Genomic DNA, 121,590 nt, shown 5'->3' with positions numbered 1-121,590 from the left:
GATAAGTCAGGGAGTGTGCAAATACTGGAGATCCTGCCCAGTGCCCAGGCACAGCTGATTTATCAAGACAGAGAATTCACAATAGAGAAAGAATTTAATACACAGAACTGGCTAAATGGGAGACAGGGTTTTATTATTACTCAAATCAGCCTCCTTGAAAATTTGGAGGCTAAGGTTTTTCAAAGATAGTTTGACAGGCAGGGGGCTAGGGAATGGGTGCTGCTGATTGGCTGGGGATGTTAAAAATGGTCCTTGGGCACTAAGTCCACTTTTGGATGGGGGCCACAGGACCAGTTGAGTCAAGAATCATGGGTTTAGGTGGGGCCATCAGGTTGTCAGAAATGCAGAAGCCCGAAAAGACATCTCAGAAGGCCTGTCTTAGTTCTACAATAGTGATGTTATTTACCGGAGTAATTGGGGAAGTTGCAAATTTTGAGACCTCTGGAATAACAGCTGGAAATCAGAATAATGGCTGGTAATCCTTTACATATATTATCTTAGAATTCAGGCCCCTCTCATCCTCCTAAACTAGTGGGGCCTTTCAATCGTATTACAAAGGCAGTTTAGTTTGGGGGAAGGGCTATTATCATTTAAACAATAAACTAAATTCCTCCCAAAGTTAGCTTAGCCCATGCCCAGGAATTACCAAGAGCAGTTTGGTGGTTAAAAGCAAGATGGAATTGGTTAGATGAGATCTCTTGCACTGTCATAATCTTCTCACTGTCAAAATTTTTACAAAGGTGATTTCAGAGATTGAAATAGATATACGTATGTTGTGAAGGTTGTTTGTTTTTTGTCTTTTAAAGCAACAGATCCTCACCTGAGGTCAGGAGTTCGAAACCAGCCTGGCCAACATGGTGAAACCCTGTCTCTACTAAAAATACAAAATTAACTGAGTGTGGTGGCACATGCCTATAATCCCAGCTACTCAGGAGACTGAGGTGGGAGGATCACTTGAAACCAGGAGGCAGAGGTTGCAGTGAGCCAAGATCATGCCATTGTACTCCAGCCTGGGTAACAAAACTCCATCCCAAAAAATTAAAAACAAACAAACAAACAAAAAAAAACCCAGATCCTTTGAAAACCAGAGGTGTATGGGCAGGGAACATAGCATGACAGCAGCAGAGCTTCTGTTGCTATGGATCCAGTTAGAACAAAGACCTGGTTTGGATGCCAATTCAGAGTTATACACCATGGTGTTGACAAAAAGAGTCAAACTCTATAAAATATAAAGAGATTTATTCTGAGCCAAATATGAGTGACCAAGGCCTGTGACATAGCCATAAAAGGTCCTGAGAACATGTGCCCAAAGTGGTTGGGTTACAGCTTGGTTTTATACATTTTAGGGGGACAGAAGTTACAAGCAGACATCAATCAATACATGTATACATTGATTTGGTCTGGAAAGGCGGGACAACTCAAAGTTGGCCATGGAGGTGCTTCCAGGTCATAGGTGGATTCAAAAATTTTCTCATTGGCAACTGGTTGAAAGAGTCATCTAAAGTCCTGGAATCAACAGAAAAGAGTGTCTGGATTATGATAAGGGGTTCTGGAGACCAAGGTTTTTATTACGCAAATGAAGCCTCCAGGTAGCGCTTCAGAGAATAGATGGTAAATGTCTCTTATCAGGTGGAAAACAGTGCCAGACTCTTTAGTGAATTCTCTTCTAGAGAGAGACCTGGGAGGCCACTGCACCTGGCCAGGTAGTTCTTTATAGCAGTATGAGAACAGACTAATAGACTTAGCCAAATCCACAGTGCCAAAGGAGAGTTCCTTGCAATAATTGCTTGTATATGTCATACTGATTCTGTTTTTCTGGTTGAATGCTGACCAAAAGACATTTTGCCCCACAAGAACTTCCAGAGGAAGAGCACCCGAAGGATGAGTTTTCTGAATTGATTGTGTTTTCTAGAATTGGATTTCTACTCTTACTAAATTTAAGAGCACTATTGACTTTACTTCCAGTGCAACATAGGGAACTGGTTGTCAAAGGCATGGTGTGATAATATGCCAAATATCATATTGAATAATCCTAATAAAATGCCTATTGGAATGATTCTGGTTACCATGAATTTGTTAGTTTAGGACACAGTAGACAAACGTTTCAGTATAGTATATTTCCTGGATGCTCCTACTGGGGCTTCAGAAATTAGGAAAGAAGGCCAGGCATGGTGGCTCACGCCTGTAATCCCAGCACTTTGGGAGGCCGAGTAGGGCATATCACAAGATCGAGACCATCCTGGCTAACATGGTGAAACCCTGTCTTTACTAAAAATACAAAAAAATTATCCAAGTGTGGTAGCACGTGCCTGTAGTCCCAGCTATTTGGGTGGCTGAGGCAGGAGAATGGCGTGAACCCAGAAGGCATAGCTTGCAGTGAGCCGAGATCACGCCACTGTACTCCAGCCTGGGTGACAGAGCGAGACTCCATCTCAGAGAGAAAAAAAAAAAAAGAAGAAGGAAAGAAGAAGATGAGGTCAATCACTTTGCAGGGCTTAACTTCGTCTTGTTCATCTTGGTATTCATAGTAAATAAATTGATGGGAAATCTATGACACTGTCACTGGGTTTGTATTGGCAGAAGAGTTCTATTGCAGGGGAAGAGAACTCTAACTGCAACCACCTAACATTGTCACAGCTCTCAAATCAATTCCAAGACACGTCCAGTTTACAAATCCACATTCACTTATATAAATGGGAGGCCAATGTTAGATGAGTATGGGCCCTGATACATTTCAGAGTTTTCCACAGGAAACCATGGCCATAAACCTGTGACTGAGTCCATAAAAGGAGAAATAATCACTCTTTTGGGCAATGACTGAATCTTCATTGTCAAATGGCACATTGATACGATGATCAGACATGGTGAGGAGAAATTAGGAACTACTAGGCATATTAGTAAGACACATGCATAACAGAAAGAAAGAATAAATCCTATAAATATTCATGGGCCTTCCATTTTGGTAAAATTTCCATAGGTTCATTGATGTGGTACCATTGAGATATCCCTTCTCATGTATAGGTCAAGAAGCATATGGTATTCCTACAACCAAAGTGTCACAATGTCTGGGGCCCTCCTTGGCTACTGGATGCTACTTATTCCTCATTGGGATATGCTACTCTGCCTTTTTTGTCTGACCCCAAAACATTTTGCCTCGACTAAGATACGATAAGACTGTGTAATGTGTCCTAGCTGCCATGTAAGTTTCTCTACCCCTAGGACACTATGGACCAGGATTTCCAAAAGTAATTGAAATATCAGTGATACAGAATGACATTTGGAGCCATCTACTGGTCACATTTGATGAATCAAACCACAAATGGATGGGATTTTGTAGCAAAGCTCAGTCATCCTCTACGTATACTTACTCTTTTTCTTTTTGGTAGAGACAGGGCCTTGCTTTGTTGCCTAGGCTGGTCTCAAACTCCTGGCATCAAGAGATCCTTGTTCTTCAGCCTCACAAAGCAATGAGTACAGGTATGAGCCACCAACCCCAGCCTACTTACTCTTCTTTGGAAAAGCAGCTTATGATTTTGCTAGTGGTCTTAGTAGAGACAGAGCACTTAACCATGACCTACCAAATTAGCATGTGCGCCAAGCTTTCCATCATGAATTGGGTGCAGTTGGTCATTCCTTGTCTTTAAATTTTATGCGCACATTGGTATCCCATTTGTAAGTGGTATATATATGATTGGGTTTGAGCAGGCTCTGAAGCCACAGATAAGTGTATCATGACCCCTACTCCTACTACATTACCTTCAGAATGAGTGAACATGAAGACAAGTCCTATGAATTACTGTGTCACAGCAGCAAAAAGAAATGAAGTGATTAAAAGTAAACAAAGCCTAAAGGACCTTATGTGCATTATAGGTGTCCCGGATAGAGAGAAAGAAAGCCAAGAGAGCTTATTTACAGAAATAAAAGCTGAAAACTTCTCAAATAAGAAAAACACATTATTCTGTAAATCCAAGAAGTTCAATGCATTTCAAGTAAGATAAACACAAAGAGACCCAACTGAGGCATATTATTAAAAAATCGTTAGAAACCAAAGACAAATGAAAAATTTGACAGCAGCAAGTCCAAAGTCACTTGTTATGTACAAAGATATCCTTAACGAAGATGTCAGCAGATTTCTCAGCAAACATCTGAGACGAGATGATATATTCTTTGCTAAAAACACATACACACACATACACACACACACATCTATTGAGAATTCAACATTCACCCAAACTGTCCTTCAAACTTGAGAGACAAATCTAGTGAATGGGTAGACAATATGTATAGACATAATATATGACATCCGTTGTACAAAGTGGGGAGAGGGAGAAGCTGTGAATGAGTAGTATTTTGCACGTGATTGAAGTTAAGCTGGTATCCATGGGCGACAGAGTGAGACACTGTCTCAAAAAAAAAATTAAAGAAGACACAAATAAATGGAGATATATCCATTATTAATGGATTGGGTGACTTCATATTGCAAGGATGTCAATATCTATATCTATAGATTCAATGCAATCCTTAATCACAGTAACATTTTTCTCAGAAATTAAAAAATCCACCTAAAATTCATGTGAAATATCAACGGATACTCTCTCCTCTCCCATGGTCATATCTTAGACCTCGTCATTTTCTAGCAAATATTCCTCCATACTAATTTGCAGCACTACTTTCCAACAACTTTGTGGTTTTTTTTTTTCTTTCTTTCTTTCTTTCTTTTTTTGAGACGGAGTCTTGCTCTGTGGCCCGGGCTGGAGTGCAGTGGCCGGATCTCAGCTCACTGCAAGCTCCGCCTCCCGGGTTCACGCCATTCTCCTGCCTCAGCCTCCGGAGTAGCTGGGACTACAGGCGCCCGCCACCTCGCCCGGCTAGTTTTTTGTATTTTTAGTAGAGACGGGGTTTCACCGTGTTAGCCAGGATGGTTTCGATCTCCTGACCTCGTGATCCACCCGCCTCGGCCTCCCAAAGTGCTGGGATTACAGGCTTGAGCCACCGCGCCCGGCTTTCCAACAACTTTGTCTTGTATTTCCACCTCGGTCCCACCAGCATGCTAGCATCAGTAATATTAGAACCTCGCCACATGCTAGCATCAGTAATATTAGAACCTCGCCAATACCTACAGTCCACTGAGATGATTACCTTTCTACTCTTGTAACTCCTCCTCTCCTCAGAGCCTGCCAAGCACATACATCTCTTGTCAGGAGAGGAGAGCTCACTTCTCCTAATGTCTCACTTCCCAGAATTGTGTCCCATGAAAATTTTTAGCTAGATGAAGGCAGAGAAAGAAAATATTTGATTTCTTAGGCTTTATGGAAGCGATAGGAATGGCAATAGGGGTTTGGAATGGAGACTGCACGCACCAGTCAACAGGGTGTGTCCTCAATAAGTAGTGGGTACAGGACATTTACTGAGATGCTATCTCCAACTCCACTTCAGGAAAGCTTGCTGCAGAGTTAGAGTGACAGAGTCCAGATGCTCTGTTTGAGTCGCGGGCCCTTTGTCTCAGACGGGCGAGTCCGGGGGATTCTGGGAAGTGGAGTCCAGACGATCTGTGGAGGCTCGAGCACTTCCGGTCCCCAACTGTGACGTCGTTATTTCACTTACCATAGTAGTTTGAGTTATTTCCATATCTTGCGAGTCCTTCCGAACGAGTCTCCTTTGCTCGGGGCTCGCAACCACCCAATGATCGATTCAGGAGAAAAGAAGCCTGGGCAGAGAGCAGAGGTTTGGAGGGGCGAGGGCGGGGATTGCCGCTCGCGTCGGCTGAGCCTTCTGGCCTCGGGGGGCTGTGCTAGCGTCTCAGGGAGTGGGATTGGCGCGGCCCTGTGTGCCCTGCTTTGACTTCGCTCAGTCCGCCTCCCTCCTTCCTACACGTGCGGCCTCTTTCAGTGTGGCGTGGAGTGTCACTTAATGTCCGTTTATCTTCCATTGCTGTTTTTTGTTGTTGTTGTTGTTGTTGTTGTTTGTTTTGTAACGAGACTTTTCGGACCCTTCTAGTAGAACCGTTTTGGGACCTGAAAGAGGTAACACAAATGAGAGCCTTAAAAGCAGTCCCTGTCCCTTGTTGTCTGATGGTCTCTTGTTAATTTCCCACGAAGCCTGTCAGGTCCCCGGATTGGGTCAGAGCTCCAGCTGCCGGGGTCCTGACTCTTCTCCCTGATCCCTGCAGGGCGCTGGACGACCCCTGACGCCTTCTGACTTCTTTTTAGGAAAGCGAGGGGAGCATTTAACTTTTATGGGGGACGGCAAAACGATCAGGGTGTTTCACAGCTTTCTTTTCCCCCAAGCCCGACCTTTCTAAAAGAGCAGCAGGAAGGGACTTCTTGGCTACTGCGGGCAAAGCTCTAAGTGAGTGATCCTTGGCTTTTTTCTTTGACAGAGATGCTTACCTCAACCAAGAGGGTGTAGGATTTGTCCCTCGGGCATGGGTGTCGATAATAATTAAGCATTAATTGGTAACTTTATTCCAAGTACTTTATACCCCAAAATACATGATCTCCACAGTGGCACTGTGGAGAGGTACAGCTTTTTTAATTTTAAAGATGGGCGTGAGACACAGGTGGAGCAGGGGTTGAAACCTAGGCAGTCCAGGTCAGAGCCTGAGTTGATCATCTCTTGAATGCATTCTCACTGAGGCAGAGAAATTAGCTGGGAACAGGTGGAGAACGTACGTTAGGACTTGATTGAAGGCACCTTGAGGCAAGGCTCAGGGGCTTGGGCTTCTGTAGGAGTTTTTGTTTTTGGCTTTTTTTTTTTTTTTTAACCGTATCTACTATTTTCTTTCTTTCTTTTTCTTTTTTTCTTTTTTTTGAGAGGGAATCTTGCTGTCCCCCAGGCTGGAGTGCAGTGGCGCGATCTCGGCTCACTGCAACCTCCGTCTCCCAGTTCAAGCGATTCTCCTGCCTTAGCCTCCCAAGTAGCTGGGATTACAGGCGCCCGCCACCACGCCCAGCTAAATTTTTTTGTACTTTTAGTAGAGATGGAGTTTTACCATGGTGGCCAGGCTGGTCTCGAACTCCTGACCTCAGTTGATCCACCCGCCTTGGCCTCCCAAAGTGCTAGAATTTCATTCACTTTTTAACTAATATTTCATATTGTTGTGGAGCCATTTTATTATGGAGCATTGAGAAACTAGAGAAATTGGAATAGAAAAAAATTTTTAAGTCCCCTTGAATCCAGGATATAAAGACAGTAAATGTTATGTTTTGAATGCATTTCTTTGTAGCCTTTCTTTTTGATCAAAATTATTATTTATATTTTATTTGTAAACATTCTAACAAAATTCTAATATTATAAATGTGTTCCCCTTATCTGTTTAACTATGGAAACTTCCAGACACCACCAAGAGAGAATTCACTAGTGAGCTTTCAAGTTATGTCATGCTCATTCTTATTAATCTCATTGTTATTATTCCTTTGATTGTTTCCTGATATTTCAAAACATTTGATATTATTTCAGAGCTATAGAAAAGTTGCAAAACAGTATAAGAAATTCTCATGTACTCTTTTTTTTGGGGGTGGATGGAGTTTTGCTCATGTACTCTTTAGCCAAATTTGCCAAGTGTTTACATTTTTCTTGTTTGCTTTGTTCATGTCCCATCAGCCAAATACCACCAGGAAAATACTTGTAACTAGAGACAACTGATTGTAACTTTCTGCAGCAAGGAAGCCCACATACTTGGGTAATCGTGGGATGTCTTGTTAAGAGGCATTTAAGAAGGACTGGTGTAGCATTTCATATAACATGCTAGATAATAGTAGATATTATATTAAATAATATTGTTATCTGTAATTTATCAGATCTGTTAAAAGACTACTAATACTATAGCGTTATTTTTTACATAGTATTGGATAGCATATTATCTAACACCATGTAATCTAATCTGCAGTTCCATATTTAAATTTGTTCAGTTTTTCATTTGAACTTTTTATAACTGCCCCCTTCCCCACTCTCCATCTCTATCCCCAAAGTTCAGTTTTGTGTATCGTCTTTAGCTGTCACATTTCCATAGTTGTCTTTAGTCTGGAAGGATTCCACATCCTTTGTCTTTTATGTGCATTGTTGTTTGAAGAGTATAGGCAAGTTGTTTGGGAGAAAGACATTCATTTTTAGCTTGTCTGATATATTTCACCTTTAGATTCTCCATTATTGGTGAAGATACCACAAAAGTGTTAAGGTATCCTTTTCAATGGAACATAACAGGGTCAAGTGATACTCGTTTGTCCCTTCTTTGCCTTTTCAACTGTGTTGGCTTAGACAAGATCATGTCTTTCAGATTTGTCCACTGTAACGTTACTTTTTAAAAAATTATTATAAAGTTTCTCATAGGGAAATATGTTATTAGTGGACAGTCTGCTGTAAATAGGAGTTTCCATTTCTCCTTCATTGATTCATTCATTTGTTGAACTATAAATATTCTATCAATATGGACTCAGAATCCAACCTTATTTATTTTAATGATATATAGATTACAATTATTTTTTCGAACTCCAGTGTATTTTACATATCATAGCATTCATCCATTTCAGGTGTACAATTCAATGACCTTTAGGAACTTTGTGGAGTAACTATCATCGTAGTTCAGTTTAGATCTTTTACATCCCCCAGTTGGACTCTTCATGCTCATTTAATTTAAACTTCCTTCTCACCTCAAATCTGCCTCAACCACTAATCTACTTTCTCCATATATACATTTGCCTATTCTGGACATTTCATCTGAATGGAATCATAGAATCCATGACTGACTTCTTTCACTTGACATAATGTTTCCAAGCTTCATGTATGTTGTAACATGAGTCAGTATTTCATTCCTTTACATTCTAAATAAGATTTCATTGTATGGATATGCCAAGATTTCTCTATTTATCCATACAAGGGCCTCTTTGTTGTGTGCAATTTTGGGTTAGTATGAATAACGCTGCTGTAAGCATTCATGTGCTAATTCACATCCATATTGTTGGGCAGCATCCCTGGCCACCCTTTCATGTCTCTCTCTCTGCCTTCCATGGTACATTCCAGGCACAATTCTGTCTTTGCTCAAACTACATAACTGAGGACTCTGCAAATTCCATGAAGTAGGCGGAAAAATGATCACATGCGACGTGAGTATGGCGTGCCTCTCTTGCTGTTCAAATTTCATCTCACTACTCATACTGTCATATGTTTTTCTCAGTCTTGGAAAGACTCAAGGAGAACAACAGGCATTTGAGGATCTCTTCTGTGCCAGATGCTTCCTTCTTTTCTTTTCTTTTTTTTTTTTTTTGAGATGGAGTTTCACTCTTGTGGCCCAGGCTGGAGTACAATGGCGTGATCTCGGCTCACCGCAACCTCCGCCTCCCAGGTTCAAGCCTCAAGTAGCTGGGATTATAGGCACACACCACCATGCCCGGCTAATTTTGTATTTTTAGTGGATACGGGGTTTCTCCATGTTGGTCAGCCTGGTCTCAAACTCCCGACCTCAGGTGATCTGCCCGCCTCAGCCTCCCAAAGTGCTGGGATTACAGGTGTGAGCCACCAGCCCAGCCGCTTCCTTTTTCTCTTTCGTTATCATCAGTGGGACACCTCTCGTCCAAGTAGTCAAATGAGTGTGGTGCAGCAAAGCACCAGCCCACTATGGCTTTGTTTGTTTAGGTTGTGTGATTGTGCTGCCATGTACCAGTTACCATAGGGCACCTCCAGCTCTCTCTCATGTGGCAGGTGCCAGGTCCTCACTTGGTAAGCCAGGGCTTGGGTTCTGTTGGCGGACAATGCTGGTGTGGTTTACCATAGTCAAGACCGGAGGGTCACTGTGGTTGGTGACAGAACAAATCCAAAGCAGATCAGGTGACCTGAAGTGGCCACAGCTTGGGAGAACCTGAGTGTGCTGTGCTCTGCCACCACATCCTTGTGGAAACAACAGATTGACAGATGTTGGATAGGCGGAGGGCTGAGGTGGTGCAGCGACCCAGTCTGTCTGTCCCTGCCCTGAGGCTACTACCACTGCAGACATCCATTCCCCTGGTTGCTTGGCCCAGACCTTCGTGCCTCAGTTGTTCAGTCAGGAAGGGAGCCCATGTCCTGTACAAAAAGACATGCCTGCTAGTGACACCCACCCAAATGGAAAGCTCAGTAATCTTCAGCACCATTAGAGGGACCCTAACACCCTGGTGTTCCATGGTCTCATCCTTCAACCCTCTGAGATCCCACAGAAGTCTGGGATTTCCAGGGAAACATTGCCTCCAGATGAGAGTCAGGGAGAGCTTTGTCTGGTACTGTGGTGACATGAATCGTAAACCATACCAGAATGTGTACTCTAAAAGGAAAAAGAATGGATGAGAACACTGAGATTGGGGTCTCAGAGGCACAGCCTAATCAGGCTGCTGCCATGTCTGCCTCCACCTCCGCTTCCACCAAGCTCAGTATTTCTAAGCACACGTGGCAGTGAGTTGTTTCCTTGGGACTGGTGTGCAGAGTGTAGTGTCCATGTTACCCTAGTCAGACAGGAGTACTGTCCTACTAGCAGGCCATGGGAATGTCTGTCCCTTCAGTGATTTTATTTTATTTTATTTGTATTTATTTTTTTGAGATGGAGTCTCGCTCTGTCGCCCAGGCTGGAGTGCAGTGGCATGATCTCAGCTCACTGCAAGCTCCGCCTCCTGGGTTCACGCCATTCTCCTGCCTCAGCCTCCCGAGTAGCTGGACTACAGGTGCCCGCCACTACGCCCGGCTACTTTTTTGTATTTTTAGTGGAGATGGAGTTTCACCGTGTTAGCCAGGATGGTCTCGATCTCCTGACCTCGTGATCCGCCCGTCTCGGCCTCCCAAAGTGCTGGGATTACAGGCGTGAGCTAACCATGCCCGGCCTTTCAGTGATTTTATGAGCCACCTGTTCTATGGTTCAGTAGCTCCATTGGCCTGCAGGTGACAGGGTGCATGCCAAGTTCATCATATTTCATGAGAGAGCGCCTATTGTTTTGCATGGTCAATGAAGGATATTCCTTGGTCAGAGTGAAATTCCATGAGGTGTTCAAAAACACAATATCAGTTCTTCTCAAGGACAGCTGTGGTAGTCCCAGTGTTCATGAGTGACATATATTTATCCCTCCTAGGCAGCAAGCTATTGCCATGTTTTTTGTCCACACACAGTGTACCCAGTCAGTAGCCATACTCCTGACCAGATGGCTGGACTGCTGACAACAGCCCAGAGTTCATGAAAATGTAGCAAGATATGGTAGTAGCAGTTGCCTGCATTGCAGTCACCACTGCATATAGTTTGGTCCATCAGGCAAAAGGGCCATGTTCAGTCTCAGCCTTAAGATAGCCATTCACTGGCCAGATGTTGGTCACAGCCCAGTGGAGCCTGTCTCCTTGTTGTTTCGCAGAGCTGTCTGTAAACCATACTGTACCATCAGTAGGCACATCTGAATCTGGGGCCCCAGGGAGCCCCAGGTAGCCCCAGGAGGTGCCAGAACCCCCCTTATGGGTCATTTGGTCTCTGCTGTTAAGCTAGCCATTTGTTCATACAGCCTCCTGGGTCTGATCTTAAATGTACCATTTCCCCTTTTTTTTTTTTTTTTTTTCCTGAGAAAGAGTCTCGTTCTGTTGCCCAGGCCAGAGTGCAGTAGTGTGATCTTGGCTCACTGCAATCTCCGCCTCTTGGGTTCAAGCGATTCTCCTGCCTCAGCCTCCCCAGTAGCTGGGATTACAGGCGCCCACCACCACACCTGGCTGATTTTTATATTTTCACTACAGATGGGGTTTCACCATGTTGGCCAGGCTGGTCTTGAACTCCTGACCTGAGATGATCATCCGCCTTGGCCTCCCAAAGTGCTGGAATTACAGGAGTGAGCCACCGCACCCAGCCGAATGTACCATTTGCCTATGATAGTAGAGCTTTACCACTTATCAAATGGAGCCTGCCCAACTTTATGTGTAGGGTGAATAAGGGCCCAGGTGAGAATGGGCAGTTTATGTCACATGTGTACTCCAGCGATAAGATGCACTGTCCCCATCAGTGCCCAATAGCAAGCAAAGAATTGCCATTTATGCAAGCATCCCTTGTGGCTGCCTTAGGCAACATATCCAAAATTTCAGAGACTGGTGCACCTCAGTGTCAACGTTTTGTTTTCACAGACTCTAGTCAGTACACATGCAGATTATGGACCTTGTACCTTCATTGGACTAGCATGTTCTGAAGGTGTAAAGGCATGTCTGGGCCTTGGCTAGTTGAATGGCTTCCAAGGCCTGCTACTACAAAGGGTCCCATTCAAAGTTGATGGCTTTGCCACTCAGTGTCTATGGGGCTAAATGAACACCAAGTGAGCTATGTGCTTTCTGCAGTACCCAAAGGCCTATCGGCTGATGAGTCTCCATTCCATTAGTGGGTGCTGACATGGTTAAGACTTTTTGCTTGCCTGTATCTGGGATATTTGTTTGGCTTCCCATCCATGTGACACTGGCATTTAGCCTTCCATAGTCGGCTGTTCCTCTCCATGCCCTGGAGGTCTGTCTGACCAGCTAAAAAAGTAGGCTGTTAGTTACATTTTGACCTGGTTGGTGTAACATTTTTCTCTGTGGCAAGTAATTCCTGAATTAATGAAGTATGTCTTGTTCTCCACTAAGCATGCAGCAGTGCTTTTGCTGAACCCACTGGGGCTTGGGTGGCTTAGGTGGTAGGCAGGAGTGGATATGCCCCACTGTTATGGTTCAAAAATTACATGCAAGGACACATATCCCCTGAGGCAGCGGTGATGTTCTGTGTCTGAACAGCCCAAATGCCACCGCTTCTAATACACTCAGCAGTGGGAACCACAATCACTGACACCTGAAGTAGCCCAAAGGATTCACCCCCAAACATAAGTACCACAAGCAGACAGGCATCATGAGTCACTGAGTTCTTCCTAAAAGCTTTGATGTCATTAGTTTCATTTTTCCCCTAAGAAATATTAATATTTGAATTCCTCCCTCTCTTTTTCCCTCTTTTTTTTTTTTTTTTTTTTTAAGGCAGAGTTTCACTCTTGTTACCCAGGCTGGAGTGCAGTGGCACGATCTCAGCTCACTGCAACCTCCGCCTCCTGAGTTCAAGCGATTCTGCTGCCTCAGCCTCCCGAGTAGCTGGGATTACAGGCATGTGCGACCATGCCAGGTTAATTTTGTATTTTTAGTAGAGATGGGGTTTCTCCATGTTGGTCAGGCTCGTCTCAAACTCCCGACCTCAGGTGATCCGCCTGCCTCAGCCTCCCAAAGTGCCAGGATTACAGGCATGAGCTACCGCACCCGGCCTTCCCTCTTACCTTGATAGGAATGGTGAAGACCCAGAGACCGGGCTCCATCCCTAATTGTGCTGTTCTTTTTGGGATAGAAAAATCTGTCATCCCTCACCAACAATCCGGGATAGCCAAAATAGCATGTCCTTATGATATTGCCTATACCTGTCCTGCAGATCGTGAGTCTCTCTTTCTCGAAGGCCCACATCATGCTTACTGGCTCCCTTCTTCTTAGCTGCCTCAGAGACTTTCTGATAACCCACTTCACCCACTTCCAGAGCCCTCTGGCCCCAGGAATATGCGATTACTTAAAAGCCCCACAGTCAGTATATTACACGCCATGCTCCCCTGTTTTCATTTGCCATCCTCTCTTTCTGAATCCATGCAGCCAGCTCACATCTATAGAGGGGTGACCTGTGTCCCACTTATCACTCTGTTTTTTCCCATAAATCATGCAGCTTCTTTCCAGCTCCTGTGCCCCCAAGCTGCCATTACTGCCCTGGACCACAAGCTGGGGGGCATTATGCTCCCCCTTTGCTAATGCATGGTTCTGTCGGACCAGACCCTGCTGTGCCAATTCTGTGGAGCAGGTTCACGGGTTACCAATGTACATGAGTTCAGTAGAAGAGTACACTCAATACATGACTAATTACATAAAGCAGATTTATTGCTTACAGGTAGGCAGCAAGGGAGAACAAAAGCCTGCAGTTCCCTGTGAGCCAGTCCCCCAAGGCTCAAGAAAGCTGCCTGGAGTGGGTAGAGTCTGAATTGCAAGGGCCCCATTTGCAGCTCAGCCGAGGCACCCCAAGAGGCAACGTGTCCTGGATTATGTGCCTCAGGGGCAATATAGCTTACTGGGAAGTTCCTCCCTCACTTGAGATGTTATCTTCCCTAGGAAGGACATGTACATTGCATTTGTAGCACATTCTATGGTTATTATTGAGAGCTATGAGCAAGAAGGTGGGCAGAGTCAATCGAAGGTAATACTGAAAATTGCCCAGTTACCTAAAACTTGTTTGTTGGGCAAATAGTAAAGAAATGTGATCGCATCCGGGGTTAAAATATGAGAGAGAACAATGAGTGTTATCAAACCAGGTTGGGACTGAATTACTAAATGTTGCTGGAGCAATAGGCAAGATTCATTGAAACTTATATATATATATATATATATATGAAGCCCAGGATGCAGCATTTAGAGTTTTAGAGGGTTACTTATAAGTAGACTCAATGAGCGCACAAAGTAAAAATATAGGACCTCATTTTCTTTCTATTCTTTTTTGTCTGTTTGTTTTTGAGACAGAGTTTTGCTCTTGTTGCCCAGGCTGGAGTGCAGTGGTACAATCTTGGCTCACTGCACCCTCTGCCTCCCAGTTTCAAGTGATTCTCCTGCCTCAGCCTCATTTTCATCATTGCATTTCTGGTGGAGCTCAGGAAAAATCAGTCATTGTCAGGACACAAACAGAATAAGTCGTAAATCTGTAAGCTGACCTGTGTCTCAAGATCCAGAACAACTTTACACTTGTCCCTTGTGCCAGTGCAATGCTGCTGTCTACCAATAGTCCTTGGCTATAAGATCGAGGTGACATCTGCTTGATGTTGTAGGAGGCAGTGACCTTCAAGGACGTGGCTGTGGTCTTCACTGAGGAGGAGCTGGAGTTGCTGGACCCTGCCCAGAGGAAGCTGTATCGAGATGTGATGCTGGAGAACTTCAGGAACCTGCTCTCAGTGGGTGAGGACAGGCGCCCTCTGTAATGGAATGTCAGGCCCCAGGAATGGTTTTGTATCCTAGGGTTTTCAAGTTTGAGTGTGCAGTGAGAACCTACATTTCCAGTAAATTTTGCCTAGCTATTAGGTTGGTGCAAAAGTAATTGTGGTTTTTGTCATTGGAAGTAATGGTACACCACAATTACGTTTGCACCAACATGATATTACCTTGAACGTGTTGGGATTAAGCATGTGACTTTGCCTGTTCACAGGGCATCAACCATTCCATGGAGATACTTTCCACTTCCTAAGAGAAGAAAAGTTTTGGGTGATGGAGACAACAAGCCAAAGAGAAGGGACTTCTGGTAAGAACCAAGCAGTTGTGTGTCCCTGCATGTTATTCCTGTCTGTTTTAGTTCTGTCCATGCCCATTTCCAGCATTTTGGGGTAAATGGCCGAACCTGTTTGCTGGATTATTACAACCTCCTCCTGCTGATGCCCCTGCTCCAACCCTTCCCACCGTGCCATCTGTTCTCACGGTAGCGAAAGTGATCCTTAGGAAATGAAAGACACATTGCCATTAGTCAGCTCAAAAGCCTTTCTGGCTTCTTGTTTTTATTAGTGTTACAACCTCTTTAAGTGGCTTTTGTAGACCCTGTGATCTGCTCTTCATCCCACACTGTGTGACTGCATCTCCTGTCCTCTCCCACTTGCTCCATCTTTTCCAGGCACATTGTCCTCCCTGCTGTTTCTCTATCCTGCCAAGGATGTCGTATTGCCTGTTGTGGCCAGTGACGTAAAACTCAGCAGATTGAACAAGAAACACTTATCTTTCTCTTCTGTAGGCCTGAAGTCTGACACATCTCACTGGGCAAAAATCAAGCTGTCTTAGGGCTTTGTTCCTTTCTGGATGTTCATGGGGAGAAGACTTCATTTTGGTTTACCAGTCTCTAGGCACTGTCTACACTCCTTGACTCTTATTTCCTTTCCTCCATCTTCAAAGGCAACTACATTGCATCCCTGACCATTCTACTATAGTCATGCTCCCTCTGCCACTCTTCTTATGCCTTCCTCTTTCACCTTTCAGGCCCCTTGTGATAGTATTCATCAATCCTGCGTGATTCAGGATGACCCTTCCACTTTCTGCTTAGCTGGCTAGTGACCTCAGTGACATCTTAATCTCCCTTGCTGTGGAACATAACATGTTCATAGGTTCTGAGGATTGGATGTAGACATCTTTCAGGAATGATTATTTTCTCTACCACAAAAGATTCTGCCTCCAAACCCTCACTTGCTCTTCTCTCTGATTGGAATACACTGTCCCCACAAAACTTACTGATCCCTCTTTTAGTTTATGCAGCTCTCTGCTCAGTTTTAATATCATAGGAGAGGTCGTCTCCAAGCACCTTATTGAAAATACTATCCTATCTTTACTCTTCTTGGCCTGCATGTGTTGCGTCTCATGTATTTTTGTCTACAGATAGATCACCTCTCCCCTTTACAATGTAGTCTCCTGAAGGTATTTATCTGTTTCTTTATGACTGCGTCTTCAGCACCTAGAATACTCCTGGTACATGGCAGGTATCTGTAAATATTTGGTATTCTTGTGAATGAATTAATGGATGAGAGGCCTTGACTGTCTGTAAGAATCATGGAGATAGCTAATAAGTGACAGATATACCAGAGTGAATGTTATATAGTCATGCCTTGGTAACCATGGGGTTTTATTCCAGGGCCCCCTTGTGGATACCAAAAGCCAAGGATGCTCAAGTCCCTTCTACATGTAAAGTATTTGTGTATACCCTACGCACATCCTCTCATATACTTTAAGTCATGTCTAGATTAGGTATAACACCAAATGCAACGCCTACCCATTGCTTTATTCACATGGATTCAGTGTATAGGACTCAATGTGAGAAATTCACGTTTTGCTGTGTGGAACTCTGTGGAATTTTTTTTTTTCCAAATACTTCTGATGCACTGCTGGTTGAATCCATGTATGCTGAACCAGCAGATATGGAGGCTGACTGTATGTTGCAGGACAGTTGTTTTTTTTTTTTTGTCTGTGTATGGCTGCTTGTTCAATTTTGACTTTCTTAGATTCTCTTGACATGGTTGGTTTTCTGTGTGTTCTGTTGACCCACATCCCGTGGAAACTTTCAAGCATTGTTTTCATGACCACACTGAGAAACATGCCTTCCATGGGGCTTACCCTGGAACTTTCCTTAAGGACCATGTTTATGTCTGTGAGAAATCCTTTATATCTGTGAGCTGAATGTTGCTTATATTTCTGTATGTTTTTCTTCAAAAAATGTGGTGTCTATTTCTGTATCTTTATACAAATTTAATTGTCAAAATGTGAAGGAATATAAATTTTACAGAAATTTTTATTTATGTTTACAGAGATAGAGTGTTGTATTTTCATCTGGTGAACTTTATGACCTGAAAGGAATTGGGAACTGTTCTCAAAATAGAAACCTCCCAAAGGATACTCTCCCTTCTCTTTAGAGACTGCTTATTTATAAGTGAAGCATATTAAATATATCCATGTACTACTGTGTGCTGACAGGTACATACTTACCAATTAATATTTTCCAAGATTCTTTCCATTTGGAAGTTATCTTTCCGTTGGAAAAATTTACCTAATTCAGGACTTGGTAGTATCCTGACAAAGTTCTAAACATTTTGTGAGCATGAGCCATAGTAAGAAACATACCTTTCAATGTAACCCAGACATTTTTCATGTGTGTAGATGTGTGTGAGTGGCTTTAGTAAGCAATTCATGTAATGACATTTTTCCTGCTTGTCATAATGCTGCAATAATTTTCATTCTAGTTCTTTTTTTGTAAATGTTTATTGTGGGTTTTAACTTTATTTCAGCTCATTGAGGCATAGTCTTGAGTATAAAAAGTTATAAAACCTGTTTACATCATAGGCTTTCTTTTCATTCCACGTGATTCTTAACAACTTTGGTTGTCTGCTCAGGAGCATCCCCCTTTGTGAACCTCTGGAAGGACAGCCTTTCAGATTCCCCTCAGAACTACAGTTGTCTGTCCCTGTACTCTTTCATATAACCAAGTTACTGTCCATATCAAAACAGAAAAATAAGATTAAGTGTTTTTATACATGTATAAAATTATTGTGGGGGAATACTTTGAATGTATAGATATTAAACACTCTGAGGTGTTTGGTGTTTAGCATTGTGAACAGTTCAACCAACTATGAAGTTTAGTGGGACATTTTACAGAGGACTGCTCTCACTTCACATCAAGTGAACATTCGGCAGCTTTTCAAAACTATCTTCATGTTTAGTAATTTGCTAGAAAGACTCTTAGAATTCACTGAATGCTTTTATCTTCACAGTTACTGATTCTTACAGGGAAAACATGCATATTATAGTTAACCAAGATGAGAAACCAAATAAGACAGAGTCCAGGGAAGGACCAAATCCTTATTTTCTATTGTATTCTCCTAGTAGAGTGGAGTATGTTACATTGCCAGGATTAGCATGTGACTTAGACACAGATAACTCCCAATCAGGGAAACTTACCTGAGTGCTGGGATCCAGAGTAATTATTGGGGCTCCATTACATAGCCATAATTGGTTGGTTGATTCCCATTTGGTTATTTAGTCTCCTGGTTCACTGATTCCCTGTGAGGTAAAGCCCCTCCATGAATCACACTGATGTTCTTTCTGATGTGAGGAGGACCACCCGCCATGCGCCAAAGGAGTGGCCAGTCACAACTCTAAATAATATTGTTTCACTATCCAGAGTTACCCAGGTTTTACCTTCAAGCAAAGAGACTCTCCTCAGGCATGACACTGCAAGATCCTAGAGATTACCTCTCAGATGCTGACAACGTCCTGACCTCTTTCAAGTTAGGTTAACTTCTTTGTAAGGATGTATGACAGACAAATATATAAACGACGTATTCTGTTATTGCTTCTCCTTAAAGTTCCTTTGGATTCATATTTCACTACGTATGTAATATTTTAGCTTTATGATTTACCACACAACATTTTAGACTCACTAAAAAATTCACTAGAAATAGCAATAAGTGAAGTGTATATATTAATTTTTTTAAACAAGTATTTTATTTCTATCCAGAATTTTACATATGAGACATGGTGTGGTTCTAAATTGGTCTAATGCAAACCAGAAACCAGGGTGCGTTTGGAAAACAGAAAATGAATGTTCATTAAAGTTAAATCCCACATCCTAAGTGTGAAGTCTTGAAAACACCGAACAAAGACTTTACTTGTCCACATGTCTCGTTTGGTGTTTTTTGTTTGTTTCTGTTTTTTGTTTTTGTTTTTTGGTTGTTTTTTTTTGAGGCAGAGTCTCACTCTGTTGCCCAGGCTGGAGTGCAATGGCCTGATCTTGGCTCACTGCAACCTCTGCCTCCCAGGTTTAAGCAATTCTCCTGCCTCAGCCTCCTGAGTAGCTGGGATTACAGGTGCATGCCACCATGCCTGGCTAATTTTTGTATTTTTAGTAGAGATGGGGCTTCAACATGTTGGCCAGGATGGTCTCGAACTCCTGACCTCATGATCCACCTGCCTCGGCCTCCCAAAGTGCTGGAATTACAGGTGTGAGCCACCATGCCCGGCCTACTTGTCCACATGTCTTAATTCTGTGTCCTTATAGGCAAGATCCAAACTGAAATGGAGACTGTTCCAGAAGCAGGAACACATGAAGAATTTTCCTGCAAGCAAATTAGGGAACAAATTGCAAGTGACTTAACCAGGTCTCAAGATTCCACCATAAATAACTCTCAGTTATTTGAACAAGATGACGGCTCCTCCCAGATTGAGGAAAGACTATCTACAGTTCACACAAGAGAAAAACCTTCCCAGGGTGGAAAGTGTAAACAGTCCTTCCATGATGTTTCCATCTTTAATCTTCCTCAGCAGTTATGTTCAGGAGAGAAGTCTCATACCTGTGATGAGTGTGGAAAAAGCTTCTGTTACATCTCAGCCCTTCATATTCATCAGAGAGTCCACATGGGAGTGAAATGCTATAAGTGTGATGTGTGTGGCAAGGAATTTAGTCAGAGCTCACGTCTGCAAACTCATCAGAGAGTCCACACTGGAGAGAAACCATTCAAATGTGAGCAGTGTGGGAAAGGCTTCAGATGTAGATCAGCACTTAAAGTTCATTGCAAATTACACACGAGAGAGAAACCTTATAATTGTGAGAAATGTGGGAAGGCCTTCATGCACAATTTCCAGCTTCAGAAACATCAGAGAATTCATACTGGGGAGAAGCCATTCAAATGTGAAATATGTGGTAAGAGCTTCTGTCTTAGGTCAAGTCTTAATAGGCATTGCATGGTTCACACAGCAGAGAAACTGTACAAATCTGAAAAGTATGGAAAAGGTTTCATTGATAGGCTGGATTTGCATAAGCATCAGATGATTCATACAGGACAGAAACCATATAATTGTAAAGAATGTGGGAAGAGCTTCAAATGGTCCTCATATCTTTTGGTCCATCAGCGAGTCCACAGTGGAGAAAAGCCATACAAATGTGAGGAGTGTGGGAAGGGCTACATTAGTAAATCAGGTCTCGACTTCCACCATAGAACCCACACGGGAGAGAGATCTTATAACTGTGATAACTGTGGGAAGAGCTTTAGACATGCTTCTAGTATTTTGAATCATAAGAAACTCCACTGCCGAAGAAAAACATCGAAATGTGAAGACTGTGGAAAGAGGCTTGTACACCGGTCATACTGTAAAGATCAACAAAGAGACTACAGTGGAGAAAATCCATCCAAATGTGAGGACTGTGGGAAGCGCTACAAGAGGCGCTTGAATTTGGATATAATTTTATCATTATTTTTAAATGACATATAAGTTATACATGTTTGTGGAGTGTGAAATTTGATACATGTATATAATGTATATAAATGTATGCTGATTAAATCAGTTTAATTTGTGTATCACCTGAAACATTTATGATTTGTGTTGGAAAAATTGAACATCTGTTGTTTGGATTTGAAACAAGTTACTGTTGATTATAGTCACCTATAGGGCTGTAGAACATTAGAAGTGAAGTAGTGAGGAGTTTTTTTGTTTTTGTTTTTGTTTTGTTTTGTTTTGTTTGAGATGGAGTCTCACTCTACGCCCAGGCTGGAGCACAGTGGTGCAATCTTGGCTCACTGCAAGCTCTGCCTTCCGGGTTCAGGCCATTCTCCTGCATCAGCCACCCGAGTAGTAGGGACTACAGGTACCCACCACCAAGCCCAGCTAATTTTTTGTATTTTTTAGTAGAGATGGGGTTTCACTATGTTAGCCAGGATGGTCTCAATCTCCTGACCTCGTGATCCGCCCGCCTCAGCCTCCCAAAGTGCTGAGTAGTGCGGAGTTTTGAATAAAGTTACAGGATCAAGGGCCAGGGTTCTAGAGAGAGGAAAAGAGAGGGAGAGAGATTTTTCTTGGGACTGGAACCCGAATGAACTTAGTCCAGGGGAGGGGTGCAGTCCCTCCCACTGCTTGCCACGTTGATCAGGCCTGCAAAGTCAACCATTTCAATTCATCCTGCATGGATATCTATTCAGGTGACTTGGATCAGTAAGACAGGGAAACTTTCCACCCATTCCTCATGGATGTCTATTCAGGCAACACAAGCCAGTAAGGATTAGGAAAGGAGGGGCAAAGCACCCTGAGTGAGAAAAAAGATAGGAAGAGGAAAAGAGAGAAAGAAAAAAGGGAAGGGATTGACTGGGCATTGTGGCTCATGCCTGCAATCCCAGCATGAGAGGCCAAGGCGGGCAGATTGCTTGAGTGTAGGAGTTTAAGACCAGTCTGGGCAACATGAGGAAACCCTGTCTCTAAAAAATACAAAAATTAGCCGGGCATGATGGCACATGCCTGTAGTATCAGCTACTTAGGAGGCTGAGGAGGGAGGATCATTTGAGCCTGGGAGGCAGAGGTTGCAGTGAGCTAAGATCACATCACTGCACTCTAGCCTGGGTGACAGAGTGAGACCCTGTCTCAAAAAGAAAGAAAATCATTGGCTGGTAGGGTGAGGCGGTCCCAATCCCTCTTGGACTGAACAAAGGAGGACAAACACGGGAATAAAGATAAAGACAAAAGAGTATATTTGGAAGAAGGGGTCAGGAGGCTCCTTGCTTCTAGTGAACCAGGGCCATGAGCTTCTAGATCCCTTTGTATTTATTTAGCAAAGGAGATAGGGAGAAGGAGGTGGTTGTCAGTCAGCTGCTTGACTTGGTGCAGGCCTGTACGACTGCATTCTCTGAACAGTAGTCTCCAGATGTTCCAGTAGATAACCTCAAGGAGCACAGCACCAGGGAGTGTTTGAACCCAACAAACCTTCTGGCGGCAGGCGCAGATGTGAATTTGCTCACATCCTGCATTCATGATAAACAGTGTGCTGTTTGATCATCTAGCCTTACTGGAGTGCTGAGTTGGTCATGATCCTCTGGCTTTCGGCTCTCTACAGCAGAGGCAGAGGCAAGGAGGTCCATGAGGCTGGAGAAAGCCACCTGTTGTGGTAACACCGAGTCAAAAGTTCAGTCAGGTGATTTTCAATTGTGAAGAACTCTTGTCCAGCAGTCCTGTCAGTTCACATGTCTCCCCCTCAGGGAGAGAAAGGCCCTCCCCCATGTCCCATGATCCTAGACAAATCCACAAAGAATATGCCACCAACCACAGGTTCCTGGGCTCTCTGCAACAGAAATTGAAATGAGGCTGAAAGGGTTTTCCCAGACAAGCTTTCGTTGGAGCTTATGCCAGGACATAAGGGAGGCAGCACAAGAGAGAATCTCCTGACTCCTTTCAAAGAGCTCATAGGATTGTTTATTTGGCAGAGTGTGGAAATTAACATCAGGAATAGGGTTTGAAGGCTGGGCTGGGCAAAGCACATGACTGGTAGGGCATGCAGGTCAGTATTACCTGGTTGCAATGGTTACCTTGTATAATGGGCCACCTGGTGGTCTGGGTGGTGGCAACAAGGCTGTAAATCAATTGTTTAGCATTTCATCCCGAAGTGAGACACTCTACAACTTTGTGATATACCAGGGTTCTTGGAACCAATCCCCCACATATACTAAGGGTCAACTGTACTAGGACACTTCATACCTCACTTTCAAATAACCAGACCAAAGATAAGTAAGAAAAAACAAACAAACAAACAAGTAAGGAAATAGAGGATTTGAAGAACATTATACACAAAATTGACCTAAAACACATATATGGAATAACCCACACAACAACAGAATATACATTTTCTCATTTGCACATGGAATATTCTCCAGGATAGCTATATATTGGGCCATGAATCAAGTGTTAATAAATTTTAATACAATAAAATACTTTTTAAAATTACAATCTAGATCACAAAAACTAGAAATGATAGCAGCAAGAAAAGTGAAAATTCACAAGTATGTGGAGACTAAACGCATTCTTAAATAACCTATATGTCAGAGTAAATTAGAAGGGAAATTAGAAAATATATGGAGACCATTGAAAATAAAAACAATGTGCCAAAATTTATCAGATAAGATAAAAGCAGTAGTAGGTGGGAAATTTGTACCTGTAAATGCTTATATTAAAGACAGAAATATCTTAAATTCATGACCTAATTTTATATTCATGAACTACAAAAGGGCAAAGAATTTGAACCAGAAAGCTAGTAGAAGGAAAGAAATAATGCTGATTAATGCAATGACAAATGGAGAGTAGAAAAACAGAAAATTAACCAAACTGAGAGTTGGTTATTCCAGAAGATTAAGAAACTTGAGAAACCTATAGTTAGATTGACTAAAAAATAGAGAAGCCTCAAGAAACAAAATTTACACACAAAAATGTGAACATTACTGCAAATTTTAGAGAAAAATGATTATAATAGAGCACTATCTGCAATTGTAAGCCAACAAATTGTACCACCCAGATGAAATAGACAAATCCCTTAAAACGTATACCCTACCAAAAATGAATCACAAAGACAGAAAATCTGAGTAGATCCTTAACTAGTAAGGAGATTTAATCAGTAACCCAGAGCCTCCCAACAAAGAAAGGCCAAAACTAGGTGGCTTCACTGGTTAATTCTTCCATTTAAAAAAAAAATTATTTTTATTTTTAGTAACCCTTATTTTACTTAGAAGTATTCCAAACGTTTAAGGAACATTTAGCACCATAACTCCTCAACCTCTTCCCAAAAATGCAAGAGGAGGGAACATTTCCTAGTTCCTTCTTTGAGGCCAGGATTACCAGGGTACCAAACCAGAAAAAGACATTGCATGAAAATTATAGACCAACATCCCGTATGAATACTGATGCAGACTCTACCATAAAATACCAGCAAAATTCAGCAGTATATTAAAAGGATTATACTCAATGACCAAACATTTATTTCTGGAATGCAAATATAATTTATGACTCAACATACAAATATTAATGTATTATGCTGCATGAACAGATTGAAAGATATAAAAATATAATTCACATGATCATGTCAGTGAATGCAGAAAATTCATTTAACAAAATTCACCTTTTCATGATTAAAATACCACTGAAACAACTAAAAAGAAAAGAAACTATCTCAACAAAATAAAGGCTAGATGTGGAAAATCTCAAGAGCTTATTTTCATATTCAGTGGTGAAGGACTGAAAGCTCTTCTTCTAATATCAGGAACACAATGAGTGAGTTTGCTCCACTTTTCCACATCTAGTCAACATAGTATTGGAAGTTCTAGGCAGAACAATCAGGAATAAAAGGAAATAAACCTGTTAAAATTGGAAACAGATAAAACTGTGTCTATATGCTGACGACATGTTCTCATAAATGTAAATTCTACTCAAGAAAAAAACCTCTTAGAGCTAACAAAGTCAAAAAGTTGCAGGAAAAATACCTAGATAGAAGAAGCAGTTATATTTCTACACAAAAAACAATCTGAAAAGGAAAATACTTCTCTTGGCCATAGCATCAAAAAGAAACAATTACTTAGGAACTGTCATAACGAAGGACGAGAGAAGCACTTGAACACTGAACTCTGCAACACCTTACTGAAGGAAATTAAAGGAGGCACGAATAAATGGAGATATATCCATTATTAATGAGTTGACAGACAAATTACAAGGCAGTCAATACCACCTAAAATGGTCTACAGATTCACTGCAATCCTTAACGTAATCACAATGATTTTTTTTCAGAAATGGAAAAATTCACCCAAGATTCATGTGAAATATCAAGGGATGCTCTCTCCCATGGTCATATCCTAAACCTTGTCATTTCCTAGAAAATACTCTTCGGTAAAATTTGCAGCACTAGTCTGCAACAACTATCACCTGTATTGCCACTTGCGTTGCATCAGCATTCTTGCATCAATAATCTTAGTACCTTGCCAATACCTACAATCCTGAGGCTATCACCTTTTTGCTCTTTTATCCCCTTATGTCCTCACAGCCAGCCAAGTGCATCTCTTGTCAGGAGACGACTGCTCACTTCCACTTCTATCTTACATCCCAGAATATGTCCCATGAAAATCTCTAGTTAGACAAAGGCAGGGAAAGATAATATTTGATTTTTTAGGCTTTATGGAAGAGAGAGGAATGGCAATAGGGGTTTGGAGTAGACCCTGCAAGCAGCAGTCAATAGGGTGTATCCTGAATAAATAGCCAGTAAAGGACATTTGTTTTGATGCTCTGTCCAATTCCACTTCAGGAAAGCCTGTCACAGAGTTAGTTAGAGTGATGTTTTATTAGAATAATGATGACCTCCATGTTTTTGATTTTTGAATTATTCTCATGCTTTGGAATTAAGGAATTTCTCATTACAAATTATTCTTCAGATACATTGTGTATAATCATGTTCTTAGTTTCTAAGCACTTCTGTCGGGTTATACAGGGCAGTGAGTGGACATATCTGTTAAGCATTAACTCTGGGCATTGTGGTGAGTGTAATGGTAGAAGTATTTTCAATGTGTTGTGAGGGAAAGAAGTATACCAATTCATGATAGGTGAGTGGGCTATTGGTGTAACTGAAAGAAGGTCCAGCTGCTCATCACTTATAGAAAAAAGCCAAAATAACAAAAGGAATGTGTGATAAAAAGAGTGAATTTTATTATTTGTTGCTAGCAAGGGAAAGAGTGACTGGAATCTTTTCCAAAAGTTGCCACTTTTCAATTTGTGGAGAGAGGGCCACCATTTAAGAAGCGGGTTTGGAATTCAGAGAGGTAAGGGGGGTTAGGAGGTACCTGATGGCATGTCTCACTCTGATGATCTTGAATTATTGTTCCATCTAGTGAAGGCGCCAGCGCCATCATGGGCTCAATCAGGCTATAAATTAATGGCAATCAATCTTGCAGTTCATCTGTCGCCAGGAGGAGAGAATTTCAGAGCTGCCTGATCCTCATCAGTATTCTTCTCATGAAGCTTCTAAGGAAAATATATGAGCAGATAAGTGAGCATGGTGTGAGCTTAACAAGCATCCAAGTAAATAAATGTGCATAGGGCATGGAAGCATAAGGTGAGAAAAAGAAGGGAGTAGAGTTTTAAAGCAGATTTGGAGGCTGTATTTCAATACGAAAGAAAACACATATGTAGTTTGTCTCAAAACTACTTCTTGAGACTGGGGAGAAGAGGTAAAGAAAAAACAGTTTTTAAAATGTAGCTCGAAGCTAAGGTGCTTGGTTACGTAGGCTCCAAAACACTATTAGGCCAACCAGCCCAACCTTGCTTAAACTTGAGTAATGATTCAAATATAAAATGCATCACTTTAAAATGTATCCTTTAGTGGTTTTTAATATATTCCTAAAGTTGTGCAACTGTCACTACTCTCTAATTTCAGGTTTTTTAAATCAGCCCAGAAAGAAATCCCCTATCCTTTGGCAGTCACTCCCAATTCTTGTCCTTTCTCCACCAGCTCCTGGCAATCACTGTTCTACTTTCTGTTTCTACAGATTTGCCCATTCTGAATATTTCATGTAAATGAAATCATACAACCAAGCTCTCTTCTGTATCACATCTCTTAGCTTTAATTTCTCTTGGTGTATACTTAGGAGTGAAATTGGGTAATAAGCTGTATTAGTCTGTTTTCACACTGCTATAAAGTACTCATATAAAGTATAAGACTGGGTAATTTATAAAGAAAAGAGATTTAATTGACTCACAGTTCCAAGTATTAACAGGAAGTATGACTGGGAGGCCTCAGGAAACTTACAATCATGGTGGAAGGCAAAGGAGAAGAAAGCACTAGAACAGAAGAGAGAGAGCAAAGGGTAAATGCCACACACTTCCAAACAACTGGATTTCATGAGAACTCACTCATTATCATGAGACTAGCAAGGGGGAAGTCCTTCCCCATGATTTAATCACCTCCCACCAGGCTCCTCTCCCAACATGTGGGAATTACAATTTGAGATGAGATTTGGATGGGGACACAGAGCCAAATCATATAAGCCCAATCTTTTTGTCAGTCTATTTTGCCAGTATCAGCCTCTTTGGGATGTCCATGCCCTGAGATTCTGCGGTCTTCATTCTGGGAATGAACTGAGTCTAGGGCTGCAAAACAGATGAAGAATGCTCCCTGCAATACATATTACAACACATAGGATGATAAGTGTGGTGAAATGGTGAAATTGGCAATGGACAGAGAGGACAGCAGTACTGCCCTTAGATCCAGGGAAGTGATGTCCTGTGTGTCATGGGCCCACAGTTTCCAGTGCCTCCTTCACATTCTTCTTTGGTATCTGGAACTAATCATGCTTGGCAGTGCTGTTCAAGTGGAGTTCCCTGAGCCCTGACCTGGACCTGTGTTTGCCTCATTCTGTTTTCTGTTTTGTTTTGTTTTTAATCTAGAGCAGATGTTTGGTGTTATTTGCAATTTAAATAGCAAATTTTCATTTAAATTGAAAGCAAATTCAGCCTAGCACTATGGCTCATGCCTGTAATCCCAGCATTTTGTGAGGTCAAGTCAGGAGGATTACTTGAGACCAAGAGTTCAAGACCTACCTTAACAACATAGTGAGACTCCATTGCTACAAAAAATCTAATGAAGTAGACAAATACGGAGGCTGAGGCAGGAGAACCCAGGAGGTTAAGGCTGCAGTGAGCTATGATTGTGCCACTGCACTCCAGCCTGGGTTACAGAGCAAGATTCTCTATCTAAAAAAATAAAGTAAAATAGCAAATACAAACTATATGTGAATACCATTTTTATAATTAGATTGGGAAGATTTATAGTAAAATTTGAACCATGAAACTTGAGTCCTCTTGCTTTGTTCTTTTTCTGAATCGTTTTGGACATTCTGAGTCCCTTGAAATTTCATATGAATCCAACATTCAGCATGGTAATATTTAAAGAGAAGTCAGCTGGCATCTTGAGAAGTATTCCATTGAATTTGTAGAACTGTTTGGGGAGTGTCTCCATCAATGTTTAGTCTTATATTCCACGAAGATGGAGTGCTGTTCTATTTATGTAGATCATCTTAGCTTCATTCAACAAAATAGTAGACTCAACAAACTTAAATGACCTAGTATTTCTTGGGGAAAAATATTCCTAAACATAAAGGAAAGTTTAATGAGTTTGATAAGCATAAAAAATAAAACTTATGAAAAGGGAAACAAACACTGGGAAAAGCTCACCACACATATATTTGACAGCAGAGGTATAAACAGACTATACAAATACCTCCTACTTGGTGACAATAAAATGAAAAACTAATTTTTAAAAGACCAAAATGGTTAACTATACAGTTTTAAAAATTATATACAGATGGTTGCCAAGCACATTTGGAGGTATGCATCACCATTATTAATGAGAGAAATAGAAATTAAAATCAATATGTAACATCATTCCTCACCACTAGAAAGACAAAAATTAAAACAACGAGCAATACTAAGTCTTGGCAAAGAGTTGGAAGAACTATAGTGTTTAATACATTGCTAGCAGGAGTATGAAACAGTATAAATTCCTTGAAGAACTGTTTGGCAATTTCTTATAAATTTAAACATACAACTGTTCAGTAACCCAACATAACAGCATACTCAGATATGGCAGATGTTGCCACTAAAACAACACTTTAACCAAGCATTATCCTCTGTTTAGTGGTAGGTTATATAAGGTATAGCATTGTGTCTTTCACCTTGGAGGGGATATCTGTGTTTCAGAAATTGAATTTCAAGAAACATCACCTAGGTCATGGTTCCCTACATTTTCATGGGGTTTATCATACCCCATGGTTTATAGATTTCTAAAGGATCTCATTTGCCACTTTCTGCACATCAGATTCTAACAGCATGGTGTCTTTTTTTTCTTTTTTCTTTTCCTTTTTTTTTTTTTTTTTTTGAGACAGAGTCTTGCTCTGTCGCCCAGGCTGGAGTGCAGTGGCACCATCTCGGGTCACTGCAACCTCCGCCTTCCAGGTTCACGCCATTCTCCTGCCTCAGCTTCCCAAGCAGCTGGGACTACAGGTGCCTGCCACCACGCCCGGCTAATTTTTTTGTATTTTTTTTTTTTAGTAGAGACGGGGTTTCACTGTGTTAGCCAGGATGGTCTCAATCTCCTGACCTCATGATCCACCTGCCTTGGCCTCTCAAAGTGCTGGGATTACAGGTGTGAGCCACCGCGCCCGGCCAGCATGGTGTCTTTAGTGTAGTGGTCCCATGTGATATTGTGGCGAATGGAAACTGTTGAGAGCATTTTAGAATATATGATGGCACAGGGAAGGAGATTCATGATAAGATGGAGAAACTTCACAATGGAGGGCTCAGATACCCCTAACATAAGAACCTTTATTGCTGGCAAACCTAGGAACAAGTTGCAACTACATCAAGCAAGAATAAGACTCTCTAATGAATCTTGAAAAAATTAACTCCTGGTTCTTAAAGCAAGAGGTTCTGCTGTCACATATGTGCCAGAGTTCAGGATTCGGAAGATAAAGACTATGTCATAAATTTTCAAGGAGATAGTTCCAATAATAACTAAAATTAAAAGTTTCCAGGAAGCAGAGCCTAAGATTCTTATAAGAAATTTATAAAAATGACTAAGTAATTAGAGTAGAGGTCAATAAATTTCCTTGAAAAATGTCCCATATAAATGCAATCAGTATCTTTTTCAGCTTCAGTTGGATTTGACATCACTGTGATAATGAAAGAGCACATAATAGAGAGAGAGAGTTTATTATAGTCACATGACTTCGGGAAAAACATCACCTAACCCTGCAGACAAATTTCACAGAAAATCCATATGTAATGAATGTGGACAAAAAAGTAGTGATGGCTCTAAACTTGAAAGGCATCAGTAATTAGATTAGATAGGGAAGCTCCATATATGTAGTAATATAGATTGGGCTTCAGTTATAGCTTAATTCTTCCCATTCATAAGCCTTTCCAAACTCAAGTCATCATCTAGTCAACTCTGGAGAGAAGCCTTAGAGGTGTGGTTTATCTTCAGATAAATTAAAGTCTTCAAGTTCACAAAGATGTCTATAATAGTGATATATCTCTTACAGCTAATGAGTCTAGTTAGAGTTGTCTTCAAAGTTGAGAATCTTCATTTTAAGATACCATATAAGGGAGACACTCCAGAAAATTATGTGCTTCAAGTACTTCTGCATGTATTATAATCATCTTTATACCAATACAATTGTAAAATATAATTTTAAAAATTTTTTAAAGGAAGGAGTCCAAGAAGATGGAGGTGTCCAAAATCTACAAGAGTCAAATGTGGCCTCCTCCTTATTACTTCAATGATATTGAGAGGATCCCTGTAAATGGAAAACCTTTATTAAGTTTATCAAAAGTTAATGCTAAGTTGCACTCAAATAAATAATACTGAAGGTGTAACCTTGCAAGTATTATTCAAGAACACCACCATCAATTCTATGCAGAAAACCGCACAATGTTACATTCACAATAACAGAAACTAAAGTATAAGTTATACTGCTATAAGCCAAAAGTTTCTGTCTAGCTTCCAATGAGAGATGTAAAATAAAATTCTTATTATTTGGGTCTGCATCAGAACAATCAGAAATGAACAGAATATTTTCACTTCTTTTGTATTTTTGTTACAATACATACTGAATAAAAATTTTCCTCTTTTTATTTTTTACCTTATTATTATTATTATTTTGAGACAGAGTTTTGCTCTTTTGCCCAGGCTGGAGTGAAGTGGCGCCATCTTGGCTCACTGCAACCTCTGCCCCCCAGGTTCAAGTGATTCTCCTGCCTCAGCCTCCCGAATAGGTGGGATTATAGGCATCAGCTACCAAGTCCGGCTAATTTTTGTATTTTTAATAGAGACAGGGTTTTGCCATATTGGCTAGGCTGATCTCGAACTCCTGACCTTAGGTGATCCACCCGCCTTGGCCTCCCAAAGTGCTAGGATTACAGGTGTGAGCCACCGTGCCTGGCCTTTATTTATTTATTTTTTTAAGATAGGTCTCTCTGTGTCACCAAGGCTGGAGTGCAGTGGTGCAATCACAGTTCACTGTTGCCTTCACCTCCTGGGCTCAATCAATTCTACTGCCTCAGGCTCCTGAGTAGCTGGGACTACAGGTGCATGCCAACACACCTGGCTAATTTTTTTTTCTTTTTTTCTTGTAGAAACGGGGTCTCACAATGTTATCCAGGCTGGTCTCAATCTCCTGGCCTCAAGTGATCCTCCCGCCTCAACCTCCCAAAATGCTGAGATTACAGGTGTGAGGCACCATGCCTGGCCCAATAATTGTAGTTTTAAATTAAACTTTCTGTAACATTACACTGTTTTGTTTTTGTTTTGTTTTGTTTTGTTTTGAGGAGTTTCACTTTTGTTGCCCAGGCTGGAGTGCAATGGCACGATCTCAGCTCACAGCAACCTCTGCCTCCTGGGTTCAAGCAATTATCCTGCCTCAGCCTCCAGAATAGCTGGGATTACAGATATGTGCCACCATGCCCGGCTAATTTTGTATTTTTTTACTAGAGAGGGAGTTTCACCATGTTGGTCAGGCTGGTCTCGAATTCCCAACATTACACAGTTTTATATGATTTAACTTTTTGGACCCTACCTATAGTATAGAGAGAGGACTATTTTCTACTGTAACTCTTTGTAGTTCAGTAAAGTTAATAATGAAAAGACATTCGGGCCAGGCGCGGTGGCTCACGTCTGTAATCCCAGCACTTTGGGAGGCCAAGGTGAATGGATCATGAGGTCAGGAGTTCGAGACCAGCCTGACCAACATAGTGAAACCCCATTTCTACTAAAAATACAAAAAAAAAATTAGCTAGGCGTGATGGCGCATGCCTGTAATCCCAGCTACTCAGGAAGTTGAAGCAGGAGCATCGCTTAAACCCAGGAGGTGGAGGTTGCTGTAAGCCAAGATGGTGCCATTGCGCTCCAGCCTGAGTGGCAGAGTGATACTCCATCTCAAAAAAAAAAAAAAAAAAAAAAAAAAAAAGACATTCCTCAGAAAAGCAGGGATTGATAATAATCAGTTGTGTTATCTTTTTGTAGTGAAATAATTTGAAATTCACAGGAAATTGCAAGGGAAGTACAGAGAAACCCCCTGGGTCTTCCATCTAGTTTCTTAATTACATTTTACATCATTTTAGTAAAATATCAAAACCAGGAATTCAACATTGGCACAATGTGTGTGTATACTACTTTTATTCATAGTATTTCATGTAGATTTAATGGAACCACCGAGGCAGTGATGATACAGAAAGAACTATTCCATCACCACAAAGATCTCTCTTGAGGTACCCCTTTATAGTCAACCCAGCTTGTGTCCTCACCATCCTCTGGCAACTACTCATCTGATGTCCATCTCTGCCTTTTGTCATTTTGGGAATGTCATACAGATGGAATCATGTATTATGTACCTTTTCAGATTGTCTTTTTACTCAGTATAACATTCTTTAGCTTAACTTATCCAGCCAGTGGCATGCATGCGGCCCAGGATGGCTTTGAATGTGGCCCAACACACATTTGTAAACTTTCTTAAAACATCATGAGTTTTTTTTTTTTTTTTTTACCTCATCATCTATCATTAGTGTTAGTGTATTTTATGTGTGGCCCAAGAAAATTCTTCCAATGTGGCCCAAGGAAGCCAAAAGATTAGACACCCCTGCTTTAGATCAATGCAAATTGCTGTATCTACCAGAAGTCTGTACTGCTTTTCTTTTCTTTTTTTTTTTTTAAGCGTTACATCTAACTCAACTGTACTGTTTGTTATTCTTAAGTGGCATTCCATGGTATGCACATACCACAGCTTGATTTAACCATTCACCTATATAGAGAGGCTAATTTTGGCTGCTTCCAGTTTGGGACTCTTACAAAAAAACAGCTGTGAACAATTATGCACAGGTTTTTGTGCAGGTATAAATTCTCCTCATTCTGGCATAAATGCCCAGAAGTGCAATTGCTGGGTCATATGTTAATGTATGTTTTTAAGGAACATCCGATGCTCCTTCTTGGAGGGCTGTGCCACTCTTTATAGGCACTAACAAAGTATGAGAGAGCTAGATTTTCTGCATCTTCAGCTGCATTTAATGTTGTAACTATTACATACAATTCAACTGTTCAAATTTTGTGTAGCGATGCTCATAATTTGTATTTGTGCTCTTAATTTTTTATTTCTCTAATGGCTAATGCTGTGAACATCCGTTTCTGTGTTCACATACCATTCATAAATCTTCTTGAGTGAATCGTGTCTTTGTGCTTTTTGCTCCTTTTCTTATTAGACTATTTTATGGTTGAGTTGTGAGAGTTGTTTATATATTGTAGATATAAGTTTTTTATGTCAGATATGAGGTATGCAAATACTGACAAAGCTCTAGATACTACAGTTTTCCTACATTGTCTTCTTAAAATTTTGTAATTTTACATTGATATTTCACATTTAAATCTATGATCCAATTGGACTTAATTTTTAAATAAAGTCTCAGATTCTTTTTCTTTTTTGCATATGAATGTTCAGTTTTCCCAGCAGTCTTTGATGAAAACACTGTACCATTTCTATTTATTTGCTTTAGCATTTTGGCACAAATCATTTTGTTATAGTTGGTTAGGGTCATTTCTGGGTTATCTATTGTGTTCCACTGATCTGTGTGTTTATACTCAGAGAATATTACTCTGCCTTGGTTAATGTAGATATATAATAACTCTTGACATGATTAGAGTGATTCCTCCCACTTTATTCCTTTGTGAAGTCGTTTTAGGTGATCTAGTACCTTTGCCTTTGATATGAATTTTTTATCAATTAAAAAAATTTGCCGGCCAGGCGTGGTATCTCACACCTGTAGTCCCAGCACTCTGGGAGGCCAAGGCGGGCGGATCACCTGAGGTCGGGAGTTCTAGACTAGCCTCTACTAAAAACACAAAATTAGCCAGGCGTGGTGGCGCATGCCTGTAATCCCAGCTGCTCGGGAGGCTGAGGCAGGAGAATCGCTGGAACCCGGGAGGTGGAGGTTGTAGTGAGTCAAGATGGCGCCATTGCACTCCAGCCTGGGCAACAAGAGTGAAACTCTGTCTCAAAAAACAAAACAAAACAAAACAAAGAAACAAACAAAAAACAACTTGCTGTGATTTTGAACCCTCCTGGGTTCAAGCGATTCTCGTGCCTCAGCCTCCTGAATAGCTAGGATTACAGGCACCTGCCACTGCGCCTGGCTAAGTTTTTTGTATTTTTAGTAGAGACGGGGTTTCACCATGTTGGCCAGGCTGGTCTCAAACTCCTGACGTCAGGTGATCCACCTAGCTCAGCCTCCCAAAGTGCTGGGATTACAGGCGTGAGCCACCATGCCCGACAGGAAACTCTTAATAATAAATCATGCTCCCTCACCTACAGAATCTTCTCCAGTTTTATGGCATTGAATCATAGACATTGGGTGTCAGATTGATACCAGTGCCAAGCTCTTCAACAGTTATACTTGCTTTAAAATACTTAGCAATTCACTAACTTCTCTGAAATTTAGTGTTTCTACATCTAAAGTAGAAATATTACTACCATGAGAATGTTAAACGTGGGAAGATAGCTTTTCCATGAGGACACAGCTTCTCCATTGATGGCTGGAATTTTGTTTTTCCTGCCAAACCAGTGGTACCACAGCATCTGGGCTAGGGGTGTAACTGAGAACCACCATTTTTTCTAAGAGACGGCTTATTTATTTCTTTCTCTTTTCTCATTTCCTTAGTTTCCCACTTCCTACGTAGCCCTTTAAAAAATGCAAATACAGACTTTTACCTCCCCTTCACCAGACACTTCCTGCAGGGCAAGTTCATCTAACTATGTTCTCCAAGCCAGAACTCTCCTCTAGAATTAACAGTCAATTTATAAACTAAAGCATGCTGGCCTTTGAACTCTCACCCACCAGGAGGTTGCCTGAAGAGACAACAGTTGAAAGCATGCCTGCTACTCTCTCTCTTCTGGTTACAATTTGTTTCTGCCCATGAAAAACCCAACTCAACTGCCTAATAGATAAGGCACCAAGCCAGCACACAGACCCCTGCCCTCTTCCTCCCCTACCTTTTAAAAGTGCCTGCCTTCTGCTCTAAAAGCCAAGCAGTACACTTAAAGACAACACCTGTGCTTCCTACCCTACACTAGCTCTGGATTAAATCACTTTCTTTATACCAGATCTCCCTCTTGTTAACTGGACTTTGCAAACGGGAAGCCACTAATCTACTTTTCAGTTACAGGGGCTGATGCTTTCCTGGCTTCTCATTGTCCCTCCCAACCCATTGTACCTGGCTCATTCTTTAAACCAGTGGTCCCCAACCATTTTAGCACTATGGACCAGTTTTGTGGAAGACAAGTTTTCCACCAGGAATGGTTTCGGGGTGAAACTGTTCCACCTCAGGCATTAGATTTTCATAAGGAGCGCCTAACCTACATCCTTCCCACGCACAGTTCACAATAGGTTTCACGCTCCTATGAGAATGTAATGCTGGGCTGATCTCACAGGAGGTGGAGCTCAGGCCATAATGCTCCCTCACCTGCCGCTCACTTCCTGCTGTGCCGCCCGATTCCTAACAGGCTGTGGAACGGTACAGGTCTGTGGCCCTGGAGTTGGATATCCTTGCTTTAAACCCTGAGCCTCCTTTCAGCCATCTGACTGCTCAACAGTCACTCCCGCTAGCTCCTTGAATATTGTATCTCCTCGCTTGTTCCCTGTCCAAGAACACTCCTGTCAATCATGGGAGACATTTAGACTTCACAAATTCTTGTTTATTCAATATTTTCGCTCGAGAACTCTGGGAAGGACAACTGTCAGGGTAACAGTCTACATTCCCCACCAGGCGCCTGGGGCTATGAAACTCATTCCCCCTGGGTGTTGCGGGAAGTGTAATCGAGGAGCACCATGTAGTCGAAACACTTGCGCCTAAAGGGTGAGATGATGAACATTTTCCTTTTGCATCCGAGGCCCTACAATCTAGACACCTTGCGGGATTCCTGGTACTTTAGCTCAGGTAGGCATTTCCGGGGACTTCTGGGAATTGTAGTCCTTTTTTTATGGGAAGTGCAGTCCACTGGCTGGTGGAACACCGGGCATTTTGGCTCTGGCAGGTGGTCCGGTGAATTCTGGGAAGGATAGTCCAGATGCTCTGCGGAGTCGCGGGCCCTTTGGCTCAGGCGGGCGGGTCCGGGGAATTCTGGGAAGTGGAGTCCAGACACTCTGGCTCAGAGGACACTTCCGGTCTCCGAGCCTGAGATTCCTGCTTTAATGACCCGCGTCTTGCAGGACATTTTGAACGAGCCCCTTTTGCCTGAGGCTCGCAACCACCCGATGATCGATGATCGTCTCAGGGGAAAAGAAGGCTTGGCGAAGAGCAGAGGTTTAGAGGTGCGAGGGCGGGGTGTTTATTGTTCCCGTCAGTGGAGCCTTCTGGCGTCGGGGGCTGTGCCGGCGTCCCCGGGGGTGGGATTGGGGGGGCCCTGTGTGCCCTGCTCTGAGGGTTTCCAGGGCTTTGACCTCGCTCAGTCCGCCTCCCTACGTATGCGGCCTCTTTCTCGCAGTGTGATGTGGAATGTTACTTAATGTCTCTGTAGTTCCCATTGCTGTTCTTTAAAATGGTGCATATAGGATCATCCTAACATTGTTTTGCGAATTGAAAGAGATAATACAAATAAAAGCCTTAAAGTTGTCCCTGTTACTTGGTGAGTGGTGGTCTCTTGTTTCCTGATATTTTAAAACGTTTGATATCATTTCAAAGCTATAGAAAAATTGCAAAAACAATATGAGAAATTCTCATATACTCTTTACCCAAATTTGCCAAATGTTTACATTTTTCCTGTTTGCTTTGATACCCCGGGAAAATACCTGTAACCAGAGACTGCTGATTGGTAGCTTTCTGCAGCAAGGAAGCCCACATACCATGGTAATTGTGGGGTGTCTTGGTAAGAGGCATTTAGGAAGGGCTGGTTATAGGGCTTCACATACCGTGGTAGATAATATTGGATATTATATTAAATAATACTGTTACCGATTACGTATCAGCTAGATGTGTTAAAAGAATACTAGTATTTGTAGTGTACTTACTAGATAGTGTTGGATAGCATATTGCCTAGCATCATGTTATCTAATTTGCAGTTCCCTATATGAATTTGTTAAATTTTTCATTTAAAGTCCTTATGACTGTCCTCTCCCCACCCTTCACCTATTCAAAGTCCAGTTTATGCGTTGTCTTTAGCTGTCACATTTCCATAGTTGTTCATTTGGAGTTTGATATTGAAGGGGGCGTGCCTCTCCACACTTGTGGGTATTTATCGCAAGGTGGAGACGAGAGACTGAGAAAAGAAATAAGACACAGATACAAAGTATAGAGGAAGAAAAGTGGGCCCAAGGGACTGGCACTCAGCAAGTAAGGACCTGCACCGGCACTGGCTTCTGAGTTTCCTCAGTATTTATTGATCACAATCTCTATGATTTTGGCAAGGGGCATGTGGCAGGACTATAGGGTAATGGTGGGGAGAGGGTCAGCAGGAAAACATGTGAGCAAAGGACTCTGTGTCATAAATAAGTTTAAGGAAAGGTGCTGTGCCTGATTTATGTGTGACTTTACACAAACATCTCAGTGCAGTGAAGAGCAGTATTGCTGCCAGCATGTCTCACCTCCAGCCATAAAGCAGTTTTCTCCTATCTCAGTAAATAGAATGTATGATCGGGTTTTACACCAAGACATTCCATTCCCAGGGAGGAGCAGGAGACAGATGCCTTCCTCTTATCTCAACTGCAAAGAGGCCTTCCTCTTTCACTAATCCTCCTCAGCACAGACTCTTTATGGGCGTCGGGCTGGGGGACAGTCAGGTCTTTCCCTTCCCACGAGGTCATATCTCAGGCTGTCTCAGTGGGGGGAAACCTTGGACAATGCCCAGGCTTTCTTGCACAGAGGTCCCTGTGGGCTTCCGCAGTGTATTGTGTTCCCGGTTACTCGAGACTGGAGAATGGCAATGACTTTTACCGAGCATACTGCCTGCAAACACATCTTTACCAAAGCACACCCTGCAGAACCCTAAATCCATTAAACCTTGAGTCAATACAGCTCATGTTTCTGCGAGCACAGGGTTGGGGTTAGGGTTGCAGATTAATAGCATCTCAAGGCAGAAGAAGTTTTCTTAGCACAGATGAAAATGGAGTTTCTTATGTCTTCCTTTTTCTACGTAGACACAGTAACAGCCTGATCTCTCTTTCTTTCCCCCACAGATATATTTCACATTTAGGTTCAGATTATACATTGTTGGTGGGGATTCCACAGGAGTGCTGAGATGCCCTTTTCTTTTCTTTTTTTTCTTTTTCTTTTTTTTGAGACAGAGTTTCGCTTTTGTCACCCTGGCTGGAGTACAATGGTGAATTAAGATGCCCTTTTCATTGTAACATAACAAGGTCCAAGTGATGTTCGTTTGTCCCTTCATTGGTGATCTCAGCTTTGTCAGTGGCCAAGAAGATGTCTTTCAGATTTGTCCACTCTTATGTTACTTTTTTTTAAATTATGAAGCTTCTTATGGGAAAACACATTATTAGTGGGCATTTTCTTGTAAAGAAGAGCTTCCATTTCTCCTCTATTGGTTCATTGATGTGTTCAACTATAAATATTCTTTTTTTTTTTTTTTTTGAGACGGAGTCTGGCTCTGTCGCCCGGGCTGGAGTGCAGTGGCCGGATCTCAGCTCACTGCAAGCTCCGCCCCCCGGGTTTACGCCATTCTCCTGCCTCAGCCTCCGGAGTAGCTGGGACTACAGGCGCCCGCCGCCTCGCCCGGCTAGTTTTTTGTATTTTTTAGTAGAGACGGGGTTTCACCGTGTTAGCCAGGATGGTCTCGATCTCCTGACCTCGTGATCCGCCCGTCTCGGCCTCCCAAAGTGCTGGGATTACAGGCTTGAGCCACCGCGCCCGGCTCAACTATAAATATTCTATCAATATGGACTCAGAATCCAGTCTTATTGATTCTAATAATATGTGCATTAACAGTTATTTAACTCTAGGTTTATTTTAGTTGTAGCATTCACCCATTTCAGGTGTACAAGTCAGTGATCTTTAGGAACTTTGATGTGGAGTAATCATCATTATAATTCAGCCGAGATCACTTTCATCCCCCAGTTGAACTCATGCCCATTTACTTTAAACCTCATTCTCACCTCAACTTTAGAACAAGTACTAACCTAGTTTCTTTTTTTTTTTTTTTTTTGAGACGGAGTCTCGCTCTGTCGCCCAGGCTGGAGTGCAGTGGCACAATCTCGGCTCACTGCAAGCTCCGCCTCCCGGGTTCACGCCATTCTCCTGCCTCAGCCTCCTGAGTAGCTGGGACTACAGGCGCCCACCACCGCGCCCGGCTAATTTTTTTTTGTATTTTTAGTAGAGACGGGGTTTCACTGTGGTCTCGATCTCCTGACCTTGTGATCCGCCCGCCTCGGCCTCCCAAAGTGCTGGGATTACAGGCGTGAGCCACCGCGCCCGGCCACCTACTTTCTATATATATTTGTCTATTCCAGACATTTCATGTAAATGGAATTGTAGGGCCTGTGGGTTTTTGTGACTTGCTTCTTTCACTTACTGTAATGTTTTCAAGGTTCACGGGTGTTGCTGCACGGCTCATTGTTTCATTCCTTTACATTTCCAAATAAGATTCCATTGTGTGAATATGCCACAATTTTTCTATCCATTTACCCATAGGAGAGCTTCTTGGTTGTATGCAATTTGGGGTTAGTATGAATAATGCTGCTGTGAGCATTCATGTGCTAATTGAAACTATGAGTCCTTGTTGGTGGGTGACATCCCTGACCACCCTTTCATGTCTCTTTTTCTGTCTTCATGGCACTTTCCAGGCACAATTCTGCTTTCCCTTGAACTGCATCATTCAGGACTCTGCAAATTCCCTAAAGTAGGAGGAAAAATGACCACGTCCAAGGTGAGTAGAGCTTTCCTCTCTTACTGTTAAAATTCCATCTTACTACTCAGATTGTTCTGTGTTTTTCTCTGTCCTGGGAAGACTCAACAAGAACAACAGGACTTTGATGATCTCTTGTCGCCTGGCTAATTTTTGTATTATTAGTAGAGATGGGGTTTTATCGTGTTGGTCAGGCTGGTCTCGAACTTCTGACCTCAAGTGATCTGCCCGCCTCGGCCTCTGAAAGTGCTGGGATTACAGGCATGAGCCACCGCACCCAGCCAGAAAGCCTTCATTTAAAATGTCTAGTAATACTGGGCCGGGTGCGGTGGCTCATGCCTATAATCCCAGCACTTTGGGAGGCTGAGGCAGGCAGATCACCTGAGGTCGGGAGTTCGAGACCAGTCTGACCAACATGGAGAAACCCCGAGTCTACTAAAAATACAAAATTAGCTGGGCGTGGTGGTGCATGCCTATAATCCCAGCTACTCGGTAGGCTGAAGCAGGAGAATCACTTCAAACCAGGAGGCAGAGGTTGTGGTGAGCTGAGATTGGGCCGTTGCACTCCAGCCTGGGCAACAAGGGTGAAACTCTATCTCAAAAAAAAAAAAAAAAAGTCTAGTAATACTGAAGATTGGCCAGTCACTTGTGTACTGTCACTCATTTACTTCTCAGAGCAGCAGAATGAGGAGGTTCCTGTTCTCTTCTCCTAAACTCATGAAATATGAGAAACCTGCAAAAAATCACAGAGGTAATCAAGGATCAGGAATCTTAGCCATTCTGCTCAAGTGAAAGAGAAAAATTCTCCATTGAGGGTGTGGTGCCCTGTTGTGTGAGTGTCTGGAGTGCTCCCTTGAGTGATGACATCCACAGGTGGCGCTGCTTCTCTTTGTCCTGCGTTGGTGTGACTTCTTCTTTTCCTGGCATCTACTCAGGTGTATTCATCGTTCCAAGTACCCAAGGACAGTGATTACCACAGGTGTTCTTAAAAATCTCTAAACTCCTTCTTATGGCACAAGATGCCTCACACATTGTTTTTTTGTTTTGTTTTGTTTTGTTTTTGAGACAGAGTCTCACTCTGTTGCCCAGGCTGGAGTTCAGTGGCGTGATCTCAGCTCACTGCAAGCTCTGCCTCCCGGGTTCGCGGCATTCTTCTGCCTCAGCCTCCCGAGTAGCTGGGATGACAGGCGCCCACCACCATGCCCAGCTAAATTTTTTTTGTATTTTTAGTAGAGACAGGGTTTCACCGTGTTAGCCAGGATGGTCTTGATCTCCTGACCTCGTGATCCACCCGCCTCGGCCTCCCAAAGTGTTGGGATTACAGGTGTGAGCCACTGCGCCCAGCCCGCCTCACGCATTGTTACCGGAAAAAAATGACAACCTGGGGCAAAGATATTTACCCCTTGGAGAGTTAAGGTAGCATAAATCCAGAATAAGAATCTTCTAAAAGGATAAAGAAAATAGTTCAAACAGATTGGAACAAAGAACACTAAAAGGCAATTGTAAAAGAAGAAATAGAGATGGCAAAAGTGATGGTATTCTTTTATAATAATAAGTGAGAATAATACAATGAATTGTTCTTCCTAATCAGATTACCAAAACCATGGGAATATTTATAAACTACCCTTGGCCATGATAAGGAGAATTAGGGTATCGAATTCTGTTGAATGATTGGAGAGGTAGGGAAAAAAGTGAGACGAAAGTATGCAATTATATGATGATAATATTAAATGTGGTTATTTTTCACATTTTAATTTTCACATGAAATTATTTTAAATGAGACAGGAGAGTTAGATGTTCTTACATCTTACTACTTATTATATTATCTTTGCAGGATTGATAATGGAAAATATGTAAAAATATTTATTCTTTAGTGTAGCTAAAAATAGATAATCAGTTCCCTGGAATACTGTGGAACCCTGAAATAGATAATGGTAATAAACAGTAATAAGTAATACTAGCTAGTGTTCATTAAACACTTAGTCTGTGCCATAGACTTTTCAAAGTCTGTATATTTCCTTTCTTAATTCTTGAAACTCTGTCATATAAGAACTATTATTCGCAGAGGGAGCAAGGCTTGTAGGCAAACATGTCCGAGGTCACACGGTTAGAAAAGGGCAGACTCTTAGGCTGTGTACTGAGGCATACTGGCTTTTGATCAGGACACTAAATGCTGCAATAAGCATATGTGGTTTGTGCCTTGCAAGTGCAGAAGACACACTACATAGCAGTCTCACACCGAGTACCATGGAGCAGGTTCACTGTGCACTGTTTACCAACTCATGTGAGTCCTGTGGGACAGAACACACTCACATGTAACAGATTACATGAAGCAGATTTATGACTACAGATTGGCAATAAGGGAGCCCAGAAGCCTGGGGTCCACTGTGAGCCGGCCATCCAGGGCTCAAGAAAGCTACCTTGAGCAGATGGAATCTTGACTGTATGTGCCCCACTTGCACCAGAGCTGAGGCACCCCAGAAGGTAACCTGCCCTTGTTTATATACTTCAGGGTGCCATGACTCATGGAGAAAAACTTGAAGGACATCCTGCTTCCAGGTGAGAGAGGAACAAAGCCTAGACTGTCAAAGGCAGTTAATTCCTCCCCATAATACTGCATTCCTAGAATAATCTACAGTTATTCTTGAGAACTGCAAGGAAGAAAGCGGAGAGAACTGAGTCTGCCCATTTCTAACCATGTGACCTCGGACATGTTTGCCTACAACTGTCCTGCAGTCCATCCCCTGACCTAGATATCCCCCTTAGCCAACTGGTCCATTTCATGTGCCCATCGACCTCCCTAGGCCTGGAGGTGTTGGTTGATCTTGTTAGATCAGTGTAATACCTTGACTGACACAATCTCTGCCAACTTCATGGAATTATAGCTGGAATACATTCCGTGGACCCCAGAGGAGCATGACCACAAGCAGCACGGCCAGACCTTCCTGAAGTAGCAATCCTGCCTGGGTCCCAGTTATCAAAATAAGAAGCTGCTGAAGATACCAAAGAAGAATCATTCAGATGGCCTCAGTGTCTGAAGCCAGTGGGCCTGCTTCTGGGTTGCCTCTCATTGAGTTTTTACAGTAGCTATGTATCCAGAGAAGACCGGAGGTGTTGGCAGTCGCAGACCCACTCCTCCCAGTAGGGCTAAAAGCACAGAGCACTTGTGTTTTTTGAACCTTCCTGAGGGAGTGAAGGGATGTTGCTGGGCTCCCGAGGCAGTGGCTGTGGAAGAAGCAGTATCTATCGACCATTGTCTGTGACAGGTGTCTCACCATTTTTCATGGGAATTGACTTGTAGGTGTAGAACATAAATCTGGAAGCTAGCTACAACTCCAGGCAGGTCCCCAGTCAGCCTGGGGCACAGCTTTAGCCTTCTTGCCCAGTGGTACATCTCGCTCCCAGGGTGAGATCTAGGGGCACCCCCGGCATGCCCAATGTTTAGGATCTAACAGTCTGCCAGCTTTCCAGGCATGACATTGCCACCCTGTATCTGGGTCACCCTCCAAACCATCCACAGAGAAAGCCATAAGGCTCAGGTGCACACAACACCCATGCCCTTGTTTGGCTGTTCTGTGACCCATTTGTGGGAATGGGGACATTATCTTTTGCCAGCCAGAGCTCATTTTTGGCACAGTTGCATAAGGTCAGTTCCCCGCGTATGACGTTCATGCGGCCCTTACAGAGAGGAATGCCACTCATCCAGTTCTGGTTTTCATTATATGGAACACTTCTCATCCAGGTAGTCAAAGGCACATGGTGTGAGCAAGCACAGTCCACTGTAACTTTGTTGAGGTTGTGTGATTCTGTTGCCTTACACCAGTTACCACTGGGCCCTCCAGCTCTCTCTCATGTGGCAGGTGCCAGGTCCTGACTTGACAAGCCAGGGTTATGGAGCTGTTGGTGTGCACTGTGGCATGAGGGATGCTGGTGTGGTTTACCATGGTCAGGATGAGAGGGTCACTGTGGTTGGTGATAGAATAAATCCAGGGTAGCAGATGGAACACTTAGCCAGGTGACATAAGGTGACTGCAGCTTGAGATAACTTAAGGAATGTGCTGTGCTTCCAGGCCTCTGCTGCCACACCCTTGGGGAAACAGCAGATTAATAGCTGTTGGATAGGGGGCGGGCTGAGGTGGTGTAGCGACCCAGTCTGTCTGTCCCTGTCCTGAGGCTACTACCACTGTAGACATCCATTCCCCTGGTTTTTTGGCCAAGACCTTCCTGCCTGAGTTGTTCAGTCAGGAAGGAGGTCATGTCCTGTACAAAAAGATATGCCTGATAGTGCCAGCCACCCAAATGGAAGGATCAGGTGTTCCCAGTACCATCAGAAGGACCCTGATACCCTCTACAGTGTTCTGTGGTCTCATTCTTCACCACTGTGGGATCCTGTAGAAGTCAGGGGATGTTCAGGGAAGCATCACCTCCAGATTAGAGTCAGGAGGACCTTTGTCGGTTACTGTGGTGATCTGAACCACAAACTACCAACAGGATGTGCACTATAAAGGGGAAAAGGAAAAATAATTATTGGGAATACTGAGATTGGGGTTTCACAGCCACAGCCTCATCAACCGGCTGCCAGGTTGGGCAGATACTGACTGAATTGCGCACTGTTGCTGGGACTATTAGCAAGGTTCATTGAAACCTATATACCTGTAGCCCAGGATGCAGCATTTAGACTCCTAGGGGGGCTACATACCAGTAAACTCAAAGAGTTCACTAAATAAGACCACAGCACTTCTCCATCGTTGGACTTCTGATGACACTTGGGACAATCAATGTGTGTCACTGTCAGGACACAGACTAGAATGAATGAGAATTCTATAAATTGACCTACATCTCTGAAGATCCAGAAAAGCTTTCCATTTTTTCCCTTGACCTCCTCAATGTTGCTTCTCTCCCAGTAACCATTGGTTGTGAGATTGAGGTTGCATATGTTTGATGCTGTAGGAGGCAGTGACCTTCAAGGATGTGGCGGTGGTCTTCACTGAGGAGGAGCTGGGGCTGCTGGACCTTGCCCAGAGGAAGCTGTATCGAGATGTGATGCTGGAGAACTTCAGGAACCTGCTGTCAGTGGGTGAGGACAGGCATCTTCTGTAAGGGAATGTCAGGTCCCAGGAGTGGTTTTGTATCCTAGGGTGTTCAAGTTTAAGTGTGCAGTGGAAACCTAAATTTCCAGTAAGTGTTACCCTGATATTATCTAGAATATGTTGGGATTAAGCATGTGACTTTGCCTGTTTACAGGGCATCAACCATTCCACCGAGATACTTTCCACTTTCTAAGGGAGGAAAAGTTTTGGATGATGGATATAGCAACCCAAAGAGAAGGGAATTCAGGTAAGAAGCAAGCAACTGTGTGTCCTTGTTTGTGACTTCCATCTGTTTTACTTCTGTGCGTGTTCAGCTGCATTACCTTGTTCTAAATGGCCAAACATCTTTCCTGGATTATTATAACCTCCTTCCAGCTGGTGGCCCTGCTCCGTGCCTTCCCACCCTGACATCTGTTCTCCTCATGGCGGCTAAAGTGATCCTTAGGACCTGGATGTCAGATTGTCATTCCTCAGCTTAAGAGCCATTCTGGCTTCTTATTTTTATGAAAGCCTCTTTAAGTGGCTTCTAGAAACCCCTGTGGTCTACTCTTCATTCTTCACTGCCTCTTCACTACATCTCCCATACTCTCCCTCTTTCTCTATCTTTTCTGGCCACCTTGTCATCCCTCTTGTTTCTCCATCCTGCCAAGTACACTGTATCACCTGTTGCTGGTACCCAATGACCACGAACTTAGATGATTAAACAAGAAGCATTTATTATTTCTCTTTTCTTTAGGCCTGAAGTGTAACATATCTCACTGGACAAAAATCAAGCTGTCTTAGGGCTTTGTTCCTTTCTGGATGTTCATGGAGAGAAGTCTTCATTTGTTTTACCAGTCCCTAGACACTGTCCACATTCCTTGGCTCTGGTTTCCATTCCTCCATCTTTGAAGGCAGCTACATTGCATCCTTGACCATTCTTCCAGAGTCACGCTCCCTCTGCCACTCTTCTTATGCCTATGTCTTCCACCTTTCAGGTCCCTTGTGATTGTATTCATCACTCCTGCATGATCCAAGTTGACTTTCCTACTTTCTGCTTAGCTGATTAGTGACCTCAATGACATCTGCAGCCTTAATCTGCCTTGCTGTGTAATGTTTCAGATTCATAGGTCCTGAAGGTTGGATGTAGACATCTTTCAGGAACAATTATGTTCCCTACTACAGAAGCTTCTGCCACAGAGCCCTCACTTGCTTTTGTCTCTGACTGGAATCCTCTGTCCCCACAAAACTTACTGACCCCCTCCCTTAGTTTATGCAGGTCTCTGCTGAGTTTTACTATCATGGGAGAGGTCATCTTCAAGCACCCTATTGAAAATACCATCCTATCTTTACTTGGCCTGCAAGTATTGTGTGTCATATGCTTTTGTTTACTGGTAGATCACCTATTCCCTTTCAAATATAATCTCCACAAGGTGTTTATCTGTTTGTTTATGACTGCATTTTCAGTGCCTAGAGTAGTTCTAGTACATGGAGGGATCTATAAATATCTGGTATCCTGATGAATGAATTAATGGATGGGGGGACTTCACTGTCTGTAGGAATCATGGAGCTAGCTAATAAGTAATACATGAACCAGGGTGAATGAAATATATTAGTCCCTTGGAAGCCATAGGGATTTGATTTCAGGACCCCACACGGATACTGAAAGCCAGAGATGTTCAAGTTCCTGATATATGTGGAGTATTTGCCTATAACCTATGTACATCCTCCCATATACTTTAAATCATGTTTAGACCAGTTATAATACCAAATGCAATGCCTACCTGTCACTTCATTCACAAGGATTCAACATAGGACTTAGTTTGTGAGAAATTCCAGTTTTGCTCTTTGGAACTGAAATTTTTTTCCCTAAATAATTTTTAAGCACTGTTGGTTGAATCCATGGGTGCCAAACCCATGGATATGGAGGGCTGATTATATATTGCAGAACAGTTTTTTTTTTTCTCTCTGTGGATGACTGCTTATCCATTTTCAACTTTCTTAGGTTTCCTTGACATGACTGGTTTTATGTGTGTGCAGTTAACCCATGTCCTGTGGAAACTTCTGAGCATAGCATTTTTTTTCATGACCACTCTGAGTAATATGCCTTCCCTGGGACCTACCCTGGAGCTTTCCATAGGGAGCACATTTATATCTGGGAAGAAAGTCTTTTTGAATGAGAATTTCCAGCTACATTTCCTTTGAAAGATTTACCCATTTGCAGCCCATTTGCCTTTTCCAAAGTCGGTCTGCACTTCACTGCCCCCAGTTTCCTCCTTCCTTCCCTTAGAGGGGGAAGAATGAGGATGAGAAGACGCAAGTTATGTAGCTGAATGTTGACTCTGTTTCTGGTCATCTTTCTTCAAAAATGTGTATATTTCCTCATCTTTACATGATGCAAATTTAATTGTCAAAAAGTTAAAAGGACACAGATTTTACAGGCTTTTTGTTTATTTTTATAGATTTAGTGCTATATTTTGAACTGGTAAGCGGTATGACCTGGAAGGAATTGGGGAATTACTTTCTCAAAATAGAAACATCCTGAGAGACCTTCCCTTCTCCTTAAAGACCTCTTATTTATAAGTCACAGTGTATTAAATATATCCCTGTACTGATGAGAGGATTATTCCCTTGACCGTCTTTGTGGGCGGAGACTGCAGGGTTTGTTTCACTCAGCCCTCCGCTGTCCACTCCTTGCGGGAGAGAGCATGCAAGTGAGCGAGTGCCAGAACTGGAGCAAATGAATGCTGGAATTGGCTGGTCGCTCCTCTCTGGTGGGAGCAGGCTCTGTGCATGCCCCTCAGCAGTGTCCAAGCATGTTACAACCCATGCTGTTTCAGCTCTGCCATCTGGGGATGGCCAAGTGCCAGCCAGCTCAGTGGAGCTTCAGAGTAGCTGCCCCTGCCCTCTTGGCAGCTGGGTTCTTGTCCAGCATCCAGGAAGAACCGGGTCACACGAACTGTGTGAAAGGTAATGAATAAAGAAGACTTTATGGAGCAGTAGGTGGCTCTCAGCAGAAAAGGAGGCTGGAAAGGGGATGGGAAAGTGATCTGTTTCTGAAACCAGGCCATTTGTGGCTAGACCGCTCTCCAAAGCCACACCTTCTGAAGTTAGCCAGATCTATCTATAGTTTCCAACACTCAGTTGCTTCTCTGCTTACTGCTCAGCAACTTGTATCCTTGTCACTCAGCTGCTTGTGTTGCTCTGCCAGCTGAAATCTTTTATGGGCACAGGATAGTGGCAGGTAGGCCAAAAAAGCAACATTTGGGCAGAAAAATGGGGTCATCTGTTTCCACTTAGGGCCGAGGTTCTAGGCTTAAGGGTAGAGTTTGGCCAGGAGCCCAGCCCTTCTTTGTCACCACTGTACACCGATAGGTATCCACTTACCTGTTAGTATTTTCCAAGATTCAACCTTTGGAACTTAACTCTCCATCAGAAAAATTTACCTGATTCAGGACTTGGTAATATCCTGACAAAGGTTTGAACATTTTGTGAGTATGAACCATAGTAAGAAACACCTCTTTCAGTATAACCTGGACATTTTTCATGCGTGTAGATGTATGTGAGTGACTAGCTGACATTTCATTAACGATACCTTTCCTGCTTGTCTCCACGCTGTGATAATTTTCATTCTGGTTCCTTTCTATAAATGTCTATTGCAGGTTTTAACTTTATTTCAGCTCACTGATATGTAGTCTTGAATATAAAAAGTTATAAAGGCCTGTTTATCTACATTATAGGCTTTCTTTTCATTCCAAGTGATTCTTCACATCATTGATTGTCTGATCAAGAGCATCCTCCTTTGTGGACCCCTGGAAGGACAGCCTTTCAGATTCCCCTCAGAACTGCAGTTGTCTGTACTCTTTCAGATAACCAAGTTACTGTCCATATCAAAACAGAAAAGTAAGATTAAGTATTTTATACGTGTCGTGCAAAATTCTTGCATAGGAATACTTTCGATTTGTAGATATAAACACTCTAAGGTGTTTGATGTTTAGTATCATGAAGGGTTAAACTAAAAAGTTTAATGGGACATTTTACAGAGAACTGCTCTCACTTCACTCCACGTGCAAATTCAGGAGTTTTTCAAAACTACCTTCACTTTCAATAATTTCCTAGAAAGACTCTCAGAACTCACTGGATGCATTTATTCTCACAGTTACTGACATTTACAGGGAAAAGATGCATATTATAGTTAGCCAGTGGGGAAAACCAAATAAGACAGAGTCCAGTGAAGCACCAAATGTGGATCTCCTATTGTATTCTCACAGTAGAGTAGGGCATGTTACATACCCAAAATTAGCATGTGACTTAGACACAGGGAACTACCAATCAGGGAAAGTCAACTGAGTGCTGGGATCAGAGTAATTATTGGGGCTCCATTACACAGCCATAATTGGTTGGTTGATTCCTTTGTGGTTATTTAGTCTTTTGGTCCACTGGTTCCCTGTGACCTAAAGCCCCACATTAAATCACATTGTTATTTTTTCTGATATGGGGAATTCCACCTGCCATTTCCCATCCCCCAAAGCTGTGGCCAGTCACAACCCTAAATTATATTATTTCACTATCAAGAGTTACCCAAGATTTGCCCCCAAGCAAACGAGACACTTTCCTCAGGCATGCCCCTTCAAGATCCTACAGATTATCTCTCAGATACTGAGGACAAAGTCCCAACCTCTTTTTAGTTAGGTTAACTTCTTTTCTTGTTTTTAAAAATGTTTTTTAAGCCACCTTGTACAGAAAGGAAGGTTAACTTCTTTATAAGGAAATACAATATACAGGTAAATATACAAAGTATTTATTAAGTTACTGCTTTCCCTTAGAGTTCCTTTTGATTCATATTTCATTAGGTACATAATAGTTTAGTAATTTATCATGTAAGATTTCAGACTGAGTTGGAAATTTTAATAGTAACAGGTTAAATGTATGTGTCATATTAATTTTTTATTTCTATCAAGGATTTTATATTTGAGATGTGGTATCGTTTTTTCTTTCTCCTTTTCCTTTTCCTTTTCCTTTTCTTTTCCTTTCCTTTCCTTCTTGTTTTGAGACAGAGTCTCACTCTGTCGCCCAGGCTGGAGTGTAGTGGCACAATCTCGGCTCACTGCAACCTGTGCCTCCTGGGTTCAAGCAGTTCTCTTGCCTCAGTCTCCCAAATATCTGGGATTATAGGTGTGTTCCACTACACCTGGCTGATTTTTATATTTTTAGTAGAGACAGGGTTTCACTATGTTGGTCAGGCTGGTCCTGAACTCCTGACCTCAAGTGATTCGCAGGCCTCAACCTCCCAAAGTGCCTCAGCCTCCCAAAGTGCTGGGATTATGGGTGTGAGCCACTGTGCCCGGCAACATGGTATGGTTTTAGATTGCTCTCATGCAAACCAGAAACCAGGGTGCACTTGGAAAACAAAAACTGAATGTTCATTGAAGTTTCATACCATGTCCTAAGTGTGAACTCTTAAAAACACTGAACAGGGCATAGCTTGTCCTGATCTCTTAATTTTGTATTCTGATAGGAGGCAAGATCCAACCTGAGATGAAGACTGTTCCAGAAGCAGGACCACATGAAGGGTTGTCCTGCCAGCAGATCTGGGAAGAAATTGCAAGTGATTTAACCAGGCCTCAAGACTTTACCATAAATAGCTCTCAGTTCTTTGAACAGGGTGATGCCCACTCCCAGGCTGAGGAAGGACTATCTATAATGCATACAGGACAGAAACCTTCCAGTCGTGGGAAGTGTAAACAATCCTTCAGTGATGTTTCCATCTTTGATCTTCCTCAGCAAATACACTCAGCAGAGAAGTCTCATTCCCGTGATGAGTGTGGAAAAAGCTTCTGTTACATCTCAGCACTTCATATTCATCAGAGAGTCCACCTGGGAGAGAAACTCTTTAAGTGTGACGTGTGTGGTAAGGAATTCAGTCAGAGTTTACATCTGCAAACTCATCAGAGAGTCCACACTGGAGAGAAACCTTTCAAATGTGAACAATGTGGGAGAGGCTTCAGATGTAGATCAGCACTTACAGTTCATTGCAAATTACACATGGGAGAGAAACATTATAATTGTGAGGCATGTGGGAGGGCTTTCATTCATGATTTCCAGCTTCAGAAACATCAGAGAACTCACACAGGGGAGAAGCCATTCAAATGTGAGATATGTAGTATGAGCTTCCGTCTTAGGTCAAGTCTTAATAGGCATTGTGTGGTCCACACAGGAAAGAAACCAAACAACACTGGGGAATATGGAAAAGGCTTCATCGGTAGGCTGGATTTGTGTAAGCATCAGACGATCCACACAGGAGAGAAACCATATAATTGTAAAGAATGTGGGAAGAGCTTCAGACGGTCCTCATATCTTTTGATCCATCAGCGAGTCCACACTGGAGAAAAGCCATACAAATGTGACAAGTGTGGGAAGAGCTACATTACTAAGTCAGGTCTTGACTTGCACCATAGAGCCCACACAGGAGAGAGACCTTATAACTGTGATGACTGTGGGAAGAGCTTTAGACAGGCCTCAAGTATTTTGAATCATAAGAGACTCCACTGCCAGAAAAAACCATTCAAATGTGAGGATTGTGGAAAGAAGCTTGTACACCGGTCATACCGTAAAGACCAACCAAGAGACCACAGTGGAGAAAATCCATCCAAATGTGAGGACTGTGGGAAGCGCTACAAGAGGCGCTTGAATCTTGATATAATTTTATCATTATTTTTAAATGACACGTAAGTGTTGTACATATTTAAGAGGGAAAATTTGATATTTAAATATACGTATATGATGTATAATGATCAAATCAGTGTAATTAGCATATTTATCACCTCAATGATCTCTTCTTTGTGTTGGGAAAATTAAAAATTCATTGTTCTAGCAATTTGAAAATACATCGTTGTTGATGATAGTCACCTTTAGTGCTGCAGAACAGTAGAACTTCTTCCTCCTATCTACCTGTACTTTTGCATCCTTTAGCCAACCTTTGGCCATCCCACCTATCCCCCACCCTTCCCTGCCTCTAGAGCCATTGTTCTCACTACTTCTATGAAATCAGCTTTTTTTTAGCTTCCACATGTGAGTAAGGACAGTTGGTATTTATCTTTCTTTGCTTGGGTTATATTGTTTAACATAATGTCCTCCAAAACTCATCCATGTTGCCACAAGTGACACAATTTTGTTTCTTTGTTATATCTAAAGGGTATTTCATTGTGTGTGTGTGTGTATATATATATATATATATGCCACCTTTTCTTCATCTATTGATGGACACTTAGGTGGGTTCCGTATCTTGGCTATTGTGAGTAGTGCTGCAGTGAACATGGGAGTGCAGATATCTCCTCGGCATACTGATTTCCTTTCCTTTGGATATACCCAGTAGTGTGATTGCTACATCACTGGAAATATTAGGCCTCAGAGGCTTCACATAGGAGAGAAACCATGGAAGTGTGGCAGAATGGTATGTGCTTCATTCAGACTTTAACTCTTCAACTTCATCAGTGTCCACACTGGAAAGAAACCTTAGTAGTGTGATGTGTGTGATAAAGCCTCTACTCAGTCTCACTACAGTCTCATGTGAGAGTTCACAAAGGAGAGAAACATTAAAAATAAGAGGCATGTGGTAAGTGTGAGTTCATATCCTGTCATTTGTCACAGAATCAATGCTGCTGATAGTTTTCATCTGGTCTTATGGGAAGTAAAACATTTGTTTAAAGTTAGTGTTTCAGCCATAGCTCAGCATACCCCAGTGGTCATGGGACTGTCATAGCAGAGAATGCTTGTAAGTCGTGCTGCAGGGTTTCAAACAGAAGTTTGACAATTAGTTATTCAGGAGACAGGCCTTAGTATAAGAGTTTATTCACACACTTTCAAAACACTAATGAATATGTCGAAATTGATGACCCCTAGAATGTCAGCCATGTGTCTTTGTATTTTTGCTGCATCCTTACATCGCTTGAGTCTGGAAGACTGAGGTTGTAGTGACCTATGATAGTGCTACTGCACTCCAGCCAGGGCAACAGAGTGAGACCCTGTCTCAAAAAAAAAAAAAAAATTAAATAAATACCTTTGTGTATTTCTGGACAAGCATATCTGTTTTTCTGGAATTTTTTTTTTGAGTGTACATACATAATGTGTTACAATTATATTCTTATTTTCTTCAGCAATGAATATTTGCTGGAATTTTTCTATTTTATAATTGTATGCATTAGTTTTAGATTTCTCAGTGAACATCAGAAACCCCACCTCTACAAGAAATACAATAATTAGCCAGTTGTGGTGGTGTATGTCTGTAGTCCCAGCTGGAGACTACTGGAGAGGCTGAGGTGGGAGGATCACTTGAACCCAGGAGGCAGTCATATAGATAAATGGAATAGAATTGAGAATCCATAAAGAAACCCATACATCTAAGGCCCCTTGATTTTCAAGAAGGATCCAAGATTACTTTATGGAGACAGAATAGTCTTCAACCAATACTGCTGGGACACCTATACACAGACACACAACATAATGAAGTTAGATTGTATCTCACACTACACTTAAAAGTTAACTCAAAATTCATCAATGACCTAATGTAATAGCTAAACTGTAAACGTAGAAGAAAACATAGAAGTAAATCTTCCTTTTTATTTGGAATGGATTCTTCAATGAAACAACATGAGCAAAAGCAAATAAAAATACAAAAATGGGACCTAAGTTTTAAAAAATGCTATGCATACATGAACATTGTCAAGAACATGAAAAGACCATACAGCATGAGTTCTATCCAAATTATATAAAGAATTCTTACAACTCAATAACAGAAACCACCCAGTTAAAAAAATGGGCAAAGGGCTGGGCGCAGTGTCTCATGCCTATAATCCCAGCACTTTGGGAGGCTGAGGTGGGCAGTTTACTTGACGCCAGGAGTTCAAGACCAGCCTGGCCAACATGGTAAAACCCTGTCTTTACTAAAAATACAACTAGCTGGATGTGGTGGCCTCCTGGGCTCAAACCATCCTTCCACCTCAGCCTCTTGAGTAGCTGAGACTACAGGCACGTGCCATTGCCTCTGGTTAATTTTTGTATTTTTTTGTAGAGATGAGGTTCCTCCATGTTGCCCAGGCTGGTCTCAAACTCCTGCACTCAAGTGATCTGCCCACCTCAACCTCCCAAAGTGCTGGGATTACAGTCATGAGCCACTGCACCCAGCCTAAAAAATTTCTAATTTTTATGGGTACACATATAGAGTATGTGATACAGGCATACAATGCATAATAATCACATCAGGGTAAATGGGGTATCTGTTACAAGCATTTATCATTTTTTTGTGTTAGAAACAATCCATACTCATTTAGTTATTTTAAATGTACAATAAATTATTGTTGACTGTAGTAACTCTTGTGCTATCAAATACTAGATCTTATTCATTCTATCTAAGTATATTTTTGTACCCACTAACCATCCCCACTTCCCTCACCACTAACCTTACCTTTCCCTCCCTCTGGTAACTAACATTCTGCTCTCTGTCTCCATGCATCCAATTGTTTTAGTTTTTAGCTCCTACAAATAAGTGAGAACATGTGAAGTTTGCCTTTCTGTGCCTGGCTTATTTCACTGAACATAATGTCCTCCAGTTCCATCCATATTGTTGCAAATAACAAAATCTCATCATTTTTGTGGCTGAATTGTGGCTCCATTGTGTATATGTCCATTTCCTGTATCCATTCATCTGTTGAAGGACAGTTAGGTTGCTTCCAAATTTTGGTTATTGTGAATAGTGCTGTAATAAATAAACATTGCAGGGGAGGGTGCAGATATCATTTTGATATGCTGATTTCCTTCCTTTTGCGTACATACCCAGTGGGATTGCTGGACTGTATGGTAGTTTCAGTTTTAATTTTTTGAGGAACCTCCATACTGTTCTCCGCAGTGGTTGTACTAATTTACATTCCCACCAACAATGTGCAAGGATTCCCTCCCTCACTCCTTTCACATCCTCACCAACATTTGATATTGTCTGTCTTTTGAATAAAAGCCATTTTAACTGGGGTGAGATGATATCTCACGGTAGTTTTGATTTGCATTTATCTGATGATCTATGATGTAGAGCACCTTTTCATATACCTGTTTGCCGTTTGTATGCCCTCTTTTGAGAAATGTCTATTCAGATCTTTTGCTCATTTTTAAATTGAATTATTAAATTTTTTCCTATTGGGTTGTTTGAGCTCCTTACATTCTGGTTATTAATCCCTTGTCAGATGTATAGTTTGCAAATATTTTCTCCTATTGTGTGGGTTGTCTCTTCACTTTGTTGATTGTTTCCTTTGCTATGCAGAAGCTTTTTAACTTGATGTGATCCCATTTGTCCATTTTTGCTTTGGTTATCTATGCTTTTGGGGTATTACTCAAGAAATCTTTGCCCAGACTAATGTCCTGGAGCATTTCCCCAATGTTTTCTTGTAGTAGTTTCATAGTTCGAGGTCTTAGATTTAAGTCTTTAATCCATTTTGATTTTATCTGTGTATATGGTGAACAATGGGGTGAAGTTTCATTCTTCTATATGTGGATATCACGTTTTTCTGGCACCATTTATTGAAGAGACTGTCCTTTTCCCAATATATATACTTAGCACCTTTGTTGAAAATGAGTTCACTGTAGGTGTAGAAATTTATTTCTGGATTTTCTAGTTTACGCAGTGCTAAAAAGAATGTACTGTACATGAAGTGATTTCTAGGATATGTTGTTACATGACCATAGAAGAGTTAGAAACAAGCTTTCTTTTAAGTAATAATGGAAAATAAGAAATCTACACACATTGATATGGTTTGGCTGTGTCTCCACCCAAATCTCATCTTGAATTATAGCTCCTATAATTCCCACATGTCATGGAAGGGACCTAGTAGCAAGGACAGATAGAAGAGTGACTTTGAATAGAATGGGAGGCAGGTTTGCCCTAAGCTATTTCCAGCTTGAGGTTTCCTTAGTGATTTTGGGGGCCCAAGATATTTTCCTTTCACAATACTAAGCAGTTTAATTTCTCTGGAATGTGGCGTTTCCACGTCTAAAGAATATTAATATGAAAACTTTAAAGTGGGAAAATAGGTTTTCCAGGAGGGCAATTGGCCCTCCATATTGGCTCTTGACAGGGCAGGAGCATTGCCATCTTGGACAATCACTGCCATTTTAAAGTTCACCTTGATCAAAAACTGCCTAAATCCCAAGGGCATCAGCCTAATGGCTAAGGTCGGCATGACCATAGACCATAAATGACATCTCCAACCAGAAACATTCCAACCATAAGATAAACCCCTCCCTGACCAGAGACATGCCAGCCCTGAGATAACCTCCCTTCCACTGGAGAGATGTCAGTCCCAAGATAACCTCCCCTCCAACCAGAGATATTCCAACCCCACAACAGACTTCTCCCCAACACAGAAACATTCTAAGCCTGTGATAAGCTTTCTCACCCTAAAGTCAATACTCTTAGTCTGTAAGAGACTGTGCTCCTGACGGCAATCGGCCAGAAGCCCCTCTCAGGTTTATTCTCCAAAACGAGCCTGTCTTTGACTGTTGAGCCGCTTTTCATGTTTCTTTTCTCTTTCTTTAATTCTTACAGCCCTCATAAACACTTAAACCGTGGTTGTTTTTCTTGCCAAAGCAGTGGTACAACAGTGTCTGGAGCAGGGGCTGGTGCCCCAGGAATTGCCTGTCCCAAACCATTTTTTCCTGGCCCATTATTTAAGCTCTTAGATTTAGCTCATACTGTTAGCGTCTAGTATATTAGCCTTTCAGCCATCTCCTGACCGCTAACTCCTTGAAGATTGTATCTCCTTGCTTGAAGATTGTATCTCCTTGCTTTGTTCTCTTTCAGTAACACTCCTGTCATCATGGCAGGCGTGTAGACTTCAGGAATTCCTGTCTATTCAATATTTTCTCTCGAGGACGCAGGGAAAGGGAAGGACCACTCTCAGGGTCACAGTCCATATTCCCCACCAGGCGCTCGGGTATATGGAATTCATTCCTCGTGGGCATTGCGGAAAGTCTAGTCAAAGAGCACCGCGGAGTTCCAGGCTTCCCGCTGGAGGGTGATACTATAGAACGTCTCCTTTGGCATTCAAGGAAGTGTAGCGCCGGCGATCCGTCGAATGACGGGCAAGTTGGCGCAGGGCGGCGTATCCGGGGAATTCTGGGAAATGTAGTCCACACGCTGCGCCGGGTAGGGGGCACTTCCGCTCCCGGGGGGTGAGGGTGCTGCCGTGCATTTCGGTGGTAGTTTTGTGTCAGTTGTGTGTCTTGTCGGTCCTTCTCAACATGTCCCTTTACGATGCGGGCTCGCAACCACCTGGAAGTTGACTAAGAGGAGAAGGAGCCTCGTTGGAAAACGGAGGTTTGAAGGTGCAACAGCCGCTCTTTTCGTTCTTGACCGCGGAGCCTTCTTGGTCTTGGGGTTGTCCTCGCGTCCCCGGAGATGAGGCTGGGGGTTGGGACTTGGTCGGGACGCCGCCTGGTTTGAGGGTTTTGGGGGCTCTCAGCTCGCTCAGCCCATCTCCCTCCATCCCACCTGTGAGGCTACTTTCTCACAGTTTAGGGTTGGGATGTTATTAACCTCCCTGTACCTCCCACTGCTGTTCTTTAAAATGGGGACTTTAGGACCATCCTAATGAAATCGTTCTGGGAACTGGAAGAGGTAACACAAATGAAAGCCTTAAAGCAGTCCTTCCTTTAGTGACTGGTGGTCTCTTCTTAGTGTTAATTTCCCACGAAGCCTGTCAGGTCCCCGGGTGGGGTCAGAGCTCCAGCTACAGGGATCCCCGCCCTTGTCTCTGATTCCTGCAGGACGCTGGGTGATCCCGGACGCTTCTGACCTGTTTTTAGGAAGGCGAGGGTTGTGTCCATTTCCACGAAGGGAGAGGAACATTTAACTTTTATGTGGGCCGGCAACGCGATCAGGGTGTTTCACAGCTTTCTCCTTCCCCAGCGTGATTCTCAAAAAGACCTGCAGGGAGGGACTTCTTGGCTACCAAAGCTCTACGTGAGTGGTCCTTGGCTTTTTTTCTTTTACAGGGATGCTCACCCCAACCAAGAGTGTAGGATGTGTCCTCAGGCATGGGTGGTGATAATAATTAAGCCTCAATTGGTAACTTTATTCCAAGGGCTTTATAAAAATAATCAAATTTTCGCCACACCATGGCTCTGTGGAGAGGTACTACTTTTTTCCGTTTTAAAGATGAGTCAGATACAAAGGAGCAGGAGTTATCTGCGCATAGTCACCTAAGTAGTAAGAGGTGGATCTGCGGTTGAAACCTGGGCATTACAGGTCAGAGCCTTAGTTGATAATCTTTTGGATACATTCTCATTGAGGCAGAGGAACTGGCTGGAATCTGGTGGGGAAAGCAAGTTAGGACCTGATTGAAGGGACCTCGAGAGCAAGGCTTATGGGCTTGGACTGTTCTGGGAGTTTGTCAACTATTTCATTCATTACAACTATTTCATTTGTTACAAGTATTTCACTTGTTATGCAACGGTATCATTGTGGAGCGTTCAGAAATTGGAGAAATATGAGTAGTACAAGTTTATAATTACCCATGAATACAGCATGTAAAGATAGTAACTGTTAAACTTCGAATGCATTTCTTTTTAGTCTTTCTTTTGGTATATTTGCATATTTATTTATAAACATTTAAAGAAAATTTTATAATTTAAAAAATATGTTTTCCCTTATGTGTTTAACTGTGGAAATTTGGAAACACTGCCAAAAGGGAAATTAACTAGTGAACTGCCATGTTATATCATGCTCATCCTAATTTATCTCATTGTTGTCTAATTTTTTTGTAAATGTTTCCTGATATTGGCCGGGCGCGGTGCCTCACGCTTGCAATCCCAGCACTTTGGGAGGCCGAGATGGGCGAATCACCTGAGGTCGGGAGTTTGAGAGCAGCCTGACCAACATGGAGAAACCCCATCTCTACTGAAAATACAAAATTAGCCAGGCATGGTGGCGCATGCCTGTAATCCCAGCTACTTGGGAGGCTGAGGCGGGAGAATCACTTGAACCCGGAAGGTGGAGGTTGTGGTGAGCTCAGCTCGCACCATTATACTCCAGCCTGGGCAACAAGAGCGAAACGCCCTTCTCAAAAAACAATAAATAAATAAATAAATAAAATAAAAAAAATTTAACACTTTATTTTAATATCATTTGAAACCTATAGAAAAGTTGCAAAAATAGTATTAGAAATTCTCATATACTCTTTACCCAAATTTGCCAAGTGTTTACATTTTTCCTGTTTGCTTTGTTGTTGCTCATCAGCCAGATACCACCAGGAACATACCTGTAGCCAGACAGTTGCTTGTAGCTTTCTGCAGCAAGGAAGCCCACATTTCAAGATAATTGTGGGGTGTCTTGGTAAGAGGTGTTTAGGAAGGGCTGGTTATAGGGTTTCACATAACATGCTAGATACTATTAGATATTATACTAGCTAGGCATGGTGGCTCATGTCTGTAATCCCAGTACTTTGGGAGGCCGAGGCAAGTGGATCACTTAAGGCCAGGAGTTTGAGACCAGCCTGGCCAACATTGAGAAACCCCATCTCTACTAAAAATACAAAAATTAGCTGATTTGTCCACTGTGAAGTTACTTTTTTAAAATTTGAGGTGGTGCGCGCCTGTAATCCCAGCTATTAGGGAGGCTGATGCATGAGAATAATTTGAACCTGGGAGGCAGAGGCTACAGTGAGCTGAGATGGCGCCCCTGCACTCTGTTCTGGATGACAGAGTGAGACTCTGTGGCAAAAAAATAATTAAATATTATATTAAATAATATTGTTATCTATTACATATCAGATAGATCTGTTAAAAAGCTACTAATAGTAGTTGTAGTGTTATTTATTAGATAGTGTTGGATACCATATTTCATAACATTGTTATCTAATCTGCAGCTTCTATATTTAAATTTGTTCAGTTTTTAAATTTTGGTCCTTATAACTATCCCACTTTTTACCTGCAACCCCATTCAAAGTTGAATTTTATGCATTGTCTTTATTGTCACATTTCTATACTTTTCTTTAATCTAGAAGGATTCCACAGCCTTTGTCTTTTACATGCATGGTTTTTTGAAGAGTATAGGCAGTTGTTTTATAGAAAGACATTCATTTGGGGTTTATCTGATAAATTTCATGTTTAGGTTTAGATTAGGCATGGTTGGTAGGGATACCATAGTAGTAGTGAGGTGTCCTTTTCATTGCAACATAACAGTGTCCAAATGATGTTGGTTTGTCCCTTCTGTGGGGAAAAGAAAGAGAGATCAGACTGTTACTATGTCTATATAGAAAGAAGTAGACATAAGAGACTCCATTTTGTTCTGTATTTGAGATGCTGTTAATCTGTGACCCTACCCCCAACTTTGTCCTTGCAAGAGACATGTGCTGTGGTGACTCAAGGTTTAACGGATTTGGGGCTGTGCAGGGTGTGCTTTGTTAAACAAGCACCTGAAGGTAGTATGCTTGTGAAAAGTCATCACCCTTCTCTTAATCTCAAGTACCCAGGGACATGTACACTGCCAAAGGTCGCAGGGACCTCTGCCTAGGAAAGCTAGGTATTGTTCAAGGTTTCTCCCCATGTGATAGTCTGAAATATGGCCTCGTGGGAAGGGAAAGACCTAATCGTCCCCCAGCCTGACACCCGTGAAGGGTCTGTGCTGAGGAGGATTAATATAAGAGGAAAGAAGGCCTCTTGGCAGTTGAGATAGAGAAAAGCATCTGTCTCCTGCCCATCCCTGGGCAATGGAACATCTCGGTGTAAAATCCGATGGTATGTTCTATTTACTAAGATGGGAGAAGACCGCCTTAGGGCAAAAGGTGGGATGTGCTAGGGACAATGCTGCTCCTTATGCACTAAAAAGGTTTATGGAGATGTTTGTATAGGCATATCAAGGCACAGCACTTTTCCTTAAACTTATTCATGTCACAGAGATCTTTATTCATATGTCTTACTGCTGACCTCCCTAGATGATCCTATTATCCTGCCACTTCCCTTTTTCTAAGATGGTAAAGATAATGATCAATAAATACTGAGGGAACTCAGAGACCGGTGCTAGTGTGGATCCTCTGTATGCTGAGCGCCGGTCCCCTGGGCCCACTTTTTCTTTCTCTATACTTTGTCTCTGTATAGACTTTCTCTGTCTCATTTCTTTTCTCAAGTCTCTTCTTCTAGCTAACGAGAAACGCCCACAGGTGTGGAGGGGCAGGCCACCCCTTCATCTTCACTAGTGATCTCATTTTTGTTCACTTGGCCAAGATGAAGTCTTTCAGATTTGTCCACTGTGAAGTTACTTTTTTTAAATTTTGAAGATAATAAAGTTTCTTATGGGGAGATACATTATTAGTGGACATTCTACTGTGAAGATGAGTATCCATTTCTCCCCCATTTATTTATTCCTTCATTCACCTATAAATATTCTATAGATATGGACTCAGAATTCATTCTTACTGATTTCAGTGACATGCAGATTAACAATTATTTTTTCCAATTCTGTCAAGATATATTTCACATATAGCTTTCATCCATTTCAGGCATAGAATTCAATGATTTTTAGGAATTTTGTGAAGTGGAATAACCATCATCACGATTCAGTTTAGATCATTTTCATCTCACGTTTGGACTCCTTGCGCCTATGTACAGTTAAACCTCATTCTTACCTCAAATGTGAAGCAACCACGAATCTACTTTCTCTATTATACATTTGCCTATTCTGAACATTTCACATAAATGTGATCATACAATCCATGGCTTTTTGTGACTTTTTGTGTCTTTTGTTTAACATGTTTCCAGGGTTCATGCATGTTATAGCATGAGTCAGTACTTCATTTCTTTAAATTTCCAAGTAAGATTTCATTGTATGGATAGGCCACATTTGTCTGTCCATTTACCCGTAGGAGGGCATTTTTGTTGTGTGCAATTTGGGGTTATTATGAATAATGCTGCTGTGAACATTCAAGTGCTAATTCACAATACATGTTCATGTTGTTGGGCGGCATCCCTGACCACCTCTTCATGTCTCTTTTATTGCCTTCCATGGCACGTTCCAGGCACAATTCTGTCTTCCCTTGAACTGCATAACTGAGAACTCTGCAAATTCCCCAGAGGAGGAAAAATGACCATGTTCAAGGTGAGCAAGTCTGGTCTCTTTTGCTGTTCAAATTCTGTTTCGCTACTTAAGATTGTCACGTGTTTTTCTCAGTCTTGGGAAGACTCAAGGAGAACAACAGTTATTTGTGCACCTGCTGTGTGCCAAGTGCTTGCTTGTTTCTTTCGTGTTCAATTTGCATTTGGTTTTGGTTTTGTTTACTTTTACCATTATTTGTGTTATGAGTAGAAATTCTCCCATTTCACTGCATCTCACTAATTAGGGGTTTTTATTTTCTCATGCTATTCCTCATGTATATTCATAACTGTATTTGTATTGATACTTATCTAATTTAAACTGTGTTCTTTTTGTTTAATATTATGTAATGTTCATTATTTATGGTTGCATCGTGTTCCCATTGCATTGATGCTTCTTTTTTTTTTTTTTCCTCAAGATGGAATCTTGCTTTGTCACCCAGGCTGGAGTGCAGTGGCATAGTCTTGGCTCACTGCAACCTCCACCTCCTGGGTTCAAGCAATTCTCCTGCCTCGGCCTCTTGAGTAGCTGGGATTACAGGCGCCTATCACTACGCTTGGCTAATATTTGTATTTTTAGTAGAGACGAGGTTTCACCATGTTGGCCAGGCTGGTCTCGAACTCCTGGCCTCAAGTGAGCTGCCCGCCTCAGCCTCCCAAAATGCTGGGATTATAGATGTGAGCCACCGCACCCACCAATGTTTCTTTTTAACTACTTTACACTCAGGCACTAGGAGCTCAGTTTTGAAAGGGTACTTTTGACATGTGCCATGTTGGCTGTTTGGTAGATAAAATATCCACATGTGGCACAGCACAGCAGGCTGTAACTGTGGCTTCACAGAAGAATTTTTGGAGATTTTCACATAGGAAGAGCTAGCTTTTGTTTTCCCCATGCTTAAGTCATGCATTGTGTGTATTTTATTTACTGGTCTTTTCTTATTCCTTTATGTGTTAAGGAGTTTGACCAAAATGATAGGTAACTTTAGTTTCAAATGTCCATGATATCAGAAGATTCTCTAGTCACTGTGTTCTGTTCCTTTGTTTGTTCCTCAGAACAGCTGAATGATGCAATTCTCAGCCTCATCTTCCTCTTAAATATGTGAAATATGAGAAACCTACTGAGGTTCAGAGAGGAAACCCAGGGTTGGCATGTTAGCTATTTTGCTAAATTGAAAGAGAGAGAGAAGAAAGAGGATTCTCCATTGAAGGACCTGTGCCTTCTGGTATGGGTGTCTGGAGTGCCCTCTTGAGTGATGACAACCATTGGTTACATAGCTCCTCCCTGACCTCTCCTCAGGGGACCTCTTCTCTTCCTGTTGTGTCACCTCCTCAGGTGCACCTAGTACTCCAGGCACCAAAGGACAGTGATTGCTACACTCATTATAGAAAATCTTTACATTCCTAATGGCAAAGATGGCTTACAGAGTGTTACCAGGAAACATAACAGCCTAAGGTGAAAATATTTACCACTTTGATATCTAAAAAGCACACACTCCAGAATAAGAATCTTATGTACAAAATGGAGAAAAAAAAAAATCAAAGGAATATGAATAAAGGACAGTACATTAATTGGTAAATTTTAGAGAAGAAATAGAAGTGGCCAGTACATGTTTGAAAAGGTGATAGTATTATTTATAATCAAATACATGGGATTAATAAGGTGAATTATTCTCTCTAATGAGATTATCAACATCACAGGAAATTTGATAATCTGCCTTTGGCTATTTTAAGAAAAACCAGGGTAATGTATCCCCTTGAAAGATTTTGGAGTTTGACAAAAAATTGGGATCTGACATACATGATCACAATTTTGAACATTCTTATTTTTTGACACTGTAATTTTCATTTGAAATTATTTTATTTTAGTTTATTCTTATTCTTTTAGAGACAGAGTTTTGCTCTGTTGCCCAGGATAGAGTACAGTGATGTAAGTGTAGTACACTGCAGCCTTGAACCCCTGGGGTCCAGATCTCCCTGCCTCAGCCTCCCAAGTAGCTAGGATTACAGGCACGCATCACCATGACTGGCTAGTTTTTAAAATTTATAAAGACGGTGTCTTGCTCTGTTGCCTAGGCTGGTCTTGAACTCTTGAATTCAAGCAATCCCCCCACCTTAGCCTCTTAAAGCACTGGGATTACAGGTGTGAATCACTGCACCTGGTTTGAAATTATTTTATTTAATTAAATTAATTTATTTATTATTTTATGTTATTTCTTTTTAGAAACAGAGTCTTGCTCTGTTGCCCAGGCTGGAGTGCAGTGACGCAATCTTGGCTCACTGCAACCTCCACCTCCTGGGTTCAAATGATTCTTCTGTCTCAACCTCCCAAGTGTCTGGGATTATAGTCACGTGCCACCATGCCCAGCTAATTTTTGTATATTTTGTAGAGACAGAATTTTGCTATGTTGCCAAGGCTGGTCTCGAACTCCAGAGCTCAAATGATTTGCTTGTCTCAGCCTCTGAAAGTACTGAGATTACAGGCATGAGCTACTATACCTGGCCAAAATTATTTTCAATAATCAGACAGGAGAGTAAGGTCCACATAACACGATTTTCTTTGCAGGATTGGTAATAATGAAAATGACATAAAATTAAATATTCATTATTTAGAATAGATAATGATAGATCATCAGTTCCCTGTAATACTATACCAACATGAAATGAAATAGATAACTATAATGAAAGTTATAATAAAAAATCCAAAGAAATATGAATAAAGGACATTACCAGCCAGGTGCGGTGGCTCACTTTTTTTTTCCTAGCACTTTGGGGGACCGAGGCGGGCAGATCATCTGAGGTCGGGAGTTTGAGACCAGCCTGACCAACATGGATAAACCCTGTCTCTACTAAAAATACAAAACTAGCTGGGCATAGTGGTGCATGCCTATAATCCCAGCCACTCAGAAGGCTGAGGCAGGAGAATTGCTTGAACCGGGGAGGCAGAGGTTGCCATGAGCTGAGTTTGCACCACTGCATTCCAGCCTGGGCAACAAGAACGAAACTCCGTCTCAAAAAAAAAAGAAAAAAAGGTAATAAAATCAACTAATGTTAATTAAATACCTAGTCTGTGCCAGAGACTTTCCCCATTTATATTCTCTTGTTTATTCCTGGAGAAAACTGATGTGACACTCTTTATACAGAAAGGAAACGAATGCATGCAGGCAAAGTTATCCAAGGTCCCGTGGCTGGGCAGGCAAAGGCACAGAGCCTTGGGATTGAGCCTTGTGAGGGAGCACACACGCTCAGTGTGATCATAGGCACACTGGCTCTAGATCATGACATTCAATGCTGCAATTAATATATGTAGTTTGTGTCTTGAATACAGAGGACCCACTCCATAGCTGTCCCACACAGATCACCATAAACTTGTTAGTTTGGCAGATACTGAAAAACATGGGCCGGGTACGGTGGCTCACGCCTGTAATCCCCGCACTTTGGGAGGCTGAGGTGGGCAGATTGCCTAAGGTCAGGAGTTCATGACCAGCCTGGCCAACATGGTGAAACCCCGTCTCTACTAAAAATACAAAAATTAGCCGGGCATGGTGGTGGGCGCCTGTAATCCCAGCTATTCGAGAGGCTGAGGCAGGAGAATTGCTTGAACCCAGGAGGCGGAGGTTGCAGTGAGCTGGGATAGCGCCACTGTACTCCAGTCTGGGCGACAGAGCAAGACTCCATCTCAAAAAATAAAAATTAGGAAAAAAAAAAGAAAAATGATTATATCCAGGGTTCAAGTACGAGAGAGAACAATGGGCATTATCAAACAAGGTTGGGACTGAATTGCTAAATGTTACTGGGGCAACTGGCATGATTCATTGAAACCTATATATGCGTAGCCCAGGATGCTGCATTTAGAGTCCTAGAGTGTTACTTACAAGGAGACTCAGTAAGTGCACAAAGTAAACCTATAGGACTTTTTCATCATTGGACTTCTGGTGGAGCTCCGGAAAATCAGTGTGTGTCATTGCCAGGATACAGACAGAATGAGTGGGAAATCTGTAAGTTGACCTACATCTCTCAAGATCCACAGCAACTTCTCACTCATCCCCTTCACCTGCTCAGTGCCACCCCTCTCCCAAGAATCACTGGTCATGACATTGGGATTATATATGTTTGATGTTGTAGGAGGCAGTAACCTTTAAGGATGTAGCTGTGGTGTTCACTGAGGAGGAGCTGGGGCTGCTGGACCCTGCCCAGAAGAAGCTGTACCGAGATGTGATGCTGGAGAACTTCAGGAACCTGCTCTCAGTGGGTGAGCACAGGCACCCTCTGTAATGGAATGTCAGGCCCCAGGAATGGCTTTGTACCCTAGGGTGTTTGTATTAGTTTGTTCTTACACTGCTAGGAAGAAATACTAGAGACTGGGTAATTTATAAAGAAAAGACAGGCTGGGTGCGGTGGCTCACGCCTGTAATCCCAGCACTTTGGGAGGCTGAGGCGGGTGAATCACTAGGTCAGGAGTTCGAGACCAGCCTGGCCAATATGATGAAACCCCATCTCTACTAAAAATACAAAAATTAGCCGGGTATGGTGGCACTTGCCTGTAATCCCAGCTACTCAGGAGGCTAAGGCAGAAGAATAGCTTGGACCCAGGAGGCGGAGGTTGCAGTGAGCTGGGATAGCACCACTGCACTCCAGCCTGGGTGACAGAACGAGACTCCATCTCAAAAATAAATAAATAAATAAATAAAATAAAAAAAGAAAAGACATTTCATTGACTCACAGTTCCGCATGGCTGGGGAGGCCTCAGGAAACTTACAGTCATGGTGGAAAGCCAAGGGGAAGAAAGGCACCTTTTTCACAGTGCAGCAGGAAGAAGTGCCGAGCAAAGGGGGAAAGGCCCCTTATAAAACCATCAGATCTCGTGAGAACTCACCCACTCTCATGAGAACAGCATGAAGGAAACGGCCCCTATGATTCAGCTACATCCCACCAGATCCCTGTTATGACATGTGGGGATTATGGGAAATACAATTCAAGATGAGATTTGGGTGGGGACACAGCCAAACCATATCAGTTTTCAAGTTTGAGTGTGCAGTGAGAACCTAAATTTCTAGAAAATTTTACCTAAGATGTATTGGGATTAAGCATCTGACTTTGTTCACAGGGCATCAACTTTCCTACCAAGATACTTTTCACTTCCAAAGAGAAGAAAAGTTTTGGATCATGGAGACAGCAACTCAAAAAGAAGGGAATTCAGGTAAGAACCAAGCAACCATGAATCCTCGTATGCGACCCTCCCATCTGTTTTACTTCTGTCCATTACCCAACTCCATTGCCCTGGCATAAACGGCCAAACCTGTTTCCTGGATTCTTACAACCTCCTTCCTGCTGGTTGTCCTGCTCTCCCAGCCCCTCTTCCCACCCTGACATCTGTTTTCCTCATAGCAGCCAAAGTGATCCTTAGGAAACATAAGTCAGATTGCCATTCCTCAGCTTAAAAGCCTTTGTGGCTTCTTATTTGTATTAACGTTACAACTGCTTTAAGTGACTTTTAGAGACCCTGGATCTGCTCTTCATCCCCCACTGCCTCCCTGACTACATCTTCATTTTCCAGCCAAGTTATATTCCCTGCTGTTTCTCCATCCTGCCACAGACACTGTATCGCCTGTTGCTGGTACCCAGTGACCACACACTTAGCAGATTAAACAACAAACAATTATCTTTCTGTTCTTCAGACCTGAAGTCTCACACATCTCACTGGACAAAAATCAGGGTGTCCCTAGGGCTTTGTTCCTGACTAGATGTTCTTGGGGAGAAGCCTTCACTTTAGTTTACCAATCCGTAGGCACTGTCCACACTCCTTGGCTTTTGTTTCCCTTCCTCCGTCTTCAAAAGCAGCTACATTGCATCCCCGACCATTCTTCCATAGTCATGCCACCACCCTTCTTAAGCCTCTGTTTTCCACCTTTTAGGTCCCTTGTGATTGGATCGGTCACTCCTGCATAATCTAGAATGATCTTCCTACTCTCTGTTTAGCTGACTAGTGATCTTAATTGCATCTGCAGCCTTAATCTCTTGCTGTATAACGTAACAGGTTCATAGGTCCTGGGAATTGGATGTGGACATCTTTCAAGGACCATCGTTCTGTCTACTACAGAAGCTTCTGTCTTAGAGTTTATATATGCTTTTCTTTCTGATTGGAATAATCTTTCACCTCAAACCCTTCTGACCCTTCCTTTATTCTGGTCTCTGTTCAGTTTTAGTATCATGAGAAAGGCCTTCTCTGACCACTCTATTTAAAATACCAGCTGGGTGTGGTGGCTTACACCTGTAATCTCAGCACTTTGGGAGGCTGAGGCAGGCAGATAGAATGAGATCAGGAGTTTGAGACTAGCCTGGCAAGCATGGCGAAACTCTGACTCTACTAAAAATACAAAAATTAGCTGGGTGTGGTAGCACAGTCCTGTAATCCCAGCTACGTGGGTGGCTGAGGCACAAGAATCACTTGAACCCAGGAGGCAGAGGGTGCAGTGAGCTGGGGTTGTGCCACTACGCTCTAGCCTGGGTGACAGAGTGAGACTGTATCTCAAGAAAGAAAGAAAGAAAGAAAGAAAGAGGGAGGGAGGGAGGGAGGAAAGGAGGGAGAGAGAGGGGTGGGCGAGAAAGGGAGAAAGGAAGAAAAAAGAATGGAATACCATCCTATCTTTACCCTTCTGGTGTTGCCTTATACTGTGTTTTATATATTTCTATTTAGCTGTCGTCTCTACCCACTGTAATAGAATGTCTTAAAAGGAGGACTTTCAGCTGTTCAATTTTTATTTTAAGATTCAGGAGGTACATGTGCAGGTTTCTTACCTAGGTATATTGTGTGGTGCTGAGGTCTGCGTTGCAAATGATCCTGGCACCCAGGTACTGAGCACAGTACCCAACAGTGGTGGCAGGATAACCCTCAGGTTTCCAGGCTGTGTGCACTGGTGTTAGAGGTAGTGGTGATGGGCTGGGTGGGCCAGTCCTGAGGCCCCCCCTGGTGTGTGCAGGGGAGTATCAGCGGTGGTGGTGGCAGCAGGTTTGTAGGACCTTTCCTCAGGTCACTAGGAGGAGTGCACAGATGCCAGTGGTGGTGATCAGGGCAGGGAAATCCTTAGGCCTCCGGACAGCAGGCTCGGGCACCTGCGGCAGGGTTCTGGGTCTGTTGTAAGGCTCCCTCCATGGTACATGCTCATGCCTGGGGCAACCAACATGGCAGGGTGATCTCAGTAGCCCCAAGTGGTATGCTTGGGTAGTGGAGGCATGACGCCAGGCCAGGTGAGCCTGTCCTCAGGCCTTTCAGTGGCGCGGGCAGATGTAGGCTGTGGTGGAAGAGGCGGCATGATCCCTAGGCCCCCAGATGGCATGCTCCAGCACTGCCAGCACACAAGCTGGGTCTTTGTCAGGTCTCCTGTTTGCGCACACGTGTGCCTGAGGCAACACAGGGTGGAGCAATCCCCAGGTCCCTCTGTGTCATGCTTTGGCACTGAGATGGGTGGCACCAAGTGAAGTGGGCTTGTCCTGTGCACGGGCACAGGTTGTGGTGGGCAGTGCAAGGGGTTCCCCAAGCCTTTAGGAGGTGTGCTTGGGTGGCAGTGGCAGAGTGTGTGGAGAGCCTTTCCTCAGAGTGAGAACACATGTAAGTGTACAGTGGCCCTGCTGCTGGGGGTGAGGGAGCGTTGCTGTTAGAGGCAGCAGCCCCAGACAGGCAGCTTTCAAGCTCTGGTGAGTGCACACTTTGGGTCCTTTTGTACCGTATTGGGGGCAGACTCCCTGGTGTGCTGCACTGCCCATACGCCAGAGAATAGGACACTATGTGGCCTAGATTGCTGGGGACTCTGCCGTACTGCTGGGTCTAACAGGCATTGCACTATTGCAACCCTCCGGGTGGCTGTGGGGACATGTCAATGGGGCTCCAGGGATTTGGAGATGCAAGGGCTGTTGGGCCCCAGGACAAGATGCAGTCTGGTGGGGGTGCGGCTCTCAAAATAGCGCTGTGCCATAACTGCTTGAGTCTCAGGAAGTGTGTGGAACCCATCATGAGCGCCTTCTCTGAAGCAGTGCCCTTGCATGGACTCCAGGTAGCCCCCTACACTAGTCTCAGGGCCCGCAGGGGTCGAGGGCGTCTCTCATGGCTGACTGCTGGAGTCCACAGTGGAAATGTAAACCACTAGGGCCCTCTCACTTACCCTTTCCCAGCACTGAGGAGCCTTTCCGGGCTTTCAGGTGATCACGGCTAGAAGGGCTACCTCCCTTCGCTCTCCTTTTGTGCTTTGGGTGTTTCTTGTCACTTCTCTGCTGAATTCCAATGATCCCTCTTAGATGCTATTTGATGTATGATTATCTATTTGCTTTTTAAATTTTTTACTAATAAAATATATAGAACACTTCATGAATTTGCATATCAGCCTTGCGCAGAGGCTGTTCATTCCAGTTTTACCATATGCGCTGCTGAAGTGAGCACTGCTCATTATTTTGGCTCTTTGTGGAGGAGGCAAGCTCTGTGTGTCTTTAGTCAGCCATCTTGAAGTCTTCCTACCCTTAAAGTTCCTTCTGATTCATCACATATATAATTTAGTAGTTACATAATATACCATGCAAGATTTTAGACTAACTAGGAAATTGGTAGAAATAGTAACAAGTTAACTGTATTATATTACTATTTTAAATTAAGTCTTTCTACCACGTATGAGACATTATGTAGTTCAAACTGGCTTCGTGACAAGAGACCGTGGTGCACTTGGAAAACACAAACTGTGCCTTCCTTGTATTCAGTAAAGTTTCAGGCCATGTCCTAAGTGAAATCCTGAAAACACTGAACAAAGGCTTCACTTACCCACACCTCTTAATTCTGTGTCCTTATAGGAGGCAAGATCCAAACTGAGTTGGAGTCTGTGCCAGAAACAGGACCACATGAAGAGTGGTCTTGCCAGCAAGTCTGGGAACAAACTGCAAGTGAGTTAACTAGGCCTCAAGACTCCACGATAAGTAGCTCTCAGTTCTCCACACAAGGTGACGTCCCCTCCCAGGTTGACGCAGGACTATCTGTAATTCACATAGGACAGACACGTTCCGAGGATGGGAAGTGTAAAAAATTCTTCAGTGATGTCACCATCCTTGATCTTCATCAACAATTGCACTCAGGAAAGATGTCCCATACATGTAATGAGTACAGGAAGAGCTTCTGTTACAGCTCAGCTCTTCATCAGAAAGTTCACATGGGAAAGAAACTCTATAAGTGTGATGTGTGTAGTAAGGAATTTAGTCAGAACTCACAACTGCAAACTCATCAGAGAATCCACACTGGAGAGAAACCATTCAAATGTGAGCAGTGTGGGAAAAGTTTCAGCCGTAGATCAGGAATGTATGTTCATTGCAAATTACACACAGGAGAAAAACCTCATATTTGTGAGGAATGTGGGAAGGCCTTCATTCACAATTCCCAGCTTCGGGAACATCAAAGAATCCATACTGGGGAGAAGCCATTCAAATGTTATATATGTGGTAAGAGCTTCCATAGTAGATCAAATCTTAATAGGCATTCCATGGTCCACATGCAAGAGAAATCATTCAGATGTGATACCTGCAGTAATAGCTTTGGTCAGAGATCAGCACTTAATGGTCATTGCAGGGACCACACAGGAGAGAAGCTATACAAATGTGAAGAATGTGGAAGGAGCTTCACTTGTAGGCAAGATCTCTGTAAGCATCAGATGGACCATACAGGAGACAAACCATATAACTGTAACATATGTGGGAAGAGCTTCAGGTGGTCCTCACGTCTTTCGAGACATCAGCGGATCCACAGTGGAGAAGCAACATTCAAGTGCGATGGATGTGGGAAGAGATTTCATATGAATTCACGGGGCCTTTCTCATCAGACAGCCCACAGAGGAGAAAAACTGTATAAATGTCAGAAGTGTGGGAAGGGCTACATTAGTAAGTTTAATCTTGACTCGCACCAGAGGGTCCACACGGGAGAGAGACCTTATAATTGTAAGGAATGTGGAAAGAGCTTCAGGTGGGCCTCAGGTATTTTGAGACATAAGAGACTCCATACTGGAGAAAAACCATTCAAATGTGAAGAGTGTGGGAAGAGGTTTACTGAGAATTCAAAACTTCGTTTCCATCAAAGAATTCACACTGGAGAAAAGCCTTACAAATGTGAGGAGTGTGGAAAGGGCTTCAGATGGGCCTCAACTCATCTAACCCATCAGAGACTCCACAGTAGAGAAAAAGTACTTCAATGTGAGGACTGTGGGAAGAGCATTGTGCACAGTTCATGCCTTCAAGACCAACAAAGAGACCACAGTGGAGAAAACACATCTAAATGTGAGGACTGTGGGAAGCGCTACAAGAGGCGCTTGAATCTCGATATGATTTTATCATTATTTTTAAATGACATATAATTATTGTCCATATTTATGGGTTACAGCATGATATTTCAATACATGTATACAATGTGTAATGATCAAATCAGTGTCATTAGCATATCCATCACCTCATTTATCATTTATTTGTGTTGATCATTTATCATTTCTTTGTGTTTTGAACCTTCAAAAACTGTTCTAGTTATTTGAAAATAAATTATTATTAATTATAGTCACCTTTAGTGCTGTGGAACACTAGAACTTGTTCCTTTCATTTTACTGTACTTTTGTATCTGTTAACCAATCTTTCATCATCCACCCCCCCTCCTACTTTTCCCTTCTAGTAATTGCTATGCCACACTGCTTCTCCTTTTTCATTTTTATTTATTTATTTTTTTTTTGAGAACAGAGTCTTGCTCTGTTGCCCCGGCTTGAATGTAGTGGCATGATCCTGGCTCACTGCAGCCTCCACCTTCTGGGTTCAAGTGATTCTCCTGCCTAAACCTCCTGAGTAGCTGGGATTACAGGCATGCACCACCATGCCCAGCTAATTTTGGTACTTTTTTTCTTTTTTTGAGATGGAGTATCACTCCGTCGCCCAGTCTAGAGTGTAATGGCATGATCTCCGCTCACTGCAACCTCTGCCTCCCATGTTCAAATGATTCTCCCTGCCTTGGCCTCCCGAGTAGCTGGGACTACAGGTGGCCACCACCCCAATCGGTTAATTTTTGTATTTTTAGTAGGGAATGAGTTTTTGCCATATTGGCCAAGCTGTTCTCGAACTCCTGACTTCAGGTGATCCCCCCACCTCAGCCTCCCAAAGTGCTGGGATTACAGGCGTAAGCCACCATGCCCAGCCTAATTTTTGTATTTTTAGTAGAGACTGGGTTTCACCACGTTGGCCAGGCTAGTCTTGAACTCCCAACCTCAAATGGTCTACCTGCCTTGGCCTCCCAAAGTGCTGGGATTACAGGCATGAGCCACCGTGCCTGGCCAATGCTATGCTGCTTCTGTGATTTTTGAGAATAGTCTTGCTCTGTTGCCCAGACTTCCACATATGTGTGATAACCTGTAGTATTTGTCTTTCTGGGCCTGAATTTACATCACTCAACTTCATGTTCTCCAAAGCTTATCTTTACCTTGCCATAAATGACAGCATTTTATTATTTTTTATGGTTAAATAGTGTACCTTTGTGTATGTATGCCACATTTTCTTTACCGTTTTCTGTTGATGAATATTTAGAGTTGTTCCATATGTTAGCTATTGCAAATAGTACTATAATAAATATAGGAGTACAGGTAGGAGTTCAACACACGAATTTCCTTTCCTTTGGATATACAGCTAATAGTGGGATTGCTGGATCACTTGAATCTTAATATGCATAAGAGGATCTACACTGGAGAAACACCATGGATGTGTGGAGAGTGTGGTACATACTTCAGTCAGGGCTCACATCTTCAAATTCAGTGCCTATTCTGTAGAGGAACCTTAATAATATGATGTATGTGACAGCAAAGAGTTATAAGGTATGAATATGTTAATTTTAGTAGATACTTCCAAAAACTATTTCAAACTGGTTGTACCTCTATAAACTCTGACCATTATTAGGCAAGACTTGGCTTTTTTTTTTTTCTTTTGAGACAGTCTTGCTCTGTCACCCAGACTAGCATCTAGCATGCAGTGGAATGATCAGGGCTCCCTGTAGCATTGACCTCCCAGGCTCAAGAAATGCTTCTGCCTCAGCCCCTCAAAAGCTGGGACTATAGGCATGCAACAACACGCCTGGCTAAATTTTTGTTGTAGAGATGGGGTCTCACTATGTTGCCCAAATTAGTCTCAAACTCCTGGGCTCAAGTGACTCTCCCTCCTCAGCCTCCCAAAGTGCTGGGATTACAGGCATAAGCCACTGCGCCCAGCATTTTGTTTTGTTTTGTTTTGTTTTGTTTTTGAGATGAGGTCTCTCTGTGTTGCCCAGGCTGGATTGTTTATTCACAGATGCATTTACAGTGTCCTGTAGCCTCGAACTCCTGGGACTAAGTGATCCTCTTGCTTTAACCCCCTGAGAAGCTGGGACTATAGGCATGGACCACCACCCCTGACTGATCTTCTTTAGTTTCTGTCAACAAAATAGTACACTGTTTCCACTAACTTGGGAAGGCTAGTATTTTTGGGGGGAGTATCACTAAACAAGAAAGAAAATCTGATGAATTGGACAGCATAAAAATATTGGCATAAAGGTGAACATAACATAAGCAGGAATATTTAAAGCACTTTTTATAGTGTCTCCCCTGTAATGTCTCTGGTTAAATGAAAGGCTTTCAACTGTGAAGACAACCCTAACCATACTCATTACCTGTAAAAGATGTAGCATTGTCATGGACTCCTTAATAAACATGAAGACTTTAATCCATCTGAAGGTGCGTCACATTTCTGAAGTTTCCAACACTGACAAGGTGATGGGCTTACAGATGAAAACTCATGAATGGGAAAAACTCAGCTATCGTTAAAGCCCAATATATTTTATTAAAGATATTGGGGCTGTCTCCTAAATCTAGTTAGTGATGAATTTCAACTCTAGAGCCATCACTGAATCCTTGTCCACATTCATTACACATAGGTTTTCTGAGAAAATTGTCTGCTGGTTATGAGAGGTCTTCTCCAGTGCCAAAGTGAGCATAATAAGCTTGCTTTCGGCTGGGCTTGGTAGCTCATGCCTGTAATCCCAGCACTTTGGGAGGCTGAGGTGGGCAGATTGCCTGAGATCAGGAGTTTGAGTCCAGTCTGGCCAACATGGTGAAACCCTGTCTCTATTAAAAATACAAAAAATTTAGCTGGGTGTGGTGGTGGCATGCGCCCATAAGCCCAGCTACTCAGGAGGCGGAGACAAGGTAATTGCTTGAACCAGGGAGGTGGAGGTTGCAGTGAGCTGAGATTGCGCCACTGCACTCCACCCTGGGCGACAGAGCGAGACTCCATCTCAAAAAATAAAAATAAAAATAAAAGTAAACAAATTTGCTTTCTTTTATGTGCTCCTTGATTTTGATGGTGATGTAAAATCAAACCGAAGCCGAAAATACAATAATCACATTTATACAGGGCATTTTTCAAGGAAATTTGTTGATTTTTACTTTAATCATTTAGTGACTCACTTTTGTAAGTCTCTGGTAAGTGGCCAGGCATGGTGGCTCACACTTTTAATTCTGTCACTTTGGGAGGCTGAGGCAGAAGGATCACTTGAATCTAGGAGTTCGAGACCAGCTTTTTACAGAGTGTCTCCCCTATAATGTCTCCGGAAATGAAAGATTTTCAACTGTGAAGACAACCCTAACCATACTCATATTCTAGTTCCTTTGCCTTTCCATATAAATTTTAGAATAGTTTTATATCTACAGAATATCTTGCTGTGATTTTGATAGTAATTATTTTAACCCTGTGTATCAATTTGGGGAGAATGAACATTTTTGCTGTATTGAGTCCCATGATCCTCAAACATGGAATATCTCTCCATTCATTTAATATTGTTGGATTTTCTTCATCAGTGTGTTGTAATTTTCATCTTACAACCCTTGTACATCTTTTGTTGAACTTCCATCTAGGTAAGAACTTTGATTTCCATTTGTTCATTGCTAGTATAATATATATAAATTAATTTTGGTATGCTGATAATGTATCCTATGATCATGCTGAATTCACTTATTATCTAGGCATTCATGGATTGGAAACTTCACGTTTTTATGATGACAATACTATCCAAACCAATCTACAGTTTTACTGCAATCACTATCAAAATCCAAACAGTCTTTTTTTGCAGAAATAAATTCATATGTAATTGCAATGGATGCAAATAGACATCTTTTTTTTTTTTTTTTTTTTTTAAGGAACACGATGGGTGGCTCCCACTTCCCCATTTCAAAACTTACTATCAAGCTATAGTAATGGAATAGAATTGAGAGTCCCTAAAGAAACCCATACATCTAAAGTAACTTGATTTTCAAGAAAGATCCAAGACGGCTTAATTGAGAAAGCATAGTCTCTTTAGCAAACAGTGCTGGGCAACTCTATATACATATGCAACATAATGAAGTGAGATCCACACTTCACGCTATACCTAAAAATTAACTCAAAATGATCAATGACCTAAATAAAAGAGCTTAAGCTATGCAACTCCTAGAATAAAACATAAAAGTTCATCTTTAAGGCTTTTTATTTGGAATGGATTCTTAGATAAGACACCATATGCACAAGCTAAGAAAAGCCCACATAAATTGGACTAGAGCAAAAAAAATGCTTTGCATACAGAGACATTGTCAAGAGCATGAAAAGACCATACAGCATGGTGTCTAGTATCAGAATATATAAATAACTCTTAGACCAGGTGAGGTGGCTCTCACCTATAATCCCAGCACTTTGGAAGGCTGAGATGGGTGGATTGCTTGAGCCCAGGAGTTTGAGGCCTGCCTGGGCAACATGGTGAAAACCATGTCTCTACAAAAATGAAAAAATAAATGCAAAAAGCAGCCAGGCATAGTGGCCCACACCTGTGGTCCCAACTACTCGGGAGCTGAAGCAGAAGGATCGCTTGAGCCTGGGAGGTCAAGGCTGCAGCAAGGCATGATGTGCCATTGCACTCCAGCCTGGGCAACAAAGAGAGACTCCATCTCTTAAAAAGAGGAAGAAAAAGAAAAAGAAAAAAAAAAAAAAAGAACTCTTACAACTCAATAACAAGAAGAGAAATCATTCAATTTTCTAATGGGCAAAGATACAAATAGAAATTTCAGATATATAAGTTACCAACAATCGTGTGAAAAGATGCTCAACTATTAGTCATTAGGAAAATGTGAATCAAACCAATAATGAGATACCATTTTAAAACAGCTATGTTGGCTATCATCTTTAAAAATAGAAAATAGCCGATGTGGTGGCAGGCACCTGTAGTCCCAGCTACTTGGGAGGCTGAAGTAGGAGGATCGCTTGAGCCCAGGAGTTTTGAGGTGTAGTAAGCTATGCCCACTGGGTGTCCACCATCAACATGGTGACCTCCCAGGAGCAGAGGACCATGAGGTTGCCTCAGGAGAGGTAAACTGGTCCAGGGTGGAAACACAGCAGATCAAAACTCCCATGCTGATCAGTAGTGAGATGTTGCCTGTGAATAGCCACTGCAATTCCGCCTGCACAACACAGGGAGACCCCGTTTCCAATTTATACATACACACATATACATATACATATATATTTTATACATATATACACACACACACACACACACAAAATAAGTATTGGAGAGGATGTGGAGGAATTACTACCCTCACACACTGAAGGTGGGAGTGTAAAAACGGTGCAGTTGCTGTGGAAAATTGTTTTGTGGTTCCCAACATGGAATTACCATACGAATCACTAAATTTCATATCTAGGTGTATACCCCAAAGAACTGAAAGCAGGTGATGAAAGAAATACTTGTATGCCACTGTTTGTAGCAACACTATTGACTACTGCCAAAAGGTGGAAATAACCCAAATGTCCCTCAATGAATGAATGGATAAACAGTGGCACAGGCCTGTAATCCCAGCACTTTGGGAGGCTGAGGTGGGTGGATCACCTGAGGTCAGGAGTTCGAGACCAGCCTGAGTAACATGGTGAAACCCTGTCTCTACTAAATACAAAAAAATTAGCCGGGTATGGTGGCACATAGCTGTAATCCCAGCTACTTGGGAGGCTGAGGCAGAATAATCGTTTTAACCCAGGAGGCGGAGGTTGCATTGAGCTGAGATCACGCCATTTGCACTCCAGCCTGGGCATCAAGAGGGAAACTCCGTCTCAAAACAAAACATGATAAAGCAAACAAACAAAAAAACAAATCGTAGCATAAATATAAAATATTATGAAGTACTGGTACATGCTGTGATGTGGATGAACTTTAAAAGCAGTATGCTGGCCGGGTGCGGTGGCCCACGCCTGTAATCCCAGCACTTTGGGAGGCCGAGGCGGGTGGATCACGAGGTCAAGAGATCGAGACCATCCTGGCTAACACGGTGAAATCCCGTCTTTACTAAAAATACAGAAAAATTAGCCGGCGTGGTGGCACGCGCCTGTAGTTCCACCTACTCTGGAGGCTGAGGCGGGAGAATCGCTTGAACCCGGGAGGCGGAGGTTGCAGTGAGCTAAGATCGCGCCACTGCATTCCAGCCTGGCCACAGAGTGAGTCTCAAAAAACAAAACAAAAACAAACAAACAAAAGCAGTATGCTAAGTGAAAGGGGTCAGAAACAAAAGGTTCCATAGTTTATAATTCTATTTACATGAAATGTCCACAATAGGTAATTCAATAGGACAGAGATTGCTTAGTGGGTATGGGGTCTTTGGGGTGATGAAAATGTTTCCTAACTTTTGGTGACTTTCACGTTTTGTGCATTACACCTCAATAGAGATGTTTTAAATAATAAAATACGTTAAAATGTTTCGCATAGATAAGAAAGAAAAAAACAAACGTTTTTGTTGAGAAAATCTTTGCGAGATAAAATGTTAATATCATGAATATAAAAACAGTGCTTGAAAAGTGAGGGATAAAACCAAAAAATAAAAAAGTGGGCAAAACATCTGGACAATTTACAAAAACTGTAATAATGACACCTGAAAATATGCAAGAATATTCCATTTTGTTTACAAGAGATTTAAATTAAAACTACATGCCATTTCTTACCACTGGCAAAACTTAATTATTTTATGATTGTATCATCTCGCTTGGTCCCTTTCCAGTAACCCTCCTGTCATCACTAGAGGCGTTTAGACTTCAGGAATTCCTTTCTATACGATATTTTCTCTTGGGCACCCAGGGAGAGGAAAGGAAGGACGACTCTCAAGGTAGTCCACATTTCCCAACAGGCGCTCGGGGATATGGGATTCATTCCCGGTGGGAAGAGCAGTCAAGGGCTTCCTAGTAGTCGTCAACACTTCCCCTGGAGGGTGATGCTGCAGGAGTACAGTCCAGACTCTCAGTGAAATCGCGGTCAGTTTAGCTACGGCAGGCGGGTCCCAGGGAATTCTGGGAAGTGTAGTCCAGACGCTCAGTGGAGTGGCGGTCAGTGTGGCTCCGGCTGGCGGGTCCCGGGGAATTCTGGGAAGTGGAGTCCAAACACTCAGTGGAGTCGCGGGCACTTCCGTTTGGGGACTGAGGTTGCTGCAGTTTTTCCGCGACAGTTTGGGTCAGTTCCGCGCCTTGCGGACCGTTCCGAATTTCCTGGACCTATGCATTGGATCCTCAACCAACTGGCGATCGAATTAGGGGAAAAGGGGCCTCGTCGCAGAGCAGAGGTTTGGAGCGGCAAAGGCAGCTGTCTGCGTTCTCGTCCGTGGCACCTTCTTGGGCTTGGGTCTGTCCTCGCGTCCCGGGGGCACTGGGACTCGGTTGGGTCGCGTCTCACCTGGTTTCAGGGTTTCCGGGGCTCTGAGCTCGCCCACTCCGCCCCCTGCACCCCACGCGCGCGGCCACTTCTTCGCGATGTAACGTTGGGATGTTAATCTCCTTGGGTTTCCCGTTACTGTTCTTTAAAATGGGGACTTTAGGACCATCCTAATGGAATCGTTTTGGGAACTGGAAGAGGTAACACAAATGAGAGGCGTAAAGCAGTCCCTGTCACTTGGTGACTGGTGGTCTCTTGTTAATTTCCCACGAAGCCTGTCAGGACCCCGGGTGGGCTGAGAGCTCCAGCTGCAGGGGCCCTGGCCCTTGTCCCTGATCCCTGCAGGACGCCGGATGATCCCGGAAGCCTTCTGACCTCTTTAGGAGGGCGAGGTTTGCGTCCACTTTCATGAAGGGTGAGGAACATTTAACTTACGGGGGACGGCGACGCGGTCAGAGTATTTCATAGCTTTCTCCTTCCTCAACCCGACCTTTCCAAAAGAGCTGCAGGGAGGGACTTCTTGGCTACTGAGGGCAAAGCTCTACGTGAGTGGTCCTTGGCTTTTTTCTTTGACAGAGATGCTCACCCCAACCGAGAGTGTATAGGATGTGTCCTCGGGCATGGGTGTCGATAATAATTAAGTCTTAATTAGTAACTTCATTCTAAGGGCTTTATACAAATAAATTTACGCCACACCGTGGCTCTGTGGAGAAGTATTGCTTTCTTCTATTTTAAAAACGAAGGAGAGACACAGGGCGCATTGGCACCCGACTAGTGAGAGGTGGAGCTGGGGTTGGAACCTAAGCAGTCCGGGTCAGGGCCTGATTTGATCTTCTGTTGGATACGTTCTCATTGAGGCAGAGGAGCTAGTTGGACTTAAGTGGGGAAAGCAAGGCTTAGGGGCGTGAGCTTTTCTCAGTTTTTAAAAATGTTGTCAACTATTTTGTTTCAATCATTACAAATATTTTGTACTCTTACAGAACCATATCATTGTAGAGCATTCTATTTTTCTTTATTAAGAATAAAATGGGCCGGACGCGGTGGCTCACGCCTGTAATCCCAGCACTTTGGGAGGCCTAGGCCGGCGGATCACGAGGTCAGGAGTTCGAGACCAGCCTGGCCAAGATAGTGAAACCCTGTCTCTACTAAAACATAATTACAAAAATTAGCTGGGCGTGGTGGCGGGCGCCTGTAATCCCAGCTACCCGGGAGTCTGAGGCAAGAGAATCGTTTGAATCCGGGAGGCGGAGGTTGCAGTGAGCCGAGATCCTCCACTGCACTCCAGCCTGGGCGACAGTGCGAGACTCCGTCTCAAAAAAAAAAAAAAAAAAAAGTCTTTGTTACCCACTAATCCATGATGTAAAGATAGCAACTGTTAAGCTTGTAATGTGTTTTTTTTTTTTTTGTATATTTATAGGTTTATTTATGATCATTTTAAAATTTTTATAATTTTTTCTTAATGTTTCCCCCTTATGTGTTTAACTATGGAAATTTCCAAATACTGACAAAGAGACTAAACTAGTGAATTATCATGTTATATCATACTCATTAATCTCATTGTTGTTATTATTTTTCTTATGTTTTCTGAAATTATAAAACTTTTTATTTTCATATCATTTAAAACCTATAGAAAAGTTGCCAAAATAGCCTAAGAAATTCTTATTTACTCTTTACCCACGTTTGTTAAGTGTTTACATTTTTCCTGTTTTGTTGATGACCATCAGCTGAATACCACCAGAAATATACCTGTAACCAGAGACAGCTGATTATAGCTTTCTGCAGCAAGGAAGCCCACATAGCAGGAGCTATCTTGGTGAGAGGAGCTTAGGAGGGGCTAATCTATGGTTTCACATAACATATTAGATAATATTAGATTGTATGCTGGATAATGTTATTTATTTAATATTAGATATCTATCCAGACTGCTAATAGTAGTTTATTGTATTATCTATTATATAGTGCTAGATAACATATTACCTAACTTCATGTTATGTACTCTGCAGTTCTATATTTAAATTTGTTCTGTTTTCACTTAAGGTTCTTACAAGTGTCCCCTACCCATCTGCCACCACCACCCGTGTTCACAGTCTAATTTTATGCATTGCCTTTAGTTGTCACATTTCCATAATCTTTAATCTGGAGTATTCTGCACCCTTTGTCTTTCTATGCTTGATATTTTTGAAGAGTATAGGCAAGTTATTTTGGAGAAAGGCATTAATTTGGAGGTGTGTCTGATGTAATTCACGTGCGGGTTCAGATTATGTATTGTTGGTAGGGATACCACAGAAGTGGTGACATGTCCTTTTCATTGCAACATAACAGGGTCCACGTGATGTCAGTTTGTCTCTTCATTGGTGATCTCAACCTTGTCCACTTGGCCGAGATGCTATCTTTCAGATTTCTCCACTATAAAGTTACTTAAAAAAAAAATGAAAATAATAAAGTTTCTTAGGAATAGATAACATTATTCATGGGCATTCAGCTGTAAAATGATCTTCTCCTCCATTTATTCTTTGTTCAACTACAGATATTCTATCAATATGGACTTAGAATTGACTCTTGTTAAGTTAAATGACGTGTATGTTAACAATTATTTTTTCCAACCTATGGTATCATAGAACTTTCTTATATCAGGTGTACATCCAGTGATCATTAGAAAGTTTGCTGAATGGAGTAACCATCACCACAATTCAGTGATCATTTCATTCTCATATCGATCTCCTCATGCCTACTTATGGTTAGATATCATTCTCACTCAGATTTGAAGCAATCACTAATCAATTTTCTCTCTATATGTGTTTTCCTACCTGGACATTTTATAGAAATGGAATCCTGCAATATGTGGCCCTTTGTAACTGACTTCTTTCATTTAGCAATAATGTCTCAAAGGTTCATGTATGTTGTAGCATGAGTCAGTACTTCATTTCTTTAAATTTCCAAATGAGATTCCATTGTATGGATAGACCATGATTTGTCTACTCATTTACCCCCGGGAGGGCATTTTGGTTGTGCTGTTTTGGGTTTTTATGATTCATGCTGCTGTGAACATTCATGTGCCAATTCACAATACACATCCCTGTTGGTGGGTGGCATCCCTGGCCACCTTTTCATGTCTCTTTTTCTGCCTTTCCTGGCACTCTGCAGGCACAATTCTGCTTTTCCAGGAACTGCATCACTCAGGACTCTGCAAGTTTCCAGAAGTAAGAAGGAAAATGACCATGTTCAAGGTGGGTAGGACTTGTTTCTATTACTCTTAAAATTCCATCTCAGTACTCAGATTGTCACAAATTTTTCTCTGTCTTGGGAAGACTCAAGGAGAAAAGCAGACATTTGAGGATCTCTTGTGTACCAGGTGCTTCCTTTGTTACTTTTGAGTGGATTTTGCATTTGTTTTTACTTCTTGTTTTCTTGTGTCATTTATTCCATGGAGTAGACAAGATAGTAGGAATGGATAATTATTTCATTATACTACTTCTCTGCTCACACGTTAGCTGTTTTTATCCTGTGATACTCTTCTTCATGTACATTCATAACTGTATTTGTATTGGTGATATTAATCTAATTTAAATTGCACTCTTTGTATTTAATATTATATAATACTCATTTTTAATGGTTGCACCATATTCCCATTTAATCGATGTTCCTTTTTAATTACTTTATACTCCCAGACACCAGGAACTCAGTTTTGAAAGGCTACTTTTGATGTGTGCCACGGTGGCTGTTTTGTAGATAGAGTATCCATATGTGGCACATCACGGCAGGCTGTAACTGTGGCTTCACACAAGGATTGCTGGAAGTTTCCACACAGGAAGAGCTAGATTCTCTTTCCCCCATGCCTGAGTCATGCCTTCTGTGTCTTTTATTTACTGGCCTTTCTTTATTCCTTTATATATTAAGGAATTTGACCAAAGTAATATGTAAGCTAATTTTTTTTTTTTTTTTTTTAATTTTTTGAGATGGAGTTTCACTCTTGTTGCCCAGGCTGGAGTGCAATGGTGCAATCTCAGCTCACTGCAGCCTCTGCCTCCTGGGCTCAAGGGATTCTCCTGCCTCAGCCTCCTGAGTAGCTGGGATTACAGGCATGCGTCACCATGCCTAATTTTGTATTTTTAGTAGAGATGGGGTTTCTCGATGTTGGTCAGGCTGGTCTTGAACTCCCGACCTCAGGTGATCCACCCACCTGGGCCTCCCAAAGTGCTGGGATTACAGGCATGAGCCACCACACCCAGCCTAAATCTTTTGTATATGATACTAGAAGATTTGCCCGTCATTTGTGTTTTGTTTCTTCATTTACTCCTCAGAACAGCTGATTGAAGCAGTTCTTATCTTCCTCTTAAACACATGAAATATGAGAAACCTGCTTGGGTTCAGACAGGAGACCAAGGGTCAAGAATATTAGCCATTTTTGCCATTTTCCTCAGTTGAAAGAGAGAGAAGAAGAAAGAGAGAATTCTCCACTGAGGGGCCTGTGCCCTGTGGTGTGGGTGTTTGGAGTGTCCTGTTGAGTGATGATGTCCACAGGTGGCATTGCTCCTCCCTGGCCCTACCTTGGGAGGGAGACGTCTTCTCTTCCTGTCATGGTACCTCTTCCATGGCCCCCAGCACTTCAGGCACCCAAGGACAGTAATTACCACAGTCATTATAGAAAATTTTAAAATTCATTATGGGAAAAGATGCCTTACACAATGTTACCAGAAAATGTAATAGTCTAAGGTGAAAATATTTACCATTTGGATATCTAAAAAAAGATACAATCTAAAATAAGAATCTTATGCACAAACTAGGGAAGAAAATCCAAAGAAATATGAATAGAGGACATTACCAGGAATGTATAGAAGGCGAAAAACAGACGTCAATAAATATTTGAAAAGATGGTGGTATTCATTTATAATCAAATAAGTGAGAATAATAAAACAAAATTGTGGCCAGACCCGTGACTCACACCTGTAATCCTGGCACTTTAAGAGGCTTAGGAAGGAGGAGTGTTTGAAATCAGGAGCTCAAGACCATCCTGGGGAACATAGCAAGACTCTATATCTACAAAAAGAAAAAAAAAAAAGAAAAAAACCAATTTCTTCCTAATCAGATTGCCAAAATAATGGGAAAATTGATAACCTGCTTTTGGCTATGTTAAGAAAAATCAGGATAATGTATCCCCTTGAAAGATTTTGAAGTTAGGTAAAAAAAAAGTTGAGAAAATGTGACATAATCACAATTTTAAACATTCTTATTTTTTGACATTTTGCTATTTAAAACTTACTTTAAATAGGAGAGTAAGATCTACCTGAAATGATGTTCTTTATTGGATTGGTAATCATGGAAAAGATATAAAATTAAATATTCATTATTTAGAATAACAATAGATTAGTTCCATGGAACACTATGCAGACATGAGATAAAATCAATAACAATAATTGACAAAAATCAAAGCAGCTAATGTTTATTAAGTATTCAGTCTGTGCTGCACACTTTTCCCCAGTACTATATGTATATTCCACTGTTTAATTCTTTAAAAACTACATCATGTGACAATCATTATACAGAGAGGAAAGTAATGCATTCAGGCCAGCTTGTCCAAGGTGACATGACTGGGAAGGGACGGAGCCTTATATATGCGCTCTGAGGCATGCTGGCTGCAGATCATGACATTCAATGTTGCAATTAATATATGTAGTTTTTGCCTTGAGAGTACAGAGGGCTCACTGCGTAACCACTCACACATGTCACCATAAGCTTGTCAGTTTGGCAAATGTTGAAGAAAAACAATAACATCCAGGGTTCAAGTTTGAGAGAGGAAGACAATGGGCATTATCAAGCAAAGTCAGGACTGAATTGCGAAATGTTGCTGAGGTGATTGTCAAGATTTATCAAAACGTATATATGTGTAGCCCAGGACGACACATTTAGAGTCCTAGAGGATTACTTACAAGGAGACTCAATGATTGCACGAAGTAAAAATACAGGAGGTCTTTTTCATCATTGCGTTTCTGGTGGAACTCAGGAAAATCAGTCATTGTCAGGATTCAGACAGAATGAGTAGGAAACCTATGAGTTGACTTATGTCTCTCAAGATCCAAAACAACTTCCCACCCCTCCCCTCTGTCTGCTCAGTACCACCCCTCTCCCAGGAATCATTGGTCATGAGGTTGAGATTGCATATGTTTGATGCTGTAGGAGGCAATGACTTTCAAGGACGTGGCTGTGGTCTTCACTGAAGAGGAGCTAGGGCTGCTGGACCTTGCCCAGAGGAAGCTGTACCAGGATGTGATGCTGGAGAACTTCAGGAACCTTCTCTCAGTGGGTGAGGACAGTGAGTGTGCAATGAGAACCTAAATTTCTAGTACATTTTACCTTGATGTTACCTAGAATGTGTTGGGAGTAAGCACATAACTTTGCCTATTTGCAGGACATCAAGCATTCCACAGGGATACTTTCCACTTCCTAAGGGAAGAAAAGATTTGGATGATGAAGACAGCAACCCAAAGAGAAGGGGATTCAGGTAAGAATCAAGCAACTGTAAATCCCTGTACGTCTCTTCCATCTGTTTACTTCTTTTTTTTTTTTTTTTTTTTTTTTTTTTGAGACGGAGTCTCGCTCTGTCGCCCGGGCTGGAGTGCAGTGGCCGGATCTCAGCTCACTGCAAGCTCCGCCTCCCGGGTTCACGCCATTCTCCGGCCTCAGCCTCCCGAGTAGCTGGGACTACAGACGCCCGCCACCTCGCCCGGCTAGTTTTTTGTATTTCTTAATAGAGACGGGGTTTCACCATGTTAGCCAGGATGGTCTCGATCTCCTGACCTCGTGATCCGCCCGTCTCGGCCTCCCAAAGTGCTGGGATTACAGGCTTGAGCCACCGCGCCCGGCCTCCATCTGTTTACTTCTGTCTGTGCTCAAATCCATTGCCCTGGCCTAAATGGCCAGACCTCTTTCTTGGATTATTGACAACCATCTTACACCTGGTGGCCCTGCTGCCTGCCTTCCCATCGTGACATCTGTTCTCATAGCAGCCGAAGTGATCCTCAGGAAATGTAAGTCAGATTGTCATTCCTCAGCTCAAAAGCCTGTTTGGCTTATTTTTATTAAAGTTACAACCTCTTTAATTGACTTTTAGAGAACCTGTGTTCTGCCATTCATCCCCTCTCTGCCACCTCTCTAACTGCATCTCCTGTCCTCTCCCTGTTGCTCTGTCTTTACCAGCCACATTATTCTCCCTGCTGTTTCTCTGTCCTCCCAAGGACACTGTGTTGCCTTTTGCTGGTACCCAATGATCACAGACTTAGCAGACTGAGCAACAAACATTTATTATTTTTGTGTTCTTTAGGGATGAAGTCTGATACATCTCACTGGGCAGTTATCAAGTTGTCTGTAGGGCTTCATGTTTTCTGGATGCTCTTGGGGAGAAGCCTTTGCTTTGGTTTATCAGTGTCTAGGCACTGTCCACACTCCTTGGCTCTTGCTTTCCTTCTTCCATCTTCAAAGGCAGCAACTTGCATCCCCATAGTCGCGCTCCCTCTGCCACTCTTCTTATGCCTTCTTTCACCTTTTGCATCCCTTGTAATTATATTGATCACTCCTGGATAATCCAGGATGATCTTCCTGTTCTCTGGTTAACTGACTAGCAACCTTAATTGCATCTACAACCTCTATTCCCCTGCTGTATACGTGATCATAGGTCCTGGGGACTGGATGTGGACATCCTTTAGGAACCATTATTCTGTCTCTACAGAAGCTTCTGACTCAGTCCTTACTTGCTTATCTCAGTCATTGGAATACTCTGTCACCTTAAAGCCGTCTGGCATCTGCTTCAGTTATTCAGGTTTCTTTTCAGTTTTAAAGTCATGAGAGAAGCCATCCCAAACCACTCTCTATAATTCCGTTCTATTTTGATTCTTCTTGTGCTGTCTTGTACCAAGTCTCATAAACTTCTGTTTATCTGTCACTTCTACATGCTGGACTGTAATGTCTAAGAAATTTTAACTCTTCTGGCTGTATTTTCAGTGTCTAGAATAGTCCTGGTACATGGCAGGTTTCCAAATATTTGTTAACCTGATGTATAAGCTATTGAATGGGGTGACTTCACTGTCTCCTGGAATCATGGAGAGAGCTAAGAAGTGAAACACAAACCACGGTGAAAGAGAGATATTGCAGAACGTGTTTTTTGTCTTCCAGTGGCCATGTATTTAATTAGAACATTCTTAGATTCCCTTATTTGACTACATTGTGTGTTTACAGTGGGCCCACATCGCATGGAAACTTCTAAGCATTATTTTTATTACCACACTGATCAATATGCCTTCCCTGTGACTTATCCTGGAGCTTTTCATAGGAAGCATACTCATTTCTGGAAAGAAATCATTTTTGAATGAGCATCCTGATGTCTGCTAGTGAGACAGCTTTTCTACAAGGGGAAAAAATCTCCATTTTGTGATGTGACAGATAATAACCAGCTTCCCAGCTAGCTTTCCTTTGAGACATTTACCCATCTGCAGCCCATTTGCCTTTCCAAAGTCTGCATGCACGTCACTGTCCCCAGGTTTCTCCTTCTCCTGGATGGGGAAGGATGAGGAAGAGAGCAACACAATTCACGCAGCTGAACATTGCCTACATTTCTGGTCGTCTTTGTTCAAAAATATGTATATTTCTGCATCTTCATTGTATACAAATTTAATTGTTAAAAACATAAAAGAATATAGATTTTTACAACATAACTTTTCCTTTATTTTTTAGAGACCTAGTGCTCTATTTTCAACTTTATAACTTGGAAGGAATCAGGAAACCGCCCTCTCAAAACATCATAACCCTGAAAGAGACTCTCTCCTCCCCAAAAACCTCTTAAGTAACAGTGTGTTAAATATATCCATATTCCAGTGTGTACCACTGGGTACACATTTACCTATTACTGTTTTCCGAGATTCAGCCTTGGAAGTTATCTTTCCATTTGACTGACTTAATTTAGGACTTGGTAATATCCTGACCAACGTTTTCAACATTTTTATGAGTGTGAGTCATAGTAAGAAACACATCTTTCATCATAACCAGGACAAACATTTTTCATGCATGTAGATGTTTATGGGTTACTTTAGTAGGCATTTCATGAAATGATACCTTTCTTGCTTGTCATGAAGATGTGATCATTTCTTTTCTAGTTCTTTTTTCCTAAATGCTCATTAGAAGGTTTTAAATTTATTTCACAGCTCCCTTCTTGTCTATATTATGCCATTTGGAAATAGGTATAAAGGCATATTTATCTATGTCATATATTTTCTGCCCTCTTTTTTCTTCTTTTTTCTTTTTTTTGAGACAAGGTCTCACTCTGTCACCCATGCTGGAGGGCATTGGCATGATCTTAGCTCACTGCAACCTCCGCCTCATGGGTTCACATGATTCTTATACCTCAGCCTCCCACGTAGCTGGGATTATAGATGTGCGCCACCACACCTGGCTAATTTTTGTATTTTTAGTAGAGACAGGGTTTCACCATGTTAACCAGGCTGGTCACCAACTCGTGGGCTCAAGTGATCTGCCTGCCTTGGCCTCTCAAAGTGCTGAGATTACAGACGTGAGCCACTGCGCCTAGCCTCTGCTCTTTTTTTTTTTTTTTTTTTTAAATGAGAGTCTAATACTCCCCCATGGAACCAACCAGGGCATGACCCCTCAGGCATTCTTTTTATCCCAAGTGTTCTCATCACCTTTCATTGTCTCATCAGGAGCATCACCCTTTGTATGCCCCTGTCAAGTCCAACCTTTCAGATTCCCATCAAAACTGCAGTTGTCTGTTTCTTCCTATTTCAGATAACCAAATTATTGTTCACATCTACAGAAAAATAAAATTAAAGATACATGTTATGCAAAATTCTTGTATAGGAATATTATGAATATGTAGATATAAACACTCGTAGGCCTTTGATATTATTGTGAAGAGTTTAACTGACTACACAGTTTAGAGCAAGAGTTTACAGAAGATCATTCTCATTTCACACCAACTGCAAGTGTGGGGATTTTCCAAAACTACCTTCACATTCAGTAATTACTTAGAAAGGCAAGCAGAACTCACTGAATGCTTTTATACTAAAAGTTATGGATATTTACAGGGTAGAGGTGCACATTACATTTCACCAAGAGAAAAATAAGGAACAGTTCTGGGAAGTACCAAATGAGGATCTTGTATTCTTGCGATAAAGTAGGATGCGTTACATTCCTAGAATTAAGGTGTGACGTAGAGAGTACAGCGAATCAGGAAAGCTCACCTGAGCCCTGGCTTTACAAGTAATTTTTGAGGCTCCATTACATAGCCATTATTTGTAGATTGATTCCCATGTGGCTAGTCAGTCTCCTGGGCCACTGATTGCATGTAACCTAAAGCCCCACCTTAAATCACATTGCTCTTTGTGACATGGGGGGCACCAACCCCCAAAGGCGTGGCCAGCCACAACCCTAAATCATATTGCTTCACTTTCCAGTGACCTAGTTTTGCCCCCAAGCAAACAAAGACACTCTCCTCGGGCATAAACTCCTAGAAATTACCTCTTAGATCCTGAGGAGAACATCCAGACCTCATTTTGAGTGAGGTTAATATCTTTACTTTGTAAGGATACACAATATAAACACAAATGTACCAAGTATTGATTATATTACTTTTCTTTAAAGTTGGTTTTGATTCATATTTTATTATATACATAATTTATTAGTTTCATAATTTACCATGCAAGATTTTAGACTGATTAGGAAATTCACTAGGAAGAGTAGCAGGTATAATGTTTGTATCATATTAATTTTATTATTGTCTTTTATTTTATTTAAAATTTTTTTTTCCCAGTAGCTTTTGGGGTATAGTGGTTTTTGGTAACATGGATGAATTGTCTAATGGTGAAGTCTGAGATTTTAGTGTACCCATCACCTGAGTAGTGTAACTGTACCTAACTTGTAGCTTTTAATCACTTACCCTACCTTCCAGCCTCCCCATTTTGAGTCTCCATAGTCCATTATATCACTCTGTATGCCTCTGTATACCCATAGCTTAGCTCCCACTTATAAGTGAAAACATGGTATTTGGTTTTCCATTCCTGAGTTACTTTACTTAGAATAATGGCCTCCAGCTCCATCCAAGTTGCTGCAAAAGACATTATTTCATTTTTCTATGGCTGAATAGTATTCCATGGTGTATATATACCACATTTTCTTTATCCACTCGTTGGTTGATAGGCACTTAGGTTGGTTCCATATCTTTGAAAATGTGAACTGTGCTGTAATAAATATAGGCGTGCAGGTGTCCTTTTGATGTAATGACTTCTTTTTCCTTTGGGAAGACAGTAGTGGGATTGCTGGATCAAATGGTAGATCACTTTTAGTTCTTTAGAGAATCTCCATACTGCTTTTTATAGAGGTTGTACTAATTTACATTCACACCAGCAGTATATAAGTGTTTCTTTTCACCACACCCATGTCAACGTCTATTGTTTTTTGTAAGTCTTTTATTTCTACCAAGCATTTTACATATGATACTTGGTTTAGTTCGAAATTGGCCTCATCCAAACTGCAGATTATGGTGCACTTGAAAAATAAAAACTGAATGTTGCCTGTACTCTTGAGAGTTTCATGCCATGGCCTAAGTGAAATCTTGATAACACTGAACAAAGGCTTCACTTGTCCTCGTCTTTTAATTCTGTATTCTGATAGGAGACAAGATGCAAACTGAGATGGAGACTATTTCAGAAGCAGGAACAGATCAAGAGTGGTCCTGCCAGCAAATCTGGGAAAAAATTGCAAGTGATTTAACCAGGTCTCAAGACTTGGTGATAAATAGCTCTCAGTTCTCCAGAGAAGGTGATTTCCCCAGCCAGTCTGAGGCAGGACTATCTGTAATTCACACAAGACAGAAATCTTCCCAGGGCAATGGATATAAACAGTCCTTCAGTGATGTCTCCATCTTTGATTTCCATCAACAATTACACTCAGGAGAGATGTCTCATACATGTGATGAGTGTGGAAAAAGCTTCTGTTACATCTCAGCCCTTCGTATTCATCAGAGAGTCCACCTGGGAGAGAAACGCTACAAGTGTGACGTGTGTGGTAAGGAATTCAGTCAGAGCTCACGTCTGCAAACTCATCAGAGAGTCCACACTGGAGAGAAACCATTCAAATGTGTGGAATGTGGGAAAGGCTTCAGTCGTAGATCAGCGCTTAATGTTCATCATAAATTACACACAGGAGAGAAACCTTATAATTGTGAGGAATGCGGGAAGGCCTTCATTCACGATTCCCAGCTTCAAGAACATCAGAGAATCCATACTGGGGAGAAGCCATTCAAATGTGATATATGTGGTAAGAGCTTCTGTGGTAGATCAAGACTTAATAGGCATTCCATGGTTCACACGGGAGAGAAACCATTCCAATGTGATACGTGTGGTAGGAGCTTTCGTCAGAGATCAGCACTTAATAGTCATCTTATGATCCACACAGGAGAGAAACCATACAAATGTGAGGAGTGCGGAAAAGGCTTTATTTGCAGGCGAGATCTTTATACACATCATATGGTTCACACGGGAGAGAAGCCATATAATTGTAAAGATTGCGGGAAGAATTTCAGATGGGCCTCGTGTCTTTTGAAACATCAGCGAGTCCACAGTGGAGAAAAACCCTTCAAATGTGAAGAATGTGGTAAAGGATTTTACACAAATTCACAATGTTATTCCCACCAGAGATCCCATAGTGGAGAAAAACCATACAAATGTGTGGAGTGTGGGAAGGGCTACAAAAGGAGGTTGGATCTTGACTTTCACCAGCGCGTCCATACAGGAGAGAAACTGTATAATTGTAAGGAATGTGGGAAGAGCTTTAGTCGGGCCCCATGTCTTTTGAAACATGAGAGACTCCACAGTGGAGAAAAACCATTCCAATGTGAAGAGTGTGGTAAGAGGTTTACTCAAAATTCACATCTTCATTCCCATCAAAGAGTCCACACTGGAGAAAAGCCATACAAATGTGAGAAGTGTGGAAAGGGCTACAACAGTAAGTTTAATCTTGATATGCACCAGAAGGTCCACACAGGAGAGAGACCATATAATTGTAAAGAATGTGGGAAGAGTTTTGGCTGGGCCTCGTGTCTTTTGAAACATCAGAGACTGCACAGTGGAGAAAAACCATTCAAATGTGAAGAGTGTGGGAAAAGATTTACTCAGAATTCACAGCTTCATTCTCATCAAAGAGTGCACACTGGAGAAAAGCCATACAAATGTGAAGAGTGTGGGAAGGGCTTCAGATGGTCCTCAACTCGTCTGACCCATCAGAGACGCCACAGCAGGGAAACACCTCTCAAATGTGAGGAGCATGGGAAGAACATTGTACGGAATTCATTCTCTAAAGTCCTAGAAAAAGTTCACAGTGTAGAAAAGCCATACAAATGTGAGGACTGTGGGAAGGGCTACAACAGGCGCTTGAATCTTGAGGTGCATCAGAGGGTCCACGTGGGAGAGAAAACATGGAAGTGTCAGGAGTGTGATATGTGCTTTAGTCGGGCCTCAAGTCTTCAGCTTCATCAGAATGTTCATGTTGGAGAAAAACCTTAGTGATGTGATGGTGCGATAAAGTCTTCACTCAGTCTTCATGAATGCAATCTCATCTGAAAGTTCACAAAGGAGAGAAACATTAAAATATGAGGCACATAGTAAGCACTTCCCTTTGAGTACTTTATCTCTGAATCCATGCTGATGATAAATTTCACCCATTCTTGGAAGAGGTAAAACCTTTGTTTAAGATAACATCAGTGCTTCAACCATAACTCAGCATGCCCCAGTAGTCTCAGGACCACCATAGTGGAGAATCCTTGTAAATGGTGCAATAAAGCTTCATTCAGAAGTTTGATAATTACAGCTATCATTCAGGAGACAGGCCTTAGAAAGAGTAAGAGTTCATGAATTTGCTGAACTCTAACGGTGGACATGCCAAAATTGATGTCCGCTAGAATGTAAGCTACATGTGTCTTTCTTTACTGCTAAATCGTCACAGCCTTAACATTGATTAGCACTTGGTATGTGTTCAGTACTTGTTTGTCAAATTAATGAAAGGATAAAACATATGTATGGATTTGGATGCAATTTTATGTATCCAAAAAGGGAAGCCTGCAAAAAATAATTCTGGGAAACATGAGTTGAAATGCAGAGTAAACTCAGTACTGCAATCCATAGCAATATTTTGAATGTTATTATTTTTTCCTTTTAATTTTTTTCTTGATCAGATTTATAATATTCATTGAATATTATTTTATTGCACTTGGCTCCTGACTTCCCCCCATCCTGTGTTCTTAAGTTGGATTATTATTTGTGCCTCTATCAAATGTTCATTGCTTTATACGGCATAAATTTAACCGTCTTTTGTAGTTTTTCTCACAGTATAGACTGAAAAGGTTTGGTTAATTTTGCAATGACAGGCCACTGCATATTTTACAATTAAGTGTTCTCAACAGTATTAAGGCAAGATTTACAGTAACACTTTTAAAGTGCCAGATGTACATTGACAGAAATTTTCGTAGTCAATCCTAGATTGATCATGATTTGTGATTTCTATGCAGGCCTTGGTATGATTGCCTTTTAATTGCTGTACAATTTCTTTTTTTTTTCTGGTATAAAATATTCTAAATTTGAAGGACAACTTTTGTCAACTTTCTTATCCAATATTCTTCCACCAACCCTATGAAACAGGAAGAGAAACTTAATGGAGTTTGGTAATTTCATCAAATATATTCATTATTGGGGGCAGGAATAACACTTAAATCCTCCTCTTTATTGCTGGCAGTAAAAATATGTCTTTTGGAGAGCAGAACATGTCAGAATGTATAAGGTGCAACTGTTTGATATGAAAACCATAGGTTAGGAAATTATGCCTATGACACTAAAACTCCAAAAAGTAGAAGACCACATTGATGTCACTCCATTTTAAAATGGAAAGAACAAGTGTTCAAGAACAGGAATTTGTGTGAATTGCATTTATTCCTATAATAACATGAAATCAATGAGATGATGACATAGACACAATAACAAAAGGAGAAAATGTGGCTTTTTTTAGCCTTCATAACCTAATCAAATAAATATCTTTGTGTGTTTTATGTTCTTTTAAGTGTTTACATACTGTGTAAATGAATATTTTTACTGATCTTTGCTGGCAATGAGGATTTGCAGGCATTTTTCCATTTTGTACTTCCATGCATTTTTAATTTTTTTATGCCATGATCTTTTTAAACAACCAGCTCTTGTGTGAATTAATAGTGTGAACTCACTCATTACCTTGGTGGGGACACCAGTGTTCATGAAGGATCTGCCTCCATGACCAAGCACCTTCCAATAGTCCCCACCTCCAACACTGGAGGTCATATGTCAACATGAGATTTGGAGGGGATACATATTCAAACTATTGTCAGATGCTAACTCATCAGGTATACACCACAGTAATATCTTAAGTGTGTTAAGTTAAAGTGATATCTTTTCTAAGGTATAGGACAAGTGGGGCATATCACCCCCGCTACAAGCAAAGAAAAGTGTCACAATGCTTAGTGTACCACTTTTGATATTGGATGCAACTTATTGTTTTGATCGTGCTCTCTGACTTTTATGAGTGACCTAAAAACTTTTTGACTTGTCCCAGACAAGTTTGTATAATATGTCCCAGCTGCCACGTAAGCTTCTCTGCCACTAAAACCCTATGATCCTGGAGGTCCAAAAGTGTTTGAAATGTCAGTGGCAGATAGTGATGTTTGAAGCCTATGGCTGGCGCTAATTGGAGAATCAAAATTCAGATGCTTAGGATTTTGAAGCAAATCTCTGCCATCCTCTGCATATATTTACTCTCCTCTTGAGAAGAAGCTTTTCATTTTGCTAGGGTTTTTTGTTGTTATTGTTGTTGTTGTTTTTTGACGGAGTCTTGCTCTGTGGCCCAAGCTAGAATGCAGTGGCACAATCTTGGCTCACTGCAACCTCCGCCTCCCAGGTTCAAGCGATGCTCCTGCCTCAGCCTCTTGAGTAGCTAGGATTATAGGCGCCCGCCACCGCGCCCGGCTGATTTTTGTATTTTTAGTAGAGATAGGGTTTCACCATCTTGGGCAGGCTGGCCTCAAACTCCTGACCTCAGGATCCACCCGCCTTGGCCTCCCAAAGTGCTGGGATTACAGGTGTAAACCACCACGCCCGGCCACTAGGGGTCTTAAAAGGGACAGAACACTTGACCACAGACCACAAAATTAACATGTGACTTATGCTTTCCATCATGAACTGGGTGTCGACCCCTGCATCTCTTTAAGTTACATGTGCAGATTAGTATTCCATTTGGAAGTGGTGTATATGAGATTGTTTGTGCAGGCTCTGAAGCCATAGGTAAGTGCACCTAATATTCATCTCCCTACTCTTGCTATATTATCTTCAGAATGAGTGAATATAAAGATAAGTCATCTGAAATTATTGTCTCAGCAGCAGAAAGAAGTGGAATACACAGTTGGGCGCAGTGGCTCACGCCTGTAATCCCAGCACTTTGGGAAGCCGAGGCGGGCCAATCACCTGTGGTCGGGAGTTAGAGACCAGCCTGACCAACATGGAGAAACCCCGTCTCTACTAAAAATACAAAATTAGCCGGGCGTGGTGGTGCATGCTTGTAATCCTAGGCAGGAGGCTGAGGCAGGAGAATTGCTGGAAAGCGGGAGGCGAAACGACGTCTCAAAAAATAACAAAACCAAACAAAAAACTGAAAGCTGGTAATGAAACAAATACGTGTACATGAACATTTGTAGTAACACTGTTCACTACAGCCAAAAGGTGAAAAGAAGCCAAATGTGCATCAACGTATGAATGCAGAAACAAATTGTAGTATAAACATAAAATATTATTCATCTATGAAAAGGAATGAAGTACTGATATGTGATATGATGTGAATAACATTAAAAATATTATGCTAAGCAAAGGGAGTTAGAAACAAAAGCTTCCATTCATTTTTATGATTTGTCCAAAACAGGTAATAGAAAGGAGAGAAAGATTAATGTTTCCCCAGGAGTGGGATTATGGACAACAGTAGTGATTTGCTTAGTGGGCATGGGGTTTTCTTTGGGTGATAAAAATGTTTTGGAATTCAAGAGGTGGTGGTTTCACAATGAAGCAGCTACGTTGTCTGAAGTATAAACCCGGGGTTCGTCGTTAAGTGCCCGGAAAATTTAGGACAGGGACACACAAGAGGAGTTTAGGCGCGGAGGTTTAATAGGGAGAAGAGAAAGAGAAATGGGTTACTCTATAGAGGAAGGGGTCTCGGAGAGGAAGAGGGTCGGCTGGCAGCGAATGTGCTGAGTTTTACAGTCCAGTTTGAGGAGGCACTGTCAGATTTACATAGGCGTCACAGATTGGTTCGATCAGTTATGACGTTTACGTAGTGCCTGGGGAAGGCTGGTCGCCCCACCCTAATCTTTTTATGCAAATAGACTTCCCAGTTGATTGGCCCATCTTGTCTACTCCTTACTGTGCACCTGGCTGGCAAAGAGAAGGGAAGATGGAGCCGCCATCTTGAACATGATTGGCACAACTGGCGGTATCTATGTCTGCGGCAGCTCCATTTTACAGGCTGCTCTTCCTTAGGAAGGGAAATAATTTGGGGCTGTTTTTCATTAAACAGAAAAGCCTTACCGAGGGCTCCCATACCCTATCTGCCTAAGTGATTGCTTCTTAACTCCTACATCAACACTCTATTTGTACTAGATGCCATTGCATTGCATTCAATTGCCATTGAATTACGTGCCTTAAAATAATTTTGTTTTGTGAATTACACCTCAAAAATGTTTTTTAAATAATAAAACGACTATGTTAAAAACGTTCTGCATAGCGAAAAACAGAAGTCAAAGGAAAAGCTTTTTGGTTGAGCAATATTTGATACAATGTTAGTATGAATCTGTAAATAATACTTAACGGAGGGAAAAAGACTAAACACTCAATAGAAATGTGGGCAAAACATTTGACCAGTTCACAAACACTATAATAATGGCAACGGAAAATATGCAAGGATGCTCCACTTTATTTACAAAAGAACAAATACAAATTAAAACTACATTTAGATACCACTTCTTACCATTAGATTAGCAAAACTTAACTCCTCGAAGATTGCGTCTTCTCGCTTGTTCCCTTTCCAATAACACTCCTCTTATCGTTGGAGGCGTTTAGACTTCAGGAATTCCTGTCTATTCAATATTTTCTGTCCTGAACCAGGGAGAGAGAAGGACGATTCTCAGGATAACAGTTCACATTCCCCACCAGGCAGGCGCTCGTGAGGCTTTGGGATTCGTTCCCAGTGGGCACCCCGGAGTGGCAACGCTTCCCCCTGAAGAATGACATTTTGAGCGTTTTTCCTTCGGGATTCGGAGGAGTGTAATCCAAATGCTCTATGGAGTCGCACACACTAGCTCCAGGAGGAGGACACAGGCAATTCTGGTAACGGCGGTCCAGGTGCTCAGTGGAGTAGCGGTCAGTTTGGCTCCGGCAGGCGAGTCGGGATTTCTGGGAAATGTAGTCCAGACACTCAGGGGAGTCGCAGTCAATTTGGCTCTGGCAGGCGGATCCCAGGGAATTCTGGGAAGTGTAGTCCAGACGCTCCGGGTCGCCGCGGTCAGTTTGGCTCAGGAATTCTGGGAAGTGGAGTCCAGACGCTCTGGCGTAGAGGGCACTTCCGCTCCGGGACTGTAAGGTTGCTGCAGTTTTGTCCCTGGTGGTTTGGGTCAGTTCCGCGGGACCCTTCTGAATTTCCTGGACCTACGCATTGGATCCTCAACCAACTGGTGATCGAATTAGGGGAAAAGAAACCTCGTCGGACAGCAGAGGTTTGGCGGGGCGAGGGCCGCTGTTTTCGTTCTAGTCAGTGGAGCCTTCTTGGGCTTGGGGCTGTCCTCGCGTCCCCGGGGTGTTTGGGACTTTGTCGGGTTGCGTCTCGCCTGGTTTTAGGGTTTCCGGGGCTCTGAGCTCGCCCACTCCGCCTCCCTGCACCCCACGCGCGTGGCCACGTCCTCGCGATAAAACGTTAGGATGTTAATCTCCTTGGGTCTACCGTTACTGTTCTTTAAGATGGGGACTTTAGGAACATCCTAATAGAATCGTTTTGGGAACTGGAGGTAACACAAATGAGAGCCTTAAAGCAACCCCTGTCACTTGGTGACTGGTGGTCTCTTGTTAATTTCCCACAAAGCCGGTCCCCGGGTGGGGTGAGAGCTCCAGCTGCAGGCGCACCGGCCCTTCTCCCTGATCCCTGCAGGACGCTGGATGATTCCGGACGCCTTCTGACCTCTTTTTTTAGGAAAGCGAGGGTTGCGTCCACTTCCATGAAGGAAGAGGCGCATTTAACTTTTATGGCGCACGGCGACCACGGTCAGGGTGTTTCACAGCCTTCTCCTTACCCAGCCCGACCTTTCCAAAAGAGCTGCAGGGAAGGACTTTTTGGCTTCTGACGGCAAAGCTCTACGTGAGTGATCCTTGGCTTTTTTCTTTGACAGAGATGCTCACCCCAACCGAGTGTGTATAGAATGTGTCTTAGGGCATGGGTGTTGCTTTCAGTTGTCAGGTTTTTCTAGTCTTTAATCTCGAAAAATAGCATAGCTTTCATCTTTTTTTCTTGATATTTTATCCTTGTTATTTTTGAAGAGTATAGATGAAGTTATTTTGGTCAAAGATGTTCATTTTGAGTTTTCTGATGTATTTCATGTTTAACTTCAATATATGCGTCTTTTTTTTGCGAGAATACCACAGAAGTGGTAAATCTCTCTCTCTCTTTTTTTCCTTGAAACGGAGTTTCGCTCTTGTCGCCCAGGCTGGAGTGCATGGCACGATCTCAGCTAACTGCAACCTCCACCTCCTGGGTTCAAGCTATTCTCCTGCCTCAGCCTTCGAAATAGCTGGGATTACAGGTGCCTGCCACCACACCCGGCTAATTTTAGTATTTTTAGTAGAGACGGGATTTCACCATGTTGGCCAGATTGGTCTCAGACTCCTGACCTCAGGTAATTCAACCGCTTCTGCCTCCCAAAGTGCTGGAATTACAGGCATGAGCCACCGTGCCCAGCCTGAAGTGGTAAATTTCTTATTGCAACATAACAGGGGCATATGTCAGTTTGTCACTTCATTGGCGATCTCAACTTTTTTCACTTGGCCAAAGTCATGTTTGTCAGATTTCTGCATTGTAAAGTTATTATTTTGATTTTTTTTTTTTAACCCCAGGAACACAGATTCAAGTTGCTCTCAATACACACTCCCTAGTTTTTTAGTTAAATAAAAATTTTTAAGGAGAAATACATTTATTAGTGCACATTCTACTGTAAAGGTGAGCTTCCCCTCCTCCTTCATTTGCTTATTCATTCGTTCAACTATAAATATTCTATCAGTGTGGATGCAGAATCCAGTCTTATTAAGTTAAATGACATGTGGATTAACAATTACCAATACTTTGTCCAATTTTATTGAGGTGTATTCTATATATCATAGAATCTACCTATTTCATGTGTACACTTTAATGATTTTTTTTTTTTTTTTGAGACAGTCTCGCTCTGTCGCCCAGGCTAGAGTGCAGTGGCGCGATCTTGGCTCACTGCAAGCTCCGCCTCCCGGGTTCACGCCATTCTCCTGCCTCAGCCTCCGAAGTAGCTGGGACTACAGGCACCCGCCACCACACCTGGCTAATTTTTTGTATTTTTAGTAGAGACGGGGTTTCACCGTGTTAGCCAGGATGGTCTTGATCTCCTGACCTGGTGATCTGCCCGCCTTGGCCTCCCAAAGTGCTGGGATTACAGGTGTGAGCCACCACGCTTGGCACTTTAATGATTTTTAGGAACTTTGTGGAGTGGAATAAACATCACCATAATTCAGTTTAAATCATTTTCATCCCCCATTAAGACTCCTTATGCCCACTTATAGTTAATCCTCTTTCTCACCTCAAATATGCAGAGATCACCTACCTACTTTCTCATTATATACACTTGCCTACTCTGGAACTTCATAGAAATAGATCATGCAATATGTGGGCCTTCCTATGTGACTGGCTTCTTTTACTTAGCATAATGTTTCCAAAGTTCATGTGTGGTGTAGCATGAACAGTACTTCATTCCTTTTAATTTCCAAATAAGATTCCATTGTAAGAATAGGCCACAATTTGTCTATCCCTGTACTCATAGGAGGGCATTTGTTGGTGTGCAGTTTTGGGTTACTATGAATGATGCTGTTGTGAACATTCATGTGTTCATTTACAATACACATTCGTGTTGGCGGACAGCATCCCTGGCCACACTTTCATGTCTCTTTTTCTGCTTTCCCTGGTACTTTCCAGGCAGGATTCTGCTTTCCCTCGGACTGCATCACTCAGGACTCTGAATATTCCCTGAAATAGGAGGAAAAATGAACACGTTGAAGGTGAATACAGCTTTCCTCTCTTGCTGTTAAAATTTCTTTTTTATTTTTGAGATGGAGTCTTGTTCTGTCACCAAAGATGGAGTGCAGTGGCCTGATTTTGGCTCATGCAATCTCTGCCTCCCGAGTTCAAGTAATTCTCCTGCTTCAGCCTCCCGAGTAGCTGGGAGTACAGGCACACACCACCACACCTGGCTAATTTTTGTATTTTTCGTAGAGACGGTGTTTCACCATCTTGGCCAGGCTGGTCTCAAACTCCTGACCTCAGGTGATGCACACATCTCAGCCTCCCAAAGTGCTGGGATTGCAGGTGTGAGCCACCGTGCCTGACCGTATTTCATCTGACTACTCGTATTCTCAGATGTTCTTCTCAGTCTTGGGAAGACTTAGGGAGTACAACAGAGATATAGCATGGGAGAAACAGAATCTAGCTCCTCCTGTGTGAACACCTCCAATAATCCTTGTGTGAAGCTGCAGTTAAGCAGTTATAGCCTGTTGTGTTGTGCCAACCTGAGAGCCAGCATCCACACGTGGCACTGCTCCTTCCAGGCACCATTTCGGGGTGACCTTCTTTCTTCCTGACTTGACACCTACTCAGATGGACCCAGTGCTCCAGGCACTCAAGGACAGTGATAACCATAGTCGTGATAGAAAATCTTTACTTTCAGTATGGTAAAGGATACCGCACACAATGTTATCAGAAAATATAACAGCCTAGAGTGAAAATATTCACTACTTGTATATCTAAAAAAGATAAAATCCAACATAAGAATCTTACGTACAGAATAGAAAAAGAAAATCCAAAGGAATATGAATAAAGGGCATTAACAGGTAAGTTTAAAAGAAGAAATTGAGATGGCCAATAAATATCTGAAAAGGCGATGGTATTATTTATAATCAAATAAGTGAAACTGTTAAATTCTTCCTAATATGATTATAAAAATCATGGGAAAATTGATAACTTGCTCTTGATTATGGTAAGACAAATCAGTGTACATGTATCCTCTTGAAAGATCAGAGTTTGGTAAAAAATTGAGACCTGATATTATATGATCACAATTTTAAATATGCCTATTTATTGACATTTTAATTTTCATTTAAAATTATTTTAAATAAACAGGAGCAAAATCTACCCAAAATTTTTTTTACAGTATTGGTATTAATAAGCATATATAAAATTAAAGGTTTTTTTGTTTTTTTTTGTTTTTGTTTTTTTTTAAACGGGGTCTCGCTCTGTCGCCCAGGCTGGAGTGCAGTGGCCGGATCTCAGCTCACTGCAAGCTCCGCCTCCCGAGTTTACGCCATTCTCCGGCCTCAGCCTCCCGAGTAGCTGGGACTACAGGCGCCCGCCACCTCGCCCGGCTAGTTTTTTGTGTTTTTTAGTAGAGACGGAGTTTCACTGTGTTAGCCAGGATGGTCTCAATCTCCTGACCTCGTGATCCACCCGTCTCGGCCTCCCAAAGTGCTGGGATTACAGGCTTGAGCCACCGCGCCCGGCCTAAAGATTATTTAGAGTAGATAAAAATAGATTATCAATTCTTTGGAATAGTGTGCAGACATGAAATGAGATAAAATGGATGGCAACAATGACAGTAATAATAAAAAATCATTTTAAAAAGCTAGTGTTTATTAGGTATTTAGTCTGTACAGATCAACTTTCCCAATGCTCCATGTATTTCCTTGTTTAATCACTGAAAAAACTACAGTATGAAAATTGTTAGAGAGGGAATAAATAGGTGAACTGGTCCAAGGTCATGTGACCAGGAAGGCACAGAGCCTTGGGATGTGCTCCTAGGCACACTGTCTGCAGATCATAGATCAATGCTGCAATTAATGTATGTAGTTTATGCCTTGAGAGTACAGAGGATGTACTGCATAGCTGTCCCACACAGGATACCACAAGCTTGTTCGTTTGGTGGTAGATATTAAAGAAAAATTATAACATTCAGGGTTCAAGTATGAGAACAATGGGAATTATCAGACAAGACTGGGACTGAATTGCTAAATGTTACTGGGAGAGTTGGCAAGATTCATTGAAACCTATATATGTGCAGCCCAGGATGTTGCATTTAGAGTCCTACAGGGTTACTTACAAGGAGACTCAGTAAGTGCACAAAGTAAACCTACAGGAGGTCTTTTCCATCATTGAACTTCTGGTGGAGCTCAAGAAAATCCATCATTGTCAGGATACAGATAGAATGAGTAGAAAATCTATGAGTTGGCTGGGTGCAGTGGCTCATGTCTGTAATCCCAGCACTTTGGGAGGCCAAGGCAGGTGGATCACCTGAGGTCAGGAGTTTGAGACCAGCCTGGCCAATGTGGTGAAACCCCATCTCTACTAAAAATACAAAAATTAGCCAGGTATGGTGGTGGGCACCTGTAATTCCAGCTACTTAGGAGGCTGAAGTGGGAGGATCACTTGAACCCAAGAGGCGGAGGTTGCAGTGAGCCAAGATCACGCCACTGCACTCCATCCTGGGCAACAGAGCAAGACTGTCTCAAAAATAAATAAATAAATAAAATAAATAAATAAAAAATAAAAAAGGAAATCTATGTGTTGACCTATGTCTGTCAAGATCCAAAACAGCTTGTCTTCCCTCCCCTATGTTTGCTCTGTGCCACGCCTCTCTCAGTAGTCATTGGTCATGAGACTGAGGTTGCATATGTTTGATGCTGTAGGAGGCAGTGACTTTCAAGGATGTGGCTGTGGTCTTCAGTGAGGAGGAGCTGAGGCTGCTGGACCTTGCCCAGAGGAAACTGTACCGAGAAGTGATGCTGGAGAACTTCAGGAACCTGCTCTCAGTAGGTGAGGACAGGCGCTCTTTGTAAGGGAACGTCAGGACCAAGAGTGGCTTTGTATCTTGGAGTGTTCAAGTTTGAGTATGCATTGGGAACCTAAGTTTCTAGTAAATTTTACTTATTTGATTTTTTTCTAGGATGTATTAGCATTAAGCACATGACTTTTCATGTTCACAGGGCATCAACCACTCCACAGAGATACTTTCCACTTCCTAAAGGAAGAAAAGTTTTGGATGATGGAGACAGTAACCCAAAGAGAAGGGAATTTAGGTAAGAAGCAAGCAACTGTGTGTCCTTGTGCATGACTCTCCCGTCTGTTTTACTTCTGTCTGTTTCCCAGCTCTGTTGCCCTAGTCTAAATAGCCAAACTTCTTTCCTGAATTATTATAGCCAACTTTCGGCTGGTTGCCCTGCTCCCACTTTTCCCACCCTGACATCTGTTTTCCACATGGCAGCCAATGTGTTCCTTAGGAAATGTAAGTCAGATTTCCATTCCTTGGTTCAAAAGCCTTTCTGGCTGCTTATATTTACTTAAGTTACAAGTGTTTTAAGTGCCTTTTAGAGACCATGTGATATGCTGTTCATCCCCCACCACCTCTCTGACTACATCTCCTGTCCTCTCCCTTTTGCCTTGTCTTTCCAGCCACACTGTCCGTCATACTGTTTCTCCAACCTGCCAAAGACACTGTATTGCCTGTTGTAGTAACCAGTGACCACACATTTACTCGACTAAGCAACAAAAATTTATTATCTTTCTGTTCTTTAGCCCTGAAGTCTGACACATCTCACTGGATAATTATCAAGGTGTCTGTAGGTGTTTGTTTCTTCCTGGATGCTCTTGGGGAGAAGCCTTTATTTTGGTTTACCAGTCTCTAGGCACTCCTTGGCTCTTGTTTCCCTTCCTCCATCTTCAAAGGCAGCTACTTTGCATTTCTGATCCTTCTTCCATAGTCATGCTCACTCTGCCACTCTTCTTATGCCTCCGTCTCCTGCCTTTCAGGTTCCTTATGATTGTGTTGGTTACCCCTGGATGATCCACAATGACCTCACTTTCTAGTTAGCTGATTAGTGACCTTAATTGCATCTGCAATCCCAGTCCCCCTTGCTGTGTAATATAACATGTTTGTAGGTCTTCGGTACTGGATGTGGACATCTTTTATGAATCATTGTTCTGTCTACTACTGAAGCTTCTGCCTCGAGAGCCCTTACTTGCTCTTCTCTCTGATCAGAATACTCTTTCACCTCAAAACTTTCTGGCTTCTCCTTTAAGTATATTCAAGTCTCTGTTCAGTTTTAGAGAGGCCACTTCCAGCTACTGTATTTAAAATACTGTTCTAGGCCAGGCACTGTAGCTCACGCCCATAATCCCACTACTTTCAGAGATCAAGGCAAGTGGATCACTGAGGTCAGGAATTCGAGACCAGCCTGGCCAACATGGTGAAATCCCATCTCTACTAAAAATACAGAATTAGCCAGGTGTGGTAGCGTGTGCCTGTAGTCTCAGCTACTCGGGAGGCTGAGGCAGGAGAATCACTTGAACCCAGGAGGTGGAGGTTGCAGCGAGCCAAGATGGCTCCACCACACTCTAGCCTTGGTGACAAAGTGAGACTCTGTCTCAAAAAAACAAACAAAACACAGTTCTATTTTTTTCTTCTTGTGCTGTCTTGCACTGTGTTTTATGTATTTCTGTTTACCTGTCACCTTTACCCCCAGGAATGTGATATCTAAGAGGAGGAATTTTAGCTGTTTTGCTCATGGCTATCTATTCACAGGCTAGAAGGTATTGTTCTGGTACATGGCAGGTATCTAATTATTTATTATCCTGATAAATAAATTAATGGATGAGGGGAACTTCAGTGTCTCCAGGAATCATGGAGATAGATAGTTAATAAGTAATACACAAACTAGAGTGAATGAGAGCTATTGCAGAACATGTTTCTGTCTTTTGATGGCTGCCTATCTAATTAGAACTTTCTTAGGATTACTTGTTGGGATACTATTTTTAGGTACATGCAGTTTACCCACATCCCATGGAAACTTCTAAGGGTTTTTTAATGACCACACTGAGTAATATGCCTTCTCTCTGACTTGTCTTGGAGCTTTTTTTTAATTTTTATTTTTAAAAATTTTTTCTGTAAGTTATTGGAGTATAGGTGGTATTTGGTTACGTAAGTTCTTTAGTGATTTGTGAGAATTTGGTGCACTCATCACCCGAGCAGTATATACTACACCATATTTGTAGTCTTTTCTCTCTTGCCCTCCTCCCATTCTTTTTTTTTTTTTTTTTTTTGAGACGGAGTCTCGCTCTGTCGCCCAGGCTGGAGTGCAGTGGCCGGATCTCAGCTCACTGCAAGCTCCGCCTCCCGGGTTCACGCCATTCTCCGGCCTCAGCCTCCCGAGTAGCTGGGACTACAGGCGCCTGCCACCATGCCCTGCTAATTTTTAAAATATTTTTAGTAGAGATGGGGTTTCACCATGTTAGCCAGGATGGTCTTGATCTCCTGACCTTGTGATCCACCTGCCTCAGCCTCCCAAAGTGCTGGGATTACAGGCCATTGTCTCATTCTTATGCCTTTGCATCCTCATAGGTTAGCTCCCACATATCAGTGAGAACATATGATGTTTGGTTTTCCATTCCTGAGTTACTTCACTTAGAATCATAGTTTCCAGTCTCATCCAGGTTGCTGCAAATGCTATTAATTCATTCCTTTTTATGAATGAGTAGCGTTCCATCATATATAATACCACAGTTTCTTTATTCACTCGTTGATTGATGGGCATTTGTGTTGGTTCCATGATTTTGCAATTTTGAATTGTGCTGCTATAAACATGCGTGTGCAAGTATCTTTTTCGCGTAATGACTTCTTTTCCTCTGGATAGATACCCAGTAGTGGTATTGCTGGATCAAATGGTAGTTCTACTTTTAGTTCTTTAAGGAATTTCCACATTGTTTTCCATAGTGGCTGTACTAGTTTACATTCCCACCAGCTGTGTAGAAGTGTTCCCTATCACCACATCCACGCCAACATCTACTGTTTTTTGATTTTTGATTATGGCCATTCTTGCAGGAGTAAGGTGGTATCACACTGTGGTTTTGATTTGCATTTCCCTGATCATTAGTGATTTTGAGTTTTTTAAAAATATGTTTGTTGGCCATATATCTATATTCTTTTGAGAATTGTCTATTCATGTTCTTAGCCCACTTTTTGATGGGGTTGTTTGGTTTTTTCTTACTGATTTGTTTGAGTTTGTTGTAGACTCTGGATATTAGTTCTTTGTCAGATGTACAGATTGTAAAGATATTCTCCCACTTTGTGGGTTGTCTGTTTATTCTGGTGACTGTTCCTTTTGCTGTGCAAAAGCTCTTTAGTTTAATTAGGTCCCAATTATTTATCTTTGTTTTTATTGCATTTGCTTTTGGGTTCTTGATCATGAAATCCTTGCCTAAGCCAATGTCTAGAAGGATTTTTCCAATGTTATCTTCTACAGTTTTTATAGTTTCAGGTATTAGATTTGAGTCCTTAATCTAACTGATTTTTGTATAAGGTGAGAGATGAAGATCCAGTTTCATTCTCCTACATGTGGCTAGCCAATTATCCCAGCACCATTTGTTGAAAAGGGTGTCCTTTCCCCACTTTATGTTTTTGTTTGCTTTGTCGAAGATCAGTTGGCTGTAAGGATTTGGGTTTATTTCTAGGTTCTCTATTCTGTTCCTTTGGTCTAAGTGCCTATTTTTATGCCAGTATCACACTATTTTGGTGACTATGGTCATATAGTATAGTTTGAAATCAGTTAATGTGATGCCTCCAGATATGTTCTTTTTGCTTTAGTCTTGCTTTGGCTCTGTGAGCTCTTTTTTTGATTCCATATGAATTTTAGAATTGTTTTTTCTAATTCTATGAAGAATGATGGTGATATTTTGATAGGGATTGCATTTAATTTGTAGATTGCTTTTAGCAGTATGGTCATTTTCACAATATTGATTCTACCCATCCATGAGCATGAGATGTGTTTCCATTTGTTTGTGTCATCAGTGATTTCTTTCAGCAGTGTTCTGTTGTTTTCCTTGTAGAGGTCTTTTGACTCCTTGGTTATGTATATTCCTGAGTATTTTATTTTATTTTTGCAGCTATTATAATAGGGGTTGAGTTCTTGATTTGATTCTCTGCTTGGTTGCTGGCAGTGTATAGAAGAGCTACTGATTTGTGTACATTAATCTTATATTCGGAAACTTTGCTGAATTCTCTTTTCTTTTTTTTTTGAGATGGAGTCTCGCTCTGTTGCCTACGCTGGAGTGTGGTGGCGAGATCTCAGCTCACTACAAGCTCCACCTCCCGGTTTCACGCCATTCTCCTGCCTCAGCCTCCTGAGTAGCTGGGACTACAGGCGCCCGCCACTCTGCCTGGCTAATTTTTTTGTATTTTTTTAGTAGAGACAGGGTTTCACCGTGTTAGCCAGGATGGTCTCGATCTCCTGACCTCGTGATCTGCCCGCCTTGACCTCCGAAAGTGCTGGGATGACAGGCGTGTGCGCCCGGCCGGCCTTTTGCCATTATATAATGCCCGTCTTTGTCTCTTTTAACTGCTGTTGCTTTAAAGTTTGTTTTGTCTGATACAAGAATAGTTACCCCTGCTCATTTTTTGGTGTCCATTTGCATGAAATGCCTTTTCCACCCTTTTACTTTAAGTTTATATGACTCCTTATGTGTTAGGTAAGTCACCTGAAGGTAGCAGATGGTTGGCTGGTGAGCTCATATCCATTCTGTAGTTCTGTATCTTTTAAGTGGAGCATTTAGGCCATTTACATTCAATGTTAGTATTGAGATATGAGGTGCCGTTGCATCCATCTTGCTATTTGTTGCCTGTGTACTTTGGTTTTTAAATTTTTTTGTTTTTGCTTTCTAATATGTTTTTGTTTTATAGGTCCTGTATGATTTATGCTTTAAAGAGGTTCCATTTTGATGTGTTTCCAGGATTTGTTTCAAGATTTAGAGCGCCTTTTAGCAGTTCTTGTAGTGGTGGCTTGGTAGTGGCAAATTCTCTCAGCATTTGTCTGAAAAAGACTGTATCTTCCCTTCATATATGATGCTTAGTTTTGGTGGATACAAAATTCTTGGCTGATAATTGTTTTGTTGGAGGAGGCTGAAGATAGGGCCCCAATCCCTTCTAGCTTGTAGGGTTTCTATTGAGGAATCTGCTGTTAATCTGATAGGTTTTCCTTTATAGGTTACCTGGTGCTTCTGTCTCACAGCTCTTAAGATTTTTTCCTTCGTCTTAACTTTGGATAACCTTATGACAATGTGCCTAGGCAATGATCTTTTTGCAATGAAATTCCCAAGCATTGTTTGTGCTTCTTGTATTTGGATGTCTAGGCATCTAGCACGGCTGGGGAAGTTTTCCTCTATTATTTCCCCAAATATGTTTTCCAAGCTTTTAGAATTCTCTTCTTCCTCAGGAACACTGATTATTCTTAGGTTTAGTAATTTAACATAATCCCATACTTCTTTGAGGCTTTGTTCATATTTTCTTATTCTTTTTTCTTTGTCTTTGTTGGATTGGGTTAATTTAAAGAACTTGTCTTGAAGCTCTGAATTTCTTTCTTCTACTTATTCAATTCTATAGCTGAGACTTTCCAGACCATTTTGCATTTCTATAAGTGTGTCCAGTGTTTCCTGAATTTTGTATTGGTTTTTTTTAAGCTATCTATTTCCTTGAATATTTCTCCCTTCACTTATTGTATCGCTTTTTGGATTTCCTTGCCCTGGGCTTTGCCTTTCTCTGGTGCCTCCCTGATTAGCTTAATAACTAACCTCCTGAATTCCTTTTCAGGTAAATGAGGGATTTCTTCTTTTTTTGGATCCATTGCTGGTGAGCTAGTGTGATTTTTTGGTGGATGTTAAAGTGCCTTGTTTTGTCATATTACCAGAGTTGGTTTTCTCATTTGGGTAGGCTCTGTCAACGGGAAGGTCTAGGGCTGAAGACTGTTGTTCAGAGTCTTTTGTCCCACAGGGTATTCCCTTGATGTAGTACTCTCCCCCTTTTCCTATGGATGTGGCTTCCTGTGAGCCAAACTGTAGTGATTGTTGTCTCTATTCTGGGTCTAGCTACTCAGCAAGTCTACCCAGCTCTGGCCTAGTACTGGGGGCTGTCTGCACAGAGTCCTGTGATATGAACTGTCTGTGGGTCTCTCAACCATAGATATCAGTGCCTGTTCCGGTGGAGGTGGCTGGGGTGTGCAATGGACTCTGTGAGGTTTCTTAGCTTTGGTGGTTTCATGCTTTATTTTTGTGCTGGTTGGTCTCCTGCCAGGAGATAGCACTTCCCTTCATATATGATGCTTTAATTTTGCAGAGCTCACACCTGCAAATTCATCAGAGAATCCACACTGGAGAGAAACCATTCAAATGTGAGCAGTGTGGGAAAGGCTTTAGTCGTAGATCAGGACTTTATGTTCATCGTAAATTACACACAGGAGTGAAACCTCATATTTGTTTGCCTCCAGGCAAACAGAGACACTCTCCTCAGGCATGACATTTTAGGACCGAGAGATTGCCTGTCAGATGCTGAGGATATCACCCAGGCCTCTTTGTGACTTAGGATAATTTCTTTACTTCATAAAGATATGCAATACAAACTAAAATATACAAAGTTTTGATGATGTTGTGGCTTCTCCTTAAAGTTCACATTTGATTCATACTTCACTGTTTACATAATTTATTAGTTACATAATTTACCATGTAAGGTTTTATTTCTACCAAGTATTTCACATCTGACACTTGGTGTGGTTCTGAATTGGTCTCATGCAAACGAGAGTCCATAGTGTACTTGAAAAACACATTGGCTGGGCACAGTGGCTCAAGCCTGTAATCCTAGCACTTTGGGAGGCCAAGATGGGAGTATCAGTTGTGGCCAGGAGTTCAAGACCAGCCTTGGCAATGTAGCAAGACCTCGTCTCTTCAAAAAAATGTAAAAATTAGCTAGTCATGGTGGTATGTACCTGTAGTCCTAGCTACTCAGGAGGTGGACGTGGGAGGATCACTTGAGCCCAGGAGGTCAAAGCTGCAGTGAGCCGTGATCGTGTCCCTGCACTCCAGCCTGGGTGACAGAGGGAGACACTCTCTTAAAAAAAGGAAAACACAATCTGAACATTCCCTGTATTTAATACAATTTCAGGCTATGTCCTAAGTATGAAATCTTGATAACATTGAATAAAGGCTTTACATGCCCACATCTCTTAATTCTGTGTCATTATAGGAGACAAGATCCAAACTGAGATGGAGACTGTTCCAGAAGTAGGAACACATGAAGGGTTGTTGAGTCATCAAAACTGCGAACAAATTTCAAGTGACTTAACCAGGTTTCAAGACTCCATGGTAAACAGCTTTCAGTTCTCCAAACAAGATGATATGCCCTGCCAGGTTGATGCAGGACTATCTATAATTCACATAAGACAGAAACCTTCTGAGGGTAGGAAGTGTAAAAAATTCTTTAGTGATGTCTCCATCCTTGATCGTCATCAACAATTACAGTCAAGAGATAAGTCTCATACATGTGATGAATGTGGAAAGAGTTTCTGTTATAGCTCAGCTCTTCATATTCATCAGAGAGTTCACATGGGGGAGAAACTCTATAATTGTGATGTGTGTGGTAAGGAATTCAATCAGAGCTCACACCTGCAAATTCATCAGAGAATCCACACTGGAGAGAAACCATTCAAATGTGAGCAGTGTGGGAAAGGCTTTAGTCGTAGATCAGGACTTTATGTTCATCGTAAATTACACACAGGAGTGAAACCTCATGTTTGTGAAAAATGTGGGAAGGCCTTCATTCATGATTCCCAGCTTCAGGAACATCAAAGAATCCATACTGGGGAGAAGCCATTCACATGTGATACATGTTGTAAGAGCTTCCGTAGTAGAGCAAATCTTAATAGGCATTCCACGGTTCACATGCTAGAGAAACCATTCAGATGTGATATATGTGGTAAGAGCTTTGGTCTGAAATCAGCACTTAATAGTCATCGCATGGTCCACACAGGAGAGAAACGGTACAAATGTGAGGAATGTGGAAAACGCTTCATTTATAGGCAAGATCTTTATAAGCATCAGATAGACCACACAGGGGAGAAGCCATATAATTGTAAAGAATGTGGAAAGAGCTTCAGATGGGCCTCAGGTCTTTCAAGACATGTGCGAGTCCACAGTGGAGAGACACCATTCAAATGCGAAGAATGTGGGAAGGGATTTTACACAAATTCACAACGTTATTCTCACCAGAGAGCCCACAGTGGAGAAAAGCCATATAGATGTGAGGAGTGTGGGAAGGGCTACAAAAGGAGGTTGGATCTTGACTTTCATCAGAGGGTCCACAGAGGAGAGAAACCCTATAATTGTAAAGAATGTGGGAAGAGCTTTGGCTGGGCCTCATGTCTTTTGAATCATCAGAGAATCCACAGTGGAGAAAAACCATTTAAATGTGAAGAATGTGGGAAAAGATTTACTCAGAATTCACAACTTTATACCCATCGTAGAGTCCACAGTGGAGAAAAACCATTCAAATGTGAGGAGTGTGGGAAAAGATTTACTCAGAATTCACAACTTTATTCTCATCGCAGAGTCCACACTGGAGTAAAGCCATATAAATGTGAAGAGTGTGGGAAGGGCTTCAACAGTAAGTTTAATCTTGACATGCACCAGAGGGTCCACACTGGAGAGAGACCTTATAATTGTAAAGAATGTGGGAAGAGCTTTAGCCGGGCATCAAGTATTTTGAATCATAAGAGACTCCATGGTGATGAAAAGCCATTCAAATGTGAAGAATGTGGGAAGAGATTTACTGACAAATCACAGCTTCTTTCCCATCAGAGGGTTCACACTGGGGAAAAGCCATACAAATGTGAGAAGTGTGGAAAGGGTTTCAGATGGGCCTCAACTCATCTAACCCATCAGAGACTCCATAGTAGAGAAAAAGTACTTCAATGTGAGGACTGTGGGAAAAGCATTGTACACAGTTCATGTCTTAAAGACCAACAAAGAGACCACAGGGAAGAGAAAACATCTAAATGTGAGGACTGTGGGAAGCGTTACAAGAGGCGCTTGAATCTTGATATGCTTTTGTCATTATTTTTAAATGACACATAATTATTGTACTCGTTTATGGGGCACATGTGATAGTTGGTACAAGTATACGATGTGTAATGATCAAATCAGTATAATTAACGTATCCATCACCTCAAACATTTATCATTTCTTTGTGTTGGGAACCTTTAAAATTAACTCTTCTAGCTATTTGAAAATAATACGTTGTTAATTACAATCACCCTGTAGTGGTGTAAAACACTAGAACTTATTCCTCCTACCTGCCTGTATTTCTATATTCATTAACCAACCTTTGGCTACCGCCCTGCCTCCTCACCTCTAAGAACTACTGTTCTACTTTCTACCTCTATGAAATTAACTTTTTGAGCTTCCACATATGTGTGAGAACATGTAGTATTTATTATTCTGTGCCTGGTATATATCACTTAGTATAATGCCCTGTAAGGCTCATTCACTTTGCTGTGAGTGATAGAATTTTGTTGTTTTTCATGGCTACATAATACTCCGATGTGTATATTTGCCACATTTTCTTTTTTTTTTTTTTTTTGAGACGGAGTCTTGCTCTGTCGCCCAGGCTGGAGTGCAGTGGCCGGATCTCAGCTCACTGCAGGCTCCGCCTCCCGGGTTTACGCCATTCTCCTGCCTCAGCCTCCCGAGTAGCTGGGACTACAGGTGCCCGCCACTTCGCCCGGCTAGTTTTTTGTATTTTTTAGTAGAGACGGGGTTTCACCGTGTTAGCCAGGATGGTCTCGATCTCCTGACCTTGTGATCCGCCCGTCTCGGACTCCCAAAGTGCTGGGATTACAGGCTTGAGCCACTGGCCACATTTTCTTTATTCATTCATCCAGTGGACACTTAGGTTGATTACATATCTTGGCCTATTTCTTGGCTATCGTGAATGGTGCTGCAATAAACATGGGGGGTGGAGATAACACTTTAACATACTGATTTCCTTTTCTTTGGGTATGTATCAAGTATATAATAATATGACATGACTCAAAATTAAGGAATAGGATTGTGGAAATTGGTTTTCAAAACAAAATGTTCTCTAGTTTGAATATAGAGAAAAATTGGTGAGTGTCTTCAGCTGTCCTCGTACATAATGCATGTGAACTTGCTTTAAGCATAAGTGAAGGAGTGGAAAAATCCTGGAGATAGAAATAAAGGGGTATACATGTGGACATAAAGAATCAACAAAGATTCTTTTAAGAAAAAGTGTGTATGGGTTGGGAACAATAGCATGACAGCAGTGGGGCCTCTAACAGTCTGGAACCAGTTAGGACACAGAGCAGGATTGTCATTCTATTCATAGACACCGTGGTGATATTTTGGGTACATTAGGTTAAACGGCTTTCTTCAGCAAAATGTCTACTAGAGATAGATTTGATTTTTATTCTTAATGTTCTAGACTGTATCTTTTCAGGATGCTAGGTACTTTATGAACATCCTTGCTGTCTCAATTTGCATAGTGGGTTGGAGGTCCCTAAGACAATCTCTCCAGGTTCTGTGATTTGCTAAGAGGACTCAGAATATAGTTGTACTCATGCCTATATTATGGTGACAGGATACAAATAATCAGTAAAGGGAAAAGGTTCTTGGATAATATCTGGAGGGAATCAGATATAAATTTGTAAAGATCCTTTGTGCATGGAGTAACAGGTCACAATTCCTCCAGTATTGAATTGTGATTGTACTTGTGAAATGTCTACAATGGAAGTTAATTATCAACCCGTACCTAAGGTTCTTATTGGGACTAATCATGTAGGTATCATCCCTCCGGTACATATCAAGATTCTAGACTCCAAGAAGGGGAGCAAGTGTTCAGAATAACTTGAACCATGCCTACCAGTTATGGAATGGTGGCAACCCTCTCAAACTCCATGTATCCTAACACCAGCTAAAGGCCAGTCTTGTAAGCAGTCCTGTCTAGGATTTGCAGTCTCAGGCCTGTTATATTAACTTTTTGTGCACATAGTATTAGAAAACTATTGGCTGCAGTCTTCTTTTTGTTTTGTGTGTTTTGGTTTTTAACTGTCACCAGATACCAGAATAGCTCATCTCCAAGGTAACTGTAACAGAATACTCAGCAGGTTAAACAGAAAATACTTGCCTATTACAATTATTAAAAGTTTGGTAGGGTCTATATCTGCTCTCTGGTGTGTCCTGCATCATCAACTTGGTTACAACATGGTGTTAACATGTGGGACTTATTGTGTTTCTGGTTAATATTTCTGTTTCTCCCAACCACACTGAATATTAAATACCTAGTTCTATATCTAGTACCCTGAGCTTATGTGGGGCTAATGTTCTTTGCCATTTTTCACCACAGATTTTATTTCCTTTTTCTTTTGTGGACACTGGTGAGTTCCCTGGTATAACTTTGACTTGGGTGTATTTTCACAATTGGTGGGGATTATTACAGATTATCATCCTTCCTCTGTGTTTGAAAAAGGAGGGAGGCTTCAAGTCAGGTTAGCTGAACTTCCTTTGTTGGTCTTGTTATCCATAATATAAAAAATAAATTGATGAGGCTGGGCATGGTGGCTCACACCTGTAATTCCAGCACTTAGGGAGGCTGAGGCGGAGTTTTAGACCAGCCTAGTCAACACAGTGAAACCTCATCTCTACTAAAAATACAAAAAATTAGCCAGGTGTGGTGGTGTGTGCCTGTAATCCTAGCTACTCAGGAGGCTGAGGCAGGAGAATCACTTGAGCCTAGGAGGCAGAGGTTGCAATGAGCCAAAATCGTGCCACTGCACTCCTGCCTGTGTGATAGAGTGAGTCTCCATCTCAAAAAAAAAAAAAAAGAAGAAGAAGAATAAATAAGTTTGTGAGAAATCTATTAAATTGTTACATAATCTATACAGGTAGAAGGTTTCTATTTCAAGTGAACCAAAGTGTAACTTAAATCCTCTAATGCAGACTCACAGCCCAAAAATAAATTCCAAGACATGTCCAGTTTACAAATCCACAATTCCTTTGATGGGGTGGGAGGGCAGTTCTGGATAAGGATGGACCCTGCTAGATTGCAAAAGTTTACAGCACTAATTTTTTCCCCAGAGATCTCCATAAGGACCTACAGTCATGAACTTCTGTGACTATGTACTCAAAAAGAGAAATAATCACACATTTTGGCAGCGACTGAATTATTGTTTTCAAGTAGGATAAATCCAAAGAGACCCACACTGAGACACATTATAATCAAAAGACAAAGGAACACCTTGAAAGCAGCAGCATGAAAGTGACTTGTCATGTACAAGAGATCCTCAATAATATCAGTGGCTCTGGCCAGGTACAGTGGCTCATGCCTATAATCGCACTTTAGGAGGCTGAAGCAGGCGGATCGCGTGACGTCAGGAGTTTGAGACCAGACTAGCCAACACGGTGAAACCCTGTGTCTACTAAAAATACAAAAATAAGCCAGGCATGGTGGTGCACACCTGTAGTGCCAGCTACTCGGGAGGCTGAGGCAGGAGAATCGCTTGAACCTGGGAGGCGGAGATTGCAGTGAGCTGAGATCATGCCCCTGCACTCTAGCCTGGGTGATGGAGACTCTGTCTCAAAAAAGGAAAAAGGAAAAAAAAAAAAAAAAAAGATCATCAGTGGATTTCTCTGCAAATCTCCAAGGCCAGATGATGTATTAAAGTGCTGGAAAAAAACCTGGTGTATTGAGGATTCTATATTCAGCAAAACTATACTTCCAAAATGAGTGATCAATTAATAACTTTTCAGAAAAACATAAGCTGAGAGAATTAATTGCCAGTAGACAAGTTATTCAAGAATTGATAAAGGGGCCAGGTGCAGTCACGCCTGTAATCTCAGCACTTTGGGAGGCTGAGGCAGGCAGATCATTTGAGGCCAGGAGTTTGAGACCAGCATGGCCAACATGGTGAAACCCTGTCTTTACTAAAAATACAAAAATTAGCCGGGCTTGCTAGTGGGCACCTGTAATCCCAGCTACACAGGAGGCTGAGGCAGGAGAATTGCTTGAATCTGGGAAGTGGAAGTTGCAGTGAGCCAAGATTGTGCCACTGCACTCCAGCCTGGAAAACTGATAAAGGGAATCAATCCTTCCAAGTTGAAATGAAAGGATTTTAGACAATAACTTGAAATCATATGAAAATATAAAGATCTATACTAAAGGCAATTACATGAAGCAATACAAACAACATTATGATAGTAATTTTAGTTTGTAATCCCAGTTTTTATTTTCTATACGGTGTAAAAGACAAATGCATAAAAATGACTATCAATCTATGTAAATAAGTACACAATACGTAAAGATATACTATGAGATCAGTAACAGTATGGGAAGGAAGAAGCTGTGAAGGAGTAGGGTTCTTATATGTGATTGAAGTGAAGTTGGTATCAATGTAAAACATTGTTATAACTTTAGGATGTTGCCTATACTTATGATAGCTATAAAGAAAATACCAATGAAACATGCACAAAGGAAAATAAGAAGTGATTCAAGGCAGGGCACAGTGGCTCATGCCCGTAATACCAGCACCTCCAGAGGCTGAGGCGGGTGGATCATGAGGTCAAGAGATCAAGACCATTCTGGCCAACATGGTGAAATCCCATCTCTACTAAAAATACAAAAAAAANTACAAACAACATTATGATAGTAATTTTAGTTTGTAATCCCAGTTTTTATTTTCTATACGGTGTAAAAGACAAATGCATAAAAATGACTATCAATCTATGTAAATAAGTACACAATACGTAAAGATATACTATGAGATCAGTAACAGTATGGGAAGGAAGAAGCTGTGAAGGAGTAGGGTTCTTATATGTGATTGAAGTGAAGTTGGTATCAATGTAAAACATTGTTATAACTTTAGGATGTTGCCTATACTTATGATAGCTATAAAGAAAATACCAATGAAACATGCACAAAGGAAAATAAGAAGTGATTCAAGGCAGGGCACAGTGGCTCATGCCCGTAATACCAGCACCTCCAGAGGCTGAGGCGGGTGGATCATGAGGTCAAGAGATCAAGACCATTCTGGCCAACATGGTGAAATCCCATCTCTACTAAAAATACAAAAAAAAATTAGTTGGGCGTGGTGGCATGTGCCTGTAGTCCCAGCTACTCAGGAGGCTGAGGCAGCAGAATTGCTTGAACCCAGGAGGTAGAGGTCTTGTAGTAGGCTGAGATTACGCCACTGCACTCCAGCCTGGGCGACACAGTGAGACTCCATCTCAAAAAAAAAAAAAAAAAAAAAAAAGAAGAAGTGATTCAAAATGTATCACTACAAAAAAAGACCTCAACACAAAGGACAATAGTAATGAAGGAAATGAGGGGAAAAAACACAATAGGACATACAAAACACAAATTTAAAATGGTAATCCTTACCTGTGTATAATTAGTTTAAGTGAAATTAATGAAACTTCCCAATAAAAAGATGTAGTTTGTCAAAATGATTGAAAGACAGTATCTAATTATATGCTCTGCACATTAGAACTAATGACATGCATAGATGAAAGGCAAATGATGGAGAAAGGTATTCCATGTAAAAAAAGTAACAGTGCAGGTAGCTATACTAACAGCAGATAAATTAGATTTTAAGTCAAAAACTGTTAAACGAGACATTAATATTGCTAAAAGGTTCATTTCACTAAGATGAAACACTTATATATGCACCAAATGTCAGAGTTCTGAAATATAAAATATAAATACTGGCCGGGCGCGGTGGCTCAAGCCTGTAATCCCAGCACTTTGGGAGGCTGAGACGGGCGGATCACGAGGTCAGGAGATCGAGACCATCCTGGCCGACACGGTGAAACCCCGTCTCTACTAAAAAATACAGAAAACTAGCTGGGCGAGGTGGCGGGCGCCTGTAGTCCCAGCTACTCGGGAGGCTGAGGCAGGAGAATGGCGTGAACCCGGGAGGCGGAGCTTGCAGTGAGCTGAGATCCGGCCACTGCACTCCAGCCTGGGCGGCAGAGCGAGACTCCGTCTCAAAAAAAAAAAAAAAAAAAAAAAAAAAAAAAAAAAATATAAATACTGACAGAATTGAAGGGAGAAATATACAGCTCTCCAATAATAGAAAGAGACTCCCTACCTTTCTTTCAAATGCATAGGACACCCAGACAAAAGATAAATAAGGAAACAGATAATTTGAAGAACATTATACATCAATTCAACCTAAGAGACATTTACATAACTCTCCGTCCCTCAACAGAATACACATTTTCTCAACTGCACATGAAACAGTCTTCAAGACAGACCATATATTAGGCCACAAAACAAGTCTTGATAAATGTAAAAGTTTGACACTATAAAAATGTATTTTCCAATTGCAATCTAGATCATAACAAGTAGACATCAATAGCAGTATAAAAAGTGGAAAAAGACTGAGGCGAGAGGACTGCTTGAGTCTAGAAGTTTGAGACCAGCCTGAGCAACATGGTGAGACTCTGTCTCTACCACAAAAAACAAAAACAAAAAGGCCGGGCCGAGGTGGGCAGATCACTCGAGGTCAGGAGTTCAAGACCAGCCTGACCAACATGGTGAAACCCCATCTCTACAAAAAATACAAAATTAGTTGGGCATGGTGGTGCATGCCTATAATCCCAGCTACTTGGGAGGCTGAGGCAGGAAAATCGCTTGAACCTGGGAGGCAGACATTGCACTGAGCCGAGATTGCATCATTGCACTCCAGCCTGGGCAATAAGAGCGACACTCCGTCTCAAAAAAAAAAAAAAAAAAGTATATATTTGCTAGTTTTGTCAGCTGAGAGGGTCAAGAATCAATAACACTAAGGTAGCAGTGATCACACCCAGCACTCAGTTCTTTGTTTCTAACTACATTTTCCACAAATAGGAACCAGAAGTCCTAGGAGAAATATCTGATCTCATGGCTAGGGTAGGGAAAATACCCAATGAACTTGAAAAATACCTAATGAACTTGGAACACACAGCACACAGTATCAGAAAGTAAACCAGTGCACAAGGAGCTCATATCATGATGAACAGGAAGAGCTAGAAGGCAAGAGGGGACTGCTTGAAGAGGATTTTACTGGCAAAATCTGAGACAACCAGAGAATCAAAATAATAACAGTAGTAGATGTGAACTCATTAATATAATAAAAATTCACAAATCCACACTGGTATAAACAAATAAATAATATAGATGGAAAGCTTTTGCTTAGAGCATAATGCCAAGAAATAAACATAGAATAAGTTGGAGTATCTCAATTTTTCACCAGATAGTAGTAACTTTTTAGGGGAAAAATAATTTTAGAGTGCAGAATTCTGGAGAGAAACACCTTAATCAACTGTTCAAGTTTAGCAGCACCATTAATGGATAAAAACTAGTATCTGGTACATCCTGAGATCATGCACTAAGGAGAGGAATTGATCATAATCCAGAAAGACATAATCTTGAATGTTGGAGTCGCTGAAGATCAAAATGTTAAAAATATAACTCTGGAAAAATAATTTCAAATTATGTAGAAGATATTGATTGATTTCATTTCCTTTCTTCCTTTTTTTTTTTTTTTTTCTGAGACAGTCTTGCTCTGTCACTCAGCTGGAGTGCATTTCGCTTCCTTCCTCCCTCCCTTCCATTTATTATTATTATTTTTTTCTGAGACAGTGTCTTGTTCTGTCACCCAGATTGGAGTACAGAGGCGTGATCTTGGTCTCCCAAGTTCAAGTGATTCTTGTACCTCAGCCTCCTGAGTAGCTGGGATTACACGCATGTACCACCATGCCACGCCCAGCTAATTTTTTGTATTTCTAGTAGAGACAGCGTTTCACTATGTTGGCCAGGCTGGTCTCCAGCTCCTGGCCTCAAGTAATCCACTGGCCTTGGCCTTCCAAAGTACTGGGTTTACAAGCGTGAGCCACTGCGCCTGGCCAAGATAGAGCATCTCAATGAATTTTGTCATTTGGAAGGGCAGACTAGAGCAACAATACAGCTGTAACTAGTATAGAAATGGCAGTCAGTCAATTTTCAAAGAAGGGGGATGTATGGCATTGTGTGGTTAGCATAGTAACCTTGTTTTTATGTGTAAACAAAATTGTGAAAATGTATTTTTTTAGTTTATAAAATGAATCTAGAACGTGAGACTTC

General features: G+C 41.9%; 5 protein-coding genes and 1 long non-coding RNA gene across 15 annotated transcripts; 5 read left to right on the top strand and 1 right to left on the bottom strand.

Annotated features, from left to right (window-relative positions):
• Positions 1 to 5,608: 5,608 nt before the first annotated feature.
• ZNF223 (zinc finger protein 223) lies at positions 5,609 to 52,223 on the top strand. Of its 4 annotated transcripts, XM_025366346.1 has the most exons (5): positions 36,573 to 36,738; positions 40,216 to 40,298; positions 45,228 to 45,354; positions 45,522 to 45,614; positions 50,865 to 52,223. In XM_025366346.1, the coding sequence occupies exons 2-5, from the start codon at positions 40,284 to 40,286 to the stop codon at positions 52,076 to 52,078; spliced, it is 1,449 nt and encodes a 482-aa protein (XP_025222131.1). In that variant the 5' UTR covers positions 36,573 to 36,738; positions 40,216 to 40,283; the 3' UTR covers positions 52,079 to 52,223. The 4 variants fall into 4 exon arrangements, with proteins under 4 accessions (XP_025222133.1, XP_025222131.1, XP_025222130.1 ...); XM_025366348.1 differs by lacking the exons at positions 36,573 to 36,738; positions 40,216 to 40,298; positions 45,522 to 45,614 and adding exons at positions 5,609 to 5,724; positions 6,288 to 6,348; XM_025366345.1 differs by lacking the exon at positions 40,216 to 40,298 and having other exon boundaries at positions 36,689 to 36,730.
• On the top strand, positions 9,072 to 20,904 carry ZNF222 (zinc finger protein 222). 2 transcript variants are annotated; one of them, XM_025366349.1, is made up of 4 exons: positions 9,072 to 9,101; positions 14,847 to 14,973; positions 15,221 to 15,313; positions 19,598 to 20,904. In XM_025366349.1, exons 1-4 carry the CDS (start codon positions 9,087 to 9,089, stop codon positions 20,806 to 20,808), a joined length of 1,446 nt encoding a protein of 481 aa, XP_025222134.1. In that variant the 5' UTR covers positions 9,072 to 9,086; the 3' UTR covers positions 20,809 to 20,904. The 2 variants fall into 2 exon arrangements, with proteins under 2 accessions (XP_025222134.1, XP_025222135.1); XM_025366350.1 differs by lacking the exons at positions 9,072 to 9,101; positions 15,221 to 15,313 and having other exon boundaries at positions 14,850 to 14,973.
• Positions 52,224 to 57,558: 5,335 nt separating the features above from the next.
• Positions 57,559 to 75,224, top strand: ZNF284 (zinc finger protein 284). Of its 3 annotated transcripts, XM_025366344.1 has the most exons (7): positions 62,469 to 62,483; positions 66,599 to 66,725; positions 67,581 to 67,673; positions 71,309 to 71,997; positions 72,082 to 72,250; positions 72,329 to 72,542; positions 72,711 to 72,852. In XM_025366344.1, the coding sequence occupies exons 1-7, from the start codon at positions 62,469 to 62,471 to the stop codon at positions 72,850 to 72,852; spliced, it is 1,449 nt and encodes a 482-aa protein (XP_025222129.1). The 3 variants fall into 3 exon arrangements, with proteins under 3 accessions (XP_025222127.1, XP_025222129.1, XP_025222128.1); XM_025366342.1 differs by adding an exon at positions 57,559 to 57,707 and having other exon boundaries at positions 62,404 to 62,483; positions 71,309 to 75,224; XM_025366343.1 differs by lacking the exon at positions 72,082 to 72,250 and having other exon boundaries at positions 71,309 to 71,999; positions 72,336 to 72,852.
• Positions 75,225 to 79,919: 4,695 nt separating this feature from the next.
• On the top strand, positions 79,920 to 95,325 carry ZNF224 (zinc finger protein 224). 3 transcript variants are annotated; one of them, XM_025366330.1, is made up of 6 exons: positions 79,920 to 80,079; positions 81,935 to 82,023; positions 83,355 to 83,437; positions 86,385 to 86,511; positions 86,617 to 86,709; positions 91,884 to 93,814. In XM_025366330.1, the coding sequence occupies exons 3-6, from the start codon at positions 83,423 to 83,425 to the stop codon at positions 93,770 to 93,772; spliced, it is 2,124 nt and encodes a 707-aa protein (XP_025222115.1). In that variant the 5' UTR covers positions 79,920 to 80,079; positions 81,935 to 82,023; positions 83,355 to 83,422; the 3' UTR covers positions 93,773 to 93,814. The 3 variants fall into 3 exon arrangements, with proteins under 3 accessions (XP_025222115.1, XP_025222116.1, XP_025222118.1); XM_025366331.1 differs by having other exon boundaries at positions 79,920 to 80,121; positions 91,884 to 93,810; XM_025366333.1 differs by lacking the exons at positions 81,935 to 82,023; positions 83,355 to 83,437 and having other exon boundaries at positions 79,996 to 80,121; positions 91,884 to 92,562; positions 92,647 to 92,831; positions 93,162 to 95,325.
• LOC112612176 lies at positions 90,958 to 98,724 on the bottom strand. The gene is made up of 2 exons (XR_003116824.1): positions 98,298 to 98,724; positions 90,958 to 93,825 (listed from the first exon to the last, which is right to left on the bottom strand). It is a non-coding gene; the product is annotated as an uncharacterized LOC112612176 (long non-coding RNA).
• Positions 98,675 to 114,022, top strand: ZNF225 (zinc finger protein 225). Of its 2 annotated transcripts, XM_025366335.1 has the most exons (6): positions 98,675 to 98,689; positions 98,885 to 99,042; positions 101,532 to 101,614; positions 104,291 to 104,417; positions 104,588 to 104,680; positions 111,664 to 114,022. In XM_025366335.1, the coding sequence occupies exons 3-6, from the start codon at positions 101,600 to 101,602 to the stop codon at positions 113,547 to 113,549; spliced, it is 2,121 nt and encodes a 706-aa protein (XP_025222120.1). In that variant the 5' UTR covers positions 98,675 to 98,689; positions 98,885 to 99,042; positions 101,532 to 101,599; the 3' UTR covers positions 113,550 to 114,022. The 2 variants fall into 2 exon arrangements, with proteins under 2 accessions (XP_025222120.1, XP_025222119.1); XM_025366334.1 differs by lacking the exon at positions 98,675 to 98,689 and having other exon boundaries at positions 98,834 to 99,042.
• Positions 114,023 to 121,590: the final 7,568 nt, after the last annotated feature.

This window comes from Theropithecus gelada, chromosome 19 (assembly GCF_003255815.1).
Source record: "Theropithecus gelada isolate Dixy chromosome 19, Tgel_1.0, whole genome shotgun sequence".
Lineage (NCBI taxonomy): Eukaryota > Metazoa > Chordata > Mammalia > Primates > Cercopithecidae > Theropithecus > Theropithecus gelada.
Note: the sequence above shows the minus strand (reverse complement) of the source record. Positions and strands in the feature narration are given on the sequence as shown.

What these genes read in the sequence shown, in the direction of transcription:
- ZNF222 (XM_025366349.1), top strand. An exon ending in CAGGAACCTGCTCTCAGTGG is followed by an intron (nt 14,974 to 15,220) that starts GTGAGGACAGGC and finishes GCCTGTTCACAG; the next exon opens with GGCATCAACCATTCCATGGA. An exon ending in CCAAAGAGAAGGGACTTCTG is followed by an intron (nt 15,314 to 19,597) that starts GTAAGAACCAAG and finishes GTGTCCTTATAG; the next exon opens with GCAAGATCCAAACTGAAATG.
- ZNF223 (XM_025366345.1), top strand. Translation starts at nt 36,689, where the DNA reads ATGATCGTCTCAGGGGAAAAGAAGGCTTGGCGAAGAGCAGAG. An exon ending in AGGCTTGGCGAAGAGCAGAG is followed by an intron (nt 36,731 to 45,227) that starts GTTTAGAGGTGC and finishes TTGATGCTGTAG; the next exon opens with GAGGCAGTGACCTTCAAGGA. An exon ending in CCAAAGAGAAGGGAATTCAG is followed by an intron (nt 45,615 to 50,864) that starts GTAAGAAGCAAG and finishes GTATTCTGATAG; the next exon opens with GAGGCAAGATCCAACCTGAG.
- ZNF284 (XM_025366342.1), top strand. An exon ending in CAGGAACCTGCTCTCAGTGG is followed by an intron (nt 66,726 to 67,580) that starts GTGAGCACAGGC and finishes CTTTGTTCACAG; the next exon opens with GGCATCAACTTTCCTACCAA. An exon ending in TCAAAAAGAAGGGAATTCAG is followed by an intron (nt 67,674 to 71,308) that starts GTAAGAACCAAG and finishes GTGTCCTTATAG; the next exon opens with GAGGCAAGATCCAAACTGAG.
- ZNF224 (XM_025366330.1), top strand. An exon ending in CAGGAACCTTCTCTCAGTGG is followed by an intron (nt 86,512 to 86,616) that starts GTGAGGACAGTG and finishes GCCTATTTGCAG; the next exon opens with GACATCAAGCATTCCACAGG. An exon ending in CCAAAGAGAAGGGGATTCAG is followed by an intron (nt 86,710 to 91,883) that starts GTAAGAATCAAG and finishes GTATTCTGATAG; the next exon opens with GAGACAAGATGCAAACTGAG.
- ZNF225 (XM_025366335.1), top strand. An exon ending in CAGGAACCTGCTCTCAGTAG is followed by an intron (nt 104,418 to 104,587) that starts GTGAGGACAGGC and finishes TCATGTTCACAG; the next exon opens with GGCATCAACCACTCCACAGA. An exon ending in CCAAAGAGAAGGGAATTTAG is followed by an intron (nt 104,681 to 111,663) that starts GTAAGAAGCAAG and finishes GTGTCATTATAG; the next exon opens with GAGACAAGATCCAAACTGAG.